The 144179-nt window shown below is 39.7% G+C and overlaps 2 protein-coding genes across 2 annotated transcripts; both read right to left on the bottom strand.

Moving 5' to 3' along the window:
- Window positions 1-44389: 44389 nt before the first annotated feature.
- On the bottom strand, window positions 44390-81987 carry CPZ (carboxypeptidase Z). The gene is made up of 11 exons (XM_051798401.1): window positions 81808-81987; window positions 69121-69144; window positions 67255-67629; window positions 66269-66481; window positions 63945-64141; window positions 62843-63004; window positions 56552-56710; window positions 51958-52093; window positions 50768-50907; window positions 46912-47011; window positions 44390-45221 (listed from the first exon to the last, which is right to left on the bottom strand). Exons 1-11 carry the CDS (start codon window positions 81893-81895, stop codon window positions 44866-44868), a joined length of 1950 nt encoding a protein of 649 aa, XP_051654361.1. The 5' UTR covers window positions 81896-81987; the 3' UTR covers window positions 44390-44865.
- A 16432-nt stretch (window positions 81988-98419) lies between these two features.
- Window positions 98420-105684, bottom strand: GPR78 (G protein-coupled receptor 78). The gene is made up of 3 exons (XM_051798386.1): window positions 104397-105684; window positions 103744-103857; window positions 98420-99827 (listed from the first exon to the last, which is right to left on the bottom strand). Exons 1-3 carry the CDS (start codon window positions 105062-105064, stop codon window positions 99590-99592), a joined length of 1020 nt encoding a protein of 339 aa, XP_051654346.1. The 5' UTR covers window positions 105065-105684; the 3' UTR covers window positions 98420-99589.
- Window positions 105685-144179: the final 38495 nt, after the last annotated feature.

Genomic DNA, 144179 nt, shown 5'->3' with positions numbered 1-144179 from the left:
GAGCAGAACCACAATCTGAGTCTCTGAAACACCCATAAATTTCACTGTGTTTTGTTACACGCCAGAAGGTGTGTTGGTTCCTGTGGTTATCTCATTTTTATCAATTACTGATGTTAAAAAATGCACCTGATTTCTTGCAAAGGAAGAAATAGCAGGAAGCATAAGAGTTACTAGGGTTACTGATGGGGGCAAGGTTGTTTGTTTGTTTGTTTGTTTGTTTTTTGCATACAATTTTAGCATTTACATGAAAGGCAGCATTAACTTTTTTGTTAGCATTTTTCCTCCTATATCTCAGAAATGGTAGCATTTCTGAAATCACTGGAATTATGCAGAGAAGAAGATTATGAGATGCACAGTAAGATGCCAAAGCTTAGTTTCCTTTTCATCTGTTTGAGCTTCTGTAAGAAGTTCTTGAGTCTTAGTAGAGTCAATCTGCTTCATTGCGATCTAGAAGAACTCTTTCTTTAGAACCTGAAATCAGCCTTGTAAATAGCAGATACTGAGAACAATTTGAAGGGGTTTCTGTGTTAACAGATATTATGTCTTTTAGTTAAAAACGCTACCGGTCTAGAGGTGTTGCTGTCACTGTATTGCTATCATTGCAATGGTAATCCTAAAAAGAACTTATCTTATATGAAATTTCTAAGGAGGTCACTATGCTCTAGTAGGATGTGATCATATTATTTGCATTTCTAAACATGAGACAATAAGAAGCAATGGCATACTGGAGAGGTGGATTTGCCCATGCCCTCTCTTACTCCTGCTCAATGGGGGAGACTCAACCTGTGGAACTCATGCAGGTACCAAATGCTACTCACACAAATGTACAAAGTACCAAATGCTACTTTCTGACTGAAATTTCAGTCAGTGGGACCTGCTCACTATCACAATGTTTACAGAACGACCGAACCACAGAGGTTGGATGGGACATCTGGAGGTCATCTGGTCCAACCCCTCTGCTCAAGCAGGAAACTAATCTAAGCAATCAAATAATTGTTTGAAAGTTTGGAAATCTTATGAATGTCAGCTATACTAATTACTGTTAGAAACCAGATGAAAACAGCCCATGTGCAACCAGAGATTTAACAAAAGAAGTTCAAACCCTGTATCTTATAATACCTATAGGTGTAAAAACAAATGAAACTTTTACATGTTTTCACTCCCTCCATGCCTTAGAAATACACGTGTGTACACACAAATCCACACAGCAAGTCCCTGAGACAGAATCCAGCTCTGACCATCTACATACGTTACCTACATCCCATATGTTCAGCTGTCACATCGCCTATGGCATAGTCTGACATGCAAGGATGAGAGATAGACAGAGAATGCTTTGAAGCTACTCTGTCAATGTCTGAGAGTGAAAGATTATCCAACTGTTCTCAATAGTGCTACCAGCTGCAATGTATTCTCACTTAGACATTCTTGAAAGCTAAGGGGTCTGGTCATCTGGAAAGGTGAAATATCCCATCATTTTACTCTCTCACTGAGGGGACAGTGAGGCTGTGATTGATATGAAAAGAGTTCTAAATGAGAGGTCCCAGATAATCTTTGTAGTCCTTGTTTTTTTGTTCTTTTTCCCCCCCCCAGCTTTATTGACCAATGAATGTTGGGGTTTTATAACTGAATCAAAGACCTCTACACAAGTTAATTATATTTCAGGGGTTATAGCAAGGGTGCCATGATTTGGCAGGTAATTTGAGATTTAGTTAATAATTTGTACTTGGGCATTTTACTGCATTTATAATCTAAATTTTCATAAGAAATAGTTAGAAATTTTGCTAATTTGATACAGAATTTTTCTTCAGCCTTTTAAGAGTAAAAAGGACAGACAAGAGTGGGCTATTTACCTAAGAAAAAATTATTGCAAAGGACAGTGGTTGTCATTCAGGATATTGTCACCTCAGGAAAAAAAAACCACAAACAGCAATATGACTAAATTTTTCCCCTCTCTAGGGTTTCTGTCAAGGTCAAAGTCATTTACACAACGCATCTGCGATTAAAAGACACTATTTTAATACAGAAAAGGGAGATGACCCAGAGTGAAGTTGAGAGTGATTAATCTGTCACACAAAAGACGTCTCCAGACTCTTCACTCCTCCTTCCTCTTGCACTGCCCTCTCAAGTACTTCCCAAGCATTTTTTATGCTACTTCCTTGAGCTATTTCAATATTTTTTCTGCACCTTCTTTTGTAAATCCTTCTTTTCAAATCCTTCCTCCATCTCCTTTCATCTGTCCAACTCTCTGCCTCAAGATCCAATACCAAATAAATGATAAAACATAAAAAAAAATAAATTATAAAGAGCAGACACTGGCTGCAATCACAGGGTGAATGTGATGTTTGCGTGTTACAAAATCGGTGACCTTAGGAAATGATTTTGTGTAATCCTTGACTTCTCCTTGGCTTTTACAGTCATACTTGTTTCTGTCCTGGATGTTAAATCATGATGGCCACATACAAGGGTGGAAGACATTTTAATTACTGTTTTTACTCGCTCTGATCTCTTTATTCTGTCTCACATTTACAGTGATGATAATGTATCATTGTTCCCTTTGACACAAATACCCCATTCTGACAAAAGTGTCTGTCCACAGAGCAATAACATGAGCCTGAGGCCCTACAAGTCAGCTTTGCAGGGAAGGAGAAACCAGTGACACCATGTCTGGGTATATTCTAAGTATAAACTGTTTTGTTTACATATGTAAACCAGACGTAGTGATAGAAGTGGTAAAACAGCACTTTATTCCAGGCGATTATTTCTTTAAGGAATATTTGCTTAACAGACATGTTTAGTTGTCAGAGAATAATTATCTCAATTACAAATACTTAATCAGAGAAGAAAGGACATAACACATACCAGTGCCCTCTGCCATTTTTCAAACTCTTATTCTAAAAAGGCAACTTTACGTGTCTTCTCAAATGGAAATTTTGCACACATGCCAAATTGTGCAAAATTTGAACTTGAAAAGCTAAATGTAAAAGTAACACCTAAAAACCCTTGTCATATTAATATTTTCTTCTTTAGCCAATATTGCAGGGCATTTCTTGCTTGTCATTACTTCAAACTATTGGACTTTGACCCTTCTTTGAAGTCTGTGGCATATGCTGAAAATTAGGCAAGTTCTTAAGTGTTTAAAGGATTGGTTTCACTTAGAAATAGTCAGTACATTTAACTTCCAGCGCTAATTCTAAACTTCTGTCTTCAGCAAACTGTGTCTCTAGATGACATTAAGTGCACCCATGCTGTATGTCTGTGACTTCTTATGGTCAGTTATATACTCTACTTTTAACCAAAGTAGCTTATGATCAAAGCACATGTTTCTGTAAAGCCATGGCAAAAAGGTGGTGCCACCTTGAGCTGCCAGATGCCAATCATTTGGGAAAGCACAGAGACCAGAGCATAAAGCAAATTACAGCTTCGGTCTGGTAATAAATGCATGTGACTAACCAAGAACTAATGTGTGGATCAAAACTGATTTCTTAGAAGTAACTGACAGGATTCAAGATTTGTGATTAAAATTCTTGGCAGAATTGAAAATCATAGCCCAAACACAGAGTTGTGAAGATTGGGATCATTTAGCAACTCATTGCGTCAGAGTTTCTTTGGCAGAGTGATAACAGCTGTTCTTTTCCATTCCCTAAACCTCCCAGCCCTGTGAGACCTCACATAAAGTTTTTGCAGGAGCATTTCTTTACCTACCAAGACAGATGAGGAGCCCACTTCCTTGCTCTAATGGGTTTCTGCTGAGCTGAGATCCTGCTGTAGAAATAATTGAGGGTATGGGGTAGAGGAGGAAGCAGCAAACAGTCTGCACTGATTACCTACACAAATTTTCTCAGGGATGAGCAGAAAGGATGGGTGATTGTTGCTTTAATGTCACTTCAGTCTCTATGGTACAGAAGATGGATTGAGCCTTCATGGAGGGACTTCAGCTAACGTGCCAGAAGAGGACTGGATGGTCTGTTATTCTTTGTGCTCAGGGATTCTTTTCATAACAGGATATAACTGGAAATGGAAGACCTGAATCACAAGCTGCAAACTTACTTCTCTAGTGTGATGCATCCTTCTCCTGGGATTAACACAATAACCACATTGAGACTTTGAAGCTGACTTTAGGGCTAGACAGTTCACTTCTATGGGACTTGTGAAGTCTGAAGTCTGTTTGTCTAGATATGAGTTGCCATTCACAGGGTATAAACACACAGGACATAGCACTCAAACCCTGTTCTACAGGTTGGTATATCCCATTTTTTAAATCAAGCTGTTTTCCTCCATGAAGTCACATACCAGCTGAGGAAGACAGTGGGTCATAAACAGCGAGTTGCATCTCAATATGCCAGCATGCCCTAAACAGAATACAATGATATTTGAGACAATACAATGATTGCAAAATCCTTAAATCTTTTCTTAACATCAAGATTGCAATTATTCCCCTGACTTAATGGGACTGCTGTCATAACTGGTGTCAGGCATTGCTTAGTTATCTTCATGATCATTACTCAGAATCACAGAATCAATTAGGTTGGAAAAGACCTCTGACATCAAGTCCAGCCTATGACCAAACACCACCTGGTCAATGAGACCATGGCACTGAGCACCTCGTCCAGTCTTTCCTTAAACAGCTCCAGGGACCTTGACTCCATCACCTCCCTGGGCAGCCCATTCCAATGTCTAATCAGCCGTTCTGTGAAGAAATTCCTCCTAATGTCCAACCTAAACTTTTCCTGGTGCAACTTAAGACTACATCCTCTTTTCCTGTCTCTAGTTGCCTGTTGGATAGATAGAGATAAGACAGTTATTAGTTCACTTAAAAAGTGCACTGTATTTAATTAGAAATTTTTCACTCTTGCTGTATGGTAGGGTTTGAAGAAAAAGCAAAATCTAACAGAAGTTTTTACTCACTTGAAAAGCCTAAATCAGCCTGAAGCCTCAAGTAACAATTCTGGGTATAGATGAAAACCATCTCCTTTTGGAGACAACATGCACAGAGGAACAAAGTGATTGGTGTCATACCTTGAGACCTTTCACTTCTTGTCCTGAGTGACCTGTGCTTCTCATACAGCTGACCATATGGGCACCTACCCAGAGCCACACTCAGCACACATGAATTTATACCAGGTTGTCTTACCCGTGGTAGCACCACAAGTCCTCCATTTGGGCAGGTTACAGAAAAAGTCTCACAATGTACAAGATTTGGTCCAGAACCAGCCATTTCGTGAGTAGCTTCATTCTCATTTTGGCAAGTTGAATACTTCAAATGTGGTATTTAAGTTGAATAATGTATTATCTGTTGAATATTGAATATTATCTTAAATAAAAATATAGAAGATTTGATCTTGAGTTTACAATAAATTTCTATTGAGTTTCACCTTTATTAAGTTACTGGGTGAGTTTTCTTGTGTAAAACCAGCCTCTCTCCTCTAATCAGGCAACAAATTTCCCAGGAGTTCACTGTGCTACAGCAGTCTGTTAATGACTTATGCTGAAGGCTGTGAAATGAAAGATGTCTTAGACAATAAAATCGCCTTTAGTTCTATTTACATTGAAGGTATGGGTTTTTTTCAGCACTGCAATACTTCAACTGGGTTTCATTTCAGATGGGTTAATGACGGATTATTTTTTTGGTTTTTTTTGTGGCCACATCAGGAAAAAACTGCTTCATGTCAGAATCAAAATGGCTTTTGGTTGCACACAGAGAAACAATGAACTGTGAACCAATAAAAAATGAATTATGAACCACATAAAACTGTTTTCTCCACCTAAGTCCTAATTGTATTTAATTTTCTTTTTTATTTTAGGTCTATTTGAAAGCCAGAAGAAAACCACTGGAATTAAAAGATAATTTTTAGAAACTAAGAACTAAATATTTGGTCATTTTTAAGTTAATGCCTCTGCATTTTCAAGTTCTTCCATCCCTTTTTTTCCTTGACAGAAATGAGCTTCAGTGTTTAGCCATTTTAGCATGTTAATTAAGTGTTAATTTCTGCTGCATGTTTCACTCCAAAAATCCATTTCTGGGAGGATGTTACTTGCTAACAACCTCCTTGTCAGCTCTCAATAGGAATGACATGTAAAATGTGGAGAAAGCATTCTGAAAATGATAGATTTCATATGGGTGGCAGGAACAACTCAAATGTGTTTTTGCGAACTGGGCACTCTATCTTTTGAGTAGTAGGTGAATGGTAATTTTATTAAGTAACCTAAAACCTAAAATCAAGAAGAAAATGAGGAGACTCAGAAGGCCTTCCATCTTTGACAGAACAGCCATGTACTAGGACCTGACAGGTACGATAAAGAGCTTAGATGTTCTTCTAATATTGTTCTTAGCCATAAGCCCCCAGGCTTTGTTCTACATGCTTAGTTAAACTGTTTTTATCTTACATAAATCCTGGTAAGCTACTTTAAGATCCATCAGACTACCTCAATTGCCATTTAAGTGTTTTTTTCTGCACTAACTGCTTCTTGTTAAATAGTTTGACATTTATGTGTCTAGACTTGGGTTGTTTTGATATTGATTTTGTACAGAATGATAATGGAGCATAGTGGCAATATTACTTTTGCTGTCATAGTTAGTAGCAATATATCTCTTTGAACATCTTACGTTGGGAGCAAAATCTACATATATGTAGGTCTAAATTTAGTCAGTTCTTCAAAGCTAGTATTCTACTTTACTTATTTTTCTGCTGCAACCAACGTTTCTTCCTTACAGTACAGAGATTCATTATTTTGAGGGAAATCTGTCTAAATGTGCTGCTTCCAGGTCACTGTCTGCATAGGAAAGATGATTGTGCTATCAGCTAACTCTCTGCCTCCCTCCTCCCTCTCTAATGACTGTACTGTGGGTATGGAAAACTGCTCTCTGTGGATGCTTAAAGTGTACATAATAAGCCAATCACTTTTAAGATGGTTACTGCTATCTCTTAAGTGAGGTGAGCTTTAGGTTGCCTTTTTTCCACCCTGCTATGTTTTTTGTTGTTTGTCTACCTCAGAGCAAAACATTGAAAAGAGCCTCATTTGTCTGGCTGCACTTTAAATGGAGTTACATATGTACAACTCAGACAAAAATTTTTAAGTAGAAAATTAAGAAGTCACGAATTTTCAGAAAATAAATGCACCAAGGTAGAAAGTTTTGAACTGTGAGATACTCAGGCCAATAAAAGGAAAGTCAACCATCAACATTTTAACAGTAAAATCACTTTGTAATTGAGGTACTAATTTTGTATGCTAAAATCTTCAAAGCCAAGCTGACGGCAGCGTTGACCTTTAAATCGCCTGGGTGCTTGCCTCGGCTATTGTTTCAAGCCTTTGATATTGCAAGGATATGGAAGTCATCTTTTGTGAGAGGAAGGAAAGAGAATTCACCTGGAAACAACAGTTAAACTTTTTCATGCCTCTTCCCCAGGGGCTTCTGTTCCTCTGTCCCTATCCCGTTACTTCCCCGCTCTGCTGACAACTGGGGCAGTGGAAGCATGTGGGGATGTGCACATGGGGATGGTACCTCAGCTGCTCCTCTTCAGCAGAGGTTCCTGATGTACTCAATTGCACAGTTTTCCAAGGTGCAGTTTGTTACAGCTCTGCTCTCCTGTCAGTGAGTAGATATGAGCAGTATCAAAAAGGGTGTTTCTGGTCTAAGCAAATGTATCCCGAACTTAACCAGCAAAAAAAACCCACCAATATTAAATACAAAAGTTGAGAACATGTTAGATAGTAGTTTCCTCTAATTTCCTGAAAGTGAAGAAAATCACATGTCATCTCCTTTTTCTTTATACCTCCATTCTACTTACTAGGAGACATCTCTGTCCAAGATTTGAATTCTTCTTCTTTCTCAGTACTTGTGTATTTAGAACTTTTTTTCCTAAGGAAATTAAAATATTGACCAATGGCTGAGATCTGGCCAAACTTACTGCACTGCTTTAGAACACTTTACATCCTTGGGCTTGAGGCTGTTGTCTCACAGTGCAGTGGTAAGGAGGGAAACGGCCCTATGATGCTGCCATCTGAGATGACTTCGACAGGAGTTGCCAAACTTCATAAGCAAGAAACACAGTGAACTTTAGTTCAAAAGTAGTGAGTTCTCCTCAACCATGTGTTTACCCTCAGAAGATGGTTCAATATTGCAAATCCCATGTTTTTATCAGTATGAAAATATAAGAAGCACCAGGACATTTTTATATTACTCAAGAAATTGCCAGTAAACCTTAGTTAACTCCACCTTCCATAATATTATCGGTCTTAGTGGACAGGTATTGAATTAGTAAATTAGGTCTTTGTAACTGGAAAGAAAATCACATGGGTATTTATTTCATTTGACAGTGGAAATATATGGTTTACAGTCAGTTCCAGGAAAAGCTAGCCTAAATAAGCAAATCAAACCCTTTAAACCCACAGACTAAGGCCAGAGTTTCCACCTCTATTTTTACATATTAAAGTGTTGAAACCTGTAATACATGTAGAGCTACTTCCAGTTTTCACTGTAGTGGTGTAAAATGACTATCTCAATAGCTTTCATGGTCACTGAGAATTTAGTTTTCTAGTAATTTTAATATTTCGCAGCTTAAGGATCATTCAATTATCTATTACTTTCACTCAAATATTTTATGTAGACTCACAGCCAAGTTAGGTGGACATTTTTACATAGTTGTACTCCAGACTGAAGGCTTGACTTTTTAAAATAAGAATTAAATTTTTGAGGAAATATATCTATTCCAGGAGTTCTGGTGAGTATTTAAGTTTTCTGTAATCCTTGTGTAAACTTGATGGGTTTGAATTCTAGCTGTAATTTCCTTTGCAGAGGGAAATGCACATTGACTCTACTTTGGCCCAGCAAATCTTGTCTTTGTCCAGCATTTTCCAGCATTTCTTGTTCTCTCTGGTTTCTTCTTAGATAAAAATTTCACTCCTGTTAAGTCCAGTGCTATTTGTGACTTCAAGCTCACAGGCCTTTCTTATGAAAAACATGACAGAGCAATACAGGTAACAAACACACAGAGCAATATTTCTGAAAGTCATGCTTGAGGGCCATATTGAGACATTGAGGCTAACAAAGAGTGGGTATCAAATGTATCTTCTAAAATTCCCTAAATTCTTCTAAATATTCCCTTTTTATACAATTATTTAAATTTGCGCATCGCTATACATGTAAAAATCTGTTTCGTTTACCAACCAAGAAGCGTGTCCATGCTTTCTGGGGTCCTCAGGATCACAAGAGTATCCAGCCCTTCATCCACCTTCTGTCTCTAGGGCAAGACAGCCTCCCATCCATCCACATTTCCCTGAAACCTGCCTTTTCTGAGCTTTACCTAAGACAGTTTGTGGAAAAAACTTAGAATGATAAAATACACCCTAGACATCATGTTTTTCTCTAAATTAGCTGGCTAATCAAGCTGGTTGTCCAGGCTTGCACTACACTCAGCAGAGAGAGGTGGGAGCTTCTAAAGGGCTATTTCACTCAGTTGCATCTAGGTGGCTAAGACAGTGGCTGAATTACCCTCTGGAAATTCTTGGTTTAAATTGCTATTAAGAAAATTTGAACAACTAACTGATAATAAATGCCTACCAGCAAAAAATAAGAGAAAGGATATAATTTCTCAATTAAAATATAAGATGCTGGGTGTTTCAGCAGTCTGAGCTCCCTGGAGTGTATTCAACTTGCCTAAATTTAGTCTTTCACTGTAAGTTTCCATTACAGTCAGTTTGGTGAGACAGACATTTCAAGGACCTTTTTCACTGCTTTAGCCATCTGTATTTAATCCCACCTACCAGTTTCAAAAGTTCCCAGTCAGTATTCCCACTACCATTTAATTTAATTCTTGGCTAATGAAATAAAAGACTGCTCAGTCTGCCTCACATGACAAGAGACTGCCCATTTAAATGTTAGTGTTGGTATGACTCGATGCCCTACTCTTTCAGACGTTTGTCTGGATCATGTCTGCAGTGGCAATGGGACACACATGTATGATGAACAAATGTGAATGCTCTTCAATGTCTGTTCAGCCTCTCTGGCTAACCAGGGAGAACTACACCTGAAGCTGTTTAGTTCTGTTGGCAAAAGACAAAGCCCAAATCTTAAAAAACCAATCAAGTGAGAAATGACGTAATTAATTATCTTTGAATCACAATGAGATCATGGGCAAAATAAACTCATGTCTGTTTAGAGACTAACACGCAGATATTTTTACTATTTGCATAATGGTCTATTGCAGGGGAGTAATAGATGAATAGGGTTTATCATCATCCCTAATTATGGGTAAAATCTTAGGGTGGTTGCTGGCTGTAAAAATTGTGATATTTTATATAGTTGTGTGACTAATTTGACATCAAATTATTTTAGCTTAAGTACTTTTGTTTTCATTGCAATTTGTATATATGTGTGCATATATGTATATAATTTATGTTTAGTTGTTCAAAGTAGTTAACAAAATAGATACAAAGGGAAATCTTCATGGACCAGATGTTTCTTTTTCAGATTGCAAAGGCTGCAGTCTACATTAGAGACAACTTAATGAGCCTAATAACACAGTGGTAGTCCACACAACCAGCCCATTTTAGTTCTCATAAAGTCTTAGTAAAATCCTAGTCCTATAGGCTTCTCTGAAAACTTCAGACTTGTATTTCTAGTCCACAAAATTGCCAAAATATTTTGGAACTTTTGAAACTGGTTTGCAATCACTTGTGAAATTAGTTGAGTACAGAAATTAGACCAGAGTAACTAATGTAAAATTAGTCAGACTTTCATTTTGGTGGCTGAAAATACAGACACATTGCAACCCGTGGGATTGCTGTGGCATCTAAAGGTCAATTTGCACTCTTCTGTATAGGAACTGACATGGTTATGAGGCAGCCACACATTGCCAACTACTTCAGCAGAGCTTGCAGTGCAGAGTTGTTATGAGTGTGGCAGCAGCAAAGGGTAGACCAGGGAGGAATGGTGTGTTTCCTAAGAGCTTGTGGCAGTCACATGGAGAGCTGGGGCTTCTCGTGGTCTAGAGCTATCCTGGTGTTGCGACACCTTATAGATGCTCAGACTGAGCACTGTCACACAGCCAGTATGTTTTTTGGCACCATCAGCACACCTGAGGGTCATGGACTTGCATTGGAGGTGTCTGTCCACCCTCTGCCCCAGAAAGCAGTGGGAGGGACTTGGGAGTTTACAGGTGCTGTAGCCTGAGCTCTTGAATATGTCTGGAACTCTAGGCAAGTCTGGAGATGCAATGACACCTTCAGGGGAAGAGACACTTGATGGTGAGACACTGGAGAGAGGAAGAAAAAAAAGAAGGCAGACAGAAGCCAGAGATATCAGCTCAGGGGTACATCAGAAAAGCACCAGTAGGCAGAAATGCAACAGAAGTTGTATCTACTGTGAAATAAAAATGGATATGTCAGGGGAAGGCAGAAATTTGGAAAGAGGGCACAGACAGATGTCAAAAAAAAATATAGAGAGGGACATACATGATAGAGAATGCCAAGAAGAAATATTGTTCAGGTTAGTGCTAGCCAGAGCAAGCAAAAGCTGTGGCAATAGGGCCTTGCCCAGAAGGTACCGAGTGATGGCTATTTATCTTCAAAGGAAAATTTGGATTCTTGGGTTCTTGATGTCTGAATAATCGTACACTCTCTAAGTGAGCCTCATGAGTGTGCCAGGGAGATTTTACAACCCAGAAATTGGACAACTATTCCTTCTTTTTAATGTGATAGCAATAAACAAGTAACAAGTGTGGGGAAAATTATATAATAATAAAAAGGAGATGAAGAATGTACATGTTCCCTTTTCCCATTAAAAAAATCCCTCTTTGTTGGAAATTAGACTTTTTCCAGCATACTGCAATGATAAATAGGAATGGGTGTAGTTAAAATAAAAATAGCTCTAAGAATAGCAGCTCTGGTTCTTTGTAGTCCAGTTGGAAACCACTCTAATTTGAAAACTGGACACATGACAATGGCAAAAGAGTCTAACTTGATAACTCGCAGGCTCTACAGGTGGACCAACTATGGAGTTATGAGACCCAATAAAAATAATAGTTGGACAGATATTGAGTCCATAAAATGATGGCAGCCAGGCACAGAGGATAATATGAAACAGATGTAGGTGTATCGCTCTGCATAGTTTGCACTCTGGTTCAACAATAAAAATGTGTGATATTTCCAGTACCCGCCACCAGCCACATGAGAGAATAAGTTATCCATCTGGTTTCAATACAAAACACACCATCCTAAAATCAATTGATATTTCATACTCTTTGTATTCTTCTTTCCTGCACATGCAGGAAGTATTAATGGTGACATGATTGTATGTTACTGCAGTTTAACAAAATGATCAGGAAGACAAGCTATGTTAGCAACATTATTCAGACATTTAATAGCATTTATCCTTTTAACTTCATTATAGTGCAATGCCCCAAGGCCCAAAGAAAGTTATTTTTAACATGACTTCAGACAGAACGGAGTAACTTATATGAACATGCACTGGCCTCTTTACAGAGATATATTACCAAGGCTCCAGGGTACAAAAATAAGGGGCTGCCACTTCTGTCTCCCCTCTGCCCTCACTCTCCCTTGCAACCACTCCATGTGGTCAGTACTCTCCGGTTTCTCCCTAAGGTCAGAAACAAAAGTACCAGGCCCTGAGGCCTTCACAGCTGTTACCACTCTCCAGATGTCAGCACTTGCCTGTCCCTTGTTTCTCCTTCCTCCTCCACTCTATTTAAGTTTGCATCTTTTCCCATGTCCCCCTTCAGAAAACAGTACAAGCTACTCCAAGAAACTGAGCGCACGTGTATGTACACGTGCATATGTATGAAAAACAATCTTTTTATCAGTGAGTATCCCCCCTCCCCTCCCAAAAGGGGAGGAGAGGGGATGCAGAGAGGGAAGGAGAGACCTTGGCCCCTCTTGCACACATCGGAGTCATTGGATGCCATCAGATGCTGGTGACCCCATTAGTGCTCACATGGCACAGTACCCCCTTTTTCCCTCCCAGATAACCAGCCCAGCCATACCCATTCCTCCCTTCAATAAAAGCAAAGCTTCCAGACAGCACTGTTACTGCTCTGTAGCAAGTCACTGCTAATTTCAAACCATGTTTATAGATCTGTTTTTGTACTGTCTTGTTCTATTTTTGTTTCTTTTATCCCCTTTGATTTCATTTGGTATGTTTTTTTCCCTTCTGTTTTCTTTACACTTCTTCATCAGCCTTTGAGCGTTCTACCCTTAACCCCTCAGTTACTGTTCTTCTCCTGTTTTCCTTTACTTAAATACTTTGATGCCTCAACCACATTTTTTCTTCCCAGTTCATTTCTCCTAATCCCTAATATTTACTTATTTATTTGATGCTGAGTTTGGCTGGTGACACTTCTGAAATTACAGTGACTCGTCCCAGCAGTTACTCTTTTGTTCTTGTAACCTTTCCTACCTTTTAACTTCTTTTCCTCTTGAAATAGGAATTCCAGTACTGATATATTTATACCTTGTCACCTCTTGGGTGAAATAAAAGAGATGCAATTGTCTGCTTTCAAAAGAGCTGCCCTCTGTTTTTTCCTTTGTCTCTATAATGAGATTCAATTTTGTTGGACTATGCTTTCATTTCAGTAATGCAAAGGATGAAGAGTTGTCTATCTCAGGATTGCCTTTCATGAAGAGTTTTCTTACCTGTTCTTATTTTCAGGGATCTGTACTGAGTTATCCACCTCCCATATAAAGAACTGTGTTTTCATGGTAGTGAAAAATGGTACATGTTGCTCACAGGCCTATCTCCTCCTGTAGTATGACTCTTCTGTATAGACTTCTCATCAATTTCCTATATTGTACTTTCCTAAATCTATCATTTTCATAATTTCTCTCAAGGGATCCTCACTATTCCTGGTTTTGTCCATCTTCTCATATGGTTCTTCCATGGACTCGACCAGTCTCATAACCAGTGGGACTTTCTATCGTTAACTGTCTTTCCCTCAACAATTGGGTTAGCATTGAGTGCACTTCAAGTAAAACAATCTTTGTGTGTATCACTTTGCTCAGGTCACCCTCATGTCCCCTCCAGCCTCCATCATGTTAAGGTTTATCCCCCTCTTATAAAAAATAAAAGGTATTTTTATTTGTTTTTTTTTCCCCCCAAAGGATCTCATCCTTTTGAAACCCTGTGCCAGTCGTCTTCTAGAAAACAGGTAAATACTGAATACCACACAATCCTTCTAATCCTGCAACACACATTCAACTGGCTACTGCACCAATCAATTTATATTTTCAATACACAAAAATTAATTATTCTTAATTGTTCTGAACAATTATTTGTAATAAAATTTACCCTTGATGCTGAAAGATACTCATCTTTTGCCTTCATACCAAGTTCGCATTTCAGATATTGGGAGACATACACATACCTGCCAGCTGATCTCAATGCAATAGTATCCCAGTTTTTATTACAATAGTGCCACAATATTATTTCAAAAATCACTGTGCTGAAATGATGAGCCAGGGAAGGAAGAAATCTCTGGAAGTTCAGAATGCCAGCCTCTTCCATAAACTGGACCAGTCACTCTGCTGACTTCAGCACTGGCAGGGTTGCTGAGGGATGGCAGCACCTTTTCAAGCAAGCCAACCTTCAGGCAGTTCTGCACTGTATGAGCTCATCTGACAGAGTCAAGAGGATATGTACAAAGCTCTATCACCTTTTGTCTTCCACTTGTTTTCTCCTTGGTATGAGTAAAGAACTCTTTTCACAGAATCACAGAATATGCTGAGTTGGAAGGATTATTGAGTCCGATCCTTAGTCCTGTGCAGAACCATCTTCAGGAGTCACACCATGGGCCTGAGAGTACCATCCAAATGCTTCTTGAACTTTGTCAGGCTTAGTGCTGTTGACCACTTCCCTGTAGAGCCTGTTCCAGTGCCCAACCACCCTCTGGGTGAAGAACCTTTTTTTAATACCCAACCTAAACTTCCCCTGACATAATTTCAGGTCATTCCCTTGTGTCCTGTCACTGGTCACCACAGAGAACAGATCAGTGGCTGCCCCTTCTCTTCCCCTCATGAGGAAGTTGTAACTGTGGTAAGGTCTCCCTTTAGTCTCCTCTTCCCCAGGACTAACAGACCAAGTGCCCTCAGCAGCTCCTCACACAGTTTCACCTCAAGGCCTTTCACCATCTTTGTTGCTCTCCTTTGGATGTTCTCTAATGGCTTAATATCTTTCCTATATCACAGTGACCAAAACTGCCCACAATATTCAAGTATTCTCCCCAGCTCTTGTTGAAACCTGAATTCTTTGACATAATCTCCTTGGTTGGGATTCACCACACCCAATTCTGGCTATGTAAAGACATATATTAATTATTAATTAAATGTTGCATTATGTATAAAAATAGGCATTACACAAGAGTGAAAAATACATATTTTAATCCTCAAAATTCACCTACTACACAATATTTTTTCATGTTCATATCAAGAAATCACTTTGAAAGAAATTTATAAATGTGTAAGAATGAAAAGATCATTCAGCTGATTTATATGCAACAGTGAACACTGAAGGCAACAAATATGGTGGGAAAAGTATGCCAGGTTGGCAGAATTTCACTGGCAAGTGTCCAAAAAGAGAAGGTGGTGTTTTTCCTCCTCATCTTATCTTCTATTCTAACTGGATGGTCATGAATCCTGGCCCTGACAGCCTATGCTGACAGTTTTGGGGAGGGTATTGCAGCACGTTGTCCTTGGGCTTCTGCTCCACATTTATTCCCAGCTGAGGCAGGTTGTCATAGGAGTTCCATGCACACCTCTGCCCTTTCCCTCCCAGTTGGATAAGAGAAGTAAATGCATCACTCGTGTTGAGCACAACAGCAGAACAGGTTCATAAAGAAAAGGAAGGCGAGGGGATGACCGAGGACCTTGCTATACAGATCAGGAGGGAAAATTTCTGCAAAGGGCATCAGAGACCACCATATCACTGTGGTGCAGAATAACGTCGAGGAAATGAGAGGATGAAATGTAGCTCATGAGTGGGAAGCAGCAGATGTTCTTCCTCAAGGGCATAAGCAGAACTATAATTACAGAAAGCAAAGACGTCCTATCAAGCAGAAGAGTATTAGCTATGCAGCTGAGAAAGCCACAAATAAATTGACAAGTATTATTATTTGTCTTTACATAAAGCAAGTAAAGAAAAATGACGCAGGGTCATCCTCAGACACAAAGAAACGGGCATAGGGCAGAGAGAAAAGGGCTAAGAGCACAAAAGGAGACAACATTTTCTTTACAAGGATTCAAGACATACAGTAACATATCAATAGAAAAATTGTACGTGGTGTACTTTAGACAGAAGAAAACTTCATACATCCTAATTCAGAGACTATTGGATTAGTCAGAATCTACCCAGGTCACGTTTTGTGTGAAAATAACCACCAGACCACAGATGTGTAAGTGCAACCTCACTGTGTTCAGTGGGAATGTGCCTGTATGAAAGGCTCCTTGGACATATTTTTAAAGGATTAAACTCCAAGACTACGTGTCTGCAGTGTATTCAAGCACCTACCTCCATCTCAGCTATCCAAGCCAAAACCCCTGCATGATAAATTAATCTGATGTGAAACTGTGCAGTGTAATTTTTCATGATTCTTCTAACAGCATATTGTTTTCGCAAAGAAACTAACTCAAAAGGCACTTTTTTACTGAGATTCATTATATCTATCAACATTAGAAAGTGGTTCATTTATTTTTCTTTTTTATCAGAGGCCTCCTTTGATATCAAAATACCGAGATCAGAGTGGTACAATTCGGAGTGAATCTGTACTTACCTCCTTACTCTGCTTCAACTTTGGTGTAGATAGACCAGAGGTGGGGTCAAGGTAGTCCCTGCTAGATCCATAGTCGGGAGGATGTGCACCCACCCTTTCCTATTCCAAAACTTATTCAGTAGAAAAAACTCACATACTTTACAAATCATCATCTACAGAACTTTTCACTGAGTGCCAAGCAATAACAATGGTGTTATCCTACCAAACACAATGGACTTCTATGTCACAGAAATTATGATCTGCAATTAGTAGTTACACAAGTAAAACTGTTTGGCCTGTAGAGTCCTCTTTCCTGATATTAATGTTGTGGGAAAAAAAATGTATCAACATTCAGAGTTGTCTTTGTTTACAAGATGAGCACTACATTCTACTTGCAAAATAAGAACATTTGAGATGGAGCCGTTGAAGTTAAAACAAAAAACTGTTTGAAAATCTGATTCCAACAGGAAAACTGATTATGTTTCTACAAAAGGCATAACTGACTCAACAGATCTGTCTCTTCAGTGCATTTGGAGTCATATCTGCAAAATTCCACAGTAGAGGTTTATTTTGTTTATGCTTTGTTCTTTGGTGCATTTCAAGCTCAGCATAACTGCAGGAGAGGAAACTTGATTATTTCACCCATCTTGCCAGTCATAAGTCTTTGATGAGATAAAAGGGTAGCCAGAAGACAAATGGGGATAAGGACTTTAAGTCTGACCAACTGCTGCTGTTCCAAGAAAGCAGTGCCATTGGTGTGGGATAGGAATTCATGACTGGGACTGGTGGAACCTGAGGTCAATACATTCATTCAAAGTCCCATGGACTGGTCATCCCAGAATGACAAGGACACTCACTATTTGGGTGTTAAGTGACATATAGATCAGGACACTCTTACAAAAACTTTATAGTGTATAAAGCAAACAACGACCAAGCGGATAGAAACGTGGCAAAATGATGGACTCATGAATGGAAACTATATACAAATTTCCAGGCAAATATGTAGACTTTAAATATCATAAAAGGGTAAGCCCATTATGGTGTCTTGCAGTCAAACTTCAGAAAAGACCTTTTTGACTATAAGATATAAAACCAGGTAGTAACACCGTGGTCACCTGAATTGTGCCGGAGCATTGGTCAAATGTCCTTAAGAAGTGATGAAGTCTATTATTGCGCTCTTTTAACCTTCATATACAAAAACATCCCCCAACAGCTCAAAGAGAAAAACAAACCTGGAGCTGTTGTTTACATTTCATTTCTCTGTCTATCCACCCTATTTTGATATGAAATTGACAAGTGCAACCCCCACCTCTCAAAAAATATCCATACAGACAAAAAAAAATCTGTAGTTCCATAAAGTATTAAATTGACAAAGATTATCAAAAAATATCCTAAGGGGGAGAGAAATTTTTGCTGGCATACTGACAGCTGTCAATCATGCACTTTTATTATCCTTGTCTGGCCTCTATAATTTGCCCTCTATGTGAGTTAGGATAGAATCTTTACTCTTTTTATGTCCTTTTTTGGTTTATTTTTGAAATGAAGATTTTTCTATCAGCATTCATGTGATAGCCCACACATGCCTGCATTGTGGCAGCATACAATGCAGTAGGACAGAAAAAGAAAGCATCCACAAACTAGAATGCTTGTAAGATACAAGCATGCTCAAAAGGCTCAAAAATATTCTGTGCTCCACGCTTGCTCACTGTTCTTCTTCAGAAACTTATACCCACCATTCCTAAACTCACTTTAAAAACTGATCTTAAGTTGCAGTGGAAAGAAAGGAAAGAACTTAAGAAGCATGCACATTTGCTTGAAGAAATTTGCTTTGGAGTTGTTAAAATGGTCTTTGGAAATGAAGTAACTAGAAAATATTGAAAATGTGAGTATCTGGATGATTCAATTTGTTAAGCTTATTTATACTGTGAAGGTCAGTCTTGGGCAACACCGCCTTCGCAGTACCAAGACTGAACCATTTCTTCACTTGGAACTACTATCCTGAACTCTGCTGGAAATTTTTTTCCTCTGGCTTTAATGAAAGCACAAAGTTGATGACTATTTTCCATACATAAAGGGGAAATATATCATTTTATATATTGCATAGGTCTGGAGTACATAGCAAAAATAACATGGAAACGTCCTGTAAAAATCTGTTCATAATATATTTTCTGCATTTTATCCAAAAACATCTGCCAAGATTTAGTACTTTTTTGTTTTAAAGAAGTGTAAAAGAAAATAGATATGTAAATTGTGAATTGCTTCTTCGCAAATAATATTTTTTAAAAGCAGAATTGGCAAGTTAGGTTGCCTCTAGACACTTTGCATCCTATGTTTGGTTGTTATTAAAAAAGAATTTAGCAGTTTAATCTTGATCTCCAGTTGTCAGCATCACAAAGTCATCACACAGTCCCAAACTGCCACAGTCTGTGGTTAAAAAGGAGCTCAGAAGTGAAAGTTCAGAGGCGTTCTTATTATAGGTCACATGGCAGGTACTGGGACAGAATGACACACATGAGAGATTGGATAAAAGCTGCTCACATTTTGTGTTCCTCAAGTTGGTGTTACTGGTTTTGCTTTTTAATAAGCCCTGAAGTCACCCTTTAAAAGGGCAAAATGTAGCTTAGGGAAACTAAAAGCAAGACAGCTTTCCTTTATTCTGTAATGAATAAACGTTTCTGATTTCTTGCTTTGTGATGATTCACCACAAATTCGTCTTCTTCTGATGACTATCTCAGTGCTTCTGAGGTCTCCAAGCTGTCAGTGTCCATAACTCTTCTCCTGCTCTTGGTCCTTCCCACCCTTACCTCTTCTGCTGTGCTAGCAGGGGAGGGGCTTTTGCTTCCCTTTCCCTTTCAGTCTGTTTTTCCTGTCCTGCTAATTTCCTTCTTCAAATTTCACTCCACTAACCTGCTTCACCTGGCTACTTCAGTGTCTGCCTTCCCTATCCCCCAGTGCCCATGGAGAACACCTACAGCTTTCCCCCACTTCACATATGTATTTGCCTAACCCTGTGCTTCCATATTCCCTACAAATGCAATACTATCCACAGGATTTAATTCTCCTATTAATTCTTCTCCTTGTTTTCTGTGCATATCTGTTGAGCAGTCCTGATTGATAGACCTGCTTGGAACCACTCAAAGCTCTGACAACAAAAAGTGTTTAACAGGTTATATTGGACAACTGATATAAATTCCACTGGAACAGTGTTTAAGAGCATTTATTACAGTATATCCAAAGAATCCAGACTGTGTGATGGAGACATGCCATGCTGGAGATTAACACTTTGTAGTGGTTATTTATCATCATATATAATTTCAGCCAGAAGTCAGTAGCAGTCTGCCTTCTGTAAAATACATTTCTAGTTGGATGTTAACGTGAGCTGTATGTTCTGGAGAACAGGGACAGCTTGTCTGATACTTAAAAATTACTTTATCAGGGAAATTAGCTTTTCTACAGGTAAAGATCTGCCAGAATTATTGTCAAATCTTGAGTTTGCCAAAGACACAGTGATTATTTCCAAAACATTGAGAAAAATTATCAGCTTGGCAGTTCAGAACTATCTTTCAAACTGAGGTCAAATAATCTGAGGAATAAAAACTGATAAGGGATAAAATGTGATCACTCATAAACCCTCTAACAAACTTCAGGTAAAGCAGAGCAGAAGTTTGTCCACATCATAAACTGAAGAGTCTTTCCTGTAAATGCCCTCTGAAACGTGCACAGCCAAAATCCCCAGTGCTATGGGCTACAGGGGCACCTACTCCTATGCAGTAGGTATGGAGAGGGAGCCAGGTCTCCCTGACTTGATCTTGTAGAGAAACATGACTTTATTTAACAGTCATCTGCATCTCTGTAAACCTTTGTAAAACTGTTTTGGATTTCATAAATAAATACTCTTAACTAGGCTCAAGCTAACTGCAGTAGGTTAACATTAGGGTATCTCATTAATAACATGGTGTCCCAAAATAATTTTCCAAGGTACCCAAAAGGTGGGAAAGGTAACCTCCACAAAACTGGAGCTAGCTTGGAAAGTAGTAGCATTGAGACCACTATGGAATAAATTTCTTCTAGTCAACAATGTCAGAAAGAAGAACTCCTGGTATACAACAGGACATTCCAATGGCTTGAAGAGAATTTATAATTGCCTCACACACCTCTCTTTTTTTTTTTTTAAATTTTAAATCAAAGTCAATTCTGAAAATGGGCATGAATGAACACTGCCTCACTGCACCTTTTCATAAGCACAAGGTGCTGAGAAGTGCTTATTAAAAGTGCAAGTGCTTGAAGCATGCTGGGATATCCTCTGCCAGATGTACATGTACCTCACATCATCTAGACTTCTATTAGGTTTTTTTGTTTGTTTGTTTACAAGCCATCCAGATCACGGCACCATTAAGCATGTCATAAAAAAAATACTCAAGTGGTTGTCTTGTTACTCTAATGAAATTACATGGTTTTTAAAACATTGCCATTCCAACTGCCATGTGTTATGAAAACTCAAGCCTACTGGGATGCCATTTCATGTAAAGTTTAAGTGCCTCACCAGTGAATATAATTAACCATAATAGCATTTTATTAGCCTTAGTCACGACTGCAACTGAAGTAACACGTTGCAAGTCATGCCAGCACACATAAAAGAGAAAGCAAGCACAATGCATCAGCTGGGAAGGAGACAGCTACTCCCAGCAATTGCCCTCCTGTCTGGCCTAGCCAGCAGGGGTAGAGGATAATCCTTAAAAATCTCTGCTATAGGGCATAACCACTGCCATCAGGAGGAGAGCGAGGCAGGGGGTGACTGTTGAGGAGAGATGAGGGAAGCCAAAAACCAGACTGAGCTGCAGAAGGAACATGCTGGAGAACTACAGAGACAGAGAAAGCTATGGCTGGTATATGCTAAAATAGGGTTTCCTGGCCAGTTTTGGAGTCTTGACTTCTTACCTGTGGAAGAAGATGTGGCGATAACAGGGGATGCTCAGCTGGCACTGGGAGGACAGTGATATCCAGAAAGATGTCCATGACATGCAGCTACAGACAGTAGCCTCTCAAATGGCAGAGCTGTAGCAATCACTGCTATTAAAACTGAACAAAGCTAGATTTTCCAGTATACGTCGTCTTTGTCTCTCCAAAGTAATCTGAGCATCCCAGTCTATCTGATCCTCTGAATTTAACCCAGGTCACATTTAGCAGAAGACATGAATGAGGAACAAGGGATGAGAATTCTTACAGAGGAGAAGAAGGTAGGAAAAAATACCAAGGTAGAACAAATAGAGGAAAAGTGAAATGTTTGAACAGGCATAAGCAGCTACACCAGAGAAGAGCAAACATTCATTAAAAAAAAAGCTCTTAAACCCTGTGTGTTACTGCTGACATCCACAGGTCCTTGCTGAGACTGCTGAAAATAGTTACATCTTTTGTGCATTTAGGAACTATAAGACTATATGTAAATGGTTTCTTCCTACCAAGAAAGGAGATAAAATATCCTGGGATGGATCCCATTACACTGTTCTGAACCTGGGAATGCTTCAGAAAAGAGCAGTTTGGCTGTATCTGCCCACTTCCCCCTTCCCCACTTGCCTTCCTTGTGACTCTTTTCCACCTTCTGTAGTACCCACTGTAACATATTACTGTCATCACAGGTCTGTTTCTGCTTAGCTGGTTACTACCAGTGAAAACCAACAAAAACAACAATAAAAGCTGCTTGAAACACAAGATAGAGACTGCACATGGCAAAAGGAAGCAAGATTCTTGCTGAAATCAGCCCCCCCTTGCAAAATGTTCTTAACAAAACAGTGAATACTTTGATGAAATATAAACTTAGTCAAGGAAAAAATATACTTTTATGACTGCTTTAAATAGGCAAGTTTAGATTTTGCATCATGAGGAGGGGTACTATTCACCTGAATGATTCTTAACCTTTATTTACGGTGGTGAAGCATGTAGAAGAAGAATCTGATGTTACCTTTGATCATGTTAATTACTAAGGTAGGGGTTTATCTTTACAAATGTTCAAAATACAGAAAAAGAAAATTAAGATATTGCTCTTTTAAAACTTATTTTATATAATATAGCATTGCAATTAAATAGAACATCGCTGCTAAAGATCTGACAGTAGACAAAAATATTTTAGTTAAAAGACAATTGACAAAAAAAGGCAGTGACGGAGCACTAGCCACTTGGATGGATGAGTATCTGATACATTTACTTCTTTGTAATGCATTCAGTATTACAGCAGGCTTGGGAGCTGAACCCAGATGTCTTGATTTCAAATCTCATGATGGAAGCATATGCTTTATTTTGCATCTGTTTATCCCGTTTAATAAGTTTTCCTGTCATCATAATGCTCCTGAGAAATAACAGAAATCAGATCTGTGTGATGTTGTTCAGGAGCTGGAAGTTTCTCTGAAATTATTGGTCTGTTGACCTTCAGATTCACAGAGGATATTACACTCCATTCGTGTTTTCTGTGTGCCAGTGTGACTGAAAAGCCCAGGGTGTTCATGGCACCATTTTTCTCCCCATCTACACATGACATGAAGTTAGATAGAGCTTCAGTCTGCTCAACCTTTCTCCATTTTCCCCCACTGTTCACTTCCTGTGCCTCACTGGGGTATTTTAAAATGACCCAATTTCTATTGAAATGCAATTTTATGTGGTCTGGCTGCTATCAGCGTGTCTCAGTGAGGTGCAACAAATTTGGTAGAGCTTATATTTCAAAGACTCCATTTGGTCTGAATCTTGATGCCATCCAAATTTCTCACTCTGATAAATCAAATAAAACCTTCCCTGGCTGTCCCAACACGATTCAGCCACCCATCCAAGACAGGGCATCATTCAGGAGTCTGCGCTACTTCGACCTTTTTGGTTGTGCTTTGCCCACTGTGATTATTTTTTTTACTTGCATTAGTTTAACCAGGATCAGATGATGTGGTGAGGATATTAATGAAAAGAAGGAGTACAGTAGACATTTCAATAGGTATATTTCAAAAGTAGTATTAATAATAACTTAAAAAATTTTAACAATTAATATAATTTTGGCATTGCTCAGCTATGTAATTTTCACTAATAAAAAGAAAACTTCTCAATACACATGGCAAAAATGTGCTCTTCTGTTCTCCCTAGTACTCTAATGGCTTTTCTTCAGCCATCTAGAACATTGCTGCAGAATCTCTGTGAGATCACCAAAGTGGGTCTAGTATTTACATTTACATGTGATAGTTTAAAATTCCTTGTATACTCAGGTTTTTTTCATTGATAAGTAACTACATTCATGAAGTCCCTCTCACCTGTATCAGTCTAAAATTCAAAATCTTCCCTTAATAGCTACTTCTGACAATGCTAGAAACGTTTCTTTCTGCAACATGTGTCTGCTTCTGTGCTGCACTGGGATTTTTTAAAGTTTCTTTAAAGCATATTCTTAAAAACACACCAAATTTCACACAGGGCATAAGAGGGTTTTCCATCAAGTTAATGATGGTGGTGTTAAACTTATACGTTAAAGCATTTTGAATGTCACACTTTTCTTTTGTTTGGTTGGTTTAATTTGGTTTTCCAAATACTACTCACAAAAACCTGGATTGCAATTTCTCTCTTTTATATGGAATAACTTTAAATGAAGTTATATATTAAACGCAGAAGAATATTTTACAGTAGTATTACTTTCAATATTGAATTCATGCATAATAGGGCATGTAACATAATAAATGTTTTGTTTAACAGAGGGTAATGTAAAACAGATAGAAGTAATGTTTTGTCTTTATTGTCAAGCATTTAATTTGGATCTCTACTTGTTGTATTTTAGGGTCTGTGCCTCTAAAGCTTCTCAAAAACACATCTCAAGTTTCACGTACTTTCTCATTTCTTCCTGTAGCTTTCTTCCTCCTGCATCAAATCCTCCAGTCTTTTTCTCTGCATTTTCAGCCAATTCTCACCCATTCTCCTTCTTTGCAGCAATCTGTCTGCTCTTACTTTAACTCAAGTGAATAATGAGCTGTAAAATCTCCTTTGCAAGCCCTTCATTTTCCAGGAATCTTTTCCTGGCTATTCTACTCCCTAGTATTCTCTGCAGTCTTCTTCCTGAAATTTATGCAATGTTTTGAATTGCCTTTTGATAGTGCAGATTGAAATTCAAAAATATTTCCAAAGAGGGACAAATCTGCACAAAATGGGGTCAAAATGCTTCAAAAATTTCCTTCTTTTATTGATAACCCTATTGGAAGATATCTATTACATTATACTATATAATAGCTATAAACATTGCAATTTGGATAATTATAAATCCACCATCCCTAAAAACTCCACTGAATGGTATACCCTCACCTTTCTGAGTATTGCCTGTGCTTGGTCTTTTTTTCTGTGAAAGTGATTGAATTTTCCTAACCACAAACAATGTAAGAGGCTACAATTCCATTTATATCAAGTTATAAACTCACTCCTTGCGAGAGACTGGAATGTTAATGGGCAGTGGCTCAAACAATTGGACATTTGCAAGTGGGTGCTCTGCTGAGGATGTGCAAGGCAACAGCCCAGGTGCAGAGGGTGTGAGCACCACAGTGTGACCACCACAAATCAATCTTTGTTTAGTAAGAAACTGGTGTTTAAACCAGAAAAGGGAAGAGGCCAATAAGAATCAGATCCTGAGAGGTAGGACAGTGTTTTTTATCATGCTCATGTCCTCCCTTATGCAACTGGCTCAGTTGTAAAACTCTCCCCCGGGAAGGTATCTGGACATTCACATTGTTCATCTCTTCTGATGGGGAATAATTGGCTCAACTACGCTGATGTGAGAGGCAGCTGTCAGGTCTTAGAAGGGGTCATAAACCATCAAAGATCCCCAAAGAGCCCCCAGAATCATTTCTGGGGCCTTCCACCGGAGGACTGCACCTGATCCACAGTGTTGCAACAGAGACTGTAAATCTCCTCCCTCAGCAGAGGTACCTGGGCTGAACCTGAACCTGAACATATATTAACTCATTGAACTTTGTGTTTCATGGGCCTCTCCCACCCTTGATGGATCAAGACTGCCACCATCACTTTGATAACAAACATATAAATTGCAATGATCAAGTCTCTGTGCTAGATCCACACATGGTGATATCTTTCTACTCTTTCTTTCTTTCTTTCTTTCTTTCTTTCATTCTTTCTTTCTTTCTTTCATTCTTTCTTTCTTTCTTAACTGCTTCTTCTTGAAATATAAGACAGACTAAAAAATTACATTCAATGCCCAAGTAAGTGCCCTGTTGTGTCTGGATAAGTTAAAGTTGGCTAAGTTTAAATTTGCTAAGTTAAATTTTATGAAGTGCCCTACTTTGTCTGGATGTTGTTTTAAAATGTGCCAAGTACCTTATTCTACCTTCACGTTCTAAAATTTGCAAGTAAATATTTGTTATTGAACCTCTTGAAAATTTTGTTATTCCTCCTGTGCACTGCCCAGAGTGAATAAAACAACCTTACCCTAAAAACGCCGAGTTGACTGGGGCATAACACTTTTTTTATTAAACTCACAGTGACAGCATTAAATTCTCAAAAAGGTTATCCAGTTACGGTTTTCTTAATAGTGGAATTTTGAGGGGGGGAGAAAATTAATACTCAAAAGTTAAATGAAAAATAATTGCTATCCTATTTATCTTCACTTGGTAAGTGGTAACAAAAATGCCAAAGCAGAACAAATTGGAACACTTCTAATGTATCTGTATATTAAAAAGGAGCCTCTGTAGTGACATAAGTCAGAGTCAGGATTTCAGTTAATACTTAGTGTTTTAAAAGAAAAACAATGTCCTTGATTAATTTCATAATAAAAGATGCCTTTGCAAGTTTTACAGATTCTTGTTGCATAATAATGTCATTGCAAACCTGGGATCTGGTCTAATATCATGAATACTGGTGGGAAAACCCCAGCTACATGTAGCAGGAACAGATTCAGCCTCTAAGATTGCCTTCAGCCTTGCCTACAAGCTGTCATTAGTAGGTTATTCATTTGTTTCAGTTGATTCTCAGTATTTTTTCACATCAGTCTTAGATACTCTGCTGTAATTCTCATTCTATACCAAAAAGCCTACAAGGAAGGAAATTTTTTTTTATTGGGGAATGAATGTCAGTATCAAAGAAAGACAAAAGGTTAGCCTTTGAAAAAAGCCTAGGATGTAGCAAACGTTTCCCTAAATATGTCAATATCTGTGCCAGGTAGCATGACATTCCAATTCTATTGTCCAGATATTGAAAGTATTACTCCCTATTCTTGCCTGTCTGCTATATGGAAAGCAGACTTCTGGTAAGCACATAGCTGTACATGACACACAAGAAGTTATGGGCACCACATATTTGCTTTGTGAACCATTAGCACATATCACATTTCAACTGAAAGCTAAATTAACTCTTAAGAGGAAGAGAAAACAAAAACAAAACAACAAAATCCCACAGCAAATCTGAATATATATGACAGCCATACATGTGAAATCAGACATTCACAAACTAAGGTTGGGCTGCTCTTGCATTTCACTGTAAATTCAAAGTGGTTTACTTAATTTCCTAGAAAATTTCTTCACTTATGTGAATATTTTTAAGTAGAAATGTATTCATTTTTCAGGGAAAGTTAAAGGATGTATAATAAAACCCAGACTTATTTCTGAAAGGAAACTGGCTTGTTTTTAGACTGAAAATATGCCTTCCATTAGGGAAGTGTGATCATACTCAATTTTGTGATTTCCACAAAGCAAAAACTCCAAACTCCCAAATCCTATTTGTGAAATGGAAAGAATAGGACTTTCCATACTGGATCAAACCAGAGTCCTGGGTAGTTCAATATCCTGTTTGTCACTACCCAAGAGAGCAGACTCAGAAGAAAGCATGAGAACTCTCCCAGGGAGCACGTTTCATACAATCTATCCATGCCCAGATAACTTCTAAGGGTAATTCTAGCTTCTAAAGCTGGAAAATTACATAAGCTCTTAAATTAAGAGCTTTTGTATAAGATTCAAAATTTTTACTATAACTTGCAAGACTTATTGAAGGTATTTTTGTATACTTCTGCAATCATAAGGTTATAAGTCACCCTTGCTTAATTTGCTAGTAATGACGTGTGTGCAGACACATATATTATTTTAAGATTTGTAAGAAAAAATTGTCAGAAATCACTCTAATCATCTCAATACCTGCAACCAATTAAAGCATTTCGCTCATTTCTATTGATGTCTTTGAAACATTCAGAGAGGGGGAAAAAAAAAGGAAAAAGGGGAGAAAAATGTTACCTGGTCAGCAGTTAAGCAATTAAAACAACATCCATTTAGTGGGGGGGGGGTGCATCTGTGTGATGCACAAATGTGTGGGGATGGGGAGCTGGAATGCTGTGCTGTAGGGCAGGCACGAGGAGCTGCTTGGCAGGACAGGGAGATGGTGTATTGCTGATGAGGGAACTGAAAAACATCAGTGACTGGCAGTGAAGCATTAAGCACCGTGGCCTACCTGCAAGTGGCCTGAAGCTAATGTGAAATGGCAGCTGAGAGCAGCTCCATACAACTTTCTCAGCCCCTCTAAGTAATTGGTAACCTCTGAACCCCACTCACATGAGTAGCTGGGGGGAGCTGCTCCAAGATAGGCAGAGAGGTCAAGCCAAAGCCTGATTGTCTGGACCTTCAAACATGTGACCTTCCTCCTCAAAACTTTTTTTTCTCACACCTAAAGATCATGCCACTGGCCTCCAGAACTGCACTTTGATCGGTGCTCGGAGCACTTTGTGTACTTTATGTGTTGAGCCCAATCAAATGTCCTTGAACTGTACAGTATCAATTTTTCCCAGGTCCTTTAAGTCTGAGCAAAGAGAAACTGGCCTGTCTTAGCAAACTTCTACTTTACTTAGTGCTGATCTTGGGCTTTTGCAAAACTGACAGTATCACTAATCTAATCCTGATGTCTGCAATGAGGTTTAACACTTGAAACATCCAAGTAAAGTTTAACTGAAGCAATTTACTGAGCTTTTAGGTTCAACATTTTTCTGGGGCATATTCAGCTTTTAGATTGAATATGACAGACTGTCCTGATTAACCCACTGTTGTGAAAAGTAGAATCAAAGCCTCATTTCAGGCAGCTACCAGGTACTACAGCATTCTTAATCACACTTAGCATTTCATCATGCATGCAATAAATTTTTGTCAGGCCTTTAGAGAGGCCAAACCAAATCTTTGTTTTTTGAAAAGTGAAAGAATGGATGTCAATAGCTTTTTCATTATTATGAGGTTTAAATAATTTTATTTGGACAAACATCCAAATATTCCAGTTGCAGCACATATCGGTAATTTCTTCTATACTTCCACTACCAGCGTTTTCTGGAAATACACCTCACTGTCTGATCATGCTCGTATTTTCCAGATAGAATTGTGTTACTTGTTTTTCTCTGTCAGAAACTCTATTGTTGCCTAGCATCCCTGACTCTGGATCATGTTAAATATCTCATTTCCCTTAGTAATTAAGATGGCAGTTTGGAGGCAATTACTGCTATTTCCTTCCTACCTGTTCATCTGCACTACTATCAGTTTCTTTTCCTGTATTTTGATTTCTCTTTTGGTGGAAATAATTTTCAAAGCAGGCCACTAATAAACTGGCAACGATCCTGCTCACAGTGGTGTTAAGAATAACTATTCTGGCATTCTCTGATATTGAATTTCACATAGCAATCACTGGCAAGCCCTAAAATTGTTGCAAGTTTTACCAGCACGAAAGGACATCCCAGTACTCCAAAAAATTTCGTACTCACTTAACCTAGTCAAATTCTTTTACAGTTTAGAAAGCCAGCTGCCTTGCAGTGACCGTCAATTTTATTGTACAAATCAATTTGTCTCCACTGACGGAAAATAATTGCAAAGCAAACAAATTATCCATGCTACATTGAACCCTATTCACTCTGGGGACGCTGAGCTTACAGCTTGAGAAGATTTTCCTCTGCCTGTCTCAGAAGTAGAGCTTGCTATTAAAAAAAACCCAACAAAACATTAAAAAATTGTACTGCTTTTACTTTTGCTGCTGCCAGAGATTTTCAGTATATTAATTTTGCATTTGTCTAGGCATTAAGATGCCATTATGTGGAACTTTCCTGAGTATATTCAAACCCCAGTCTATGATATGGCTTTATATACTAAATTTTTAGTACAAAGAGCACTGTTATTGAAAGTGAAGGATTTGGAAGTGCTTGAAGGCTTACAAACTCACTTAGGATCTTATGTAAAAGCACAGTCCAGCGGCTCTCTATATAGGCCAATATCCACAGAGGGATTTAAACCCCTGAATAGACTGTAGGCTTGGAGTGCATTTGCTCAAATTTCACTCCTCAAAACCACAAACCTCTTTTCATCTGCCACTGGAAACATTTACATTCTGTCAACATGCCTAATGCCCCATCAGTTCTGCTCCTGCCCAACCCCCCAAAGCACCTCTACTCAGGGTGAGGGTCTGGCTGCCCTGGTTGGATGGAGAACATCAGCCAGGACTCTACAAGGTGTGGGTGCAGGTGTTGTTTCCCTGCAAACACTCACCAGTAACTAGGGTTGCCCAGTAAAGGTGGACAGCCCCTGCAGCTGGTCCCAGTTTGATTGTCCTTACTTGAGCAACGCCACGTTCCTTGTATCTCCCTCTGCCATAACAGTTAAAGTACTTTGATGAAAAGTAGATCAAACTGCGCCCTTCCTTGGGAAGACTCTCAGACATAAGTTTCATCCACTACTTCACATCCCTATGAAGCCTCCCCAAGGACAGGGTGGTATTGAATGTAGCAGATTCAGTCAGCTCCAGGAGGGTTTAGATGAGGCCAACAACAAATCCCAATAAGACTGGAAAACCTGTAAGGAAAGGTCTGCTCATAAGCCATAAGGAAAGTGGAGGCATTTCATCCATGTGGGAAAGTCATAGAGCTGCTGGAAGAAATATCTTGTGCCTTCATCAGTTCCTAAGGAGTTGGGACAGTTCATGATTAAAACTTCCTTACCTTTGGCAATCAAGGTCATAGTGTCTACAGATCATGAATGCCAGCTCATAGTCCTAACTGAAGATGTCCAGCTTCAGACCATGCAGCCTTTATGGGTTCTTTCCCTAAATTTAGTGGGTAGAGAGCTCAATGCCAGGCCTTGCAGAGCCATAGAATGGATAAATAAAATGCAGTGGGGGAAAAAATTATATATATACACACTTTTTTTTTTTTTTACTTCCATCTGTTTGATTTCAGGTGTTGAAGGTGAATATTCCCCTAATTTGAAATACTTCCTCATTTTCAGAATCCAGCTCTGTGGGGCTATTTATTTATAAAGAACATTCAGTGGTATGGCAAAAAAAAACCCCTAGGTACTTGCATTGTGTTGTCATATCAGTAAATTTCAAAACTACAATAGGATCATCTTACCTATTTTGAAATAAAAAGGAGTGCTATATAAAGAGGATTTATATTTCTGATTATTCCAGTCTGTCCCAGAGATCATCTTGTCGCAGTAAGCTAGTCTTTGAGGCTGCATTTCATTCCAAATATAACTATTTTATTTCACTGCCTCAGCATTTCAAATAGAGATACCACACAAGTAAGAGATGCAGCAGTTAAGCTAATTTTTTTCTCAAAGATGACACTGAATGCAGTATTTGATGAAATACATCCTACCTGGCTTCCCTTTTTAGGTGGCATTTCTAGGAAATGAGTCCTGTGGTATCACTCTAAGTGAATATGAAAACCTACTGGATTTTCTATTTTTCTTTATCATTTAGTGGAAGATTTTAGCAAAAATTTATCTACTTGTATTGATGTAAATTTGTCAGGGGTATCTTGGAAGACATCTCAAATTTTCTAAATTTTGGAAATAGGCCCACATTATTAGAAAAAAATTGTAAATTTACATCCACTGAGGAATTGGTTATGGTAAAAACCCTACTTTTTTCTTGACACCATAAAACCTACATGAAAGAGAAGCCTTAGGAAAATTCTAAATGCATAAATTGAGGCACGGACTGGGTTAGAACTTCCTTCTTCTTAGGTGTCAAAGCCAAAAACCTTTAGACAAACAGCAGCGAGAAGCCAGACTTCCTCAGTTCCAATGTTCATCAACCACCTCAAGCTACTTACCAGACATGAAAGAAAAAGAGAGGCCAAGAAGTCAGTGAAGGGAGTTACAAAATACTTGGTAGCGTACAGCCTAAATTCTTTAATGACATTTTTAGTAAATGTTCTTGCTGCCAAATGTGGTTTGCTTCACCGTCAGATCTGTCTCCATTAATAATGCATAACGCCACTTCAAAATTATTCCTGTAAAGAACTTTCTTAATAGCAGACATCAGCTTTGTGCATTGCTGCAGGAGTCAGTAGAACTTGGTTTTTGTGAATGTATGGAGTTCTTTATCTGAACATTTGCAATTTAAAACATCACTAAGAAATATGAGAATTCCCAACAGAAATCCATCCCGAGAGAAGCTAAACTCAAATCATTGGAGACACATTTCCATGATCCTGACCTGGGAAAAACGTTGCCCAATCTAGTCTATGATGAGAAAATATTTGAAACAGGGACAAATTTTTCATTGACCTCCTCTTCCCCCACTAAGCTCACATTTTTCACCTCCACTTCATAACTTTTCATGGAAGAACAACCAGAAGAACAACACGTATTTTTTCCATATGTTTCTGCTCAAACTCTAGTTCCATTTACAGAGAGGTTAACTTTCCAAATAAGAAGGGGCAAGAGTATAAGATCCACATTTGTATAAGAAATAAGGGGCAAGAGTATAAGCATTCAAATGCTTGCAGGAGTAAAAGGTCTGAAAAAAAACCCCAGATATGTTTTCCAGAATACACTTTTCATGAGATTTTCAGGAAATTCTTCAGCTCCTGAAATAAAGTGAAATACTTTTGCCTATCTTGATTAAGTGCCACTTTATTCTGCTTCCTGCTGAAATTTTGGGAAGTTTTGGAAATTAACATCTGGGAGAAAAAAAATGTGTGAGGAAAAAAAATAGTCAAGAGGGTCTGTTTCATCTACTCATGAACATCTCAGGAAATGTCCAATAACAACTTTTATTATTAATGTAAACTAATTCCAAATATCATATATATTAAATTATAGGTTCGATATCATAGAATAAATATGGATTTATACTGGGCATTTCAGAAGAATTTCTACTTAAGCATCAGGTATTTCTCTCTCTCTTTTTGCATCTCATTATCTGCTAAATACTAGAAACATTAATTATGTGGTTATCATAACATCATTATGTAAAAGGAAACAAGATGAGCACTACACTCAATCATGTATAAAGTAAACAAACCACAACCAGGCAGATGGCACATTTGGGACCTGACTCTGCCCTGTGAAGTCATTTACTGTTTTAAAACTGACAGAGCAACGTCTGCATGGTCCTTGTCGCTAGTTTAGAAAAAACATTTTAAAACTACCATTTTGCTCAAACAGGTACAATCCTGCTTGTAATGGTCATGCTCCACAGGCTCTGTGCATACATTTTTGAAGCACCGCTGTGTTGGCTTAACATTCAGGTAACTCCTTCACCTTTAATGTGTTTCCTCCCTGTTCCCACCTACTGCTCTGAGGGATAAGGAAGCCCATTGCACTCACTTAATATTTCATTAATTGCATTTTAAGTCCACAGTATAACTATGCACTGCTACTGGGAAGACAAAAGGAAACACTGTATTGTGATAATATTGATTCTTTTAACCAGAATAAAATGAAGAAAAGGTCAAATTGGGTCAAAGCTAGATCAAAGAAATACATCCCTGGTAGTTAACTGTTGTGATTCAGCTACCAGCAACTGCAGAAAGAGCATGGGAAGAGACTCTCCAATGTTCACTAAAGTGTGCCATTACTCTGGAGTCATCAGTCTGCCTCGAGTTGGGTTTTGCCCCCTAGGCAGTCATCACAATTAATTGGGCATGCAATTTATCATAGACTAATTAAGTGGCTTCTACTGCATTTATCACTGCTTGTAAAGTGAAGGAACTCATTCTGGCTTTTTATTTGTATCCCTGGCAATGCAGTTTAAAGCACTTGAGTTCATCACTTGTCGATGGGTGTTCAGCAACTGAGCACCCTTGCACCAAGGAGGGAACAGCACTCCACCCCACTCATCTGGGGCAGATATGTTTGCATTTGCAAGAGTATTAGGCTGGTTTCTGCAGAAAAAGACCTTGATACAGATGGATTTTTGGGAGTCTGTGTGTGTGTGCACGCTCAAGTGACTATCTGTACTTGCCACTGACTTTTGGTCAACTGCAATCAAAATTTGAGAGAGGGAGAATGACCTCAAAAGAAAGAAATTCCACTAAGGCTCCCACTGAGAAGGTGACTTTACAGTGAATTTAGCCCTGCTTGGACAAGGGGGACCTTCTTGATAACTCTAACTTGAGACACAAGTCAATAGGAAACCAGACATCTTGGTTCATATGCTCACAGATTAATGTATACTCACCACTGCTCCTCTGTGCTGTTACAACTTTCTGCTGCCACCAGGATATTTGCTTTGCTCATGCTGATCTGGGAGTCATTTTGCAGTCATTAAAGAAGATGGCAATTTCAAAGAAAACCTCCTTTGAACCAGACTCCACAGTTAGAGATATATCACTTTTAAAGACAAGGCAGATCAGTGGTATTTGTACAGTTGTGGTGGGGTAGAGTTGCTCCTGAAAAGTGTTTTTTCACAACAAAGCTTTAGAGCAGAAGCTCTGTTGGCTTATTCCTACTGATATTGCTAGTTAAGCTAAGACAATTCACATTTGATTGCCTTTGCTAGTGCAACACATCCTACAACATTGAGAAAGTGTAGAAATTCCAGTCTCCCCACCACAGTCTAAGGAAATAAGAACTGAGCCAACTCTCTGACCCACCACTCCAAGGGCAATGTTGATGTAGACAGTCAGATACTTGAAAAGCTCCAGGGAAATGTGTACAATATTTTTTAATATTCCAGAGTTTAGCTATATGGAATTGTCAACAGAGGAATGAAATACATAAGGTGATGACGACTGGAGGAATTTAAATCTAAATGATAAGAATAAAAAAACTGTTCAGCGTTGTTCCTGTAATTGGCGTAAGAAGCCAATCTGTTCTCCAGCAAGATAAGACAGCTTAGCTACTTCGTTCAATTATTAGGGCATCTTAGCCAATACTTCTGAGTCCTCATAATGACTACTCCCATATGCTCCAAAGGGTTGTGTGGTCTCTTCTCTTAGTCTGCACGCTGCAAGGTTAGCTTTACACACAGAAAATCAAGATTGCAAAAGCATTTTTGCAATCTTGGAGACATTTCCCATTTGGTCCTCAGCTCCTTATTGTATTTCCCACTCACTTAACCACAACATTTATTTTTATAAACCAAACTGTCAAGGGCATGCCTGCACCACCCTTTTGCATTTTTAACATGGATTAAATAGACGAAAACTGTCTTGTGTTGTGCCAGCTTCCAATGTCTGCATTTACCTCCCCATTCAAATAGATTATCAGTCATAGTTAAGGGTAGAGGATGTATTTAATGGGATAGCTATACTCCAACTACTGTGTTTAGTTGTAGTAATAAGTTACCCAAGTTACCTTTAAACCATGTACATGTGACATGTGACCACTGGAAATTGTCTAGCCATAACTGCATTGCAATCTTCAAAGCTGTTGTTCCCCCTCAGTTTTTTGACATGCCATAGGTTTCTCAGTTTTGCAGAAGCAGAAGGAAGAAAGCAGAAGTATCCTTGACCTTTACTCAAGATGTGTCTTTGAAGAAATACAAGACAAAGTTATCACACAATCTGGTGTAACCTGAAAAACTTTCTCAGAGTCTAGGGGCTAATATGCTGTATCTGCTTCATGTCCACCCTTTGCCCAAATCCAATAGCCCATTCCTACTCAAGGAAGCATTCAAACTGACATTCAATGAGGGGAAAGGGGCCAATTCCCACGAGAGAGATTTCTGCATCACAGTTTCTGAAAGCTGTCTCTAGTCTCAGCAGTGGGGCTTAGCTTTATTTAGGCAGTAAATTACGACATCATCTGAATAAAGCTAAGAACATTAAAATGTCTGCAAACTATGATAATCACTCTCTCAGAATAGAATTGAAGAAAAGTATTTGACAAAAGTTTAACATGAGGATTGACATTAAATAGATCATGAAGATATCCACAACTATATAATATCTTGAGAGGTTATTTTTAAGGAGATACTGGTTTTTATGCTTCAGGACTGTATGCCCTAAGATTTCCATCACTACCCTTTATTGCATTTCTTCCCATAATAGAGAATTTCTGAGAAATCCCTGAGCAAAGAGGTCTTTCAGAGAAACGAATGTACCCTATCATGTTGCTGTTCCCCACCAATGAAGTATGCAGAGTCTGCATAAGAGGAGGGTGGAGGGAGGAGAAGCAGGGAAAGCACTGCCAAGCAGTTTGGACCTTCCTGGGAGCATGTATGGCTGGTATTACTGGACATCAACCTTTAGGAAATCTCCACTCCTACCTTAAACATATTCAAGCATACTAAGACAAACTTGAAATTTGAATTCTCTTCTGGATTATATAGAAAGTTACATAGGTGTTTGTGATAGTACACAAAACTTAAAGGCTAAGATCTTCTGTAGAGCAGATATTTTAGGTCAGATGATTGCCCCTGTACCTAACAGATTCACCAATATATCTGATTTTTCAATCTACAATGATCATATCTGTGTGAAGAAAGCTATGCATCTTCAAGATGTTAGAGAATAGCTGCAAAAACAGCAGCCACTGTACCTCTGCTAAAAGAAAAGTTGGTTGTAAAAATACCAGTAATGCTATTGAAAATATTGGGGTTTGTGGCTACTTCCCCATGTCTTCTGAATATTTCTACCTGTCAAATGTTTTTCGAAACAATTCTGTAGAGTCTTCATAAGAAATTTGAAAACATGCTCCCTGATTTGTAAAATTTTCTGGATTCAGACTAAGTGCCAGTCAAAAAAACATCACGGTAAGTCATAGAGACTTAGCCCGTTCTCTTCCTTCTCTTTCTAACTGAACATAAACCAGATGGAGCTGTTCTGTCTTACCAGTGCATACGTCCTTCATACTGGCAACTGGGGTTTGGTAGAGGTTTTATACAGAAACATATATTCCTACATGATAAAGCAATATAAAGCAGACTTGAAATGGTCCTTGGTAGAATTTGCCACTATCCTTTAAAGGATGTGATCCTCAAAATTTGCCTAACCTTGGAGTATTTAAAGACTAGAGATTTATTAATTTTTTGTCAGTAAATTTCTTTGGTTACCTACATAGGTGTCTCTGCATGTGCCAAGAATTGTGTCACAAATTACGCCTGTGTTAGAAACTCGAGACCCAGCCGCAGTTGGTATGAAAATATTTGCATCGAAAGTAGTGCATCGTTACCTGCATTAACTATAAACTGAGCATAGAGCTAATATCTCAGTTGTGTATATTTACATTAAAGTCTGGTGATTTGATGCCCTCAACAGGTATTCCATCTCTTCCGGTCTGATAAGTGTATTCAATACACTTTAATAATGCTGAGCAAACCCCGAAAACAGGGAAAGTAACCATGTATAATGTTCTGCCATTTTATCTTTTTTGTAGATTTTTATAATCCTTATCATTAGATCACTGAGTCCTCCAGTATATAAGCTGTAGTTTTTACACGTCACCTTTTCCCTTGGTTATGTTCATATACAAAAATGTGTTGCCAGTATTTCTGTCTTTGAACATGTACATGATCTATCTTCTAGATATTTACTCCTTCTACATGGTAAAGGCAGTTTGGTTTTTTAGTAGATTTATGATCTACTTCATAACTACATTTGTTACTGACATTAAGGTCGACTGAGACAACTAAAGTATGACTTAATGATGTTCATTTTAATAGTGGGTTGTAAAGTTCAAATATATGTTTAACTAAGATATTATTACAGACATAAAAAGCTACTTAATGTCAGTGTAAGAGCTATGCTGTCTTATTTTTGTTTCAGTTAACAGTATCTTGTTTTCTGTTGATGGGTACTTGTCTGCGATTTTTATCTAGGAAGCTTTATTTTCTGATGACAAACATCATCTTTATTCCTGTTAAAGATGATTAAAGCAGTGAATTCTGAAGTAGTTTTTTATTAATATAAATTATATGGTTTTCTCCAGTCTACTCATTGTTAACCATGTATTGTTGGTACCCCTCCTTCTGCACTGACCTTGGTGTCTTCATGGCTGATCCTTTCACATAATATTCACTCATGTCCCTCCCAGCTGCTGCACATCTTTTACCCTTTCTTAAATATGTTATCAGAAAGGCATTGCCAGAAAGCAGTCAGGAATAGGATTAAAATCAGGGGACAGATTTGAAGACAAGAAGCAGGAGCTGGGACACTCCTCTGTAGAGCTCTCTTTGAAGTCCGTGGTGTAAAGGAGTCCCCTGACCGTGGCAGCCACTGCCCTGTGAAGGTAGTGTGGTGCAGAGCCTGGGTATAAAAGTTACAATTATATTTCTAAAGTTTCCGGTAAATTTACCGCTTACACTGTTCAAGGTTTAATTTCTAATAATTTGCAACACTGCTGGTATTTCTATACATGTAGCTATGAGTGGTGATACTGATACCCAGCACATAGTGCATAGCACATATTACATTGAATAGTCTGAGATTGCTCAGTGAATTTTTAATGAGAAATTAACAGCTTTTGCTGTAAAATACCGTATTTTAAGACTTTTATCCCATTACTCAAAGTAGCTAATTATTCAAAATTACTAATGAGGAGGTAGAAAAGAAGAACAAGCCTGTTTTTTCACACACTAAATCAAGGTTCCTAAAAGGGAAAGAATAGAAATTAGAAAGATCTTCCTTAAAATGTAATGGATTGCAAACTGTAAAATGAAGTTTCAATCCAGTAGGAAACAGATAATTCAGAATTGTGCTTCTGTGTGAATAATGAAAAGGTAAATATCCTGACTTCATCAGAAAGGAATTTTCCATTGTCTTTTTCTTGTCAATTTAATTGAATTACTATTTTTTAAACAAACAAAAAAAATCCTAAAAGTGTTTACTCAGATTCAGCATAGGGCAATGTCAGTACTAATTGTATGAAAATAAAGAATATATATCTTATTGCAGAAGGAAAAAACTGAAAAAGATGCATGTGCATTACATTAGTTAGTGCACAAAAATATTTAAATGTTATTTTGAAAGAAGGAAATTTAACCCAATATCAGCATCCACTACCACTATTCTTTTAACTCTATTGTTAGGTAATACGGTCCCTTAGAATAATATTTAACTTCCAAGTCTATTCTCCCATAATTTAAAGTAATCTCTGATAAAAAAGATTAGTTACAGATGTATACTGATGGTTTTTTGTTCTTATTGTTCTTGCCTTCTTTTGAAGTTAGGACCTATATACTGAAATTATATGTATTTCAAAGACATAAATATATACATGTAAATTTTAAAAAAGTATTTTAAAAATGCTACATCCTTTTCCATAATCCAGTTCCCCACAGACTACAGTACAAGCACCTGTTGAAAAGTTCTGTATTAAAAAAATTATTTACTTTCCTGTTCAGAGACATGACCACACCCTGCCAGCTGGCCTTGTACTGTTAACATCTCTGAACAGGATGGGTAAGTGGTGTTACACTTCCAAGCTCTGCCCATAAATGTAATCAGTGCCAGTCCTGGTATTACTAAGAGATACTTGCTGACAGTGTGCTGCAGAGGTGCTCAGCCTCTTACACCACCATGGCCACACTGACACTAGTGCTGCTGCAGCAGTATGACAATGGTGGCCCCTGGGAGCCAGGAGGACCTGCCAGATTTGGGGAATCCCCCATTCACCCCACCCTCCTTTAAGCAGATCTTCACCCAGGAACAGCATGACCACCAAAAAGTCTCTACAGAGAAGCCCTTCTGGCATCCCCTACGCACAGTGGAGCATTAGAGGCAGCTCACCTCCTCACAGAGGTCTGGCTGCCCCACCAAGGAAGTCAAGTTGTGAAGCCCTTTGACAGCACAGCTTGAGACTACATGACATTAGGAAAGACAAATGTCAAAGGGGATCTCTCATCCAAGATGCTGTGCAGACAAAGACAGCAGGGGAAGCAAACTACAACCTCCCCATCCACTCCTTTTACACTGCAGAAGCTTCAAAAGGCAGATCTTATACAGTGAAGCAAAACAGCATAATACCCCTGACAGGAGCTTTGTAAAGAGGTGTATCAGCTTCAGCTCACATTTCCATCCAAGACACTCGAACAGCTCCAATCCCTGCTGTTCTTCATCTCCTAAAGGCTGAGTCTCCAGTGCTTCACTGCTGCAGGGGGAATGCCCACCCATCACAGTCATCTCCCAGTCTGTCTACAGGCATCACCACGGAGATGTACAGGCTTGTCTCACTTTGATGGCTGCTTTTGTAACTGCTAAAGACATTTCTGGCTTGTTTTTGAATTGCAGTGCAGAACTAGAGTGATGGTCACAAAGAAATGGCACTGGCTTGGCAAACTGTTCGACAGCTGGTTCACAGGACTTCGAAACAGACTTCAATATTGTTTTGGAGTACGTCCCTTTAGCTGCTAAACTGAGGCATAAAAAGGAGAAAAACTACATAAATACTGTGAAAAGTGATAGCAGGAAGAACTTCTATTAGCCAGGGATTTTGACACTTAAAATTTTGTTTTCAGCAAACACCTTTCTTTTATTTTCTTTTGTCTTTAGGAAAACAAAGATGTTCCTTCCTATATGTGTGTGGCCCAAGACTGGAACATCATTTTGTTACAGGAGATAAAGATGTCAATGGTTGCAAACCTTTATGCCTTTGTTTATTATTGCTATTTTTGATCTAAAAATTTTTTATGAATGGAACAAACAGACTCAAATCTTCTTTTGTATGACTCATGCACAGAGTCTGTGATTTAACTGCTGATATTTGTTCTATGTGTTCTTGGCTTTTTTCTGCCAAATGAATGAAAGAGAAATTGCATGTATGACTTAAGGAGAGCTTTCTCTTTGCTCTTTGTAGTGCTGCTAGTTAGATTTGCATGCTTTGACTTGTTGGGAAGATTCATTGCTGGCAGAGCAATGAGGTCTGGACAGTTGGCAGGTCAGAACATCTATTAGTGTGATTGTGCAGAAGAAGTTTGGCTCCATGGTAGAGAAGATCCCTCTGAAACAAATGTGGAGACTGGGAAATAAATTATTAAGGAGGATGTTGCAAAAACATACATCAATACGGTTCAATATGTGGTTGGAAGGTAATTGAAAAAAATTATGTAGACTCTGACTTAAAAGGAGAGTCTGATGAACACACACTATAATTTCTGATGGCAATGTCTGGCTGCTGAACCTGTCACGATCCAAAGTAGCACTGGAAAAAGGCCAAGCCCAGTCTCTAAGGCAGGGTTTAAGCACGATGGAGTCTGCCAGAGAATTTTGGTTACTTCTCACTTCTTTCCTCTATTACTTCAGCTGTAGGAGGGCATGTTCCACTGAAGCATTTTAATCCCTCTTCCTATTCAGAAAGTATTTAATACGCTCCTAACTTTATGTTCCATTGAACTCTGCACATAAGCATCTTCCAGAGAGGTGTATAAAAGAGCTCATCACTGTGTTAATTTTCATGTATTAATTATAGTGCTGCCCACAGTTGCTTAAATTTTATCACCACTTACAATCCTTTCAACCATCTTATAGTTGTGGGGTGGGTTGCTGTGGGTTGTATCTATTTTTTTCTTTTTTTTTTTAAACAAAACTATCCGATATTAAACACACATTGCATGATTTAAATAAATACTGAAGAAGATTATGTAATCCAGTTCAGGATACAAATCCAAGCTATTACTTTCTCTCCCAGATATATATAGAACTAAGTCTATATTAATCTCAAAAGAAAAAAAGGAAAGGCGATACTAATTTTGGTTGCAATGTCATTTGTCTTGTTTTGACCAATTTTTCTTTTCTTTCTTTTCTTTTCTTTTCTTTTCTTTTCTTTTCCTTTTCTTTTCTTTTCTTTTCTTTTCTTTTCTTTTCTTTTCTTTTCTTTTCTTTTCTTTTCTTTTCTTTTCTTTTCTTTTCTTTTCTTTTCTTTTCTTTTCTTTTCTTTTCTTTTCTTTTCTTTTCTTTTCTTTTCTTTTCTTTTCTTTTCTTTTCTTTTCTTTTCCTCTTTTAATTTTTATCTTTTTCCTCTTTTCTATTGTTTTCTTTTTCTCTTTTTTATTGTTTTCTTTTCTTTTTTATTGTTTTCTTTTTTCTCTATTTCATTGTTTTCTTTTTTCTCTTTTTTATCATTTTCTTTTTCTCTTTTTTATTGTTTTCTTTTCTATTGTTTTCTTTTTCTCTTTTTATAGTTTTCTTTTTTATTGTTTTCTTTTTTATTGTTTTCTTTTTCTCTTTTTTATTGTTTTCTTTTTTATTGTTTTCTTTTTCTCTTTTTTATTGTTTTCTTTTTTATTGTTTTCTTTTTTATTGTTTTCTTTTTTTATTGTTTTCTTTTCTTCTCTATTTCATTGTTTTGTTTTTTATTGTTCTCTTTTTCTCTTTTTTATTTTTTTATTGTTTTCTTTTTTATTGTTTTCTTTTTTCACTTTTTTATTGTTTTTTCTCTTTTTTAATCTTCTCTTTTTTCTTTTTTATTGTTTTCTTTTTTCTCCTTTTTATTGTTTCCTTTTTTCTCTTTCTTATTGTTTTCTCTTTGTTCTCTTTTTATTGTTTTCCTCTTTGTTATTGTTTTCTTTTATATTGTTTTCTTTTTTATTGTTCTTTTTTTCTCTTTCTTATTGTTTTTTCTTTCTTATTGTTTTCTTTTTTATTGTTTTCTCTTTTTTCTCTTTTTATTGTTTTCTTTTTCTTTTTTATTGTTTTCTTTTCTATTGTTTTGTTTTTTCCGCTTTTTATTGTTTTGTTTTTTCTCTTTTTTATTGTTTTTTCTCTTTTTTATTGTTTTTTCTCCTTTTTATTGTTTTTTCTCTTTTTTATTGTTTTTTCTCCTTTTTATTGTTTTTTCTCTTTTTTACTGTTCTCTTTTTTCTCTTTTTCATTGTTTTCTTTTTATTGTTTTCTTTTTTCTCTTTTTTATTGTTTTCTTTTTATTGTTCTCTTTTTTCTCTTTTTTATTGGTTTTTCTCTTTTTATTGTTTTCTGTTTTCTCTTTTTTATTTTTCTCTTTTTTATTGTTTTCTCTTTTTTATTGTTCTCTTTTTTATTGTTTTCTTTTTTATTGTTTTCTCTTTTTTCTTTTTTATTGTTTTCTTTTTTATTTTTTATTGTTTTCTCTTTTTTCTCTTTGTTATTGGTTTTTCTCTTTTTTATTGTTTTCTTTTTCTCTTTGTTATTGTTTTCTTTTTTATTGTTTTGTCTTTTTTATTGTTCTCTTTTTTATTGTTTTCTTATTTCTCTTTTTTATTGTTTTTTCTCTTTTTTATTGTTCTCTTTTTTATTGTTTTCTTTTTTCTCTTTTTTATTGTTTTCTTTTTTCTCGTTTTTATTCTTTTTTCTCTTTTTTATTGTTCTGTTTTTTCTCTTTTTTATTGTTTCTTCTCTTTTTTATTGTTTTCTTTTTTATTGTTTTCTCTTTTTTCTCTTTATTATTCTTTTCTATTCTTTTTTATTCTTTTCTTTTCTCTTTACTTTTCTCTTTACTTTTCTTTTCTCTCTGACCCCCCCCCCCAAAAAAAAATGACCACAGAAAACAGTAGTAGTACCTATTACTGGAAATAAACTCCGGAAGTCTATCTCTTGCTCAATTTTCCTTGGCGTATTTAGGGTCCAGAGTTCCTTTAACTTGGCAAGCCTGGGCAAGGAACACTTATCCATGTGCATGCAGTACATTCACTCCCACATAATTACATTATAAATACTTGTTAATGCTATGAAATCATTTTCTTTCATTTTAACATAGTCTCCAGTCCTGCAGACATTCAAGTACATGAATAACAGTCTCCTAACTTCAATCAGATTACAACTGGGAATAAGGTACTTAGCCATGTGCAGCATCTGGTTGCAGAATTAAGATCATTCATCTCTTGGGTCTTCTTAGGCAATTTTAGTATGATATGTGCACATGGATTATGGGGTTCTTGCAATGTGGGCTGCTTTACCTAAGACGAGCAAAAAAGTTTTCACAAATTGAAGGGCAATCCACACAGGTCATCCAGCAGCTCCTGCAGAAAGTACATCAGCTCCTACAATCACCCAATTCACACCCTGTGGTATTTAGATGGGGACATACGGTCCATATACAGAGTTCATTAACCCTTCAAGCCAAAAGGAAGTGCGGGTCTATGTGTTTCATCAAAATTAGGGACTTTTTTTTTAAATGACCCTAAAAAATAAATTGCATGTAATATTTGAGAGAGAACAACATCTTGCAAGATCGCTATTCACTGAGGTTTTACCCAACTACCTTGAAAAGAAGTTTGTGTTTTGTTTGATGCCTACAAGTTCCATTAACAAGTACATTGGCTCAGAATAATGCGTGATGTTAACAACCTTAGTGTAATATGGCACACTTTAATCTAAATTCCTCACAAATTATCTCATGTGTTTTTCTATGTCATAGGATTTATTTCCAGCAGTAAAGACATTTTTCAGTATTTTGATGAAATACATTAAAAACCTATTTTTAAATTAAAAAAACCTTTTAAAAATTAAAAAACCTCCCAAGATTTTTAGCTGATATTAGAAGAAGTAATGAACTGAAATTAATATGCTAATATTAAAAAGAGAAAAGAGTTTTCTGAATGTTTCTGCAAGTTGTTTTTAGTATATAATCATTAATGCATTAAAATGTGTACAAAAATGCATTAAAGGATCAGGAATATTTTCCTGCAGGTACTTAGGACCTAATAAATAATGGATGTGATGATTAACTACATGGGCAGAAGTACAGAGCATTACCAAGAAAAAAACTGCATAAAATCTGGCCTTTGATTGTATGTGCACCATTTTTTTTTAATATACAAAGAACCCACTTGAATATGCTCAGTTGTGTGTGAAGAGAAAACAAAAGAAGTAAGCGCGCTTGAATTAACATTGTATTTTCAAATGAAACATTTAAATATTGCCAAGAGCAGTGAGGGTGTCTGGAACCCGGTGGAAGGGCAGCAGAGGGAGCTGAGCAGAGCACTGTGATGCCCTTCAGCGCTGCTTGAGCAGCCACAGAGGTTTGTGCAGGTCTAGAGAGCTGAAGTAAGACCACCACCAGGGCTTCTCCCTGCCTGGTGACGACCCACCTCGGGCCTCGGGCTGCCTGTGTTGGGCATGAGGGTCAAAAAGTTCCAGTGGGTCGTACGGGTCGTACGTGTTTTCCATGGAGCGGCGGAGGAGCTTGTTGGGCCAGGCCTCGGCAGGTCGCAACACAAAATCCACTCGCCCAGCCTGTTTCATCTTGGCAGGAATGGTGACCCTCTTCATCACCCGGCTGTATCCCGGCGCTTGGGCGCTGATTATGTATGTCCCTGGAGGCAGGAGTCGCCAGTAGTCTCCATCAGCAGCTTAGGAAAGGTAAAAGCACAATAAAACTTGATTTTTAGTCTCGCACCCTTTAAAGTTACGCAGTCACATACCCGTGCGCACACAGATAGCTCAAGCATTTAGGGGGCAGGCTGTGAAAGGATCTCACGCTCTGAAAAATGTTTGAATGCAAACTGTAGATGACAAAAAGAGACTTTGCCTGTGAAAACTTGGCCTTTGGGAGCTAATGGAGTAAAATTCACATACAAAATGTCAGCAACTGCTGTTCCTGTATCACAGGGAAAAGAAACTTTGCTTCGTTCTGCTTTCCCAAGGGTACAGAGAATAACTCCCAGAGAAATTAATTTAAAGCTATGTGAAACTTAAGAAAGTGAAATCAGAATCCAGGCTGCAATATATATATTTAGTATGTCTAAGGAGCTAAGAAATCCCTGCTTTTATTAAATTACATTCAATTACTTTGCAGACATTCTAGCACATAAGACTATGGAGTCAGAGCTGCAGCTGGTATAAATTGCCATTAGTGTAAAATGGGTGTAAATTTCCTCCAGCTGAAGGTTAGAGCCTGCAGGAAAAATCAGGGAATTTTAAAACAGAAAAAATTATTCTTTATTTTATATTTCCTTTATTTTGAATAGTAAGTCTCTTAGCTAAGTAAATGTTACGTTAATGCTATTTTCTTGTGGAATTTCTTTTTTTTAACACTGAAATCAAAAACTTTTTAATCATATAACATTCTTAACCCCATCTAACTAAAGAACAAATACTCCTCTTTCCTTCAATATAAACACATTTTTATTTAATTCTTAATCCTTTAAAAGTTCACTGCCAATGAGAAACCATTGTCTAGGAAGAAGTTTGAAAAAGACCCTAATTCATGCCAGAGTCTCCCACCAACCAAAACGATCTGCATCATCTCCACTATTGTATCCCCTCTAATGCTAGTTTTTTGGAAGCTGGAAAGCATCCATTACATTATAAGCCATTCTGGCTTTCCAAATTGATTCAGCAACTGCCATTAGAGCAAAATGTTACCATTCATGTCTTCTGTTTTGCACTCCTATGGCCTACCCTGTTCTCACCGAAATCAATAATAAAAACAGAGCATTGATTTCGATGACAGCCTAAAAGCTCAGAACTTTATGACTGTGAAAATTAGCAGTTACATGCCCCTCAGTACATGTTTACCAGTTGGTGGTAGGTATAATAATTCAATGTTCCAGTTTTTTTGCATTTGGTATAACTATTGTACAAAAATTGCATGTGTTTATACATTTCCACGTGAATAACAAAGGTTGCAGACCTTTCAATTACTGCAATTATTCTAGTTGTTGAAGTCAGAGTAGATCCTAATCTACTACCTACAACATGCTCACAATATCTCAGTTAACTTATTCCATCAGTGCTCCACGCTGATTACAGCCCCTGAGCAGAGCTATTGCCCTATTTCCCCAAACATTGGCTTTGGTGGACAGCAGACAACTCCAGGTAAAATTTTTCACGGCAAGAACTCTGTCATGCCAGAGACATGTCAAACTCAACAGCCAGCTTGACATGTCTTCTTTCTTGTTATTCTAGAAGCAAAGACACAGCTGAGCCTTCAGTTCTCTGTTAAGGTGCCATTTCTATCAAATATGACAAGACTTTTGCAGATTCAGCTCTCGGTACTTTCCCTCTGTCCCAGAAAAGATCTTAGACTGAAAATATTACCTGTGGTGACATCATGTTGAATGCCCCTGACTGAAATACGAGCATTTTTTATTGGGTTGCCAAACTTATCAGACACAATTCCTTTTATGCCCCGATGAACCTGGTAAAGCAAAGCAAAGTTAGATGGCAGTCACTTATTACAGTACCACTTCCTCAGCTTCTACAAGAAAACCCCTGCAGAGAGGAAACTGTCAAAAGGTTCAACCTGTTATAGAAGGTCTCAGGTGCTAATACCCCTTCAGATGACATTCCCTATTTAGGGAGCTACAGGGGGGGCTATGAGAAAGGGATAATGGAGTCAGAGCTTTTTTTCGGGTGAGGAATGTGGCTCTGCATTGAGAGACCCTTCTGTGCACAAATCACTGGCACCTCATGATCCGACCACGGTATGTAAAGACTGCTTCTGAATGTCTGCCCTAGACCCAGAACCAGAAAGAAACGAAAAGTTAAGGCTTTAAAAACCAACCTGAGGCTCTGTACACAATGAGAAGGCATCACTTTAGGTGCTTGGGACTCATCATCGCTCTGCTGCCTACGCTTCACTACCTGTCGGAATGTCATGACAGCAGCGTATGATATCCTTTCACCTTCTCTACAAGCACAGAACTGAACTGCTCAAGCTGTTGAGAAATGTGCTTGGTGACAATCTGAAGAGCAATGTGAATTCTGTCATACAAGGAGGTGCACAAAAAGCTCACTGTATTTGAAACTCAATAAAATAAAACAAAACAAAACAAAAAATCCAAGTATTTAAAAACTAAACCTCTTATGGTTCTCTTTTTACAATGTTCTAAAATGAAAATATTTGTCGTGGGTTTCTGTGGCTGGGTTTTGGTAGCGGGGGGTGGCTACAGGGGTGGCTTCTGTTAGAAGTTTCTCCTGTCCTGTGGAGCCAACGCCAGACAGCTCCAGGACAGGCTTCCTACCGCTGGCCAAGGCTGAGCCAATTAGGAGCAACAGTAACACCTCCAAGACAACATATTTAAAACCAAAAGATTGTTGCACAGAACAAATTCCAGCCAGGGAAGAGTGGAGTGAGAACATGGAAATAACAACCTAGACACCAAGGTCAGTGCAAAAGGAGGGTCAGGAGATGCTCCAGGCACCGGAGCTGAGGCCCTGCAGCCCGTGGTGCAGACTGTGGTGGAGCAGCTGTGCCCCTGCAGCCCATGGGGGACCATCGGGGTGCAGAGACCCACCTGCAGCCCATGGAGGAGCCCATGCTGGAGCAGGTGGATGCATGAAGGAGGCTGTGACCCCGTGGGAGGCCCAGGATGGTGGGATGTCCTGCTGGAGACCTGTAGCCCATGGAGAAGGAAGCCCCCGGTGGAGTAGGTTTTTCCTGGGTAGGACTTGTGGCCCCTGTGGGGGACCCACGTCAGTACAGCTCATTCATGAAGGGCTGCACCCCAGGGAGGAGTGACCCAAGGGACAGCACTTGGGGAAGAACTGCTGCCCGAGGGATGGACTCACACCGGAGAGGTCCGTCAGGGACTGTCTCCCATGGGAGGGACCCCACGGGAGCAGGGGAAGGGCTCCAACTCCTCTCCCTGAGCAGTGGCAGAAAGAACAACTGACCATAGCCCCCATTCCCTGTCCCCCTGCACTGCTGGGGGGGGAAGAGGGAGAACATGGAAGGAAGGAGGGGTGGGGGAAAGGTGTTTTTAAGATTCTTTTATTTCTCACTCTTTGGCTCTTATCCTGTTAGTAATAAATACAAGTATTATCCCGACTTTGAGTCTTGTTTTGCCCGTGAAGGTAATCAGTCACTGACCTCTCCCAGCTCTTATCTCTACTCATGAATTCTTAGCTGGTTTTTTTTCTGTCTCCTCTGTCTAGTTGCAGAGGAAGAGAGTGAGTGGCTTTAGTGGGTACTTGGTATCTGGCCAGGGTCAACCCACTACAGTATTTTATATTGGGAAGTCTATATGGTCTTTTTAAGTGAAAAATAATTCCATTTTGATTTTTTGTCTGAACTGTTATGATCAGCTTGAGCTGTTCTTTACTTCACTTTCCCACCTTCTTATTTTCCTCTCATTTTCCCCTCCCCAGTATCCTTTGTCACAAAAGAATAGAAAAAAAAGCACAAAGCATCAAAACAATGGGAAAAATATATTTGTTTTTCTGTTGGAGTATAAAGACATTTAAAAATAAACATTAAAATATCCAACTTTACAGAAATTCATAATAAAAAGCGGAAAATAAGATGTCTGGTCTAGTGACAGCAGTTTTTTATTTAAGATGAGACTGTGTTGTCACTGCTCTTGTTAAAAGGCCATTCTGTACTGAGTGGAGCTATTCACAGGAAGATTTAGGAACAGCTCAGTATAAGGACTTGAAAACTGGCCCTTATGATGAAGCACTGCAATTTGTTTTTCAACATGGGCTTGAGGATTTATCTTATGGATAGTGGATAAATCTGGTCAGAAGAGTCATCTTGGACCCAAATTTAATTTGCAGTGTAGACATACTCAAACAAGTATGACCTCATTCAACTTCAATAATAATTTTGCAATTGCAATATAACAGGATAAAAATGACAAAACTGAAATTTCTTTAACAATGTTGTTTTGGTTTCCTTTAGTAAATGAACTATTTTTCATTTTTCCTCAACTCCGTGCCATATGAGTTTGGGAGAGTGTTTTGATATTAATTCTCATGGGGAGAAGGGATAGGCATTTAGGAAAATGAATTCTGCTTCTGTGCGTTAAACCAAGTGGACTTGTACACACACCAAACAGCCTGGTACATATCAGAATAAGAAAAGTTTGAATTGGTTATGGCAGACTTAATCCTTATCGGGAGTAATTCAGTCATCCTTATCTACAAAGTAGTTTTGCTTACTGTCCTGCATTTACTCAAAAAGCTTTTCCAGCACAGACTTCTACAGTATCTCGCACTATAAAATCTTTACATCTTGAAGACTTCAATTGCAATATATATGGATTTAACCCAGCTCCATTTGGATTCACTAAAACTCATTTTCATCAGACAGCTGTAAAACGAAATGAGTTTGGTGGTCTGTACTGTAGACTTTATTGAATGATAATACTTACCACAAGTAGCAAGAGGTTGCTCAGAAAGGCCATAAAAACACTCCTAACAATTTTAAATTACTGCATACTCCATCAAAATAAGGCATGACAGAAAGCTAATCTACTAATGGTTGAGAGAAAGATGAGCAACTTCTGTTTCTGTGCTCACTTACTTATTGTCAGTGAGATATTTGTTTTTGCTGAGCTTAAACTTATTATTGAAAATTACTTTTAAATGGCATTTTAATGCTCAGAGACACACAGTTGTTCCTTTGGAACATTTGGCTTCAGATCTTTAAAAACTACTTCCATAAAGAAATCAAGATGGAAAGTGTGTAAATGGCATTTCTAGCAAGATTTTAGCTTAATCTAAATCTTGCTTTGGGACGGTAGGATTTGGGACACAAACACAGAATGAGGAAAGGAAAAAGTTTCAGGAAGGTCTCTGGAGAGCTGATCTTGTTGCTTTAATCTTCAAGAGAAAGGTTGATTCATACTTTTCTGAATATGTGGGTTTTCTTTAGTGTTAAATTTTGGACACATGATGTATAATATTGCCCAAAGTATTCACAGATAATTCCCTTTCTCAGTGTTTTCAAGGCCTTTACAGTCCTCAATCTCAACCTTTTCCTGCAGTACAGGCAGAATATTTTCTGCCTGTGGGTACTGCTACACAGACTGAGGCACTGAGAACCCCAGTGGAGTGTCATGATTGATTCAGCCCTATCTTGACAACTAACTAGGGGAACAGTAAAAAACCTAATACTGACAATGAAAAAGTTAAACTGTGAACACAAAGGTCTGTAAAAGCAGAGCCATACCATTTCCATGTAATTCAGAAGGGCACCTTTGTTTTCATGCCAGATTGTAAACAGTTCTTCCTCCAAAGGAAACTTTTCGCATCCTACCTCCACGGTAACTTCAAAGCAATTTGTGTGAAGGTAATTAAAATCTGCCATACCTACAGGTTTAAAAAGAAAAAGATGAGCTCATGAACAAGCAATGTAGCCTTTAACTGCAGCTTTCCTGCTGCAATCAGCTGAATGCCGTCCCAGTGGGTGTAGATTATTATATTGCAAAGAATATATGCTAGTATATAAAAAGTATTCAACAAAATCAGAATTCAACAACTTGTTTCAACTACGAATTAACTAATGACAATGACACTTCTTTGAGGCAAAAAAGCATAATTTTAGATTATTATTCTCCTGACCAAGAAGTAGTGGTAGAGCGATGAGGATTGGTTAATCATGGTAATTGGATAATCGGCTGTATCAGAGGTGATTGCCAAGGGTCACCAGAACAGAAATGACCTTTTGCCATTATTATGTTCAAAACTGTTTCTGTACAAAAGACATTGGATATAATTTTGAGAAGAATGTAAGCCAAAGATACTTAAACCTAATTCTCACCCATGCCCCAAAGCATTCTCAATGCCTAGTTTCAACATAATTATTTGAGGATCAAGCTGAGTCCTATTTGAAAACACAACTGAACCACTGCTGAAAATTTATGAACACTGATATTTCGTCCATGCCAGTATTGCAGGAATCCTAAAGAAAACACAATACTATTATTGAAGAAATCAAACTAGCAACAAAAGCACAAATGAATGGGATGTTTGTAATTTTCCCTGAAAAAAGAATTATTTAAACAGATTGAAAAATCAGCACTTGCAAAATGGATTCAAACTCGTGCTGCTAAGGAATAAGAGCACAGCATTAAGCATTTATTTCTACATTTCAGATTTGAAAAACAAAATTATATTATACTAAAGCATAAGTTATTAACTTTCCTCAAGTCACAGTGGGGCTGAATACATCCCATGTCATCTGAATACAAATGTTACCCACATACATTTTGCTACTTAAATCCCCTACAAGCTACGTTTTGCATGTGTATGACCTTAAGCAAATTGAAATGAATAAAATTACTTTGTTCAAACCCTTGTGTCTTATAAAGGTCACATAGAGGTTTTACCTCACTTGATATGGCAGTAAAGTGGTTTTACCTCCAGTGAAGCTGTACCACTCAGCACCATTTATGATACCTCCACGTTTTACAAAGTTTCCACCACAACGTAGTTCCGATCGGTCCGAGATGACGGGGTGTGCATCTGCATAGGCTTTAGCCAGCATTTTGAATACCTGTAACAAACAGTTTTGAAATACATTTGCTTTTACAAACTCTAAACATTGTCATTGCTGCTAGTAACTACTGCTGTTGCAAGCCCAGACAATGAGCCACCCACCCAGACACTGAGCCCCCTTGAGACTGAAGGAAGCAATGAACTGCTGTGCAAGGAAGTTTTCATTTTTTGCTAGGAAGTTTTCATTTGTCTTCTTCTCTAAGGTCCTTCTCTGCAATCCAATATATTTAGCCAGAGACAACATTTTGATTACCAGTGGATTTTGTGATACTTGGCTTCTATCTATCATCTGGGACAGGAGCAGAAGGCTTGATTGGTTGTGCTTCAGGTCCCAGATTTTAAAGTTGAAATTATCTCTCCCTGTTATTGTAGAATCCTAGAATGGATTGGGTTAGAAAAGTCATTAAAGATCATCTTGTTCCGACCCCCTTGCCATGGGAAGGGACACCTCCCACTAGATCAGGTTGCTCAAATCCACATCCAAACTGGCCTTGAACAGTTCCAGGGGTGGGGCATCCACAATTTTTCTAGGAAACCTGTTCCAGTGTCTCACCACTCTCACAGTGAAAAATTTCTTCCTTATATGTAATCTAAATCTACCCTCTTTCAGTTTAAAGCCATTCCCCTTTGTCCTATCACTACCTGCCCTCATAAAAAAGTCCCTCTCCGTCTTTCTGGTAGACCTCCTTTGGGTTGCATTTTATCTTTTGCTATTTTTACCCTTTAAAAAATACTTATATCACCTTCAGTCCAACTAGATTTTCACACTGACTGCTGCTGTTTAAAATAGACAGTGTCAATTTGCTTTGCACTTATCACTCACACAGGCAAACCTGACGGTTTGATCTCAATGACAGTTGCTTCTTTGTGGGGCAGAAACCATTCCCAAAAAGTGAATGAAAGGATGTGGTGATGTAGGATGTCACCACTGATTTCCTAAGAGTGTTGATATTGATGAAGAGGAGAGCAGTCACTACACAGAAAGAAACAGTGACAGCGGCAGAAGAAATAGCAGTGATCTACAGAAACCCTTTATTTGAATCATGTTCCTGCCCTTCTTTTCCAGTATTTATTCCAACTTTGTACAAAAATACCCCCTCTCATTTTTGTTTATTTGAACTTCATCTGCAAAGCCTATGCTTTCAGAGTTCAAGATTGAAATTACAGCAGTTATCAGATGCTATTTGATCCTACTATTCATCATCAAGGGTTTCATTGCATATTGCTTAAGACAATGTGTGCAAGGAATTGGGTGACTAAAATATTAGTTTTAGAAGTAATCCTAAAACTTTATCCTTGATGTCAAAATGACCAATCACACAACATTGATTAATATTTATGGTTGTTTTTAATAATCACGAAGCTGAGTCAATTATGGGATCAGACAGGTTACCAGGGAAAGGTGGAAAGAGAGTGTAATATAAGTGCGAAGACAATTTACCAAAATACTTCTGATAACCAGACACTAAAAATTCTGACTTAATATAAAACATTTCTGCAGCTCCCTTGAGTTTCTATGTGTCTAAGTATTGTCCAGCAAAGAAAATTAAGTATCCTTCAAAGTTCTGCTGAAAAGAAGCGGATGTTAATTAAATTAAGCAGAACTTTTACTGCCAATAGTTCAGTGCCAGACTCAATATCTTCAATTTCTACTGCCAATTTGGGTACTACTTCTGAACATCCCGTGAAAGGTATTTGCTAAAATTTTGAATGTGCCAATGTGACTTAGGAGTATGTTCCTCAGCTTTTACAATGGCATCTGCAGATGTGCTATTTTCAGTGACCAAGTCTTCTCTTGTTTCACAGCAAGGGGTATAAGGCTTTTACCTGGTCACTAGTGTAAGTGAACGAAGACAAGTGGTAGTGAGAAGAGAAAGTGAGAATTCCAAAAGCAAGTTATATAGGTTTAAAAAAAAAAATTACACTTTTTTTTGAAAGAAATTAAAAGTTCCTGGATAACAATACATTTGTTATTACTTAGCAGCTAATGTATCACTAATCATGGACCTCAAAAAAAACTTAGATGTTTAGGTGTAATACTGTGGAACAAAATGGGAAAAAACACAGAGGAATCCTTGTGTCTTTGGTAGCATGATGCTTTATTTCATAAAATGAGGTCAGTGCTGTTACCTTGGTCAGCACTTTTACCCCACTAATTGTCTCAGGTTGGGGTTTTCAGGGGAATGAAAGGGAGTGTTTCAACTCACCAAAAGGAGTGGACTTGTTGTGGACCTTTCTGCTCTGGTGAGCAGAAGCATCGATGGAACTTCTTGTGTAACACAAAGTGAGTGCCTGCTAAAAACATCTGCCTCCCCAGAAGTCAAAACATGGGAAAGCTTTGAATAGGTAGGCTGAACCAGATGAAAGAATGTGAGTGTAAGGACATGGTTCAGCTTCGAGACTCCTTGGTCTCAGCAGGTACCAGCCCAGGCTGTGATACAGGATAAAGAGGCTTGAAATCTGCTGTGACTTGGAGCAAGTGCCAAGAGGATCCTTGTGCTACCACACACACCATGACAGAGTGGGGGGAGGCGGCAGCACCCACATAGATTTTCAAACAGGGCAACCTGGTTTGAATATATTTGTCAGAATTTGACTTTTTAATGTTTGGCCATTATCTGCACTGCAGCATTTCACCCTGGGCTGAAAGTTTCCTCTTGCACAGCAAATGGGAAAGGTCAGCAGTCAGGAAAAAGGTTATGGTTAATGTATGGCAGCTAAACCAAACTGCTTTATTTTGGGATGGAGGTTCTCTGCCAGCAGCATCTACAGATGACGTTGCTTAAATGCAAGTCACTTCACAGACACAGGTTTTGTAACTTTCTGTGCAAAACTTGAAGTGATACTGATAATGCTCTTAAGGTTCCTGTGCTGAGTCATTTGAAAAATTTGGTTTCATTGAGCACACCCCTATCCCCCTGCCACGTATATTTTAAACTTCCACATTTGCAGCCAACTTCCCAGACTTTGTAGCCACTGACTATGCAGCAGTCACCAGTATAAGGCTCCCTGTCTTAACAGTGTTGCAAACCAGGGATCCTTCAGGGCTTGTCCAGCAGTGCACTGCTCTGAGATGGAGCCCTTTGTCTGTGTGACTGTACCACTTCACTCAAAATACACATGCTGTCCCTGAGTGGAGATGATAGAGGGACTGCTGTCCTTCCATTCCACAGGTGAACTGCATTATAAGGCACACATGGCCATATTCCTTCACCATGTATTCTTAAACAAGGATAACCCTAGCCCAGGCAATGGGATATAAATGAACATGTTTATGATTTCCCCTAGTCCTCATCAAGAGCTTCTGTAGCTTTCATTAGCATCCACCAGATATTTCTTACATAGGCTTTTTACTGTGGAGTGCCTGGTTAATTTTACTGCTAAGTCATTTTCATATGTGCATAGTAAGTAGGTATTGTAAAGCTCAGAAGAAATGGATTGCTATACAAATGTTTAGCATTTATTAATTTATTATTAAATATTTAACATGTGGTAGTGAGAACTGTTGTTTTAGAAGTCAGACCAGAGATATGCTCAAAGATAACGAATGCTTCAAGTCAAAGATCAACTTCTGACGTTTTTCAACTGCTGTTCGTTATATAAAGAACCACTTTTCTTAGGGGGCCAGGGACATTTTTAGCATACTCTAGAAGGCTGATAATCTAGCTGTTCTCCTAGTGGGCATGTAGGCAATGAATACTAGATTGAGGAAACCAAAGGGAAATAGAAAAGATGGCAAAAAATTTCACAGAAGATTTACACTGTGTCCCAAATGGGGAGCTTTCCAGGGACGAGAGGGGGAAACCTTTCCAATTCAACTGACCTGGAATAAATGTTACAAGGCTGCCACCATATGGTAGCCAGTCTTGTTTTTTTCCCCTCTACAGATTTCAGCAGAAAATAATGCTGTTGGTCAGGCTTGTTCCTTTTCTTCTGGAAATCACTGGTAAAAATATCACAGCCTAGTCCCCTTAAAAATTAAAAGCCTGGATTTTCCTAGTCTGTGCTTTATGAAATCATATTTGGCTTCACAAAAGATGGGTAAATCTTTCCAGACCATGCTGATAGTGTGTAAATGATCCTATATTTTAAAGCACATTAAGTAAATCTATAAATCAGAATCTCATAAAATTCTGAGTTGGAAGGAACCCACGATCTCATCAACTCCAGCTCTTAAAAAAATGGGCCATATGAGGATGAAACCTGAAATCTTGACATTATTAGCACCATATTCTAACCAACTGAGCTAATTTCATATTATATGTACGCTAATCTCATATTATATATACACTTGTATTATGTATATAAACGTGATTTATTACCTATTTAACACATACATGCATATACAGAGACACACCTACACAACCTAAATAAATCAAAGTTTGTTATTTGTTAAAAGAAAACATTTCCACATGGAAACCACAGGAGTTTGCTCTTACTGCAAAAACAATATTACCTTCTCATCAGGTGTAGGGGAGAACATTTTTTCTTCCATAGGATGCCTTGAATAGTCATAAGGATAGGTCACAACCAGCTCACCCCCATGGAGGCTGGCAGAGAGCACAAACGGGATAGACCTCAACCACTTCATGACTGCTTTTGTCTCAGGGGCCACCTGAAATCCAGAAGAAAAGAAAAGCTGTACTAGCCATGCAGCTCCAAAGGGATTTGGGCAGGATAAAGGCCAGTGGAGAAGAGAGTGTGTCAAAGAGAACGTTGAGGCTCTTTGGCTTTTCCATCCGAAAGGTTAATAAGGGGAGAAAGTCAGTTCACTCCAGGAAACAGATGAGACATGTTGCTCACTGTGGAAAAACTGGGGGGAAAAAAATAAAAGAGAAACCTTGACAGAAGAATAACTTTTAATTACAGTGACATTTTCAGCAGTTCAAAGGGATGATGACAGCTTTTTAGGCTGAAAAATTTGTAGTGTTTTACCACTACTAGCAAATCAAACTGCTTATCTAATTTCATTTCTGAATCAGCAGGATTGACTGTGGATGGATAAACTGGAATAGGGGGATCAATTTGTAATTCTCATCACTTGTTGAAAATACATTTACTATCCTTTGGTCCAGGTTCACCTACAAATAAATGAAAACTAATGCATATAATAAAACACAGCAATGTCTGCAGTTTATCTGCAATGAACTGAAGTAAATAATTTTCCTTTTTTTTTTTTTTTTTTTTTTTTTTGACATTCCCTCCTCAGAAGATGTATCCAGAAGATGCTCAGGCACCCATGCTTTCCTCGGAACGCAGGAGGCTCCTTCACCCCCTGTTTCTGAGGAGTAATTTCAGGGCCTTGCTCCCATGTTAGTTCATTCTTAGGGATAACAGTGTCATCTGGTGGCCGGTCCCTGCAAGCCCAGATTCACGCCAGTGCCCCTGGAGAGTTGAGGCTCTTTTCCTTGCAGCTGAGTGAAGTTACCAGAGAAAAAGCAGGTGAGGGCAGAGGCTGCTCATCCGGAGTCTGCACAAATGCAGATATGCAGGTTTTATAAAAATGAGAAAGATCCGTTATGATGGACTTAATCCAGCACCTATTTAGGGCTGCTAACATTCCCTGTGACCCTCTGCTTTCATTCCATCAGCTGTCAGAAAACCAGGGAGCCAGGGCTCCAGAGTGCCTCAGAACTGGTAACAGTGAATCAAGTCAACAATGTGCAAGAAAAAACCCCACACAAAGCAAACAAACAAGTAAAACCCAACTGAATAAAACCCCTAAAGACCTATACATTAGTGTTGCAATAATAGTAATTCCTGTTTTCTTTGGATCAGTCCCTAACCTGCTGTTGGTAAATCACATCTTTGGGGATGCAGTAGATAGCACAAACCCAGGTGTGGATCCACGAAAAACATTGTGAAACCAAGGTGCACCATGGATGTATTATAGTTCCAGTAATGAAGAAGAAAGTAAAGGAAAAAGCCATGTCTAAATATAGTTTTGCCTAGAATGATTTAAGAAGATATCACCACACCCCTTCCCAACTGAAGCAGGAGACTACCTCCCTTCAGATGCCACAGTTATTAATTGAAGCCTTCTATTTTTCAGATTTCCTTAAAATGCCATTCTGCAGCTGATGAGCTGAACTCTAGTACCTCTAGCCAGTGCATCTGTGAAAGGCTGGACCTCATACTTGGGAAGAAATAGGAATCTGAGTGTTCCCAGTGCTGTAAGATGAATCATTAAAGCAGGAGTTTGTGGTTAGCACGTGGACATGAGCCAGTTTGTGCCACTCATCCTCAGGAGAAACAGGACAGGTTCATTTTATTTATCAACATAGTGGTAGCTTCTGAATCTCTGTGTCACAACCCTTTCAACTTCGGCATTATAAAGAGGCAACTTAAAAAATGAGGTGTAATAGGTAAAGGCTGATCAACTCAGAAACACACAGAATGCACTTGGCACACCAGAAACAACCAACTTTTTTTGCATAATTGGGATGATTAAACACAGAGTTTCCAGGAACAGAATGACACAAAACACCCCATTTTTTAAAAGGCAGATAAAAGGCCTCCAAAAGGAAAGGACAAATGTTCTGCACTTTTTGCAGTCTGACACACCCACTCACACAGCACAGAGGCAGGAGAAGAAAACAGCACAAAGGTTTCCTGACAATGAACCTGGCAGTGTCCAAAGAATGCTATCTGCAGCAAAGTATTTGTTCTTCTGGTCTTTGTACCTTGCTCTGGGATGATCTGATGATGATCTTTGTTCCAAGAGAATTAGGGACTGAATCAGTCACTCCTACCCTAACCCCGGAAGGGCTTTGAGCCCATTCTTCCTTTGAGCCCATCTCCTCTGAAGAGCAGAAGACCCCAGGTGGCTTGTAAGGGACTATAAGTGTCACTGTCTGCCCTGTGGATCCCTGTTTGGGAGTTCTTGGAGTGGCTGAGCACCTGCCACCAAGCTCACACCCTACAAGCCCCACAGCAGCAGCACTCCCAAGGAGGATGCTGCCCCAAAATCTCATCAGCTCCCTGCCCTGCTGGAGCTGCCCGCTGCCCAGCCAGAGAGGGCATACCTGGCACACCATCAGCCCTGCTTTCAAACAGCACTCTTGGGTCTTGATAAGAAGATTTAAAGTTGCTTCTGCAATTCATCAGGCAAGTGCGAAATGCACAGTTTTATTTGAGAACTCCTAATTTCAGTTCTTCATCCTAATTAGCCAACTCCCTTAGTAGACACCTGCATAAGCCCGGAGACAGTGCCATCTCACAGAGCCAATGTCTTCTTGAAGTGAATGTTGTGGTAAATCAGGAGTTTCAATGTCACTATTTTTATCCTAATAGCATTTCAGTGACATCATGTACAGAACGATTATGGCTTTGAAATGTGCACATCCTGGTTCAGCTCCACCAGATGATAGCAGGTGCTATGTCACTCTGGCCTTTGACTATTCATAGACTTTTCCTTTAATGTGGGTTTTGTGGGTTTTGATTCTTTTTTTCACCAGGGCTCTTGCTTTTAAGTTATATGAGATCAATTCTAAAGTATCCATTTCCCAAGAACAATTCAGGGAACAATTAGAAAACAGATAAATTATTTCTGCATAAGTATAGAGAACAGCCACTACCATTTTAAACCTGAATCTCATTTCTGTCGATTATACTGCAATTAGTCACTGTCTCCATGGCTTTCAAAGATTTCTTTTTTCCCTTTTAGAGACAGCCAGACTTATTTTCTTAAAGACTATGCCAGCTTCCACTGGCACAGACTTCCAAATTCTGTTTGAATCAGGCCAATTGAACTGACTTTATTTCAAATGAAACCTGAAGTACCTCAATCTGAGCCCTCAGACCACTTATTACAATAATTCATAATAGTGGGGAACAAAACATCCTGTACAGCAGGGGTTATGGGGAGCAGGAGTTCTCCTGAGCTTAGGGGATTGGCTGAGAGCCTGCTTTCTGTTTTCTGATCTTTATGCAATGCCCTGCAATATTCAGATAATTACTTTAATAAGGTAGGTAACAAACACTATTAAGTAAATGAAAACTGAGAGGCTGGTATTGAAACATTCAATCTAATGCTCCTGCATGCACAAAGCCAACTACTGTGAGAGTCATGGGTTCATCTGCCTGACAAGATTGAGGCTCATCACGGGAGACCTGATTTGGCTCCAGCAGAGGAGAGGGACAGGAGGCTGTGAGACCACTTACTGCCAGATTTATGAACCATATGAAAAGGCAGTCAGCAGGAAGATTTTGTGGTACCATCAAGGCCACAGGCAAATTGGTTCCCTCACTTGTTCTGCAAAGCATATGGATTTGGAGATGCTTTGAGTGTTGTTAAGGCCAGGACCAACTCTGGGGTCAGGAGAGCACCTAGAAATACCCTAAGCTTTGGTGCTCTGAGGAGTGAATCCTTGGATGATCACCCTATTTATTCTTTAAAAGCAAGACAAGATTTGCAGGAGAAGCAAAATATTTATAATCCCAAGTCTGCATCCACTGAGGCAGAGCTCAGGCAAGGGGTGTGGTGTGCCAAGGCTCCCTGGCCCTTTGTCTCTGGTGACACATAAGCCAGGATGATCAGCACACTGCAGCTGGGGCAGAGCTGTAGCTCTAAATGTGATAGCACTGTTAGGCCGTTTCCATCCATCCCTCTAGAAACTGCAGTGTTACACAGTGTCTAGAAAAGCTAAATACATGGTTATAAAGATGACTTCTGCAAGTGGCTGCCTGCCACTGTCCATCTCACAGGTCAGCAAAAGGAACCAGGGCAGAAGCAGGACTTGGAGAGGGAGGGAGGAGGTTGGAACCAGAAAATCCAGAGAATTACAGGAACTCTGCACAGTGTGAGACAAACTCACAGTTTGCACTGGGCAGTGGCAAGAAGGGGGGCAAAGATATGTTTGTCCTTATTCTGTGTTGCTTGGGTCTTCAATCGTGCACCTCTAGACAGAGAGAGAGAGTGAATACATGGATGGAGGGAGCTATCCATCTTTACTTCCCATGCTGGAGCAGGGGAAGAGTGTGAGGAGTCCTCCTGCTGAGGAGGAAGGAGTATCAGAGATAACATGCTATAAACTGACCACAGCCACCATTCCCAGTCCCCCTGCACCACTGAGGGGAAGGAGGCATATAGAATTCAGGTGTAAAATTGAGCCTGGGAAGAATGGAGAGGTAGGGGAAAAGTGTTTTTAAGATTTCTCATTACTCTACTCTGATTTGATTCATAATAAATAGAAGAAATATAAATAATTCCCCAAACTGATACTGTTTTGCCCATGATGGTAATTGCTGAGTGATGTCTCCCTGTCTTTATCATGACCCATGAGCTTTTAGTTATATTTCCTCTCCCCTGTCCAGTTGAGGAGGGGAGTCATAGAGTGGCTTCGGTGGGCACCTGACATCCAGCTAGGGAGAAGTGATTCACCACAGAGGTGAATCAAAATCTCTGACTTTTCTCCAAAAATCCTCTTGTTGCTTTTTTGTCTGTTTTCATTTTTTATCTGTGGAGCTGATCTCAGGCTCTGCTCCACAGTTCTCAATCCTTCTTTCCCATCTGAGACTCTGTACCCCACTTGCACTTCCCAGCTCATGATTATCCGTCATTATTGAGTCAAAAGTTGAAATCTTTCAAGTTTGTGACCTTACACTCATGCAGAAACCCGGTGACATGAGCTGGGATCTGTGTGATTACATGCATAAAACAGAATAAACTTTTTGAGCTTAGTTATGTCAAAAATCAGTGGTCTTAATACTCTATGCCATACCGAGCCTCTCAAGCTTTGCATCCTCATATGCACATTATCCTGAGGAAGTGATATGCTTTTATTCAGATTTCACTACTATGAACTGGTACCAAAATGCTGTGGCAGCATCAGGGATGCCTTTGGGATTTAGACATGGCTTTACACAAGACCACTTGCAGCACAGTAGGAACCTGAAGTATGGTCTCTCAAATCTTCTGCTAACACACCACCTGCTGAACAATCCTGTTCACCACCTGACTGAGGCTTTGTGCTAGCAATATAAAATTGAATTAGAATAAAATGGGTTTAAAAGCAGAAGGAAAGCAGAGCTCTCAATACCAGAACTACTGATTTAGCTTCCTGTGATTCTGCTTTCAAGGGGAACTAAGTTCTATTGAGAGTTGCTAGTGTTGGGGGCTGCCAGTGACACAGGTAGAATTGAGTTTTATATTCCTAGACATAACGTGAAATAGAACTTAGTGATGATTAGTGCAAGGCCCTGTAGAACTACCTCCATCCCACTTTTATCCTGCAGCAGGAACTTTCACTTCCAGCACCATTGCAGCCTGACAGGCTGTTTCTGTTGCTCTATCTGGTTTCACTCTCCTATAAACATCCTTTTTTTATGGATTCTGATGCCACACAACTTTACATGAAGTCTTTGTACATTTTCCAAGGCAGAAACCACTATTGCATCAAACCTGTGTAGAGCTTATTGCAATGACAGCCAAATCCATAAAATCTTAACATGTGCACCACAGTTTAAATCACTAATAATGAGTCATCATACACTTGTGGCCCCCTCATAACAGTTATTATTGTTAATCTAAAATAACAAATTTTATGAATTATTTGTGAGACCTGCCTCTTTGTCCAGACCTACACCATGATTTTCATGCCAATTCTGAACCTGTCCAGTTCAGTAGTACTTATAAAATCAGCATTTTATAGATTACCAGTAAGGAACTTCAGACCAAGCATTCTTAGTTGCTTAATTCCTGAGTTGCTCTGTAGTATATGTGATTTATAAAATCTGTAATTCATACCTTACCCCACCAGTAGGACTGTGGAATGGGGATGTGGTCCAGACGGGCTCCACGAATGCCAGCTCTTCTGTAAGCCTCAGATGTCAAATCTGGGAAATTTCTGTTCAGGTCCAAGTTCTGAGCTGTCTGTCGTCCAATGACCCATCCGTTGTAACCAGCTCCCTAATTTGTAACACAGAAGCCAACCTCAGATTAACTTCCTGTCTCGAAATAGCACTTTATGGAAATTGTTAAAAATGACATTTTAGTCAAAGGGAAGTTTTAAAAGAAGTAAACTGAAAATGTCTGTATTGTTAAAAAAATCACACTTATTAATCACTTTTTGTCCACATGAATATTAATGCACTAACTAGCATTCAAGAAGCATTTCACTCACCAGTGATGTGACTCACAAGAAGAACACAGCATCTTCTTGCTCAGCACAGAGCAGCATGCAGAGTGGGTTAGAGGAGGAGAAAAAGAAAATACAGGTGATGCCCCAAGACAGGATCAGGCAGAGTGCAATAACCCCAGACTTTCACTAAATGAGCAAGCAGAAAAAGAAAAGTCTAGTTTCATGCTTATGGTGGTAATGAAAATAGTGAGATGAAAAAAATAAGAGCGTCAGGTAACATATAACAGAATTTTTTTCACAGGTTTCCTTCAGAAATTAGTTATCTCTGAAAACTGTCATCCATTATGAAACTGGGACAGTACAGAAAATATTCACAGTTCATAATACCTGTACTTCTAAAACAGGGGGAACATCTATTCCATGGTATTAAGCTACATTTCCTTATAAAACAATTTAAGTCATTACAGTGAGTCAGAAGGCATTTTGTTCTAGAACTGATTGCAGGGTGCTAAATGTGTGAAAAAGTGACACAGTCATTCCCACATCATCCCATGCAGGCAGCAAAAATGACAAATATGGCTGTGATTTCCTTTTATTTCTGTTCTCATCATCTTTGGAAAGCAACCCACCACCAAACCCAGCTGGGATTCTGGTTGCTGATTTTAACGTTCCCTCCTTTATGTGACACTCCCCTCCCAGTTTGTCCTTTCCCATGGGGAATTCTAGAAACATGAAGACCTGAACACCTCCTTATACAAAACCTTTTACCTCTTCTGCAGCTAGTTCATACCCATCAGGGTTGAGTGAAGGCAGGAGATGAATTCTGGTGTTATTAATCAGGGTCTGGATGCGAGGGTTCCCAAGAAGATACTCCGAACACAGGTATTGTGCAAGGTATATTAGAAGTTCCTTCCCCACAACTTCATTTCCATGCATATTGCCAATGTACTTAAATTCTGGCTTGACTGTGGAACATGAAGCAATGAGATACTTTAATTTGATTATACCTGGGTGGCTTCCAAAAACAGAGCAACCCAAATAGTTTACTTATGAATCAGAAACTTTTGTTTACACTAATTTCATGCACACTATCCTGTAAACAGCACATCAGTTCCAGGTGAACTTCTCGCTATTACGCATCAGTTCAGCAACAGTTTAAAAAGTGCAAAATAAAGTTAAGTCCAATCTATCAGTATCGCAAACCATAAGAGGCAATCATTGCTCTCAGCTTTTGCTGGACTCATCATTAATTGTAAACAAGAATGCCATGGCTGGGAAGGAACAAAATATACCCCTGGCACTCTCGCTTACCTTGGATGGTTTCAATTTTGTCACAGATCCTACAAATGACCTGCAGATGTGTAATATATCACCCCTCTATTTGGAACAGAAATTGAGTCGTGCATAAAAAGTGGCTTTCAGGCTAAATAGCCTTTGAATGAGACTATTAGAAACACATAATTTCACAATTCCCTGCAGTTATTCTCTCAATTTCCATCCTTCCTTGGAGACTAATGGAAAGTAGAAAAGAGTTGCACTTTGGAGACACTCTTTCCTGTCTACCCCTTCATATTTGCCTTTGATCCTTGCCAGCCTTGAGCACTAGACACTGGAGGGAGCCTGGTACAGAGCTATTATGCCAGTTGCTCAGACTGGCAAAATCTTCAGCTCTGGAGCTATTTCCACCTCCTTTTAGGCTGTCCTGAGCAGCATTAAGCAAGAGATTTAGAAGAAAAATGCTGGGTAATGTAATGGATGTAATGGCTAAGTACCATCTTTTATCATGCCATACCACAGTTTTCATTTAAAAGCCTGATTCATAGACTTTGTGTTTTCCTGGTAAATGGAGTATAAGCTTAAAAAGATACCTGCAACTTCTTTTCTTTAAAAAAGAGAGGAAGCATGATAGGCCAGAAAAATGTAATGTAGATCTTTGCTCTGTTAAAGACATCTACCAGGAACTGATCAAGTCTAAAGGCACCTCAAAACACCTCTACACCAGGCAAGGCAGCAAGAGTGAAAAAAGATACCAGTCTTTGCTGTCTCTGCATCCCCTGCAGCACAGCACACAGAGGACAGAGTAGCCTGACCTGAGATGATAATCTCAATAAAGTATTAAGTCAGATGTAGTTCAGTTCTACCACACTGTTGAGGTTCTGTTGATGCTGGAGCTCTTCTGATGAAAAACAACCTGAGGCTCTTAGTATGCAGCAGTGCCCATAGCAATCCACCAGATTTAGTCAGGTATGATTTTTGAGCTGGGAGCTGGTAGCTGGAAAGCAACACCTAATACTCCCTAAGAAAATTATCCAAATTTTGAAGAATTTAGAACATTTAAAAATCTGGCCCTTACTGTCTCAGTGATGAATCCAGGAAATAGAGATCATCACTGTTCCCCTCTTCAGGGATTCATATCTTAATACATATTAGCACCTATATACAGTATAACAGCATCTGTTCAGGTGCTATGATGTCATAAATTCCTGGTATCATCCACCTGTTACACTGACAGGTATTGCACTGACCTGAATCTCTGTTCAGGAGCAGTGTTTTTTGGTGCTGGATTGTCCTTTTTCGATATCAATGTCCTTCTGTATCTGAGGCCTTCTCAGAAGATATAAGTATTCTGGGACGTGAAGGACCGTGTTTAGACTAGGGACAGGCCTTGCTTGTAGGAAGAGTGAGGGGGTTTCATGGTACAGTGACAAATAAAGGGAGACTGAGGAAGTGGTAGATGATAGGAAGGGCAAGTGAGTAACCGAAGACTATCCCAACTTATTTGTACACTGGGCACAAACAAATAACAGCCAAATAACTCCCCTACAACCAAGTAACATGCATCTAGGAGCAAGGAATACTAACCAGGGTCATACACAGAGGTCATAACAGTTAGAAATTGCTACTGGGCTACCGGATTGTAGTTGCTACAGTGAATCATTGGGTATCACTGTAATTCAGAAATACAAGAGAGAAGAAATGTTTTTGAACAAATGCTTTTTACAGTTTTAGTGTTATCCAATTAAAAGAACTTGTTTTCACTTGGATAGAATGGTCTCCCCTCAGGCGACCTGATCAACACTGATGTAACTCACGCAGTTCATGGTGTCCAGGCTTGGTTGAAAACTCAATCACAAAAAGATCCTTCCCTTCAAAACTGCGACCTATGCTGTAAGTTGTTGCAATCTGGGAGCACTTAGAAGCAGTCTTCTTCAACGTGCTCACCATTTGGGAATATGAATGGTGTTTGAACTGAATAAAAGTTGCTGGCAAGTTTGAAGGCAAATCTTCCTCAACATCTACTTCTCCTGCAAAGAAAAGTTGTAACACAGTGTTTAAGACCATAGTGCTCAGAGGGTCGCATGAAAGCCTGCACTTTTTTGCAAAATACCTTTATAAGTAGAAGAATTATAGAAAATACAGACACAATCAAAACCTTAAATGTATGTAGTACATCTTACACTGTTTATTGTGGCATATTTTGTTTTCAAAATCCTACTAATGCATATGCACACTGACAAATATTTTGTGAAACTTCCAGTTTTAATTTGGCCTTTGGCATGCTGGCAGATTTTAGTCACAAATTGTACAGATTTTTCCTTTTGAATTTGATGGATCAAATTTATTTTTTTATGAGATTCATCTGTCTTCAGTTATCTGGATTTTCTTCATCCAAACAAAAATCTGTGACAATCATTAATGAGAACACTTTAATAAGCTGTTAAGCTTGTCAAGCAGTCAAAAAATCATGAGTGCATTAAAGTTTCAGTTTTAAAATAAAATATTTCAAATATATAGACAGCTATCACACAGGACAGGGCTTATCTAAATGCATCCAAACATCTTGCTCTGAGCTGCCTGTCTTGATCTCTTTGTAAATGAAGAGAGAAACAGATATTTCTTGAGCACAGTTTAATTAGGTGTTTAAAATAGGTGGAACAAAATGAATCACACAGGTGTCTCTAAAGACAACAAGCTGAGATGACAAGCAAAGAGGTTTTGTGCCATAGATATGTCAAGAAAAGTGAGATGAGACCCTTCCCATGTAGACAAGATCTGTTGGCAGAGCTTCCTTCCTCACCTCGCAGCTTTGCCAGTGGGTCAAAACATCCCTCTTCTTCCCCAGCAAAAAAGCGGTCGCAGTCTAAGAAGTAGGGCCAAGCCATGTCTATTGCATCAAAGGCAGGGAGGCAATTTTTTTTTAGGTTTTCACAGACATGCCTGCAGGGCTTTATAACTTTGTCCTTTTCACACTGTGGGGCCAGCACTGAGCAGCCCAGGAGCCTCAGGTCAGGATTACATTCTCCCTGGAGCAAGTTGTGTAGCACACTGATGAGCAGGTACTCAGAGCTGTACTCAATCACTTCTCGAGACTTCTGATCCAGAAAATTGGGATACACCATTTGAGTATAGGCAACATCAGTACAAGAACTTAAGGCAATATCCACACATTTTGCTGTAAAAGGGAGATGAACAGAGAAAAAATAACTTACTTCACAGACATTCTGAATAGTTCAAAGACAACATAACAAATACCACGTTCAGTGAACTTATTCCTTTTGTTCTCAGATAGGCTGGAAGCAGTTTGCAGTACTCTCAAATGACTTTCATGTCTAAAACAACATATAGAAAGATGATGAGAAGCATGCGTGGTCTAGAGATTGATTGCAAATGCTTTAATGCATTTAGATGTCCTTCAGAATCATCTCCCTTGGCCTGCATTTTATGCAGTCCAGGATACTTTTGGTTTTCTGAACTGCAAGTGCACATTGCTTGGTCATGTTGAGCTTCCCATCAACCACCACCCCCAAGTCCTTCTCAGGATTGCTCTCAATCCATTCTCCACTCAGCCTGCATTTGGCTTGGGATTGCCCCGACCCAGGTGCAGGATTTTGCACTTGTTCAACTTCATGAGGTTTGCTCAGACCTGCCTCTCAAGCCTGTCAAGTTCCCTCTGGATGGCATCCCTTCTCTGCAGTGTGTGGACCTCACCACACAGTTTGGTGTCATTGGTAAACTTGCTGTGGATGCACTTCATCCCACTGCCCCATGTCACCAACAACACCAGTCCCAGTACTGACCCCTGAGGAAAATCACTCATCACTGCTCTCCACCTGAACATCAAGCCATTGACTGCACCTCTGAGTGTGAACATCCATCCAGTTCCTTATCCATTGAGTGGTACACCCATGAAATCCGTGTCTCTCCAATTTAATTTCCAATTAAATCTTATTTGATTTAAATTACAAATACAATTTGAGTTTATTAAAGTCCTGAGAGAAAAAACCTCTGTTGAGGTGTAAATTTGCTGTTGTCTAACATGAGAAAAACTCAGATTCCTGAAAGAAAGTGTATTTGTGATATCAGTCTTTTCCCTTATCATATGGATTCACTAATGAGGTGTGATATCATATAGATTTATTTTTTTTAGTGAGGAATGTACCAGTAAGATATCTCTCTTCTCTGCTTGGGTTCACAAAATTTGTAGAGTTTAATATCTCTGAAACTGCAGGCCCTCTGTGAAGTTTGATTGAAATTGCCCAAAAGGATCAAAAGTTATTCTGGGACTTAACTCACAGACAAGCAGACCCATAAATGTGATTACTTTTTAAGAAATCAGGTTAGGAGTTCTTGAGAAGGCTAAGTGCTGGTAACACCTTCAGCCAACTCAGAGGTGAAAAGGGAGTAATAGAAAGATGTCTCTTCATAAAATTACTGGCTATTATAGTAATTGGTCTATATTTGAGCCTCCTTCTCTTGATAATGGCTCTGATTGGTAACAAATGCCATTGTCACAGCAGCAAAATCCTACATTGCGTGTAAAAGTACATTTCTCTTGTAACAAGACCTACCAGAGCACCAATATTAGAATACTTGCAAAGAAATAATGAAGAAAGACTTAAGGTTTTGAGTTTCTCCACAAAGAGCGAGCAAAGACACATCATACCTTTCCGTACTGTTTGGCATTGACCTGCAAATAAAGAGGAAAAGAAAAATCATTACAGGGTAGGTGTACATAGTACCTCCCTGGTGTTAGGAGTTGTCCAATCTGGTATCCCCACAGAGGCTGCTGAAGCTCTGTGTCCTGAGGTCCGGACATACCAGGGACAAGCACATATTCCCAGCAGGCATGTATTACACATATATACAAAGAGAAAATGCAGTACAGACAAACACAAAGCATCATCCTGTTCCCCTTTCTGGTTAAACAGGATGAAATACCATCGATGAAAAAGAAGTACAGGTGAATCCCTCCAGTTGCTCAGCACAGACACACCGGAACCTGAGCAATTAGGCTGTTTCCCGGTAGCTGGCCCCTGGATACACTGACCTACTGGTTGCCTCATGTGCTGACACACACATCAGTCCCTCTGGCAGCTGGTCCAGACCAAGGGTCTCACTGTTAGCCAAGCCCCAGACACTTTGGTCTTCCTAATAGGTGGCTTGGACCTCCTGATTCCTCAAGTATCCAATGAGACCCTCTGGTCTTGTCAGTATCTAGCCCAGGATTACAGTCCCTCAGATATCCATCTCCCATATATTTTGTCCTGTCCACTGCTAGTCCAGCTTGGTGTTTGCTAGCAATGGCACACACTGACAAATACACACAAGGCACACACACTCTGATCACTCCAACTGCTGAGCCCTGGGCACACAAGCCCCACCGACCCACTGTCTCACACCAGTTGCTGGCATGAGGAACCTCATACACCCCCATCCACATGCACAAAAAGCAATACCCTCACCCAGGGAAAGAGTTGGAAATGGAGTTTAATAAGACAGGAAAGACTGCAGGGATCAGGTACAGGGCATGGCAGGCAAGTCCCCTGACCAGCCAGTCCTTGATCCACTTTAAAAAGGGAGGACTTGACAATGTATCTGAAATGTGGTTTTGTAAGAAGTCAGGCCTGTGTTTGAAAAAGGTGTTGAGCCCAGCCCTGACAACTGGCCAATATTTCTAGACATGCCTAAAAACTGTAACTTCGGTGCCTAGGAAATTTCACTAATCAAAATGTGGGTCCTTATCAATCTGTTTAGTCTAAAACTCCATAGGAGTCCTTCCATACATAACAAGATGTCTTATCGATCTCCACTAAAAAATGTGTTGGTCCTAAATGGTGTCATCTGTAACTTTCTTGTAAAGCAACTCAGCCTTTGGTAGATATGAGGGGACTTTGTTTCTTCCCCATCCTACTTCATCCTATCTCCAGCAACTGCATTTTATCATCCTTTAATAACATCTTAAAACTAATTATTTCCCTCCCCAAAAGCTCACTCTTCTAATGGCTAGAAATTGCCTTTTAATTTCCTCTTTGAAAGTATTTGTGGCCAGTTTATGTCCATGTGGTGTTGTGCCAGCATTGTCCTTCAGCTTAAATAGCTCTCTGTGTTCCCTGGTGCATTCCTTCACCCCCTGCTTGCAAAGAGCAATCAGATCTCCTCAGCTTTCTGTTTACTAGGTCAAATAAATGAAGCTCTCTTGATTCTGAAGGAACATGGTTTGATGACTCAGGAGAGGCCTCTTTTTCTTCCAATAACCAATGATTTTATATTGTCCTTCTCCAATACTGGCAACTAAAGAAAAATATTGCTACCAAGGTATTGGAGTTGTTTTCACCAGTACCTCATAGGAGCTAAGCCAGTAACTGCAAGTTTTTTCAGCACCAACAGGTTAACTTTTCTTATGATGTACTGGGAATCTAGCTCTGCTGCTATTTCTCCTAGCTTTCACTGGGGGGACAGGCATCTAGTTTCTTGTTCATCTTTGAATCAGGTATTTGTCCTCATAAGACCAAATTCATTATGTTTTCTTTTTTTTGCTGCTAAAGAGAGCTTAAACTTCTACTCCTGGCATATTTGTTTAACTGTAATCATCTGCATATGTGTTGCTAATGAGCTGATCGTTCTTTAGCCAAAATAAAGTCATTGTAATGAGAACTAAATTAACCCTGGGGTTTTATCTTGGAGATGGACACTGAATTGGAAATTAGTCTGGTTCTATATTATGACTTGTAATTGAGCCACATTACCTCATAAAATAAATGAGGCATCAGAACTAGCAGAAACAGTGCACCTCCAACACCAACAAGTTCTGGTAAGCAGCAAGCTGGAAAAAATGATATCCATACATACTGCTTTCCTGGCTCAGTACATTATGCTAATTGCATTACATAATACCTGGTTCATCAACAGTGCCTTCCGTTATAGGACTTCAGTGTTTCCCCTAGCTAGGCACAATCCCCTCTGTGAGTTAGTTATTAAGGTCAAGACATTTCTAAAAAAGCTTCATCTCAGCCAGATACTGCATGTAGTGTTACATCTGGGGTTAATCAAGGAATAGCATTTTGTATAACACTATTTGGGAAAGAGTGATCTCTTGTTAGTAAGAGCTCCAGCAATTAATCCTGCTGATAAAATTGGATGTCACTACCTCCTGAATCTGGATAGTCTTATATCCTAACGCCATCACACCCACGTTTCAGAGGCCTTGGACACAAGTCTGGAGCCAGTCAAATGTTCCATACAGAGGGGAAAATGGTGTGGATGGGACTGGCTTGAGTTCAGCCACGTCCCAACAAGCAAAGTGACCCTATCTCTGTTTATCATCTGCGTCATTAGCAATGAATCCCCTTCATTACTTTGAAGGGTGGATGAGAAATATTTGACACCTTTTTTTTTTCTCTCCTGAGCAGAAAATGAATATACTGTAGTTATTATTTTAGTCTAGAGGGTCCTGTGTGTTGAGCACAGCTCTTCATGGGGCATTTGGGGAGTATGAATGGTCTTTCTACATCTGCTCACATTTCCTCAAAGGTATGAGCATTTTGCCCTCTGCTGGCTCTGGGACCAAGCTACAAATGTCCCTTTTGTTTCCATCTCTGATATGCAATGATCAAATATCGAAACTGAGGTGCACACAGTCTCCCTGACTTCTTTTGCTGTACAGGAGTGTTATAGCCATCAGTGTGGCACAAGCCCATTCTCAATGGTGTCTCAGGATTCTGCTTATTCAGCTGGAGCAAAAAGGTGTTCTGGGAACACGTTGGAACAAGCAGAGGAAACCAAAGAGGAAATGCAGCAGGCGGGGTCTGGACAAGGTGCTGCTGCTTGTCCCTGCTCCAGCTCTCTGAGTAGCAGCAGACTTGCTGCATTTAGCAGATGCCTCTTTCTGCCCAGCTGGCCAGAAGGAAGGCATCGGGGAGAAATGGATAGCCGATGGAAGAGACATGAAATTTTGCTAAGTCGTAGCTATCCCTGGGTTCACCAGAGGACTGGATCCTTTTGTGAGCAGGAGATGTTAACACAGAAGAGGTAAAAGCAGCTCTGGTTTCATACTGTCTGCTACCTGGCTTCTACACTTGCATGTTTTAACCATTCTTACAGAGGGAGAGGCAATCTATTAAACAACATGGCTATTACTCATTAACAAAGATGCTGACTGAAGAGGATAAATCTATTTTTTAGATGAGGAACCCAAATCCATATAAATCTTTTCCATGGCAACTGAAGTTATTCATCTCAGTATGTGATAAGCAGGGGTGAATCTGCAACATCCCCTGCTTAGTGGATAAAGCTTTTCCACTATTTGTGACCCAGGATGCCCCTTACAAAATCAGTTATCAATATTTACTCATTCACTAGCAAAACTGACTCCTTGCTCCTGGGTCCTACACCTAGATCTAAACCTAGATCTAAGTCTAAAATTAGATCTAAGCCTCACAGTTTTGCAGCATATTATGCTGTTTTCTCTATCTATGCAACTTTTTCTGCTGTCAGAGGCCAGCTCTGCCCATACTGTACTACCTCTCCCCACCATGGAAGCTATCATATGACCCATACATCAGACACAGCTCTGTCTTGTAAACACCCAGGAGTGAAATAGCTTGAGATTTCAGGTTATCAGGAGCCAATGTACATAAAACCAAGAGAGAAAAGGTCTGGTTTATACCAAACCTTACTTTATAGCCAGTCTTAAACATGTATGTATGCTGATGTGGTGTTTGGACTTTCCCAATGTTTTCTAATGCCAATGCTTACATATGTTTTGGAGTGTGAAGCTCTGTAAGGGCCAAAGATAATTCTCTAGTATGTGTGCTTATATAAATAAGTGTGAATACACGTAGCTGGGCCAGAGCCTGCCTGCCTGCCTGCCTGCCTGCCTGCCTGCCTGGAGAGCCAGTGGCAGGAAACTCTCCAAGGCCAGCTCCCAAGCTGCAGCTTTACTCTCTGTTCCTGCAGCCCTGCACCCACAGTCCTAGGTCTCTGCACACAGAAGTCACCAGCAAACCCCCATCCCCACCCATTATAGCTCATTTTCTCTAAGCTCTGGCAATGCCAGAAGAATTCAGCCACTCCTTTTCTCATTTTCATAAGAGAAATGACAAGTGATGATATACAAAGAGTTCCTGGTTCACTTGGCAGGCTTCAGTTGCTGCTTCTTCTGTGCTTGAAAGAGTCTAAACCTCTTCTATTTTTTGGGCAGAGGCTCCCCTGGTCTCAAAGGAAAACAGTGTCGCCCACTCTCAAAGTCACATCCACGGATAGGTTGGTACAGAGAGACCTTTTTCTTCCTGACCCAGAACAGCCTTTTCAATTTTTTATGTTTATTTTTGTACTCTAGCTATTCCATCAAAGCTACAAAAGTCCTTTCAGTAGCACAGTTTCTATTTAAGATTATGGATAAAATAACTTATTGAAGAGGAGAAAAGCCATTTCAAGCTTTCTGAGCCCTCTCTATAATATACGCTTATGGTTTCAATTTGCAAAGGCAAGCTTGAAAATCTACAATGCAGCACATACATATTTTACTGCCAAGCTTACATTTTTTCCCTTGATGATTCAGCACTGAAGGAAGCAAGCTGCTGTGATTAACCCTAACCCAGACAACAGAGATCAACAGCTACTTCCAGTACCATGGCCTGGCCACTTGCCATTTCAAGAGCAAAGGCAACAGGAGCCTCGTGCAATTGATGATATGGAATAAGTCCAAAGGCCATTCTTAAATCTAAAATATCTAAATCATTCAGTGAGGCACACATTCAGTGTGCAGGTCTTTACAACATAAATTATCTCATCTTCTTTGATCTGTGCAGTCCAGCACACCCATTACCAGCTTTCTGGGCTTCTTACAATACTTTTCTTAAACTGGAAGACATATGTATTCATTTCAGTCTGTTTATAGTAAAAACCTCCACTTTTCCACACAAAGCATTTCAGTTCCTTGTTATATTAGTATTTATTATTATATTATATTGTTGTTCTACATGGCTCATTGAGTCAATCTTTCAATGATATTCTGCCTTGTAACACTAAAGAGACAAAACTTAATATCAGTAGTAAGATGCAAATGCTGTTTCTAACATTTTGCAAAACACTGGAACAGCACCTTCAAATGGCAAAGCACAGCCTGCTTTGGGAGCCAGCTCCCAGCTACAGCACGAGGACAAGAACAGGACAAATTGTAAAATGGACCAGAATCATGAGGAGCAGGGTGAAGGAGGAGTGAATATGTGAGAGGACTAGTGGCAGAGGACTGAGAGAGATGAGTAGCTTGGACAGGGGGAAAACAGTCAAACAGAAAACCCAAAAGAGAAAGCAGCTACACATCTAAGGCATACATGCAAGGGCAGAACTGGAGAAGATCCACAGCCACAGAAAAGGAATTCCAGGAAAACCGGAGAAGAGAGGAGCGCTTGCAAAAAGCAGCCACGTGGTTAACTCAATTTTCTGGATACATCAAAGTTTTTGTGAGTAGAGGACTGAATTCCTGTCATTAATCTTCCACTCTGGCAATTGCAGCAACTGCCTGGAGGAGCGATGTGCTTGCAACAGGCAGAAGCAGCAAGCAGGAAAAACATACAGCCCTGCTTTAGCCCTGCTCCCTCACATGAAGAAGCCTGAAAGCACCTGAAAGAGATTAATGCCTCATCTGCTTTTACTTTGCAGAGCGAGATCACAGCAGGGAGGCTCAGGCCAGTATTTGTTACTAATCACACTTCTTTCTAACCCACCTGCTGCCTGGCATTCAGTTAAACACCCATTTTTATTGAATTACTGAAGGTGTTCCCACAGCAATGACACTGCAATCAGCTTTTCCTGGGCTGTTTCTCCCACAGAACTGCTCTGGGGCCAGTGAGAAGGTGCTGAAGTTTTTCCATGGATAATGGGAGCTCACAACCTGCAGGTGACAGGTCTAAATCTGTGCAAATGCATACCAAGACTTGTCATATGGCAAGGGCACAAAGACAGCCTCAGTGGGGGCCAGCAATTCCCCCTTGTTTCTAGTTGCTCAGATGCAACTCAGACATGTCTGCAGTGATAGGAACCTAAAAGAATGGATGAATAATATTTCTGTCTGCCTGTCTGTCCCCACCACCTGCCTTGGTGCCTCTGGTGACCAGACCCCCTCCCCGTGTCACCTCAGCTGTGTATCTGGCTGGTAAGTGCTGCTCCAGGGAGTCCTTCAGGAGCTGAAAATCCTGAACAGAAACATGATTCTCAAAACAAAATATACTAAATGTCCTTTCCTGGCCTCAGTTGAGATCTTTTCCAAGTTGCGAGGGAAAAGTTACCCACTGGGAAAACAAAATGCAACAGAGACAATGACAACAAAATGTGTTGCCAAATTGGCTGAAGGTTTACTGAGCTGCATGTGTGGCTAGGCTGCTGCTGAACAAGCATTTCCTGTGTACCAGGATGATCTGGAGACATATGGAGATCATCCCTCAGTGTCTGGTCAGTGAAGGAGGAAGAAATCAGCTCAGACGTGGGGGATAATGCTGTTTAAACAACAGCTGTGGTGAGAAGGTGCAATAGGTCAGGAAATCTCTACAACTATCATCTAAAGGATCAAATTTTTTGCCAGGGTGCCTGGAGAAGGATGAAAACACTTATTAACCTGGTAATGTGGAGTTGGGAGCTGGGATGCCTCCACAGCTGTACTTTGTGATCACACACTCTTTATAGCACAGTTCCCACTGTCTATGGATGTAGTATTCTCCATGTGCGCTGGCCAACAACAGTCAGAAACTTTCCTTTGAGTAAGGCCAACTCTGTTGAATGCCATGGGACAAAGGATTATGTCTGAAAAAACTGAGGAGTTTATCTGTTCTACTACAACCTTTCCAAAACATTTGCCAAAATATCATTCCATCCTGTTTAAACAGTCTATGCAGCCCCCTAGAACAACTCTGTCTATTCTTCAGTTTAGATGTATGAAAATTATTGTAATTAACATCACATTTGATTCTCCTGTGAGTTTTAACCAAATGTGGTGGTTTTATGTTACAAAAGATTGACAGTTAATTCAACAACCTTGACTTAAATCAACATCCTAATCTCATATTGTCTCCTAGATAAAGGTGTCTTGTTATAACCCTGTAAAACTCAGGTGTTTTATAGGGAGTTACAAATCAATTGAGGTACAGCAGGATAAATTAAGGGATTGAAATTTCATTTTTATTTCTACAGTGGGCAGAGTGACCCTAAGTCCCTAAAATCCATTAATCTGTGACAGCTGCATCAAAATGGGAGAGTGATTCTGTCCAAACAAGATTCAGCAGTCATAAAAGCCCAGCAAAGAGACCAAGGCATGGCCCACCAGCCTCAAACACTATGCTCACAACATGATAGGTGACTTCTGTGTGGTACCTCCATGCTCAGCCCTATCTCAAGCAATGATACCTGTGACATTTATCCAACATTTGCTCCAGGCTTGAGAAGGGAATGGCTCTCACATGGTGTCAGGAGCCCAAAGGGGACCATGGTGTCTATCAGTCAGCCAAAATCCTCAAACCCTGTGACTGTGTGAAGGGAAAGGCAATGCCCATAAATACTACAGGGGATCAAAAATTAGTATTAGAGTCTTGCTAAAAGTCTAGCTGTTCCTTAGGGCAGTGGGGTTTTGTTCAAGTTTTGACTTCTATGTGTTCACACTCCCACGATTTATAGACATCTCAACAAGTATCCTGAAAAAACTTTGCCTTCAGACTAAAATCATGCATAAACCATTTCAGCAGTAAAAGGATATACCTGTGTATTATATTTTCAATATAAACTTACTTTTCCCACATAAGTGGCTGTTTCTGATCCCATTTCCCATGTTAAATGTAGCTGAAGGTCAGTGTTGTTAAAATAATAATTGTGCAGGAATACTAGAGCCAACGGCGGGAATCCAGAGCAGCTCACATGATTCAGTGATGACAACCGGCTTTACAAGAGCTGGAATTTCTCATCTTGTGAGTGAGCATGATGTCAATGCTAGTTCTGCATTTTTGTGTTTTGGCAAGACTTGGACACATCCATCTTGGGTCCAGCAGGCAAGATTCCTAGGGCTTGGGCTTTCCCACATGTGGCAGCACAGTCCTGTGGTCATGCTCCATGTGAGCACCTGCCTGTGCCAGCCACAGCAGGATGAGGGACCCAGCTGGCACCACTGGCCTGGGGCAGAGAGCAGACCCCAGCCCACCGCAGGTCATTCAGTGCAATCACACACACAGGAGCAGCAGCACCTGGAGAGGGTCTGTCTGTGTGTGTGTGCACAGATACAAGTTTCATCAGGAAACTGGTGTTAGAAACATCCACAGCAAGTGAACAAGTATGCTCAGGTCCCATGAAGCTGGGGCCAGTGTGAAGATCATGAAAGGAAATAACTTTTCCCTTTTCACTTAGCAAAAACCATGGCACACTGTGGAGTTGGGAACTGCAGAGAAGAGTGGAAAGGTATAACATTTATATTGGAAGCCACTTTTTCTGACAGTCTGACTTCCCAGAAGACAATCAGCCTTACTCAATGCCATGGCTTAGAGAGGAGCCAGTGTCACAGAATCTGTTCCGGGCTCCAGAAAAAATACCATACCAGTCCCCTGCCTCTCACCCTGGTGGTTTGTTACTCTTCATCTCTCTTCCTTTTACCTCCCCACTCCCTCCCATTCTAGCAGTTAAGGTCAGAGACCCCCAGGATGGGGCAATGTCTGACTCAGGACTAGAACAAGCCAAAATAGTGGAAAACGCCAAGGAACTTTTGAGAGGAGGAGACCCAAAAGTGGTGGGTGGGCCAACGAGGCCAATTCTGGGAGCAGCACTCAGGTTGCTCTCCTACCTCCACAGCTTCAGGTCAAACAGCTCCAGCCCTCTGGACTCCCGCCTGGAGAACAGGAGGCTCGAGGGGGGGAGCTTATCACTCTCTACAACTACCTGAAAGGAGGTCGTAACAAGGTGAGGTAGCTCTCCTCCCGGAAAACAAAAAAGGACAAGAGGAAACGGCCTCAAGTTGTGCCAGGGGAGGTTTAGCTTGGATATCAGGAAAACTTTCTTCACAGAAAAGGTTTTCAAGCATTGGAACAGGCTGCCCAGGGAAGGGATTGATCATCATCCCTGGAGGTATTTAAAACACCTGCAGATGTGGTACTTAGGGACATGGTTTAGCGCTGAACACAGTCGTGCTGGGCTAATGGTTGAACTCGACGATCTCAGCGGTCTTTTCCAGCCGTAACTATTCCATGATTCTATCCTCTGCCAGGCTGTGCCATGTGCCCGAAACACCCTTGAAATGCTCGGGCAAGGATCGGGAGCCTGGCAAAAGGCTCGGGCATCCCTGCCGCGTTTAATCCCAGCCCAGCTCCGGTGCCTGCCCGGAGCCTGTACGAGCCGAGGAGCCCACACGGTGGCACCACAGACGGCGGCGCGGCCCCGGACGGCGGTGGAGGCGCTGCCCGGGGCCAGAGGCCACCCGGGGCCGCCAGGGGCCACCCGGGGCCGCCAGGGGCCCTCTGACACCCGGCCCCTGGGGAGGTCCCAGGCCAGGGCGAACCTCGGACGTTGCCTCCCCGCGCACCCTGTAAGCCCTGGGGGCTCCCACCGGAGCACCGGTGTGCCCCTGCCCCAGAACTCCGCAATAAAACTCTGCCTGAATACAGCTGATCAGGAAAGGAAAGGTTTTATTGGTATTATTAGAGGTTTTATCGCTGTTGTGCCCCATCCCTGGAAATATTCAAGGCCAAGCTGGATGCGTCTTGGAACAACCTGCCCCTGCAAGGGGGTTGGAACTAGATGACCTTTAAGGTCCTTTCCAACCCAAACCATTCTATGATTCTATTATTCTATTATTCTATGATTCTATTCAGCCTTAGCTTGACCCTGGTGGCATTGCAACTGCACAGTTGGCCCCAGCTGCAAGGAAAGTCACCAATTTGAAGGCAAGTGACTTCAGCCTGCTTCTCTGTGGATTTTGGTTTCGTTGTCAGTTATGACAAAGTACTTCGTTTAACTAATTACCACAGGAATACATCAGTCAGCAGCAAAGACACACATGACTTGGATAAAAGAGGAACCTGTGCTACCAGCTCCCTCCGCCAAAGGTTGGCCACCTCTTGGGGGAAACATGCTAAGCTGTGCTTTTCTCACCCAAACTGTAGGTTAAGAGGCCAGTTAAACTCATCAGGGTCTGGAAATGCTGTCTTGCAAGGGGACAATGTAGCACCCTATCACTGGAGTAGGCAGTGGCTTACTGACTCCCCAGGGATACAGCACACAGCTAAGGAGAAGGGATTTGCCCTCTCTTGGTGCCACAGTTCCCAACTGCTGCTCAAAAAGCTCCACACACAGTGTATGATGCCTGTATCATATTGTAGAGCTGGATTATAAGTAATCATTTCCTTATTTTTCTAAACAGAAAAGCAAAAAGCATTTTGAAAGGGTTTTGGTATTGTAAATCATGTTTCACTTTGGCTTCTTATTAAAAATAAGGCAAAATGAGTCACTGCAGAACAAATATCACTGAGAAGACCAGGCAGCCTGAAGAAAGCAGCTCCAGCCTCGCTGGGAGTCAGACAGTGGAACTGGTTCCTACTCTCCTCTCCTACAAGAGCAGCTCCAGGCTGGTCTCCTCTTGCAGGGCACCGCAGGTCTGACCACTGAGTTGCATCAGGACCTACACAAGGAATCCTGGAACAGGGGAGAAAATCCCACTGCTACAGATGAAGACATAACCTACTGCCCTGACCATGGAGAGGAGACCCCTGCCAGGTCTGTTTGTGAACATTGCTGCAGTGCCCTTTCTTTTCACGTGGCCTGACATGACCTTACCCCCCTTTTAGAAAAGGAAGACCCTTGAGAAATCTGGCAGGTCTCTGAATGTCCAAGCTGCTACTTTATTGTCTGATTCAACAGTCCTCCAGTGTGAAGTGTACCCCATCCTCACGTGGCACGCAATGTGGTGATGTTGACAGCTCCCTTTCCCTACCTTTACCCATCCCTCTAGCACCATATTCAGCTCTCCAGTCCCACCAGATCCAAGGTATTTTTCCACTGCTTGCCCTTCTGCAAGCCCTCCCCTAAAGACAGCACAGTTGCCAACACACACAAAACACTCTACCACAGCAGAGTTACCCCTCAATGATCCATAGATTTGTGGCTGCTAGGATTGATATCCCATGGCAAAACTGATCAGTTGGAACTGGAGTAGAATCATACCTCACAGAGAAAGGGCATGCTGCAAACCGCACTGCCTCTTCCTGTAACTGGCTGTAAATAGTCTACAACACTTCTCTTTGTGCAGCTTTGTCCAAAAATAAAATCCCTTTAGGCTGCGGTAGACCTTGATGTTCGTGGGAACAGCACTCTCAAATTATATGCAGTACATGGCACATGGACTGCATTGTGTAGCAGTTCAATGCCAGTGACAGTCTTTGGCTTATATTTAAACACCGAAATATAGCTGAATTTCTTTGGGCAACATTAAGATCACTTTAAGGTTAACTTATATCTTCCTGTAATCCCATAAAATAAATATTTTTCTGACTCATTTTAAGTTTAGACCCTCTGAAAATAGTTTTCCTGGAATAGACCTTGTCACTACACTGAAATTCATGCCTCCATCATGTACACATAAATGACATTTTAATTAAATACACTTGATAAAACCCACAGATTTTTAAAAGACATTGTTAATATTTTTTATTAGTCGATAGTTACTGAATCAAAAGCTTTCAATCAATTTAGCAGCATATTCCTATTTAACCTTTATTCTAAAGGGTAAATTTACTTTTCCAGCCAATCAACTCGTACAAATTCCATATTGCTTATAGCAAGTTAAAACACACCCTTACAGCTGTCAGTTCCTAATAAATCTCATATTTTGGACTTGAAATAAGTGACCTAAAGCTAAATGTAAGGAAAAGCTTTTTTTCTTAAGCCGAAAAGCATACAGAAGGTCAAAAGTTCACCTTCTCACAATCTGATTACCACATTCCTAGAAGGCAAGGCCAGAGATGAGGCAAATCTTCTGCATTCCCCATGAGAGTGAGGGGGGTCCTAACAGTTGGGAAGTCCATAAAGTGACAGAAAGACACATCTACAGACAGCCCTAAAGACAGTAATGGGGAATCATTATGTTCTCTTGCATCACAGCCTTGTTCTTCTGTTGCAGAGTCACACACCTCCTGCCTTCCCATCCACACTTCCCAAGCACAACCCCAGTTTCATCACTAGCAGTGTGCAGGTTTCCAAAAAGCTGATCCCCCTTGTCTCTAGAGTGACAACTCCTGTCTCCCTCTCCTTGAAGCTGGAACCCTTTACTCTGCTCATCTCCAGGAGAAGGAAGAAGAGGAGGGACTTTTGGGGTGATAAATCTTACCTAGGGTCTCCTGGCCGGTTTCACAGTGGGGAGCTGGCTTGGTGGCCCTAAGCAGTGCGCCGAGGAGGAGCAGGAGCCTCAGAACCATGCTGGAGCCCCTTAGGCAAGCAGCACAGTGATGTGGCACTCACTGCCCGCTGGAGTGACTCCTCGCTTGGAGCCTCAGCGCGCCTCTGGCTCTCCAAGCTGCAGAGGAAATCAGTGCACTGCAAGGGCATGCCCACGTCTCACAGTGTGTGCAGTCCAGGCGTCAGATTTCAGCTAGCGTTTGAGCTTGGAAAGCAAAAGGCTTTGAGACAGAGAGGGAGGAGGAGTGAGCTCCCCCTCCCCTCTGCCTCCAGACCGTCTCCCTCTTGCAGCTTGGTTTACAATTTCATAAACAGTTTGAGCAAAGGGGGGTCCCTGCAGGGTTGTGCCGGGCTGCTCCTCAGCTGCGGGTTTGATGTCTTTGGTCTTCGTGCAGCAGTTTTCCTAAGGGACAAGAGGAGCCTCGTGAAAGCGTGTCTCACTGAAGCCAAGAGCAACTGCCTGAAGAGAGCAGGGAGAAAAGAGAGAGAGAAAAGCAAACAATTGAAAGCAACTTTCCTCCCAAAGAATGGTATTTCATCACACAACTGCAAGTTTAAAACATAACATGACAACAAAGGGACCCTAAACTGCATCCCCTCCAGCACAGCAAGATTGAAAACCCACAGAATAGCCACCAGGATCTCTCTCTATGTGCTCCTCCTGGGCATTTTACTTAAGATAAGATTCAGTTTACAGAAGCAACCTTGGAGGGATGCCAGTATTTTCTCTCTATTCTTAAAAAAGAATAACTTCACAAGAATGTAGATGAGATTCCAGAAAAACATTATAAGCTTTAACTGGATGGTAAATCTATAGTAAATTTTTTGTAAATTGATTTTTTTATTATCTTGCTTGTTTTGGGGGTTCTGTTGTTGTTTGTTTGTTTGTTTGTTTTTTTTGAGAAATATGCATTGTATGTTTTTATTTCTACACAACAGGTGGAGAAGCTTCCCTTAGGTAGGATGTGAAATCCTCATACCTTACCTATACATCAAAAAATATCCTGTATCACAGAAAAAAAAAAAAAAAGGAATTTTTCTTCAAAAATCTAGACCAAAACAGACCAAAGCTTCCTATCTTTTCAGGTAGTGCATGTTCCTTTGAGGACAGATACCTGCTTACACACGAGAATAGAGAATCTGTCCTTGCAGACAGAGCACTCTGGTTCCTGCTGATCAGCATTGAAGATCAGTAAGGAGGTATAGTGCTATATGACAATGTAATCAAATAAGCCCCCCATAGGGAAACCACTAAAAAGGTTGACAGGGCAGGAGAAAGCTGTATACACCCCAAAAATCAATTTATGTTTCATCTCATTTGTAAGAGGTGCATCAGCAGTAAAGTATGTCCTCTGCTTCCAGGTTCTGCGATGAAGGGGGGAGTTTACCTCCAGGATTTCCTTCTAGATCTGGAGACTGCAGAGTCTGTCCTGGGAGTAAACAGTAGTAAAGCCTATGAGGGCTCAAAGAACAAACTTACAAGGACAAAATACTATTTACAGCTGAGAGTGCATCCGAGCTCAAGGCTTGCTGCATGCCCAGGCTGTGCACTTGGTGTTACAGGGAAAAAAAGAGGCTACCCAGATCTAACCAAAGTGATATGGATAAACTCTTTACAGTAAAAAAGGCTATGGAGATAATACCTATAAACAGAAGCTGACCCTCAGCCCTTGGAAATTATATCTGTATTGTAGTTTTCTGCAGCCACATACTTTGGGACCACATATCTTAAAACACAGCAAATAAATGTCCCCTTTACCAAGATTGCCCAAAACATTTTGCAAACCACTGACACCTGCTTTTATCAGCACTATTAGCCCTACTGTGATACTCCACATTCATACTGTGCTCCATATTTAGTCTCAATTATTAATGAGACAAAGTCACATCGCACTGGGAATACTGATTTGGTGTCATTTGGAAATGTTAATTTGTTATTTCCCTGAATTAAAAGATTGTGGCACACCTTACATCATTTCTTGTTCTCAAGATTATTGTATCCATCTAATATTATTTGTAGCTTGTCTATGCATCGATTCCCACATACACCCCAGCTCAATCAGCCTTCAGGTCATTGTATCATATTAGACAGAATCAAATGGAGACAGTGTAAGGACTATTCAACAGAATAAACAGAATAAACAAGTAATGAGGAAAGTGATAAATTAAACCCACAGGCACTCAGGAACTAAGAAGCAGGTGATGAAGGAGACATTATCAGGGACCAGAATGTGTTGGTCACTGCCTGATGATGGGCTGTTAAAGGAACAGTTTGATCACAGCCTTGAATAAGGTCAGGTTGAACTTTGTCACTGATAAGAAACATAAAATGTGATTATCTTTAGTATTATAGAAAATAAGAAGTGACTTCAGGGACCATGGAAAACTTATGATGGCCTGGTCAGGGAAAAGAGCAAAGGAAAGGACCACAATGGATCAGGGAGTCTCAAGTGTAGGAAAATCAGAGAGGAGGGGAATAAAGGGAGTGGCAGCAGGTAGGTAGGCTGGCAGGCTGTATGCTTTTCTGACATAGTCCTGTGCCTGGTCACAGGACTATTTTCATACTAAATCCTTTTTTTTTTTTTCTCTACTGTGTAATCTCCCTCTCTGACCTAGGTGTGCATGCTGAAAGGTCAGTGTGCCAGCAACCAGAGAGACCAAATGTGAGCTGCAAAGTCAAAGTGTCAGCCACTGGAGAGACATGGATGTGTTAAGGTTTCTCCAGTGAATATAATTCTGTGTCCATGTGTGTACATGTGTAGTTTGCTAGCAAACTCCAGTCTGGATTAGCAGGCAAATAGAAGAGTTCTCTGGAAAAACTCAACATGTGAATCACTGGCTGGGTAAAGGGCCTAGGCTGAAGATATGACCTGAGAGCTTGTGCTGATATTTGAGGAATCTGGGAATGTGAGCATACATGTGAACACAGAGAGTGGGAGCATGTGTGTTGTCACCACCTGAACCTCAATCCTGAACAGCCAGAGAGGAGCAATAGAACTGGGCTCTCTGTACTTAGGCTTGTGTGAGTGCTGGTGGTAAAACAGCTTTTCTGGAATCATGCATGTGTTGACACGTGTGTTTGTGCCATTGTGGGACTCATCCTTACTGCTGTCTGAACCTGCAATTGGGAGTAGTCACAGCTGCACCCACAGGTCCAGATTGCATAGATCTGACACCCGCAAACATCACATCCTTAACAAACTCCACTGTACCAACTAAATAAAACCCTCAATAGCTGGAAAGCTCCAAGCTTCTTTGTTTCTTAGCCTCCACAGACCTTTTACATTAAATCAGGATGTCTATTTGGTACCAGAATAAAAAAATTTACTATATAATTAGGACAGATGGGGGGCTAAGAATGATATTAAGATAATTAGCAGCAAAGGTAAATTTATCAGCGTGTCACCACCACCTATGATTTTTTCCATGCTTGCATGCCATAAAGCACGGGGAACAGAAGGTCTGGAAGGGTTATTTCACTTACTCTTAGCTTTGGTTGCCTGCTCTTTTCCTCCTTCCCAAGGGATTTGACCCCAGGCTTAGCAGTGTGTCTTTCTGTGAAGGTTGGGCATGGTTGCCATCTCTGGGTTCCCCTGCAGACTTACATCTTTCTTAGGGGAACAGTAGTTCAGCTACTGCTCTTCTCACTCATACACTATTTCCAGCCATCCAGCATTTCTACCTTGTTTGACTATTTTTCAGCCCATTATTAGCACTTTGTGCATATCACTTGCCCTTCTCATATTTTTGGTGTGTATTAACACTAACTATATCAAATAGGACTACTAGCAGGTATTGCACAGTTGCATGACCAAACCTAGAAGTATTAAAAGCAGCTAGGGAAGGGATGGTTGGGAATAGAGGGATTTCTCAACCTCTCTATTTTTATTTCTGGGTTTTAGTAAATCTTCTAGTCTTTCCAGGGAGTTGACAACTAGTTCTGGCTTAGGTTTAAATATTATATTTTCATTCCAGTTCTAAAAGAACCTTAAAAATGAACAAACAAATCACATAGTGTTAAGCAGATGTAACCTGGGTTTCATCATTTGCACTTGAATTACTACAATAAATTTAAAGGATTTCACTAGCTCTTGTTGCTGACTATGTCTTTCCTGATCTGACCTTTCTGTTAGCCTACAGTCTGCAGCACAGAAGCAATACAGAAATCCTCTTCAGGACTAAATACCAAAACTGCTTCATGTCCCTGGCAGATACTCAAAGTGGGATTAAATACAGTACATTTAACTTGGTTGCATTCTCATGATCCTTACTATTGTCAGAGAAATTTAGCAGAGGGGTATACTGGACTCAGACTGGGTTTCATTACCTGGTTCTTTTTTTATTTTGACTCTAATAGGAGCTGATAGGAGGTTAAACAATAAATAGAAGCAGCACTGTCTAGATAACTATTCTGAAGGACAAACAGATACCAGATGAAAATGCTACTTCATGGCTTGTTATTCTCTCCTCTACTAGCTAATAAAGCTGGCAGGATGGTGTTTGGCAGCACATCACATCTGCTCCAGTACAAAGTCAGCAGGTGTGGTTTTAGGACTTTACAGTAGTTTAAATTAATCCAGAAGATGTTTTCATTTGCACAGCAGAAACCAATCCTCATTCTGTGTTTTCTGTTTCTATTTGTTTTTTCCCCTTTTTTCAGTTTCTGCAAAACAGGGTAGAGAAGAGGAGCTGCTCTCAGGACAGACAGGGAATAAACCAACAGCAATATTTTAAAAAATCCCAACTCTATTCTAGCTATCTTTGCAAGACCTTATTTCCCTGTGCCTGATGGCGCTTCATGCAACAACAGAGATCTGAAAAAGGCCCACAAGGCCTTCTCTTTCAGCTTCTAGCTGCTAAGCTAAAAAAGGAAAAGAGACTTGTTCTCCAAACAAATATTTCTAATTCAAATTAACATGCATGTGGATAAGAGAAATGGGTAATTTACTCTAAAGATACACAGACTATTCTGAGCTCTGCACTTGTTAAGAGAAGAAGATATTTTGGGATGTTTTGCGGTGCCTTCTGGGACCATCTACATTACTCTTGGGGAGCTTTTAACATTCTCACAGAGAGTTTTTTTCAGCAGTGCCTTTTATCTCAACTTTCAATTTGTTCCCTTTATGACCCATAGGATTAAACCAGCTTTAGAAACTGCCACACATAAGCATTGAGTGCTGAAAATTTGATGGAGAGACTGTAGAGAAAAAGACCACAAAAGCAAGAGTTTTTGTGTTTTCCTACACAGTACCCTAAAAGTTTAACCTGGAATAGATCATGGACTGCAACTCTCTACATGTCTCAAGTACTTCAAAAATTCCCTGTAGCCTCTACCAGTTACTTTTGATTATTATTCATCAAGTACATATTTGTATCAGATCACTAAGGGAAGAGGAATAATGCTCCAGCAGACCTCTTCAGTGAACCAGTCTGGCTATACTCCAAACATTGAATTTCCTGCAATGGCTTCAAAATTGGTTTTTAATTATTTTCTTTTTTTTTTTTCTGGTCATTTTGACATGTTTTGCCCATTTCTTTCCCTCAGTTTTTCTTCATAAGGTGGAAACAAAACCAAGGAGTGAGCGGGAGGATTTACTTCCCTTGCTATTAATATTACTGTCACATATATTTATTTCCTTCCCAGTTAAATATAATAAATGTTAAGAAAATGCAGCTTTTAAAAATATTTAAATCATTTAAATTCAATACAAGTACTGTCAGTGATAATTAAATTCTGTTTTCATCTTCTCGCTTGTCACAGATTAACTAAGACAATGACCCAAAAAATTAGTTGCTTATACCACTTCCAGGTGATTCACTGAACTGATCCTATCATAATGCAGAAGAATGAAATTAAAGCAGGAGAAGGCCTTACCATCCCCAAATGATTCAGCTGAATACATGCCTTTCTACCCTTCATGTGGTCTCTGTGCTTGTTTGAGTTAATCAGTAAGAAATGAAGCCACTCAAAAAGTTTCTTTTGATGACAGGAGAAAATGATATCTAGTTAAAATTCAGACATGACCAAAGGCACAAGTGATACAAAAAAAATGGAAGGGAACCTGGCACCAGATGGTAGAATGAGACCACAAAGGGACAACAGTAATAAATATGATTCTATATCCAGGAGAACATGTGCAAAATAATATGCACTGATCACTAGACCCTGCAATAAGCACACAATATTATTTAAATTTAATCATTAAAAATATAGAGGTGACATAAGGACTTTGTTATCCTCTCAAAGGCTGCCTCTTATTATTCCCACATGTAAAGCAGCAAAGCAGGATTACTGCTGAGGGCTTACTGGTAATACATTTTGTGGGTTTAGTTCAAGATGAGGCTCAAAGGTGACTCTGCCATAAAGCAAGAAAAATAATACAAATAAGTCGGTGAATCATAGAACTGAATATATAACAGCTACAAGGAAAAATGTGTGCTCAAAAAAGATCTGTGCTGAGAACTAAAGGTCTTTCTTTTCTTCTGATCACAGATGGAGTATTAAAAATTAATGTAAGTTCTACCAGAAAAGAACTTGACAGTCCTATTTTGAGACTCATTTCACTTTGTCTCTTCTCCCTGTCTCACAGAACATTAATGCCAAAACATTCAAAAGAAGTTCTCTAGGGCTTGCTTTGCACATTTGCAGAGGTGCTGGGAAGCATTTTAAAAAAGTGACTTGGAGTCCTTTAGTTTGTAGATACCCAATGGGGGAAACACTCAACAGACCCTGATGCTTTGCAGGGAGATCCTTGGTATTTTCCAAAGAAAAATTAGGCCCTCCAAGGCTGACACTCCCCAGAAAACTGGGAGTCAGCTCAGATAGCAAGAACCAGTAGCCATTTCAGATAATACTAGCATGACAGCTCTGAGGATTTTAACTTCATTTTCAGAAATAAATTTATGAGTTAAATCAAGACCCAGGCCTCACTTAAAACAAGGAGAAACAGGCTGTTAAAGTAGTTAAAATAAAATGCTTCTAAAGGTATTTAGGCACTTTAAAATTACATATCAATATACTGAGAGTCTACATCACACTAAATATTGATAATATTTAAGTGTCTTAATATTTGTTTTCTATATCGAGGTTCCAACTCTTTAGACTGACAGTCTGTGAAAATAAAGTTTTTTTAAAGATAAGAAATTTTAGTTCAAAATATATTTTCTTCTTTTATTCAAATAATTTACAAAACATCTATCAGTGTATCAAAGTATCAGTGGAAACTAGAGAGACCAAATACAAAACAATTGTAGGGACCATCTTTTCCAGACAATCCTTGGAAGACAACATCTGTAACCTCTGATATTCAGGCATGCTCCACTCATGATGTTCAGACTAAAGATGTGCTGAATTGCCCACAAAGGATAATCACCATAGCTACCATAGTTAGATAGTGAAGGTGGAGAGGCCAGGTTGGAGGCTGTCCTTGGGATCATGCAGGATCCCACATAGCTAGCATTTTCAGCAGCACAATACCCAGCCCTACAGAGGCACCACAAATAGCCTGCCTGCCCTACAGAGACCAAGCTGACCTCAGAGTTGTTCTCCCAGCTTTACCAGTGTCTACGTGGGTGCAACTCATGCCACACCCATATGCAGCATTCTGTCTCCCTTATTTGTGACAAAGGCATTAGTTTATAGATATGAATATCTGTTTCAAATGTAAGTTGTACAAAATACTGTTTGGGGAAGTGTCAGAGACTGAAATGGTTAATGGCTTAAACAGAGACTTTTCTCCACTGTAGCAAACTGCAAAGAAACAGCAAAGAACCCAGCAAAACCCACCCCTCCCTGAATATGCCTCCTAATTTGGAGTGCAAAAGGACCTTGAGATGAGATAAGATAAGGGAGGATACTATTGTCCAACTATCCCAGGAGCAGAAGGGCTTGCATACCTGAAGATACAAACTGGATTTTCGGATAAGGGAAGAGGCTGATAAGAGGCAAAACCCCAGAGGGATCAAGACCATCACTTTGACAGGACTTTGACCACCGCTTCAATCAACAGACATTGGAACTGCAACTACCAAGTTTCATCACTGGATCCAGTAGGTGGTGACAACATATATCTTTCTACTTTTACCCTTTCTTTCTCTTTCTTTTCCTTACACATTTTCCTAAGTGTTATTTTTATGCTTTTATAGTACTATATTATTATAGATAATAACAACCAAAATGGCTACACACCTGTTTTCCTTTGAAACCAGATTGTTCTAAAATAAACTCTACTTATATATATTTACAAACACCAATCATTCAGTGTTGTTTCACTCTAATCTGCCCCAAGGGATCTATTAACAAGAACTTGGGTTACCTTCGTCTTTTGGGGTGGTCATAACAGGAGAGCAGGGTGGTGATGATGTGTGACACTGACTCAGGGTTTACTAGAGAGCTGTAGAGTCCTGCACAGCACTGCTATTGTGCCATCCTTCAGTCATGCATCCAATGACATTAGAAGTATGAGTGTTTCCATGTCAGGAAAAGCATTAACAAATTGGAAGAGATTTGCAGAGAGGTAACAAATAGGATGAGGGCTTACGCATTGACTCATCATGAGAAATAATTTGAGCTGCTGAATATGGTTTTTTTTCTTGGCCAAATAATGACTAATTTGATATTCAGGCATCTGAAAAAATAAGTTGTATAGGACAGGCCAAGACACAGTTATGACTCAAGAGAATGAGCACAGGGCAGCAGGGAGAGTAAAAGAAAGGCTATAGGGTCGTAATTACTAGCCACAGGCTAAAGTATGGGAACAATACCAGTCATGGGCTGAACTTGGAAACAGCTCCTTCAATCAGTCAAATCCTCCTCCTTCTCCTCCCTGCTTTTCTAAAAAGCCAGCATTCTGGACTAAAATCTCTGCCAGTGTAAAGTAATCCAGTGCTACTGATATAATGATGTTGCCCTGGTTAGAGAGTTGATACAGGACTGCTAAGTTTTGAACAGATATGAGACATGTCTTATCATCCACTTATCTGACTGAACCCTATGGGAGAAGTTTCTTCAGCCTACAAGGCTTTAGGACAAGATCCTTAGCAGCTCCAAGATTGCCATCGGTCATTCTAGTCATACTATTCACAACCTGAGCTACAGTGACACTGAGACCGCTATGACAACTGGGAATCTGCATTTTTCTAACTTCCCTCAACTGTTCATATCAGTGAGTTATCCTCTACTCCTTTACTATCATTAGGGAACAAAAAAGAACCAGCGGCTTATCAAAAAGATTAACTTTACTCATCAAAATTTTGATTTGTAAGGACCTTCCTTTAAGCTACCGTTAAGCAGGACAAGTTTGCAGAACAGATATCCAAAGAAATTCCTGAGTTTTTCCATTTTCCTGAAGATTATTGTGCTAGACACAGCTCTCAATAACTCCTTCTTTCTCCTTGAAGTAAACTACACTGTACCAGAAGACAAGTCCAACCTCCATCTTTCCTCTGTGAGCAAGCCAGGATGTTAAATCAAGCCGTTTACACACTCCACCTCATGTTGGTCCTCTTCAGCTTCCAGTTGCCAAGAAACAGACACCCCCACAACTTATCAAATCAATGCCATGGCAGTAGGGGAAATGACAAGGCTAAGGTCCAGGGATCCATTTATCTGTTTTTTTTGAAGGTTCATATTATGTGCAACTGAAAACAAAAGGTGGCTGACACTCAAGGGCTGAACCTGAGAGCATCAGCATTGGACATAGAGGCTTTGAGTTGGCAGAGCAATTACAGATATTTGGCCATTGCAGAATGAGCCCAGAGAAATCCACTATGCATCCATAAGGGGTAGGTTGCATTTCATCCAATTTTCCCTTCAGGAGGTTTATTAAGACAGTAGGTGGGAGGTTTTATTGAAGTTCCAACAGTAAGAATTTAATTTTTATGAGGAATTCATGCTGAATACCTTGATTCAGCCATAAATGGTTATCTGGTAATTTTATCTGAAAATGAGAATGTAACAGTAGTCTTATTATTACTCCCTGTGTGCCACTGATTGCAGAGATTGGTAGACTGTAATCCCAAGGGACAAAGTAGGTTCAGTAAGATTCTTGGTTTGATTCCTTTACCTGCTTTCTTTGTTGAGCACAAAAAGTTGAGGGGCACAGCTTTCTTCCTAGTTTATTTAATTTGCATTTTGTAATCTTGCTCAGCTGCACAAAATTAAAAACTGAAAAGGTTGTCTGTGGAAAACTGATTAAAAACAACAAAGAAATCCCACAGGAAACCAAAACCACAGAGGGGGAAAAAAAAAAAAGAAAAAGGAAGAATACCATCACAGTAGCAAAAGGGAATGTATCAGGGAAAGAAGGGGTCTGAATAGCCTGCCTTTCAGGTGACATAAGAAATCAGAGGGCAGTAGAAACTTGGCAGGGTTATGAAGGTGGAGGAAGTGTGGGAATTGACTGAGCTTCCAGCAGTTGCAAAGGGAGAACAGGTTAGCAGAGATGCAAAGAGCTAATGCTGTTCATGTCTCTGTTCAGCTCTAAGACCAGACATTAAAATAATCGAGTAGGAGGGAATTTATGAATAATAAGAATAAACTAGGGTTTTAAGAAGGAAGGAACATACCCTGGGTTTGAATCACTTTTCAGAACCACTGTCATAGTGCTCCTCTAGGTCTAGAAGAAAGGAGCTTACAGGAGCCAAATTCAGTTGGCTGGAGTGATTGCAGATGCTCAGCAAGCCACAGGTATCCATCAGATGGAGGACAGGAGGAGTATGAACAGAGACTCAAGAAAAAAGTGCTCAGAGGTGTAAGTGGCTGTAAAAGGACCGGAATTCAAGCTCCTCTACAGCCACACCATCTCCATTTGCACTCTGCTTGATATCTTTGTTGTCATTTGAAGAAAAACCTACAACTTAGTTTACATTTCCGTTCAGTGCCATTCGTGTGGTTTGCTAGGATATACAAGGATCCAATTTCTTCTTTTTTTGTGTGTGTGTGTTTAATTCAGTGAGTAGACTTCTTAACCCAGCTGGTCTTAAATGATCTTTTCAAAACATTCCTGTAAATTCAAACTTGGACTCTACTGATGGAAATCTTCAAGTAAAATCTTGGCTTACCTCCACCTGAAGTCGGTGAAGTTAGGATCTTTCCCTGAACATATTTTCTGCTTCACTTATGTCTCTTCCCACAAAATGAGTGGGATGTAATACATAGATGGGATATAAGAGGCCCTCTGAAGAAGAGCAAAGGCATCATCCCTCCTTTGTGATAAGTGCCCTACCCACTGAACTTCACTATCATGTACATGGAGTCTGCTCTCTCTCATACACGGCATCTCAAATTTCTACCTAACTTCCAGTCTGGCCAAGGAGAAGAGAGATCTCAGCATGAGCTCTCACACCCAGAGAAGACCACTAGCTCCATCTAGAAAAGTGCAAAAGTGTCTGTCACTCCTTTTTTCATGGTGCTGGCATGGCAAGCTGCTCAGGATGGGAAGAGGAACATTCTATTCTTGTATACTACATATCTTTCTCCCAAAAATTCAGCTCCACTGTCAACTCTAAGGTATCCCTAACCATCATGAGAAGAACCTTTATAAATGCCTGAGAAACTCAGCAAAATATCAACAGACAGATTTAGGATGACAATATTTTCCTTCCATTCCTAAGTATCTCCCAAACCATGTTTCATGCAACTTGATCCTTTCCTGGCTGTGTGTGATCTTTCATCTGTCTGTGACTCAGGTCTTCTGAGAATAGCAGTTCTAGTATTTCTCTGGCTTTCAGCAAGGTAGTAAGAGTAAAAGGATAATGAAGTATTCAGACTACTGTATGAGAAGCCCAAAAGATATTTTAAATGCCTAAAACAAGCTTCATTAAAAATTATAACAATAAGGGTTTGATTAACTGAAAAGCCAGATTTCAAGCTGAAAGCCAGTGTGGAGCTATTCATCTGAGAGTAGTGATCAGCAGTCTTTTGTAAAATAAAGGTCATTTATCACCAATCAACATTTTGTTTTCCCATGATAAAGGACAAATATGAAAAAGAAGACCTAAAACATGTTTAAATATTCTCATGAAGTTGCACACAAACCACACAAATCCAGTCTCCAGTCCCATGCCATGGAGCAAAGGCACTGAACAACTTACTGGGTTTCAGAAAACAGTCTGAAAATGTGCATCAGAGCTGACAGCTGCAAGCAAAGAGAACAGAATGGTTGGATATGTAAAAACAGGAATTATAAAAGTGAAAAGAAGGTGGTAATGAGTCCGCCACTTACGGTCAGGCTTCATTGAAATACAAGTTGAGCGCGAGGCCTTTGGTTAAAAAAAAAATCAAATTGAGAAAGTGAGTTAAGTATAACTACTCTAGTGTTAAGCAAGATGAGCCTTCTTGGAAAGCATTTGAAGATTTCAATCCATTTAGTATAGGAAAGGAAACTGTATATGGCACACGCAAACAACAGGATGCTGAAATGTATGAAACATGCACAATAAATAACTTAGGTTATGCCCCAAAGGAGATGTTTTGGAGGTTTTTTTGGCATCTTTACAACAACTTGCACTGTCATGATAATGGATACTGAAATGAAGATATTTCAGTCACGGTTTATAACATTTTAAGGCATCTAGTTATAAAGTAGCGTCAAGGGACTGGAATGATCTGTAGTTCTCAACACTCAAAAATACGTTTAACCATATGGACCCTATGACATCTAACATACCTGCTTTGAAATATGTTTCATTTGCATAGAGAATGTATGAGAAGCCTGGCTGGGAGCAGCTCATGCATTGCTCACTTGCAGAAAAGAGCAGAAGCACCAAGTTTGCATCACGCACCCTCACGTCCTGGCAAGGAAAATCTGACATTAAAGGGAGAAGAACCAGGGATATGCAGAACTGGGACCAGTATTTGGCCTGTTTCACATTCATAAACCACAGGGGGAAAGCAGCTCCAGCTCAGAGAAGGAGCTGGCTGCATATACTGTGCCAGGTGACATTTTGCTCCCCCAAGATTCTGGCACTGAGAGATATTCATTTATTTACAACCTTTCTTAAGGTCATCTCTGCTGTGTCTCCAGCTGAGCCATTAAATATTAATTGGACTACTTTCCAAAAATAAAAAGCAGAACCTCTAATTTACTTGTGTAATTTACACCTCCCACAAACCAGGTGTCCTCCTGAACCAGACCGAACAAGCCATTTGCTCTTCACAATCCTGAAATATGCTATGTGCTTTTGAGACAGACACACAGTTGCTTGTTCATTCTGTGTGCACAAGTGCATGTTATTATTTGGGGGGAAAAAAAGAACCTTAAATGAAACAGAAAATATGCCCTCCAGGTGATGCAGTCAAACCTTCCCACTCACACTAGATAGTTCTCTTCAGTTTGAGCTTCGGGCTTGATTTTTTTTTTTATAGTATTTTACCTAGATGAGTTTGAATATCTTGTCACAGGTCATTTTGTTCAACAAGATTTAAGGCTGCTAGATTTCTCAAAGAGCTCAAATTTTAACCCACAGTTGTAAAGAGCATGATCACTTTCTGGTCATATACAAGCACTTGCATTAAAGAACTTTTGTATTCTCGCATAGAATCATAGAATAATTTGAGCTGAAAAAGACCTTTGAGTTCATAGACTCCAACTGTAAACTTACTTAACTATGTAATAAGCCTAACATTGTAATTAGCTCTGAAATTTAAGTGCAATACCAGTATCACTCATGTTAAGACAAGGTAAATATGTGTTCAGTAATCACTGAGCCACACTGATTATTCGCAGAAGTTTATTAGGTGCTGATTTACACTGATGAATAACATGCCTGCTCTTCAGTGAGGCTAAGGAATCTCTGGACTGAAAATTCACAGAATTTGAGGTCCTCATTGCTCAGCTGCCATCTAAGCTCAGAGACACTAAAGTCCTCAATATCACATTACCCAAGAAAGCTAGTTTTGTTTTTCCACTTGTAGTGAAACACATCCATCCTGTCAGGCAGGGTTTAGCAGGCTGGATGCCAGCTCAAAACTAAACCTTCTGGGAATTTGTAGTCTAAGAAATACTTCAGCTTTATTGCCTCAGAAATTTAGTCTGTCAGTCTCAGAGCTTAACTGCAGTATAGGTGCTAGGCAAAAAAAAAAAGTTTCTATTTTCTTTTGGAAGAGGTGACTTTGTCATAAGTGAACATCAGAGCACTCACACAGGAAATGGGGCAGACAAACTCACTTTCTTTCTCTGAAAAGGGAGATTCAAAAGGCATCCTGGATCTTGCTTGAAAATATCCAAATCATCAGACTTGGAAATATTTTGGTGAAGGCGTGTTGAGAAAGAGAATATGTCTCCTCAGTTGCATGGGCTAATTAAAGGTTTGTTGTGCCGCAGAGTTTACACCCTGACTGCTGTTAGGTGGAGGATAACACCCAGGGAAGGTGCAGTTCTCAACTCCAGACTCTGCCAACAAAAAACAAGTTCAGAGAAGAGGAGAGGACTTTGCCAATTTGAATTGCAACCAAGAGCTGGAAAAACCACAGCCCAGGAGCTTTTTTTGGGTCCTACTCCTCTGAGGAAATGATGCTGCTTTTGCACACTCTTTTAACAACTTGCCATCATTTTCCCTAAGCAGTCACAGGTGGGTGACAGAAACTTCTTCTGGGGAAATCGTAATATCTCTTGTCTCTTAGGAAAAGCCACTCCATTGGGGAGGAAATTCAGATGAAGTTTCCTAGAGCATTACCTTTGAGTTGGCAAGTGTGTCAATGGCAAGAGGCCATTTTGTATATCACACTCCAGCTTTGTTGGAAATCTGATCCAAACTAAACCCTACTGTCAGGACTGTGAATCCCCTCTTTTATCTAAAATGTCAAAATGTCAGTAAGAGGGAATCCACAACCTCTGGTGAATGCTCCCATCATGTAAGATACACGTAGCACTAAATCCTTTGATACTTGTTGCAGCACTCCAAAGAAAAGGGGCAAAATGTGGTTTCCCCCTATCTCCACCTATCCCTGAATAACCCAGATCATGGTGAATGAAGCACCAAGCTGAGTTTTGCCTATATCAAGAAGCCAGGGGAATGAAAGTGAGACCTCTCACTGAATGTTTTCCACTTGGTTAGAAAAGTAGAGGAAGCCCTTCCGGGTTGGTGGTGAGAAGAAGAGAGAAAGGAAAAATTCACCTGCACACTGAGGTGAGCAGAGGGAGATGCCTTTTGGTAATGCTAAACAAGGCAGTTAAACTTCATTGAAAATCAGCACTGAGAGCACCACAGCTCTTCTTGCCCTTCCTTAGTTTCTGGTCTGCAGCACACTGTAGACCTCACCTTCCTAATTCTCTGCGGAAATGAAACCTAAAAGATGCTCTACATCACCCAGTGCAGGCTCAAATCTTTTTTCTTTTTTTTTTTCTTTCCCATCTGGACCTGAGAACCTTCAGAAATATTCAATGCTTTGTGAGACTGAGTGGTATTGTAAAGTGTACACCCTCAACTGGCATAAATAAGCTTCATTAATTAACTTAATAACAGATGCAGCAGTTTAGCTGTGTTCTGTTTTATACGTTTAAAATTCAGCTTATAGTTTAATAGCTTTAGAAATTTGTTACTGTAATAGCTTTAGAGTTGTTTTTTTTTTTCCCTCCTCTACCATTTTCTTTAATAATAAAGTTTTATTTAATTTGTATATCTTGTAGGTAACAATTTAATACGCTTTACTATATGTAATATATTCCTTTCTCAAAGTGAGGACCATTTTATTTAGGAAACCAAGGCTAAGCTAACCATTGTAGGTACCATTAAGCTCAAGTTTATTCATGGATAGCTGCCGTAGTCTATTAAAACTCTTTGGCACAAAACTGACTAAAAAATTAGAGAAAATTTAGCATCCCTCCCACCCCCAACAGAGTGATGTTGCAGCTGAAATGAAAGACTGAAGCATCGGGTTCTTCTCGCAGCAAGGCAGAGGGGGTGGAATGGGGAGACAAACAGGAAGTAAGGAAAACTGGAAAGATTCCACAGACAACTCTTTCTTTCTGAAATACTGTATTTACACAAAATTGAAGAGAGTACAAATACTTTACTAAGAAGACAAAACCATTATAGTACATTCAATTTAAACACAGGCAGAACTATAGATGCAAAGCACAGAGGCCTAAGGTACTTGCATGGGGGAAAAAAAAAAGCGCATCATAAAGGCCCCAGAGATTAAAAGCAGGAGGTAAGAGAACATTGTATCTGTTATGCAGCATCACCTTTCTTTGACTTCAGTGGGACTGAACAAGACACTCTCCTTCCTCACTGTAGATGGTGGGGAAAACCCTCTCAATGTGCTGATGGCTCAAAACTGATTTTAAAAAACAATTAACTTCAAAGGAAATTATATTTGTGCCTAATCACATGCTTATACTCTTAGTTCGACCAGAAGTAGCCTTCTCAGTGCTTCACAGGGTCAAGTCCATTGTTACATAAAAATAAGAGTTCTCTACTGTCTTCTTTCTTTTCATTTTTCTTAAAATATATTTTAGAATTGCTTTAATTTTCCCCTTAGGTACTCAATTAGAAAATATTAGCTTATTGAACGCCTTAGAATTTTTAAATTTTAATAAATGTCTTATATAATCAAAGGAATATTGTTCAAAAATAATTGCCACATTTTTCCAAAGCCTGTTTAGATTTAAAAAGAAAAAAAAAAGAGAAAAATACATATAATAACAAAGCAGCTTTATATTTCCGGGCATTTGGCAGCAGGTCTGTTATAATATCTCTTGCACATCTCTTGTTATCAATAAAAATCACCAGATTAACTGATCATTATTAAGGAAAAGGTTGTACAATATTATTACAATTCACCATGTATAGCCAATGCGTGAAATATTTTACACATTATATATCCCTTAAAAAGAATTAATATATTTTAGCCTTTTCTTTGAAAACAGATAGCTTCTGACATAATATATCTTAAACACAGTGGTATCTGTCACTTCTACTGTCTAACTGATTTTTTTTTTCTGAATAAAAGCTTGTTTGAATAGGACTACTATCTCAGTGATGGAACTACAGTGCTATTTAACTAAATTCCATATATGTCATCATTATTGTTGCTGCAGTTATTGTAATCACATACCACTGAAGTGCTAAATATTAGTAACTCATATATGTGGACTTTGGTTATGCTTGATAGAATACTGGAATATCAAATATATGTACCACTTCCTAAAGGCTATGTTACAATCATGATGCCTAGTAATAAATAATAATAACAACAATCTCAGATTCAAAGTGCTGACTCACTTGAGGCACCAATACAATAAATCAATCAATTAAAAGACTCATTTTTAATGTTTAAAACCAACAGAGCAGATCCTGGATTGCCAAGTTATATGTGCAGCACAGAAGACTCTGAACCTCTCCTTCCAATCTGGGGATTCCTGTCGTCCCAGAAACACTGGAATATCTCGTCTGATGTGGAACGCTCCAAGACATACCAAGTCTTCGGATATGAAACATTAAAAGCTCTCTAAGCTTCTCTAAAGCCTCGAAATGCTCTCTTAAGACCCCTCCAGCCAACTCCATTCAATCAGGGACAAGGTTTTGCCGTGTATTGTGCTTGGCTGCAGACCAGGGAAGAGCCTTTCATGAAAGTCCACGATGAAATGTACCACATTATGCAGCTTTCACACCCTGGAGACACTGTCAGCACTGTCAGCATGAGAGGGAAAGGGCAGCTTTCCAGCAGCAGCAAACACCTGTCTCACTCGAAGGGGAATGCTTCCATGTTGTTAGTTTGTTCTGTGCAAGCAGTAATCATTTTCAGTGTCGAGAGAACTGTTGTACCCCGATGAAGGATACAGGTCCCTCTTAAGTATCCTGTTGACGATGTTGATCAGAACTTTTTTGTACTGTTGACGCAAAAGTGAGTAAACAAATGGATCTGATGCAGCCTTACTGTAGGTGAGGCACTTGCTTATAATTCCCCAGTAGTAATTTATGGTAACAAAAGGAAGGAGCTCTATCAACCTGTTAAACATTAAAGAGAAATGGAAACACTTAAGTGCTAATATTCACACTGAGCCCAGTGCTCAACTCATGCTTCATGAAACATTCAAGTAACACTTATTTTGTTACAGCACACAGTCCCTGCAGAAGAGCCCTGTACTTACTTAGTCCTTGCTTTCAATAAAGACAAAGAGACCTTTTGCAAAGCCACTTGGAGACAAAAAGAATTTCCTCTAGGGAAAGAGGAAAAAACTGTGTTTTCAATGGTAATGCTTCTGTGCATCGGAGAGAAGAAAGTCCAGCAGTTTATTGCTCACTTTCTGAATTTAGAGAGTTGTGCTGGTAAGTGGTCAAAATTTTGGTGGCATAATTGACTACCTCTCTCCCATGGCAAGCTTGAGATAGACACATGTGACTCATGGCATCCAGACTCACTGAACTCAGTTGCCTAAGTAGAGCTGTCTAGCGGCACTTGAAACATTTGGGTATAATCCCATTGGCATCAGGTTGCTGCTCCTGGAAGCTGTGAGTCTGTGGCATATGTGCCAGGCTAGGTAAAGGATTTGGATACTATGCAACATCTCAAACGACATCAGAAACCTGGTCTAGATCACTGAATCCATCCCCTCAGACACAGACAAGCGAACCTTCATTACACCCCGTCGGTGAATTATCACAGATGCAAAGAGGATTCGTGTCAGACCATTGTAGTACGAAGAACAACTTGGCAGTATCTCAGAGAGCTTTTAGTGGCACCTGCAATCTCACAGTATGCTTAGGAGCATACCTGCATATACTTACCCATGAAAGTTTTTGTGTTCACTAAGCTGACCATGAGTTTGGCCAAAGAAAACACAGAGACAACACTTTTATCATCATTATATGACCAGTCAGCTGCCTCCAGACCTGTGTCTTCCTGTCTGTGCTTCACGGATGATTAGTGGCCTCAGCACCTCAGCTGTGAGGGATGTATTAATCATGTGGGGAGAAACTGCAACTAAGTTAAACAATTTTTCCACAGAAGCGAGAGCAATCCTTCAGACTGTTCCAGCAAATGTCTTGCCCAGCTCATCAGTAGTGGGCAAGCCCTCCAGGAAGGTGGAAAGAACAGGGTGAGATTTTGTTTTCTGCACATCTTTTGTAAAACCTTTTGCAGGAGCAAGAATATACTGCTTTGCTCTATTCATTCCAGAAGAAAAAAAATGTACAGTGAGATAAAATAGCCCTTTTCTGTACCCTAAAACATCACTGTTTGAAGATGTCAGATCAGAAACTTTCTCAAGGCTTGAAGAACCTTCTGTCCTCTTTCCAAAGAGCAGAGTTCCCAACTTGCAGGGTGTTGATTTTTTAAGCTGTTCCAATCCCTCCTCTTAGAAAAGCTGACTTACAACCACTAGGACTGAACATTGCAACAAGTGACAGGAAAATTTCTTATTTCTATGAGTAAAAGTAAAATCATTCCTATGACAAGAGCATTAAAAAAACAGATGACTTCTGCCTGAAGCTGCTTGGAAAAATTTCCAGTGAATTCAAAACAGATAGAACAGGAGGACACAAATTGTGAGAAATAAATGCACCATAAATTACACTTGCTACTGATTGCTTCGATTTATCCCATCCTGCATACTATCCAAATGCAAGAAATATACAATTGTTAATTACATAACTGATGTTTTTATAAAGACATTAAATAAGAACAGTAAGGTGTCCTTCAGTCATGAAAACAGATGTATTACTATGTGTTCCAAATAATGCATTATGGGTTCAAACTTAATTGCACTGAAGCCAACAGACAAAAAATTACACAGATTTTAATAAGATAAAGGTTCTGGCCAAAACAATTCAGCCTTGGAAATACCCATGTGAATGCATCTTAGTATCATTTTCTTGTTTTCAGGGCTATTACAAAAGAAATGAAATTCATCTGTCAGATCTTAGTGAACAGATGAATATGTTGCTAATGATCCTAATCTCATTCAAATTTCTGAAACGAGGAGCAAACACAGAGCTCACAGCACAACCTGAGTCACCAGGCCAAGAGCAAGAAAACGGGGATAATGTCTTTTACATTGCCTCCCCAGAGATTGCTTCAGTATCACCCCCTAAAAACCAGAATGGGAGAAGAATGGGAAAACAGGCATGGCAGTAAGTACTCTGACCTCACCTCCATCACCACCTATTATGTAGTGCTGTCTTGGTACCGTCTTGTCTTTGGGACAAAGAGCCTTTCAGGATGCCCTCCCCAAAACCTCCTCATTTTGCTGTCACTGAACCAGCTCAGTCCTTGTGACTGAGACAGAAGCCGTACCTTGACACACATTTCCATAAACCAGCCCTCAGCCTTCTGTGTAGTGACTCAGGCTGTATCAGTTTGTCACACATAGAAAATGCACCACCTCACGTTTGCCAAATGCAAGGTCTGAAGAAGGAAGTAACTTTTATTTTAGAAGTTTATGAGAAATATCTCCACCCTGAAAAATGTGGCAATGCTTGGAGTTTGCTAAGCTTGGTAATGCTTAGATGGAAAGAAGATGACAAAATCCACTTTGCTCAATATAATTACATCTTGATCATGGCAAAAGTGAATAGAAAATGACTCAAAATGTACTGTACAGTGATCAATTAACCTTTTAACTCTGTGATGTAATGTTAAGATTTGTAATAAACCTTCCAACTGCAGAAAAAAAGACATGGTTATCCAGGAGATTAGTTAGGAATCCCTTCCAACATGTAAATGGGGACTGAAATAAATGTCACTTTTAAAGATTAAAAAACATTGTCTGTTTTGTGCACTGGCCTTAATCTATTCCCCACTCATGTCAGAAAAGGGCAGTGACAATGGCCATAAAAGGCCTAGATGTATGTGACCGTGTAAGGTCAGAGCATAAAGCTGGCCAATTTCTTGAGCTGGTGTGTCTGCAGACACTGGCAGTTTGGTAGCAACCTTAAGGAAGCCCTCGCTAGGGGGTTTTGCAGACTAGAGCACCTTCCTCGACAGAAGTCACTCGTCTTCAAGGCTGTCTTGAACACACTGTGAAGTAGAAAATATTTTTTAAAAATCACCTGTGAAAGACGTAGCCCATTTTAGTTCAGAGATGAAAGGCTAAATCTGAGGTGCTGCGATTCAATATAATTACATTGGCTTCCAGATCACTGGTTTATGCAAAATTTAAAAATAATAAACATATATTGTATAAAGACTATACAAGTACAACAATGACAACAGTGCATAAGCAATAAAAAAAGGTGCAAACCACCAGGATGGATGCTTATAATTCTGTGCAGTTGAGAAGCACGGTGTTTCCTATACATTTTAAGTCTAATGATTGGTTTTCCTGAGACCTAACTTTTACACCTCATCACAAGGCTGTGCTGCACCATTAGCAATATATTTACAGACATTAATGTTTCCAGACAGAAAGCTTATCTGACAAATTATCAGCCTGGGCAAATTTAAATTATATCACCTCAGCTTCCAACAGCAGCAAGCTTGGCTTATCCCTTTAGAAAAAAAAAAAAGACTTAAGCTAATCAGGAAAGTCTGTCTGCTTTCCTTTCTGTTTCTCGGGTTGTGTTAATAAGGAAGGGTGGCGAGTCTTTTAAACTGCTTTTATCTCCCATTGGCATGTAATTAATTCCTGATACTTGTCCTAAAAGCCTCTTGCTCTTGGCAGAGGCGCCCAGACCTGGCTGCAATGAGGGAAGGAGAGCCAGAGGCTGGCTGAGCTGCGCCCCAGGGCTGGGGGCGCGAGCAGGAGCGGTGTGTCAGAGTGGGGGTTTGCGTGTGTCTGTTTGGTGTGCTCTGCCCTCAGAACCGGCCCCGGGTGTCCGTTCTGGTGTCTGGCACTCCAAAATTAGCTGTAGGTTCCCCGGGCACTTTCACATCACAGGGCATCCCCTTCTCGCAAAGTCCCTCACCCCAACAGGGGATACTAACCTGGTGATAATGTAAGGACCAAAACAGATCACGAACGACCCTATAAAAATACTGATTTTCTTGGTAGCTCGCTGCCTCCTCCGTTTCTGCTCGTTCAGACAGCGCTGCTTCACACTGCGAAGGGAAAAGAGCAGTAGAGGAGTTAAAGCAAGGGAGGAGGCGCAACGTGAACCCAAAGGAGACGGAAAGGACTCTTTCGGTCCAAAAGCCCCTGCGCCAGGGAAGGGAAGGGGAGGGAAGGGGAAGGCAGTCCCCGGGGAGAGGACGGCAGTCCCGATCTGGAGGAAAGGCAGCCCCTGAGGGGACGAGGGCAGCCCCCCAGGGGAGAGCAGGGCAGATCCCCGGGAGAGATGAGGGCAGCCCCGGCCCCGCTGAGCCTCGGGACGATCGCACTCACCATAGCAGTGGTTCCCTCTTAAGAGGAGCTCAGCCAAGTGGGAGCACCCGGCTAGCCGGATTAGCATTTAAACAGAGAAGGTTACAAATGCACGAGCCACCGTTCCTGGCACTAAGCAGCATCTGAAACTAGAGGCAGGAGCGCTCGCCATGTGGCCGGGGCAGGCAGGAAGTGCTGGGGAGGCAGGACATTCTCTCCGCCCGGGGTACCTACCGCGAGTGCCCAGGGGCTGTGAGTCCGAACACGCACGCATTACCTGGGGTGGATATCCACCAGCAAAACCAGAGTCTGCATGGTAATAATGTCTATCCGCTTGCAGTGGAACCGGGCAACTTTTAACACCTTTAAATAGGTGAAGCACAAAATCACCAGAGACAGCATGAAACTGGTGGAGTGAAAGACAATGGTGAACACCGTAAACCTTCTTCGCTCCGACTCTTCCTTCAGGTGTAGGGTGCAAGAGGCATAAACGCTGTTGTAATCTACCCATGAGTAAAACAAGGATACCAAGGGGAACGTGAGGGAGTGGAGCCACGAGTAGCCCATCAGTATCACAGCGTCTTTATACCGCATCTTGCTGGTGTAGCTTAAGGGGAACACCACGGCAATCCATTTGTCGATGCTGAGTGCTGCCATGCTCAGCATCGTGTTGGAAGTCAGGAAAGTTTCCAGAAAACCCACCGCTTTGCAGATACAGCCCCCGAGGGGTTGCTGGTTCCTCAGGATGCCCAGCAGCGTAAAAGGCATGTTCAGGACGGTGAGGAGCAGGTTGCAGAAGGATAAGTTCACCAGGAAAATCCCGGCGACCTGCTTGCGGATCTCTGTACTGTAGACGAAGCATAGCAGCACCAGGAGGTTGGAGAGCAGAGAGACAATCAGCACCAGCACGAGGAGCAGCGCCAGCAGCACGCCTGCCAAGTCCATCTCTCAGCGGGTCCCCTGGAGCGGGCGAGGGCAGGAGGAAGGGGGCACCCGCGCCGGCACCGCAGCCTCGCCTGCCGCCCAACGCGGCCGCCCGCGCATGGTGCCGGCGGCGGGGCAGGGGCCGGGGGGCAGCGCCGGGGGCCGCGGGGCGCAGGGAGAGGAGCAGGGAGCGGGCAGCGGGGTCCAGCGGCAGAGAGAGGGGCGAGGGGAGCGGGGCAGATGGGAGAGGACCCCAGGGGTAGCGGGATTCTCTGACAGCAGAGTCAGGCAGAAGGGGAGCAGGGGCCGGGGGAGCGGGGCGGGAGCCGAGGGTAGAGGGGCGCCGGGGTGCGCAGCGGCTGGATCGGGGGGTAGATGGAAGGTGGAGGTACCCGAGAATCGGAGTAGGAGCGATTCTTAGGGGGTCCGGGGCGCCCGGGGGCCGGAGCCCAGGGAGATGGGGCCGTGGGGAGCGGGGCGGGAGCCGAGGCGGGATCCGCTCGCCGTGCGCTGTCCGCGGTGCTGGAGCGGCGATGCCCCGACGGCCGCACCGCCCGGGGCTTCAGGCCGCGGTCCACGGGCCCCCCCGCGCCGGAGCCCCCTCCATGCCCCGCCGCGGCTCCACTCCGCCGTGCGCTCGGCCTCCGCAGGCACTGAGCATCTTCCCCCGCTGCCCAGCCCCTCAAATACTCCAGCCGCGGAGCCTCCCGCAGCGACTCATGCGCAGACGAGCGGCTGCGAGGCAGAGACTCATCCAGGGATCGCGGCGTCGGGCTGATCCACTCCCAGATCGCAGGCGAGAGCGACAGGGAGCCCAACTTTTGGCTCCTGTGCAGCTCAGGGAGGATCAGACCTAAAGAGGAGTTAGTAGTATTTTGATCCCTGCGCTCTGCTCAGGCGCACCCTGAGCGCACCAGCTGCTTCCGGTGCTCCTGGAACCTGCACAAAAGTTGGTGTCTGTGCTTCTTGGCAGGCTTGTCCCTCTCCATCTGAGGGATTGCTTGCCCTTTTCCCCCTTCAGCAGATTGCCCTCTGGGTATTCACACTGTCACCACATTGGCCAGCAGTGAGGGATGTTGCTTGGCCAGAGACTCCACTTCGACTGCTTGGACGCACCAGCTGGCTGAACAAGAGCCCACATTTGGGTAGTGCTGCACATTCTGTGGAAAATTAAAGTCTCCCTCTTTGCCATTTTCCATTCACAGTGTTAACACGATAGTGTGATGGTAGGAAAGGTTCTTTCTGTTGTCACATTGTGGCAAAAGCTGTAAAGACAGACATGAAAGAGGACAGAAATTCCCCCTCTGAAGCAGTCAGAAATGTGGTTCATAGGGCTATTTCCCAAAGATGCCATAAATCTTTCTCTTAGATTTAAAATAAATAAATAAATAAATAAATAAATAAATAAATAAATAAAGAGAGAGAGAGAGAAAACAGAAGGAGTAAGTTTTGGTGCATCAAAACACTGATAAAAGAAAAATCTGCCATGTCTAATCACTGTCACATTTTACAGTTGATCGCCAGAACTGACATGAAGAAAAAGGAGAAGAAAAGGTAGCTTTCCTACTATCCAAAATTACTATTAATATCCCAAGGAAATTCTGTATTGTATATATTGTCCCTACAATGTAGCCTTGTCACGCAAGTGTGACCATTGTGTGGATAACTATACATAAAACTGCTTGAAAGAACCTGAAGGCAATGTTGGTTTTGTTGTTTTTTGGTTGTGTTTTTTTTTTTCCCCAACAGCAGTTATAAGTTTTGGATCAGAGTCTAATTGAAAAGCTTGCTGTGGTAAATTATATGTCTTAAGGAAAGAGCAAAGCCACAAGACATGAGATTTGTTCTTTGGAAGAGAACCAGTACTGTATTACTCCTCGTGATGGAAAGATGAGCATTTTCTTTGATCAGAAAGATGTCATTTCAAAAGTTAAAAAAGTGCAGATACATTTGACAACGATTACGCTTGACGAACAAAGATCCAATATATACCTGTGTAAGCATCTGAGGAAGAAAAATCTATAAAAGCATGACAATACCAGTTCTCCAAGAGTTCAGTTGTTGCATTTGTATCATCAGAGAGCCAACACTGTCTGGAAGGGTTGGGAAGAAATGAACCACTGTGGGATAACCTGGTTATATCATTACAGAGCAAAGGTTCTGCGATTACTCCCTCTCTGACAACAGCAATTCTTACAGTTCCAACTCGTCATAACCCATATATGACCTACCTTTCATTTAATAGTATCACAAGGTTATGGAGCTTTTATGTTAGTCATCTGGGATTAGAAGCTGTCTGTGTAATGATATCAGGTGGGGTAGATGCTACTTTGTGTCATCTCAGGAACAACCTAGATGTGCTGTTCTCTTAGTGTGATAGTTACTCGAGAAGCTGTTTACTGTTGGATCCAGACAGGGGACAACTTTTGTCTCTTTTTCTCTTCTACACATACATGCACAATTCCTTTCATGCAGCCTTTTCAAATGAAGAATGGTTTGTTTCTAAAAACTAAAGGAGAAAGAATGCATCAACATAAGACAAGAAAACAAAAAGGTGGCAAAAAGTCAGGAAAAAAGAAGATTCTGCTTTTTCACATGTACATTGAGTTTTATGGTCCATTGCAACAATATTCTGGGCTTAAAAAACCCAGTAGGGATGAGATTGGAAGATTTTCCCTTTTATATTCTGTGGATCTTTGTCAAGGTGATAAACATACACCTGATTTCCTGTGGAATGTCAGTCCTCTGTTGACCTTTTCCCATTTACAGGCAGCAACCTATAGCATAGTATGAATACCAGACACCTTTCACTCTGATGTTCAAGTGCCCACTTACAGTGTATGAGGTTGAAAATAGTCACCTGTGAGAGACTAGAAGGCTTGAACTTGCCACGGTGGGTTTGCAAAGGTGGGCACTGGCACCACAGCCCCCGAAAACACATATATTCCTGTTACCTTTTTGCACATAAGCTGACATATGTAAATGCTCACAATATGCAAATGTTCACAGCAGTCATACTAAGCACACACATTTTCTCAATCAAAATCTTACAGTATTTACTGTCATAATCAAGGATCCTGTCTTGATTGAAACTGGTGACTGTGGAGACTGCTGCAATAAAATTTACAAAAGGAAAAAAATAGATGTTCTTGTCATTAATTTTCCTTTAATAGACATAGGCTATTTAGTTAACTACTTGAGACTTTTTTTCTAATAGCCGCATCATTCATTAAATCTATACATTCATCTGTTCTAAATATTGACCCCAACTTCTTGGATTTAATGGTTAATGGACTGTATTCATTGGAAAGGAATAGAGGAGATTCAAATTCCTTTTTAGTTTCGCTCCAGGAGAGATGTGTCATGGAAATTTCAATGTAGATCACAACTGAACATAATTCAGTTCTAATCAATGTATTCTACAATGGCTAGGAACACATTTAATTTGGTTCTAAATTTAAGAAAGCACCATGAAAGAAGGAGATCTCAAACAAATTATATCAATTAATTTGCAAGTACAGAGAAAAGCAACCCTTTTTCCCAGATTTTCTTATGACAGGCAAAGAAAGGGAAATTAAATTATATTAACCAATATGGGGGAAATGGGATGACTCATGGAAGTGATGTTAAGAAGAAAGCTTTTCACTTCTAGGCCACTTGCTAAAAAGTGACCCATTTCAAAAGTGAGTAGGACTGATTAATACTCATGAGATTTTTCACTGTGTTCTGTAAACAGCTCTGCTACTCATAGTTCCTGAGAAGCACCGAGAAATATCTTCTCACTGCCACAATGGCAACAGGTATGCTGTTACTGTTGCATTTGTTTTAGTTTATGAAGCTTTAGTTAAGACAGGGTCCTTCAGTTCTTCAAGTCTCATCAGCAACTTATTTTATTATTATTTGATCCCTCTTTCTTCTCAGAGATTTATTTTATTAGGATTTGGACTACAGGGTCTTTGAGCAAGCAGGGTTTATTTAGGGTTTATTTGGCAGACTAATACAGATTTTGTTCTTCCTGGAACAATAAGACAAATAACAAGTAGGTAGTAGTATTGTGACAACCAACAGGTTGTTAGGCTCTAAAGAAAAGATGCAAAGCCAGACTCATCAGTATAATACAATTCTACAAGACTGTTCCTGTGGCAGAATTCTAGGAGGCACATTTACCACCTATGGAATAACTATCCTTTCTTCCTAAAATGGAGTAAAGACAAACTCCACATGTGTAAAGTCCACACATTCCTTCAGTAGAACTCTACTTTGCAGGGAAAAAAATGGAGCAGTAAAAAGTATTTGTGTCTGTCATAACTACCTGGGAAGGTAGAAGAGCAAAAGAAATAAGAAGCTCAACCACATCACAGTTCTGCAGGCCAAAATTGCTTCAAAATTGCCTAAATACTGTAATAGGGAGTCTCAAAGTTCAACAGATAATCTTGCAGTTGTATCAAATTTGGACACTTGCAAAAATCTTTTGACTTGTGTTTGTGTTTATGCAAACTAGACACATTCCTAGAGTCTACAAAAATTGATCTCAAAATAATTCTAGAAGATAATATTTTGTTTTGGAAGATGGAGGGCAACAGAGCTGGTTTAGGGTCTGCAGCACAACTCTTATGAGGAGTGGCTGAGGGAGCTGGGGCTGTTTAGCCTGGAGAAAAGGAAACTCATGAGAAACCTTACCACTCTCTACAACTACCTGAAGGGAAGCTGTAGATGGAGGGGTGTGAGGAGGTGGGGGGGGTGAGGGGGATGTCAGTGTCTCCTCCCAGGGAACAAGTGACAGGATGAGAGGAAATGGCCTCAAGTTCCACCAGGTGAGATTTAGATTGGATATTAGGAAAAATTTCTTCCTTGAAAGGATTGTCAAGAATTGAAATGAGCTGCCCAGAGAAACGGTTGTCATCATCCCTGGAGGTATTTACAAAACCTTTAAATGTCTTTTAAATGTAGATGTTGGACTTAGGGACACGGCTTAGTGGGGACTTGGCAGTCCTGGGTTAGCAGTTGGACTTGATGATCTTAAGGGACATTTCCAACCTAAATGATTCTATGATTCCTTTCTTGATGTTCTTAATGGAAATGGAAGCAAAAATACTGGAAGATGACAGGAAAAAACCCAAAATATTCACAGAATTCAAACCAGTTTTAGTTGACATACAGTTCTAAAAATGAATATGTATGGATACGTGTTTGTATGTATGGCTACCGGTTTGTTTTCTCTTCTTCTTCTTTACCAACATAAGCAGATAGAACCAGAATTCTAAATTGCAGAATTTGGCTTTGGAATACAGCTGGCCAGATTTTCTTTTTTTTTTTTTTCTTCTTTTTTTCCCCCTTGAGTACAATGCAAAAATGTGAAAGCAAAAAGATGCTATTCTACTTAGCAGCCAAATGTATTGATTTCAGTGAAGTTTGTATCAGGAGGTAAACAACACTAACTAGCTTTTACACCCAACAGCTTTACAACTACAGTGCAGACTGAAATACTTATGGTGGAATACTGTTCCCTCAAGCATATAGCATGGGCATTTGAATCCTGTCTTCAATAACTTAGTGACAAGTTCTTCAAATTACACAAACTATATCAGTTCTTTCTACAGACTAATTTTACAACAGAGATACCCCTGATTTAGTTAATATTCAGGACTTGGGCTATAACCAGAATTTTACATTTTGCAAAAGTACAATTCTTCTGGAGCTCCAGAAAAAAATAAAATGGCAAGTAGAATCCTATTGAATCTCAGTGTAAGGGCACGTATTCATCTGTTTCATTCAATTTTCATCTGTTTTGTCCACTTTTTAAGCATTTGATATATCAATATATTTCTAATCTGACAGGAATAAAGATTAGAGTGCATTTTCTTGGTATTTTTCAGTACCTCACAAACACAGTCGTTCTTACTAGTAGTGCTGTACTACACCAGATTGTTATAAAACTTATCAAAGCTGCAGGCATGGGGATGAAATTCCCAGGAGTCTTTTACTGGCATTTTCAACAAATGTGACAATGTTTAGCACTTCCAGGGGCCAGCAAACATTAAAGGGCATTTTTCACAAACTGCTGAGGCAATTTATTTACTTTTGCAGTGAAGTTCCAGGAGCCAACATATGAAAAAAACAGCATGTGTTCTTCTACTGTACTGTAGAAATTCTCCCTTTCCTGCCTCAGAATCTCCCCCCGCATCTTATAGAGACAGTTTGATTCTGCTTTCCCTGAATCAGTGCAAATCCAAGATAAGTCCCTTAAAGCCACTGGGAAAACCAACGCAGTGGAAATGAAAGCAATCAAATATAAAGCTGTAGAAACAGTATGAAGCTTCTACGATGAGGCCATTTTGATTATAGTTATTTATTATAGAGAGCACTCTCAGCAAGCACATCAAGAAAAAATTAACCCCACTGTGTGCAGGGGAAGGGCTGATCTGACAGGGACTAGTGCTGAGCTGCTCAGGGACAGAGATGCACAAAGCCCTTCGGATGGTTGCAGAGGAAGGAGAGTATGCACACAGAGGAGAGCTCTGTCCTAAGCTGTTTGCTCAGGCAGATGCTGAATCAAAGGAGCAGAGGGAGGCTGGGCTTGTGGGATGGACAGGTCACCTTGGTTTGAACTCAAACATGAAATTTCTCTGGCATTATGACATAGCACCTCTCAGCTCTGCAAATCCCCTCCTATGGGATAGACATAACTTATCTGCCCATGGACATGCAGCAGACCAGTCCCCATAACTCAGGGCAACAGCTCTGTGTTGTACAGGGTTCACCCTGCCCCCGCCCTTTAACCTTCACAAATTAATCTTCCTGTGGCAGGATCTTGCTTCAGCAATAGTTTGGCTTTCCCTAAACTCTCGCTGCAGAGCGGTTTCTTCACACCCTCACTAACAGGTACAGCTTCTATCAGTGGAGGTAATCAACTGGCACCATCTGGTTTGAGGAGTAAATAGCCAAGATATTTTCTACAGCAATTCTGTAATATCTAGGCACTGTCCTCCCATCACACCTGTCCCTTTGTCCTGCGTACCCACCCATCCACCCACCCCCACATCCATCCACAGGAACAGGTTTTTGCAGAAAATACCCTGGCTCAGAGGCAACTTCACTCTAAGAAATGGAATTGGCAGGTAATAAAAAGGCCTGCGCTATGCTGCTTTCACAGAAACACTCTGGGGCTGAGGCTTTTAAATGTGAACACAGGTTATTATGAGTGCACAGCTATCTCAGAGCCTCTATTATCACACACCTTTCACTGTGTGTTTCACTGACTATTAAAAAGACCCAACACCAAAAAGGCCTCCTTTCAGTAGGGTGAAGAAAGAAAATCAAGAAACTGCCAGGACAAAATTGACACTGTATAATGCAAACTCTGAGCACTGGCATAGCAGGGGTTCCCACAGTAAGCGAGTTGCTTAGGAACAATAATAACACATAGCCCCTCCGATTATGCAGGAAGAGGGATTCAGTCTCCCACCAGAAGCATAGAAGTGAAGAATTTCACACACTTCCTTGGGTCTCACTCTCATCCTTACTTGGGATGGGCTTTCATCTGGAGAATAGGGGAGGAGTTGCTCCCCAGTCCTGCCAGGAACCCCACACACAAACAAACAAATGCTATCAAAGTCAGTACAGTAAATTCTTCAGAAACTCAGGAATGGAGAACCAAAGCACAGGTGGAAATAATGGCCCTCTAAAGCTATTGCTCCTGCACCTCCTACAACTACCTCTGCCCACCTGTGTAGAGGACTGCAGGAAGGGTTCTCCTACCCAAAGCAATGTGTGGAGTAACCTTGCCCTGACATTTTCTGTGTCTGTGGTGACACTTGGGCTGGACTTTCACTTGTTTGCCACATAGCATTTTTTCATGCTGCTTCCTCAAACCTGGTTCCCATAGTATGATGGGCATGTAGACCTTCCACAGATAGAGAGACAAGAAATGCCATGTGTTCCTTCTCTCCGCAAGGGCTCTGGGAGATCATCCACAGCTGAAGCTCTCTGTTGTACCTCGCTATACACAGGTCCTCAGAAGTACCATAACTCTTACCCTGTGAGCCCAGTGCAGATCAATTTTCCTCAGAACACTTTTTCCTCCTTATGCTGATGAGGTCCCTGAGTTCTGTAACTTCAGCAATCTCTTTGGAGATGTGTTATAAATTAACAATTTATTCTGAATTTTTATTTTTTTGGTAATTATGTTAATTTTTGTACTTCTTAAGGTCATTTAGAGTTTTGTCTCTTTCGTGGATAATTGTTTTCATTAACATACCAGTAGTCTTGGAAACAGCTAAGCAGAGTTTTGTGCCCATCGTCTAGCTTCATGCAAAGAGTTAAGCAAGTAAAAATACTCTGTTCTGTTCTCATATGCCGAGTTGTTCTGGGCAACTGGTGTGTAGGGCTGCCGAGCTCTCCCTGCCACTCCAATACATGCTCAGCTTCTGATATTTTTGACGCAGCAGCTCCAAAAAAAAAATAAAAAAAGGCAAAAAATAATCTGAAAAATGCCTTTATTCACCACAAAAAATGTTCCAGGAGTCGGAAAAGCTCCCTTACTTGTTGAGCTAATTCAGTTACAAGTCTAAGACAGAAAAAGTTTGGGTTTAATTCCTTACTCTGCCAGAGTAACCTGGGATAAAAATTCTGCCTTATTTTAATCCAAACAGGTTGTGAGCATGCAGAGGCCAGTAACTAAATTACTGCGTGGCAGAAAGGAGTCTTTTCTTGTCTATGGTTTAATGAAGCATTTGGTAAGCTTTCATTTTGTTCTGACATTGAAGAAAAACAAATATAATGTCTTGAAATGTCTCACAAAGTTGTACCCTCATTACTCTGCACTTTTTTTCCATCTTCCCTCTAACTCCCACTCCTCCCACTTAGTAGCAGAATTTGGTGTGTCCCATTCCATATTTACATCATCTAATCTGTGTGCAGGAGAGACTAAAATCTCTGTCTTTTAGTCTTTACCTATGAAATGCCACCCTTGCAGGAGCCCCTATGCATTACCCCAGCAGAAACAACAAATAATTACACTTCTCAGTACTATTCAAGCAACATGTAAAATGTTGCAAATTCATTAAACCTCATCTTCTGTGGGCATGAAATATTGTCATCTTTGGTCATATGCCTGATCACTCAAGGTCAGTGACGTGAAGGAGGTACCACACCAGGTGAGAAATGTGCCAGGTCAGAGGATGCAGCTTTTGCTCAGAGCAGTATGTGCACCCCACTTGCTGGAGCTCAGGGATTAGCCTTTGAGCCCTGAACTGGATGCAGGGCAGGGATGGACCTCAAACACAAATCATGGTGGACTGAAATTAAATTACATGGAGTATGGGCTCTGCTGCAGAGGAATAATCACTATCCATGACAATGTGTTGATAAAACCAATTGTGGGCCACAGTAATCAGGGCACTTGTGAGAAGCATTTCTCATTGCTTATGAATGGATATATCTAGTAAAAAATGTACCACAAACAGCTATTTAAGTTAATTTTGTAAAATTCTCTATATTATTTGAAATTATGTATACACTATTCCTCTCCAATTATATTGCATAATTATATTCAAAAGCAAGGTGTCTGATAAATTTAAATGGATTTATGCACAGCCTAGGAAGTTGTGGGGTTTTTTTAAATTAGATAATGTTAAAAATCAATAATCAAAGTGTATTAAGATGATTTATGGATCATAAAACAAAATAAAGGTAACAGCTGTGATAATTTATTCTGACATTCTGTCAGAAATGGCTATGATATTATCTTGCTTGGACTACAGCATAAAAAAAAAATTCAACTTGATGCCAAGTCTTATGCAGGAAATCTGCTGGCTAATCACTCTCACTGCTAACAAAGGTATGGTTCAAATCTGAGCTGCATGTGTTCAGAATTAGCTTCAGCCAGGGGATGAATTATACATTTCCCCACCAGTTTAGAGAGCCAGTTACCTAAATTCTGTTACTGTCAACTGACAGATTTAGTCCACCAATTTCCAGTACTCAATTTGAGCCCTCTCCACTTCAGCATGTGTCTTTAAGAGTAGAGATCACAATCAAGCACAGCCTTCTAGATGCACTTACAAGTAATACCAACCCCACTGATTATGGAGCAAAATACTCTGATATATGCTCAAGGTTTATATAAACATCTGTTTGCCTCTGTGGCCGATTTCAAAGTTACTTAGAAATCCATGTTGAGTCATTTTCTTCCCAAGTTCAGAGGGTCCTTCTTATCAACATAAGCTAAATTAAATGGCCCTACGGGTATGATTTTACACTGGTTGTTTTAAAGGATATACTGCATAGTTCATTTTATTTAGCTGACTGATCTGGACCACTCTAGGCTATAGACTGCTCCTCTTCTTTGTTATTTATCTCCATTTTTTTTGAGGTAAAGCTTTTATCAGTGATCTTATGTTATCTCCCAAGTCACTGATCAAAGTATTAAATATTGCAAACCAAAATCAATTTCCCTTGGTATTCTCTAGGAAACATAATAATATGATGGTATTCTCAACTTAAAATTGCCTTTTATGTAAATTGATTTGTATAATAACTACCTCACAAATAAAACCTGACAACTTTATTATGCTGTTGAAGAAAAGAAAAAAAAACAAAACAAAATAAAACTTGTATTAAAGTAATGATTGAAATCTGGCCATTTCTACATTCAGATTTTTCAAATTATGTTTTTGAATATAAGTGACATGCAAGACAAATCTGCAGGCTATGAGGAGCAATCCTGTAACACAAACGAGAGCTGCAACTCATGAAACCATAGGTACTGTTTTACAAGGCTAACATTTTAAAGATACTCTTAGTGAATGATGGAGGCATGTGGAAGCTTCCCAGCCCATAAGCTTTGTTCCCATCCCTTCCTGAATTTGGGGCAAAACCAGTTTTGCTTATTTTGACCTGATTAAATTTCTGATGATTCCAGGTAATAGCAAAACAATATGCAGAGCCAAGAGTGGTGTCTCTCCCTCTCTAAAAGCCAGATGATGGGCTTGTGCATATTCCCTCTTCTTCTTCCAGGTTCAGCTGGCTGTGCAGCTTTCCAGCAGAGCTTAGCCCAGCAGTTCTGCTGAAGCCTCAGTTTCCTTGTTCCCAAAGGCACTCAAGAAGATTAAACTGGTGTGACTAAGCATGTACCTTACTTTTCCAAGTGGGTCTATACAGACAAGGACAAATCATCATTTCTGGTTAAACAGATAACATATTCTTTTGGTTTAAGTAGCAAAAAAAAAAAAAGACTCCAAAAGAACAAAATAAATAAAAATATGTTTATAAACAAAATGCTGAATATCAAAGAAGAATCTGTATTAACTAGGAAAAACAATGTCTAAGTGGTCTGCTTTAAGGTTTTGTTGGTTTTGGTTTGGTTTAGTTGTTTATCTGCATTTTATTTATCTTTCTGCAGTTTGGTATATTTTTTTTTTTTGCTTGCCCTTTCCTATGTCCTTGGATGATATAAGTAACAGAAAACCAAAATAAAAATCAGGATTTTAAGTCTTTTTTTTTCTCCTCTGAGAATGCATATATCAGGCCACACTGAGAATAAGCTGCAGCATCCCAGCATCTAGTTCTCTCATCATTGATTGCCTTTAATTATTCTCAATTTATAGCATTAGTGCTGCAAAGCAAAGGGTGTCATATTCAGAGTTCTTTTCAGCTGGCTAAGCATTAATGGATCATGATTAAAAAGAAAACCTCCCTGCCTTGCTAGTCCAGGCTAAAAGCAAATTGGTAATTTGGCCAATGCATGTGTTTATTGCCCACATATCTGAAAAAAACAAGTAGAAGTAGTTACTTTGCTATATGAATGTGTGCTGCATTAATTAGTAGACTAATCTAGACATTGCTTTTTTGCTTTTTTTCGGAATAAAGTGCAGTTCCAAAATTGCTTCACAACCATTTTGTCAAGCTGAATGCATTGAATGTCTGTTTGTTATGAAACTGTACACAAGTATCCTAATACCTCTATCAACCAGATGGTTGAGATTTGAGTGGAAGATGGGGCAACAAACAGTCAGAATATAATAAATAAGGCCATGATAGAACATGATACTTAATTGGCTATAGCATTTCTCATTAACTTAGTTTTGAACCCACTTGGTCCATTCCCTTTATGACAATGGAAACAGAGTATGTGAAGACATCTACCAGAAAGACTTCACATTTTCATAGATCACACCTACATTTCTCACCTCTTTGAAATGGGAAGCAGAAGCATCCCCAGTAAAAGATTACATTGAAACACCTGCCAGCTTTTAACACAGTTTTTGATGGGAAAAGGCTGTGTCTTTTGTAGTTGCAAAAGAACTTCCAAAATATGGATATAGCAACAAGTTTTTGTACATGGTGAAATAAGGTTAATGGGAATGCAAATATATAGAATGTCTTTTCTTATGTCATTATGCTATACAGTTACCATTATCAGTGGTACATGTTTGTTTATGCAATATTTTTTAAATAATTCCTCTTTCGTTGAAGAAGAGCTGAGATTTACCAGAAGCTGAAGATTTAACACTTGGGAGACTCCTATGAAATGACTGACATATCATAAGGCTGTGTCAGATTAAAACTACAGAGAAATAACTGTAGAATCATTCTTAATTGATAAAAAAATTATTTTTGCTCTTACATTTTTCTGTGGATTTCAGTGAGCCTGTAATGAAATAAAATGGCTCCAAGTATTTTTAAGGAGGAAAACACCTGGTAACTCTTCGTTTTTTAGAAAATTCTGCAGGTTTGGCTACAGCATTCAAGGATAGTTCAATTTGTTTGGTTGTTTTACTTCTCTGAATTTCCTTGGATGTGTTTTGGGTGATAGGAGCACTGCAGTGTTTAGGAAGGATATACTCATCTAGGAGCCATAGGGAAAAGGCACCTCTGTTACTCATATTTCTGCAATGCCAAGAGGTGGCTCAGAGCTTCACTGTACAAACTGCTGTCCCACCACCACACAGCAGAAGAGCCTTTTGATTTTTCACATTCCATAGGAGAAAGAAGATGATTTCAAGCAATAGTAGTGAAATATTTCTGATCAGCGTGGTTAATAAACAAAATTAATCCCTTACATTGTGACTTTCTATACACATTCTGAAGTCACTTATTTTTTCTTGTATCATGTTGCTAGGTTTTGTATAATGTGCTTCTTGATTATTGTCAATAAAACATTGCACTCTTCCAGTCTTTTGCCTCTCATTGCATTTTTTTATTATTAGGTTCCTTGCATGGGTTTTTATTGTTTTGGTTTGCTTTGTTTAGTTTTTTTCCTGTCCAAATTAATCTCATTTGTAATCTCTTAGCCATGTATTTCTACTCTTTTTCGGCATTCTCATCTCTAGACCTCAAAAATGTTAATAAACATGTGCAAAGCTATATATATACTTCAGTCTTTCCAGATCTGTGCCTCTCTTTTCAGCTAATACTGAAGATGTTTATACTCATAATATAATGGGATGTGGTTAGTTGCAGTCCCTACAATATATGTCACTAGACACACATCTTCAACACTGTAGAAGGAGGACTCTTTATCACTGCCACATGTTTACAATCTGCCAGGCAGTTTTCAGCCCACATGAGTATGCTGCTATCCAAGCCAATCTGAATTAATTTAACAGTCAGATTTCATGAAAGGCGCTGCCAAGTGCTTTACTGAACTCTAAATATGTAACATCCTCAATTTTCTCTTCACAAATTTATATGAGAATGGGTGGTGAGGGAAATTTTCAGAGACATGCATATTGAAGCATGGAACACATTAACTTTCACTTACAGTTTCACTTTGATTTGCTAAGGCATTTAGGGACCCAGTTTGCATTGATGTCCTGTTGTGACTTGGAAAAAAAACATGCTTGTATCAAAAAAAGAAACTACATCTGCAGAGCGATTTATTCTTCCTAGCCTTTCTATATTCAGCTCCTTCCCAGCCATGCTAGAAGAAGAAAACAGACTATCCACTGGATCCTGGAATCACTTCAACCCAAAATAATGTCTCATATCCTCTGAGGAAGAAAAGCAACCATTCCTGATGGATTTTTTTCCCATCTGCTGTGCAAGCAGATAATAATCACTAGGGTTCGTGTTTTGGAAAAAAAATCTCATCAAAGGTGCTTTGTCTTTCATCTGTAGTGTCAGAGAAAATTGTCATAACTTCAGTGGTCCCTGCAGAGAAGATGAAGCAAACTGCGCAGTAATCCCATGGGACTGGTGTGCCAGCAGGGGTTATGCTTCACGGGTAATTTTGAACAGCACGAGTTAAAACAGGGTAAAAATAATGAAATAATCCCCTGATAACAGAGTGCATATAAGGTCAGAGCTCTGACAAGGCACAACTATTTGGCTGACAACCACTGCTGTTCTTGCAGGACAAGATAAAAAGAAGAGAATTTAGTAAGAGGAACTTTTAAACCTTAAGATTGCTCTAACTACCTCCATGCAGTGGTTCGATATCAGCATGCAATTAAAGTAATGGACTTCACTTACAGTTTCACCACCAAGTTGCCCTTGCACCATGCTGGAAGCATGAAGAGGATGAGCCTTGAGCTGAAGGCACAAGTAATCACTTTCTATCTCTTTAACTTCCCAGAGCAGCAGAAAGAGGTTTTGACATAAATGAGAAGAAACACTCAGCTTCTCACTGTCTTAGTTAGCAGAGAAGATATTGTGGAGATGCTAGGAGTGCTTAAAAATTCAGGTGGAGACCTGTGTGTCTTAATGGACACCAAGTTGAACGTGAACCAACAATGTGCCCCTTCTGCTTCCTGAGCTGCATTAGACAAAGTATCCTTCCCTTCTACTCATGGTAGGTGAGACCACACCTGAAACACTGTGTCCAATTCTGGGGTCCCCACTACAAGAGAGACACGGACAGCCTGGAGAGTCCAACAAAGGGCCACAAAGATGTTAAAGGAAGTGGAGCACCTTCCCTATGAGACAAGTCTGAGAGATCTGAGACAGCCTGAAGAGAAGGCAGCTTAGGGAACCTTATTAATGTACATAAATACTTGAAGTGAGGGTACACAGGGAGCCAGGATCTTTTCATTAGTGCCCAGTGACACCAAGACAAGAGGCAAAAACTGAGACATGAAAGATTCCCTCTGAATATCATGAAATATATTTTTTATTGTGACATTGTGAACACTGACACAGGTTGCCCGGGGTGGTTGTGGAGTCCCCATCTTTGGAGATGTCAAAAATCTGCCTGTACGTGGTCCTAGGCAACTGACTTTAGGTGGCCTTATTTGAGCAGGGTAGTTGCAGCAGATGATCTCCAGAGCTCCCTTCCAACCTCAGCCATTCTGTGATTCTGTGACTCTGTGACCACTAGAAAGTATAAATGCACTAAACCAAAAGTTGTTGGCAGGATTGTGTCTGTTTTGATAAGATTTTCAAGCACAAAGGTCGTCAAGGTTTTCTGTCTTTAACTTTCCTAGGTAGAAAGATCATCATCTTCATGCTCTGCTGGAACTGAGGTCTCAGATAGGAAGGGAGAGAGGTATTTAAAATTCTCTTTTGCCTGATTAAATTCAAGGTTTAATCTCATATCTCACTGATCTGATCTGATCAACACTCCAGGTGAAGTTCTCTTCCTCCGATTTCCCTTTAAAAGAATCCCATAAATAATAACATTTACTTTCAAGACTCATCAGAATGGAAACGAAGGTTGAAATCTCAATTTATGCTTGTGAAATGTTTGTTCCTTGGTCATCTGTATTCATGACCTATAATTAGAGGTTTTGTGTTTCCCATCTACAGGAGGATCCATATCTGTTTGATATGCTAATTGCTGCTGGATTTTGTATGTGTTTAGTACAGTGACCTTTCATTGCATTTTTCCATGGAATTTTTTCTCAACACTATTTAATAATCCTTGTATTTCAGTATTATATGTTTCCTTTCTGAAGCTGTGTCCTCATTTTTATCACATTCTTTACTGCATTCCTCAAGATAAAAAAAAAACAACACAATTTTTTTGGCGAAACTTTCAAATGCTGGGCTTTAGCTTCTCACAGAAATGGACCCAAGGTTGGGATTAAAACCAACAAAACCCCCAAAGTCATTGAAAGAGTTTAGTATATATGAAATGGAATTTTTATGAGAAGTTAGTGGACTTGAGATATATCAGTACAGCACATCTTTCTGATATACTTTTAAGGCAGAATTCCTGAAGCTTATTCATTGAAGTCAGCATTATAGATAAAAGCATATCCCAGAGGAAACACTGGGTCATCAGTTTAGCTGTGTGTTTCAGCAGTGTAAACAAGGCACAAGAAGGCACAATTTCCTGCAGAAATAGTGTTGATGACCACACTTGAGAGAAACAGAAGAAATAAACAAAAAAGGGAACAGAGTAGTCATAACATAGACAAAACACTGTTTGACAATAGTTGTTATACTGGTTCTGGCAACTGGTCAGGGAGTCTGGTGTCTGCCCATTAGTCTCTTCCAAACCAGTTAACCTTACAGTAACAGCAGTTTCTCCTTGGATCAGATGCCAGGTGTAGTAGGGGTTTTGCCTTACTGTGCAGTATGAAAAAGAACCTATGCACTGAGGTTGTTCTCCTGGTTATCTTCACCTAAAAAATTTCCTGTTGTTGCAGGTGTCTACAGCACTGGTGACATCCTTGATGCCTCTGCCTCTCCTCCTATGTCCTCTCCTCCAGTGTGGTTTAGTGGCTCTGGCCCTTTCATGGTAAAATCATTATTAAGATTAGGAAACATTTTCTGACTGTAACATGTTTGAAGAGATAGGTATAGAAACTGTGTATTTATGGAGCCTTCTGGACATTCACTTCATATATGACATGGCAGTGACTGCAGAGATGCACACATGGCACATCACATAAGGCTGAACAGAGCAGCATTCACTCATCTCAGTGATGGTGGTCTGATCTACATCACTCATGAATTCTTGACCTTTCACCCTACTAGCATTCACTGTGTTACTTAAACATTTTATGGTCTCCAGGAAAAATACTTTTGAAGTTCTCCTGTATATATGTTATCCTCAGAACCCTGGACTCTCCTGTATAATTCTTTGCACATTTTTCCTTGTGATCATCCACACAGGAAAGTGTTACCTCCACTGAAAACATATAATTTTTTATAATTCAGGTCTTTACTACTTTTATTTCTCCCTCTCTCTCTATTATTCTTGCTGTAATAATAAACACAACCTTCTGTGCCTGACCAGCTTTTGGCATCATTGGTTTCTATTAGCTGTGCACAGATTGAAAGTTTTAGAGCAGCTACAAGACATTGGCAAGAATCATGCATACTTAAAAGCAAGAATGGCAGACTTTTAAAAGCAATTGTTTGAAAAAGGGCATGCGAACAGAGAAAATAAATATGTACAGCTAAAATGTTCCTGCTTTTCTAATATGACATTTTCCCCCTCAAATTTATTACTGATTTTTAGTTCCTTACACCAGATTTTAGTATTTGTTCTTTTCTTATATGTTGATATTAAAAGTTCTTGGGGTTATGTTGATAATGCCAAAGCACATGAGTCTGAGGATGTGCAAATAGACCCAAGCCAGTTGGATAGAAATCCATAGTAGCCAGAGAACCTGTTGCTGTGCCTAAGCATGTAAGAAAGCATATCTTTGCTCCCAGCCATGCAGGGAAGTATACCTATGCTGACTGACCTACAGTCCATGGCAGAGTTACCTTCTGCCTGTCTTTCCTCACTGGAGACATTAATTTAGGTTATCTCTCCTTACCCTCTTTAATAGAAATAGTAAGAACTTAACTATGGTCAAGACTTCTCTTTTATTTTTGGTTGAAACTGACCAAAAGTTAATATATGGGAAATTAGAGACAAGTAGCATGAGAGCATTTCTTTCATAAAACGTAAAATGTTAGGGAAAAAAAAAATCAAGTCTAATTCCAGGAGTAGAGACTATGCATTTTTTTGAACATGCTAAAAAAAAAAAATCATATTTTCATGGGTTTGCTCTTCCATTCCCTGGTCTGGAGAAGGAACTCTGAAAGTTGTCAGAGCCAGGAAAAAGTGTGGGTAGGGAGGACAAAGGAAACAATGACCCCCACGTGGATATCTGCCAGACATGCCCATCTTAAATGCTTTTGAAAAATGCATTTTGCCATGCCTAGTGAACTTACCTTTAAACAGAAATCAAACTCCTCTTTCCTCCCACAAGCTGGGGTGCTGCCCTGCCCCCTGTCCACAAAGTGCCTGAGCACAGAGCATCCCCCAGTCCTGCCATAGCAGCACTGCAGCTCCCAGAGCATCCCCCATCCAGGCATTTAGGGCAAAACTCGACTCACTGTGTAAGGCAGATAACAGATGCTCTGGAATATTGTAAAGCCTGGTCCTCATATTGAAAATAGGAGCTTGTCTCACCCATACTTTAAGCAGTGGACAGTCAGGGCAAGGCATAGGAGGCAAAGCAGCTGATTTGGGTGCCAAGAGCTGAAAAGCCAGGACAAGTTGGCAGAATTAGAAAAACGAGCCTATTTGTTAAATCGATACCATGTAAGATCATAGAATCATAGATTCAAGATGACTTAAGGTGACAGAATGTGGATTATATAATACAGTAATAAAAACATTTTTACCAATTGGAAAGCCACCAAGTTAGCTGTAAAGTCCCAAGCACGCTAGCATTAACACTAGGGAGCCCATCAATTGGCAGTTCAGGAAACAACACTTTCCCACTTGTGAAAATACCAAGAAACACATGGCCACAACATCATGATGAAAAGGGTCCTTTACAGTCACGCAGATTTATACATTTGACTACTATTTCACAGTGCATTTCTAGTTCTCCTTATAACACAATTCCCACTCTCTTAACTCAATCACCAATGTTTTTTTCCTTAGGTCACTGATATACAAGGACTCTGCTGTGCAACAAAAGCCTCACCTCTGTAAAGTGGCAGGAATTGAGGATCCTCTGCTTCCTTTCCTTCTCACAGAGATTTCACTTTTGATTTTTTTTGCTCCTTGACATCACACATTTTCAGGAGCATTGCTGCAGAGACACACAAATCTCTTGATAGATGTTATTAACCTCTGTCACTACTATATTAAAAGAAACTTTGCAGCTCAAAAAAACCATTTTTCCCACATATTACTATTCAATAATTTAAAAATGTGATTCAAATTTTTTTCCCCCACCTTTTTTCAGGAATACATCCGGTAAGAAGCTACAGGCAGCTTTTCCCTGCCTTAGGCTAATTGCCTGCAAAATCTTACTGCAATATCTCTCTCTTTTTCCAGGCTGCTGACTCCAGTCTAGGAGAAAACCTGTGGGTGTCCCATACCATCCGTGCCTCAACCCTCAGAATAGACACTGGGTTGCAGCATGTGGGGTTTCATGATCCACAGTACTTTCCCAGATGTAAGATCTAAGTGTGCAGCTCTCACCATTGGATCATCTATTTTGTCAGCTGTGCAGGGAGTTTCTCCCCACTGCTAAGACTCTTTGAGAAGGCATCTGGACAGCCATCAGGTTCTCTTTGTTTGTTTTCATTCCCCAGGATGTTGTTTAAAGACACAGTTTAACTTCCAGAATAAACTGAGAAGTGAGGTTATGGGAATGATTGTGAATGTATATCTATGTTGTAAATATACATGTGTGCTTATGCGTTTATATATGCACATATCCCAAAGAATTCATGAAGTTTCCCATTTCCAGAAGGTGGACATTATATTCATTACATAAACAGAGATATGAATTAAAAATAAAGGAAAGAGTCAAGCAAAAGGAAATGTGGAAGACAGGACATCCCTATGGCAGGCTCAGAGGCAGTAAGCAAAGGCTTCAGTCTTGGATGTTGACTTCCTTAGGGAAGACATGCCACTGCTCAGGTATTTTCCACAGCTTTCCACCTGCCTGCTGGAGCTAGCATCCAAGGAATGGACCATTGCACATGACTCCTCAACCTCACCTTGTGAGGACTTAGAGACAAAATGGTCAGATCACACCTGAATCATCATCATTTAAGAAAAGTAACTGAAATTTTTAATTCTTTTTGTTCCCAGCAAGAAGGCTGCCCAATTTCCTTTTACTGGAAAACTGAAAGGCAAAAGCTCTGCCTTTTTCCCCCACAATTTGCACAGGAAAAAAAAAAAAAAAGGACAAAGAATTGGTTCTAGATGATGTTTGCAAACACATAACAAAAATGAGGAAAAACTAGATCATGCATACAGCATTGGCTTAAATTCAAGAAAAGAGAAAGTTAGCATTTCTAAGTAATTCAGATATACAGCTTGGTCTCTATCTCCTGCTTTTGAAAGTGAAAACTCAAGTTAACCTTGTCATACAGGTCTGTCTTCATCATCATGAGTTTGCAAATACTGAGCTGAGGAAAGATGATAAAAAAGAATATCTAAAAATGCATATCCAATATTTTCCTCTTCAATCACAAGAATTCTTATTTATTATAAGCAAGTTTAAATAAACTGTATATCAGATTAATATATTTTAATTTATCTTAGTTTTAAATTAAAAATCCCAACCTGTAAATTATTAATTTAGAAATCGGCCTCAAGCTGATCTATAAATATATTTATATTAATACCTCAAGAGTTCACATAACAGGCTTCTCAATACAGTTCATAGAGCTGAAGCTTGAACTAAGAATTTCAGGAAAATTTTCAAAATGGGACAAATTTAAATATAGATCTCCTTTGTTCGTGATTATTTTACAGAAATGGTAAGTTAAAAATATGACCTTTTCAGTTTCTTTAAAAGAAAGTTTTGCTGAGAAATTACGTCAAACCATAAGAATATGTGAATTTGAACACAGAACTGTATGAATTTTCCATAGAATTTTCAAAACCCTTATTGAAAAGATACAACCTCTTTTATAAGTGCAGTGGTTTATAACTTCTTTCATACCCTACACATTAGACAACTGAGGAAAAAATCCAAAGAATATCAAGAATAATTGCATGAAGTTTTGCTTTTAAGAGAGGACATTTATGGAGCAATAAAAAACAGGTAAGCAGTTCCACTCAGCTTTAGACAAAATGTATTCCTCTTAAGAGCTGTATCTGAGTCCTTGATACAACCACACTCTGTTCCTCAATCCCTGGCAGAGATTTAACACATTATACGACCCAGGAGTGTGTGGGGAAGAACTGCTGTTATCACTTGGCAGCATGCTGGTAGATGTAAGTTGTTAGCAATAAGTGATGCAATTAAGTGTTTCTTGGAGTGATCTTCATACATAATTATGGATCCATTTTGAACCACGCGTCACTAATAACACTGTACCTGCTCTGTAATTAGGTGACTACCTTGTATTTCTGATGTACTCACGAACTGTACAGCAAGAACAAGCAGCTCTGCAGCACTGTAAAAAGCCATCTCTCACTGAGACACAATAGACACCATCTAGTCAATACAAAATGTATTTTGAATACTGTTTCTAGAGTTAACAGTGATGAGAACAACTTTTTTCACCCCAACAGTATAATTACGTTTCAAACTTGAATGTTTTGTTGATTCTCCACAAACATTTTAATTGCAGCACACAACATTTGATGGTTCTCAAGTGCACAAAGTGGTTCTTATTTATTATATACAGTGGACCCTAAAGAGAGACCTTAGCAACTACCATGGAAACCACTTACAAAGAGCATTAGAGACCCTTTAACTCTCATGCTGGTAAATGACCTTGTGGGACATACTACATAAGGAGGGAGATCCATAAGATCTAAATACCTATGATGCCCAAGGCATTTGTTAGATTACTAAACTTTCAGTACAAAAAAATTTGACTAACAGTTAGTTTTAGAAGGACAAAGATGTATTTTTATGTAGAAAAGACTTGCATTTCATGATAGGGTCTCTGTTTCTTTCTGAGAAGAGTAGGGGAGACCATTTTTCTAGAAAAAGTTGATTGACAAGAATGCATTTTTGAAACAGATGAAGATTTGTGGCTTATTCCAGTACTGAACCAATTCAATCCTCAATGACAGAACTCTTGCAGTTGCATATTATTCCCACATCCACCAAGCTCTTGGTATGGCATCACCCCTCACACCCCTTCCTGCACCCTGAGGAGTTGAATCAGCTGGCACCGCGTGGTTTCCGCCAGTGACCATTCAGGGGAGTGGATTTACCCCACGTAGACACATCTGTCAACATGAATGACTGGGAAAAAATGTCCCCTGAGAAGAGTCTGGAGCAGGGTAACCTCTCCCTGGCACTAATCCTGTTCCTGAGCTGGGGAGCTCTGCTGCAGGCAGACAATGTGTGGTTCTGTAGCAGGAAAACAATTTTCATTCTATGACACCTCTTCTCACCCACATTATACAGAGAGCCCAGTGGTGGTCACTCTGACCTGTGATTGCCTGGAGAAAAAAGCAAATCTCTCTATTTATATTGTCTGCCTGAGCTGTGTGCCTCAGCCATGAATGCCATATTTGCAGGTGCCATAAACATTAATAAGAGCAGTGAATATGAAGACAGGCTGCTGCTCTGTTAGTAATTACAGGTTTTTCAAATAACGTAATTTCCTAGTTAACATTAGAAAAGTGACTGAGAATTACTATAAATGTAAACATATGGATGTGGGTGCCTCTTTCCCGATATCAGCATTTTCCTGAAAGCAATTTAAATGAGGGAAGTGCAAAAGGATTTTATTTTTAGAGTGTGCTTTCCATAAGTGTTTATAGAGCTGAATAAAGTAATGTAGAAAAAGTTTTCAGAATAAAAAGTGCAGTCACCTTGAAATGCACACTAATATAAATTTTAAATGAAACTCACAACTCCAAATTATCACAAACACTTTACAAAACACTGAGCTGAATGACAGAGCATTATTTGAACCTTTCCAATTTATCCTTTATAACCTGAATACTGGCATTTTTGTGGGTCTATTGATTAGACCTTCACAGAAGAACTCCAAATGTCATGGCAGATGCAATGACATCCCAGCGCTTCTTTAAGGTGAAAGACACCAATAAAGGGTTTTACTCTGACCGTGTAAGATTTTACTTTCCCCTCAACTATCTGTCTTTCTGCTTGCTTTGACTGTGAAGCCTGTGTTGCAGATCCAGATGTATTTGCACAAATGCACTTTAATCAATGGACTGTAAGTAGGAAGAACAGAGTTAGTGGCTCATGTGCCTCACCAGTGGCTGGGCTGTGATGCCCCTTCATCAGGGGCTCCTCATGCTTGGGAACACTAAGTGAAGAAAAGAAGGGCAGGAAGGTCTTAAATCCACAGCTCAGAGATCCTGTAATATGAGAGAACCACAAATATAAATGTATCTTGGAATATAAATCACTAGAACTGCAGTTTATAAAGATTCTCCCACAGAACAATGGGAGGAAATGTCCTTGTGAAGAGAGTTGCCTCAGTTTGATACCATGCAGATTGATTTACTTTCACCAAGAAAGATCTCATGGTTGAACACTGACTTTGGGGAAACCCTAAAGGCCTGAAGGAGGAGTTTTGCTATGGCAGGGGTAGAAAATACCCTGGGGATGGAGTGCTGAGGAGGAAATGTGACTGCTTCACTTGTGTTACCCGTGGAGTTTGAATTACTGAAACAAACTACACCGCAGTTTTGAAACAGCTTCACCATGTTAGTAATTTACATTCCTCAGGCATCATAGGAACATTCACTTTGATTTCAGTAAGTTTGGGAGTCAAATCTTCCTCATCCTCATCAGACCTGTTAAGAAATGCTGATGAAAGTAAACTTCCCAGAAAGATTACAATGCCTTGGACTTGGTATAAGGATTAACCCCCTTTATTATCCATTGACTCCAAATGATAGGATTTTTATAAAATTCAGACAAAAATAACAGACTTACAAGCGGTAAGTTCAGGTGCTTTTTGAATCAAAGGAATATTTTTGCCTTTTGTGGTCAATAATTTTTTTTCCAACAGTGATCAGTGTCAGGTTTAAGTCCTACTGTAAAAATTTTTTTCATTAAAAACAGTGAAATAAAAAAGAAAATGGTGACTGCCTTATTAAGAACAGTTATGAGTAATAGGAATATAGAGTGGCTAAATGCAGTTTTACTATTAACAGAACAGAGAAACAAAGTCCACCCACTTGCTGAGGATGAATGGGCTGATGCTGTAATAGAGACAGCTGCATGTGGCAAATCAAAATTTGAATTTCAGGATGCAGAGACTGTATCAGCAAAGCTGGAGGGGAAACTGCTGTTGTGCAGGTCAGAGACCCTTTCAGAAGCCCACTGGGTTCCTATGATCTGGCTTCCTATCAAGGTTGAGGACCTTTAAGGAGAAAGTCAAACTAAGGAAACCTTACTGGTTTGCAAACATTGCCTTTCAGATCTTCCAGCACAAGTGAAATCCATGTGGGGTGCTGTCAGTTGAGCCAATGTCAAGCCAATATCTCTTAGCAGGAAGCTGACAGGTAGGCAGGGAGAAGTCTGAATAAGCTGCTTGGTGTATTGGCAGCTCATAAGCCAGGGTGAAATCAGAGTCATCACAGACCAGACTGTAAGAGGAAAGGATAATAGAAAAGGGCTTTTTCTGGTGACCCCTTCAGATGAAGTTAAGCCTCATTTTTGAGGGATGAAGAATCTGTATTCGGAGTCTGAAAATTAATACTGTGTGTTTGGTGGTGGCATATTGTGGGATAGAAACACAGAAGAATGGAGGCTACAAGGCCACACTGACAATAGATAAACAAAATTAACAATAAGATCTTCAAAACACAAAAGACATGGAGTCCATTTATTTCTCTTTCCCACCAAACTCAGCTGTTCTCAATACCAGTGCTGAGCTGAGCAAAAAAGTCGTAGAGGCAAAGCTGGTATTCTTAGCTCCTGATTTTGAACGTGCCCAACCCTCTCTGGCAGGTAGTTTTCTCTGAGAGAATATTCAGTACATGTATGTAAGGCAATCATTAGGCAATTAAACGAGGTGTTCTGGACCACAGTCTGCAGGAACGTAACTCTTCCCACTCCCAGCCTGCACAGCCTAGATTCCTAATTAAGCCAGAGTGACTAAGTAGACCTGAATGAGTCTACTTATTGCTGGGAAATCATGAGCTGGGTTTTATTTTTTTAGAGTCTAATGTAAAGCTCAGAAAAATAAATCCTGCTCCTCAAGATAGCACTGTATGACCCCAGGCATCCAAGTAACTCTTTTGACTTCACTGTCATGGCTTATTTGTGTGAACTCTTTTCTTCAGCTGAAGTTAGAAAAATACTTCACAATCAATAAAGTTTGCTGGCTTCCTTTTTTTCAGATAATAGCATTCATCAATATCCACAAGCAAGATATATAAGCCAATCTGTTAACTCAAGAGAGCATTGCACTGCTCCGGTAACTATTGATAGGGTGTTTGTTGGTTTTCATTTTTCTGATAAAATTGTATTTTTTGATTCTTTCATACAGTTTTACAGTTCAGTAATGAACTGGATATTGTCCTGGAATGAAAAGAAATCCAGTTCTATTATTTCATACTCAGTTCATCTAGTTCATCCTGGTCATCACCTGTTTCTATTCTATGTTTTTCTTTTTCTCTGAGGATTTGTATTCTCTGTGTGTATGAACAGCAAGTTTTCCTGGGATATTCACCAATGAGTAACTTTATTTACAGCAGAAACAGCCAGACAGAGAGACTCATGTTGAGATCAGGCGTGGGCAACATCTCTTGGCAGAAGCTTAGCATGGCTGCATCATGCAGAAGCATGAGCTTCAGCAGAATCTGTTTATATTTGAGGCACAAATACATTTTTTCAGTGAAAAATGAATTCCTGCTTTCCAGTGTACTCTAATAAAATGAAAAACTAAGTGAAGCCAACACAAAATTAATATAAAGATAAAATTAAAACTAATACATATCCTGTCAAGATAGAATTTGGAGCATCCACTTGTAGTGCAAGGGGCCCCAAGAATCCTTGCCATTTATTCTGTACAGTTCCTATGCTCTCGATAGAAATAAAATTTAAAAAAAATTCTTGATGAAAGAATGACTGGCAGAAATTATCACAAAATCAGAGAATATGCTGAGTTGGAAGGGACCCACAAGGATCATCAAGTCCAACTTCTGGTCCTGCACAGGACCATCTCCAGGAGTCACACCATGTGCCCAAGAATATCATCCAAATGTTTCTTGAACTCTGCCAGACTTGGTGCTGTGACCACTTCCCTGGGGAGCTGTTCCAGTGCCCAGCCACCCTCTGGGTGAAGAACCTTTTTCTAATATCCAGCGTAAAACTCCTCTGAAACAACTTCAGGCCATTCACTTGTGTCCCGTCACTGGTCACCACAGAAAGGAGATCAGTGCCTTCCCCTCCTCTTCCCCTCGTGAGGAAGTTGTAGCTGCAATGAGGTCTCCCATTTTTTCCAGGCTGAACAGACCTAGTGACCTCAGTTGCTCCTCATGTGGCTTCCCCTCAAGGCCTTACACCATCCTCATTGCCCTCCTCTGGACTCTCGCTAATAGCTTAACATCTTTCTCATATTGTGGTGCCCAAAACTAGACACACTTGAACCATGCATGCTTTAAAGGGACAAGACCACGATGCACTTACTGGGCATGTTTAGTTTCAGTGAGGTTCCTCTGTGCCAAATTACAGCAGTCAAGGAAAGGTTTTTAATCTTCTTTATTTTTGTGTCTGACACTACCCTGGATGGCCACAGGAAAAACATTTTTCTGTAACTGGGAAAGGCGAGGATGCAAGTCCTGATTGTGCTTTCAACCTTGTCTTGGAATAAGAAGCGCACTGTCCACTGCTCCTCAGAAAGAAACTGGTGGGCTTCACCTCAAGGATAACCACTACTGGCAAACATGACCACTCTTAAATGTATAAATCCTCTTTATTGAAAAAAACAAAACTGAAAACCAAACCAAACCAGACCAACCAACCAAAAAAAACCAAAACCAAACCAAAAAAGCCAGTGGTTTCTGTAGTTTATTCTAGTTTCTTATATCTTATAGGTTCTAATGCATCAAGTCTATTAAGGAGCACAATTAGAAATGTACACTTGCCCTTGGAGGTGCTCAGGCCTCTGTCCCAGCTCTTCTGAGGAACTCATCTGAGTCTGGCGTAAGCACACGGGGAAACCAACCTTCCTTTTGGCTTACCAGTAGGAAAAGTTGATGGTGTATAGTGGCTGATTGTAGAGGTTTAATGTATCTACCGTTGAAGTGGATTTTCAACCAATTTGTTGTTTTTTTGCATGTTTCTTCTCTGAGCTTCACTGAGGCAAGGTTAATGCTGTGTAGCTGGATGTCACATGCTATGTGCTCTCAAATAGCTTATTATCATTCTTAATACTTAATTCATAGTCTAATACTACATAGACTTGTATTTCTTAGGAGAAAAATTGAACCCACTGATTTATTCCAATTTCAAGGGAAGAGAAACAAATTAGTTTATTAAAACTTGTCCTTTCATTTAATGTCTTGGGTAAGTCTGTAACAGGAGCACATCCATTTGCCATTTCCTTCCAAGCAGGAGGCAAGTGAAACTGTATAGGAATGTTGCTTTATCATATTCTGAACATTTTTTAAAATGTTACAGAAATTCCTTGTGCAGTGAGATTTCCATCACACAAGGTGTTTGATACCTCCAGAAACTGAAGAAAATAAATTTTCTGGTCTTGCAAGAGCTGTGTGACCAAGAAGAGTAGAAGTAAGTATTTGTTTGCAAAACGCATGGTGCCCAAAAATCGCTGATGAGATTCTGTTTGCTGCTGAATGGCACCTAAGTTGTGCTTTCATCCTCCCTGACATGCAGATATGGAGTGCTGTGGCAGCTCAGTTTCCTACCCCATCCAACAGGAGGGGGGCACTTCCAGCACAGCCAGCAACAGCACCTAAAACTCTGTTGGAGTTGCTTTCTCCTCAAAAAACAGCCAGTAACAGTAAAATACACCAAGATCTGGAGGCCAAGAAGGATGATGTCTAAACTGATGTGTTGTTCTCTGCTTTTTGTTGAGACTGAGTAACAGTGTGAAGAGGGCAATGAGACTGCTCATTTGTAAGAGATGAAGAAATGTACTGCTATCTTCTCATGATAAAGACAGGTTCTGCTGGCCTGGATTTAAAATGCATTGAAGAGTCTTTGAATAAAAAAGGAAAGAAACTTACCTTGGAAATAAGTTGGAAGAGAAAACTTAAAGTAAAGACTCAGTGTTTTATATGGAAGACCAACCATCAAGCCATTTTTGACTTCTTTCCCCTCAATCCTATTTTATGGCACAGCATTTGTAGAGTGATGGAAAATACCCCATCCCATGATTGTACCTTTTCTATGGCCATTCTGGATGGCTGTAGCTGTGAGGTTTTTCCTCCTTCAGACTGAAGAAGGACAATAAATGTTCGTATCTTCTGCAAGATAGCTATAGACAATAATAAAAAAGGCATCCTAAGGGGTGAAAAAAGACCAAATAGAAAACCTTCAACACTTCCTTAGTTCTTGCAAATAACCATCAAGGGTTATTATTTACATGTTAGGGAGATCAGCACGTATTTCAGGTGGCTGAAAACCTCTGAATCAAGCTAAGATTTGAAGAAAGAAAGGATTTCAGTGACATTCCTATCTGATGTTTCACAGTATCTAACATTAGGCAGCTCCTTACCAGCTGCATGGGGTTTTCAGACCACACAGAGGTTTTCTGTAGACTATATTAAAAAATTGTAAATTTTATATATTTTTATGTATGTGTGTGTGTGTGTGTGTGTGTGTATACATGCATGTGTGCAAATCACACACAAAGATGTTTCCCACCTAACTCTAGATACTGTCTGTGGACTAGGTGCTTATAAACAAGGTTCTGTGATACTCCAGTTTTACTCTTAATTCAGTGCACATATCTATTTAACCATCAGGTTTAATAAAAAAAGATAAGTGAAGCATAATCATGTTTATGAAAACAAGCAGCCCCTGTAGATCACATGGAGTATTCTATGTGGAGATTTTTTTCCTCACCTAAAGAAATCTAATAAAAATCAGCAACAGTGGAATAATTTCCATCTTTTCTCTTCCTCTTACTCAGCAGGAAAAATACCCTGGGAGGAGAATGGTGAGAGTTTTTGCCTGACAAAACATTTTTCAGCTGTCAGAGAAATATCATTTATACACAGTTTATAATGTATAGACAGAACAAATGAACATTTCAAAGCTGAAAACTTTAGAGTGGAAGTAATGAGTTAGTCACTTGGCTTTGCAAAAGGCACAGTAAATACAATCTTCATTTTTTTGGTCTAGTTCATGCATTCAGCTTTTAATATTAGGATCAAGATTACATCTCATTCCTTGAAAAATAAAGTCTCTGCTGTCTCTGAGCTTGATAACAAGAATTACTTGATAATGTTCAGTTGTCTGCATTTTATTTTTGTTTTTTCGTGCAGGAAATCAGAGTAGGTGACCACAATGGTCCTGCCAGGCTTAAATTTGAATAGAAATGAGCAAATCCAACATTATAATGGAATTTTTTTTTTCTTTTTTTAACTTGAAAGGCAAAGAAATGCAAACTCAGATCTGGGACAGTGCAACATTTAATGTCTGAGCACCTAATTCTCTTATATTATTAAAATAAAATGGTTCCAGTTTTTGCACTTAATAATTTTCTCATGTAATAATTTATTTCTTCAAAACAAAAGAATACCTGCATTGAAACAAACCACTGAAAAATAATCAGTGGAGTTTTTATTAAATGGTATTAGAGTTCTCTGTATACCTTGAAACTTCTTTGGTCTCAAGAGTGCTGAAATCTTATTTCAGTTCCTGGGACTACAGTTTTGGACCCCAGGGACACATGCATGTGGAATTCTGTTTTAGCAGAAATGTAACCACAGGGTAGTGGACAGAGTGGCTTTTAGTGAAGACATAATTCAAGAAAATTGTTTCTCACTGCCTGTTGGAAATTACAGCCTTTTTTTCAGGGTATTAACTTGTAAGAGTCTGCTCTTGTTCAGTGCAAACAGTTCAACAGATGACCAGTACTTGAACCTTCCCTAAGAAGTTTATCGGGGACTAGATTTCCAGGAAAATCCATTATTTTGTTTTCCTAGTAAATCTAATTAATCACCTATTAAACACTGTAGCTTCTTTTTTAGCCAAACATACAGTCTTGTGCAATGCTACAGGCTTGCAACTGGAGTGACTGGAAACCTTCAAGTGGAGAAGGACCTGGGCGTGCTGGTTGACAGCGGCTGAACATGAACCATCAGGGAAGTATTTGAGTCATCATCCCTGGAGGTATTTAAAAGATGCGTAGATGTGGCATTTAGGGACATGGTTTGGTAGTGAACTTGGATATGTTAATGATTGTACTCAATGATCTTAAAGGTCTTTTCCAACTTTAATGATTCTATGATTGTCTATAAGCACAATCGATCCAAACATTAAAAGACTGGAAATAACTGTACGTTTATTGTCTCACAGTAAAACCAGGGAGAACTGACCAGGCTTTTCAGAATGATTAGTTCACTATTCAGGTCCTTAACTCATGTTGCCTTGGAATCCAGCTCTTACTCAAACCAGGAATGTGAATTTTTTGTAACTAATGAAATCATACCACTTTCTTTAGCCATGTAAAACTCCCACTGACTTCAGAGGTCAGGTACAATGGTATTAGAAGCACAGGAATCCATGTGAAACACCATCTGCAGCTACTCTTGTATGTCTAAATAATGCAACACCTCAGATTAAAACCTCTGCCCCAGGAACCCAAAGACTTTTTACAGCAATAGGAAGATTTGAGGACATTTTGCACATTCACAACTCATGCTATTACAAATGAACTGAGAAGTCAGCTATAAAGGCTTAACCCTCAATACAGTAAAGAAGGACCATCCTAGTAAAGGTTAAAATTTATTCCCTTTTCCTCCAATGATGTCTTTCTCTGCCAAACTCATATTGGCTTCTCAATATATTCTGCAAATAGAGATTTGCAGAAGTACGGTGATGACAGGAACAGGCAGAAAAATATTTTAAAAACATGAAGAATGAATTTTAGAGTGGTTTTGTTGGTGAAGGATGAAATTAAAACAATAAGTAGAACAAAAAAATAAATGCAAAAAATGAAATGGAATCTGAACACGTCAGCTCCTGAGTTCAGGACAGCATGGTGGGGGGTATACGTTTTTTTAAATAATGAATGTAAATGTGTCTATCCTGCATATCATTGACAGTATCATTTTCAAATAAAATCTTTAACCTATTTTTTTCCGTTTTTCTAGAAATATCCTAAATTAACTAGTCACTTTTAAAATGTGAAGTAAGGACAAAGATGAATGCAAATAAGGCAATACTACAGTATTCTTTCTTACAGAAAAAATAGGAAAGTGATGGCCAAACACAGGTGTAAGGGCTCACATTTTGATTTGTACATTTTCCTTAGCAGGATAATGCCTCTGAATCAACGCTGCTCAAAGTCTGAGGCAGATTTGCAAAGGTACACAGTTTGTTGCACACTCCCAAGCTCTAGCAGAGACCACTGGTAAACAGAACAAAAACTGCAAATTGACATTTCTTCTGAAAAATACCGTCACTGACATATATGTTGTTTGGCTGAAAGTAATAAATACTTTTAAATATTGGTCTTTATGTTATTTTATTATTTCTTCTTAGTTTAAAGTAACAGTAAAGAGGTTTTTGGATTATAATCAGCTTTTAATCAATGTGCCTGTAAAATTGGCATTGGAGGAATTAAAAAATAATGAAGGCTGTAAATAGTGTTAAGAATATTTATTTAGTAATGGATGAAGTGGTATTCATTGTAGTCAAAATATAATCTCCCTTGCTGTCTAGAGACAGTTCCAAAAGAAGAAAGGAGGCGAGCTGAAAGCAGTACTTGGTGAGAGTAGTAGTCAGCAAATCACAGGAAAATCCCTTCCTGATCCTTTCCTGTGTGATGCTGAGAAACTTTCCCTTCTATCACCATCAAGTGGTGCAAAGCCTCTTGTTTGATGGCAAAAAACTTATTAGGCAGCTTTGCAGGGCCAAGCTTCTGTTGTCCAGTGTGTGACAGTGAATTTAAATGTCAACAATGTCATCAACTGAAATGGGTAATCCATCCACAGGTCTGCCCAAGGGGTCTTGCTTTCACTGATTTTAAAATAATAGATGTCAGGTTTCCTGGCCTACAAAGCAAACTTCATCTACAACTATTAAATGACTGTTCCCTGTCAGTCTAAGGGTTACAACTTTCTGAAACAAAGCCTCCTAGGTGGATAGGTCAGGGATTTCTGTTTAAGGGATGTTGTAAAATGTTGAAAACACCTTGCACCCTCCGGAAAGTAGAGCAGAAGGACTGGATGTTCAGTACATCTTTTTGACTTACTTGCCAAATGCAGGGCTTCCTGCAGATTCAGGGTAAAAATGTGATGATCTTTGTGGTCCTTTTTTGTCATGATGCCCTTCTGTTCTCAGATGAAAGAGAAACAAGATTTCTTCCCTGTGGACACTTAAGAGGCAGTAGGAAGTACCAGCAGAAACCACTGTTACATTAGCAGAGAGAAACTTGGTACCCAAAGTGCAGAAACAGAAGAATCCAAAGTAACCCACATGGCAGAGAAGCACTTATGGGAGGAAAGACATGAATGGTGCAGTGGGACTCAGGATAGAAAAAAGTGTACATTATACTTTTTTTAAGAAATGTGTCAGCACTGTATCCTAAAAATAATTAAGAAAATTATATACAATTGCAACTGCAATAGTTGCTATAAGTTACTGCATGTTTACAAAGAGATAAGCCCACAGATTTCATGGTTTTTAAGATATTATCCACAGTATAGCAAGTTTGGAAATTCCTGACTAAGAGCAGCTTTACAAGATGTCAAAATGACCTTGTCATGTCTGCTTACTTATTTGTTCTTCCACTTTGAAAATGTCACTTCACTAGAGAGATTCTCATGGTTTTTATACATAGTCAATGTGTTTCTACTATACAAATCACAGTCTAAAGCACTTTCATGACACCCTTCATACTAAGCTCCATAGAATTCATGTAAGAAATTTCAGCAACAACCCCATCACCTCCCTGGTGTTGTACAGCCTGAGAAAAGCTCTGAAGTATTTTGTGGTTTATTAACGGTAATTCTAATGGAATCAAATTTACTTCCTCATCATGGAAAATATTTGATTCCCAGCACACTTCTTAACCTGCAAGTTTAGAATTTACTTGTCACTGCATACCAAGCAAAAAGAGTACAAATGAAAAAAACCTACCAAAATGAAAACAAAGTCAAACAAAACACAAGAAACCTAAACAAGGCCTATACAGCACCCAAAGACTTGATATGCCTTATGGAGATTTTATCCACAGTTTTCATGGAGCATGAGTCTCAAAGAGAGACTGTGAGAAAAAGCTGCTACCTGAGCCAACACAACAGACAAGTTCATTTAGGGGTGATAGACCCTCCTGCTTTCTCAAACAATTTTAGTCTGATTTTAGGATTTGTTCACCATAGGTCTCATGTCCTCATTCCTGAAAAAGACCCAAACTACTTTAAATTGCTGTCCTGTGGCTGAGAATATGTATTTTCGACCCTTTCTTCTTCTTGGTATCAGAGACACCTGAGGTCCTATTCACTAGCAATACTTTTTAGTTATATCCATTCTCTGTATGCTGACTTTAGACTTCAACCAAAATCACCTTAAAAGAGCACAGTTTTTTCCTGAAAATGGTGAGAATAGATAAGATCTCATAGTGGCTTGAGGCAGCTCACCTAACCTTCCAGTGTATCTATAATTCAACACACTGTAAGATAAGATGCATTTTTACAAATAAAAATAAATAATGCATGCTTTCAGGGAAAAAGAAAAGAGTATGGAGCAAGAAACAGCATGCTTATGAAAAAAAAAAAAAACAGAGAAAAAAGGGGGAAAGATTGTTTATTAAATATAGGGAGATGTTGAATAGTGTGAGTTCAGAACCCTCAAAATAATCTATCCATGGTCCAGCAAATGGCACAGTCCTTTCTACATATATATCTAAAAAATATGTTAGCAACATTAAGAAATGCTGTATTTCATGCAAATTTAATCTTTGCCCCTAGCTGGTGCAAAATTCACTCTAAAATTGCTGACAAAGAATCTGAGCTAAGCTGATCTTTTTGCACTTTCCCAGCATGTTTCTGACTTTCCATCAAAAGCCAAAAGTACTAAATTCTTGCCATTAAACACCAGCTTAATTCCAGATTAACACCAGAAATAATGCCTTATCTTAAAAAAACCCTTCTGATTGTTCAGAATTTTAAACTACTGCTGATATACAAGATATATACAAGCTGATTCTGCCTTTGTGGAACTCTATGACTACTACTTTACCTGTTATCTAGGAAAATTTTCTACATAATGGTTGTGACTTTTAAATGTTAATTGCATATTCAGTTACTTATTATTCAGTACTTAATGTAGGTGTACTCTAAAGGAAAATTAGCACCTGGTACCTAGTCCATATAGTTTATAGTTTAATGTGGATAGAATAGTTCAAGAGTATCAGTCAACATTTTCAGTTGTAGACATGTTTTTCATATATAGTTTCTCAAATCAAAGTAAACAAGTGGTTAAGGTTTTCATAGGGATCTATCTGTACTGTATATAACAAATTGAAAATAGTTAATTTCAAGAAAGTGAAAAGGATAAGGAAAAGCAAAGAGTTTATGCATGAGGACTAGATAAAATAGACCAGGAACCTATGCTTTTAAAAGGCACAACCAAGGAAGAAATACAGCAGAGGGGAAGAAAAAAGCAAATAGAATATGAATGCAAAAAAGATAAAGTAAACTTAAATGAAAAGAACAGATAGCAGGATGAAAATCATCTGAAGCAATAGCAAAGGAAGTTTTGTAGCTCCTTGTAACAGAGGAGCTATCATAACTGCAAAAATGTTGTCTTCATTCAAGAGGAGACCTTAAAAATTCATAGAAGAAAACTGCTTTGATAGGTCTTAAGGACAAAAAAGACACTGGAATTGGAGAGTAGTCTGCTGCAATTTCACTGCAGATCTGTCTTGTTCTGATATAATTTTCTGTTGTGCTTGGGAAGGACCTAGAAAATGAGACCCCTAAACCTGGATTTAATGTGAAAGGTAGAAAAGACAATTCTAGGTGTGATATGACCAAAGCAGAACATTTTGGATGGATTCAAACTTCATACTTTAGAAAAGTATTAGTTTTAGTCCATCCTGTAGAACAGGAAGGTTCACACCTTTAAGCTCAACAGGCAAGAGCGAAGGCACAGGCAAGGAAATGAAGTGGGTTTTGAAAGTAAACTAAACCTTAGTGGGAACTGAAGAAAGCCTGAATATGGGAGATTGACACTATACATTCATATGCAATAATTAAATTGTTGCAATAGTTGTTCTCCTTACTCCATGAAGTAGAATGGGCCTACTACATATAAAAAAAAAATCACAGGGAGGCTCAAGATGATAGGAAAAAACATGAAAGGGACTGGAATTTACACTGTTTTTTTTCTCTATTACACATGAGATGATAAAAAATAATCTCATTTTAGTGAGATAAAATACCAGTGTGCATTGACGAATAGACTCTACATTGTATTGCAGAAATACTATTCTTTACACTGTACTGTGAAGACATGCATTTATGCTTACAGACCCATTCCAAATTGAGATTGAATTGAGGAAGAATCAGCCAGTGACCAATTCCTTCAATTTTTTGTCCAAGTTATGTGTTAGTTGTTAGATCTGTGCAATGAAGTGCAAGCTCCTGTTCCTTCCCTCTGGCCATGGTGAATTATTAATTACCGTTTATCTCTGAATTTGTCACTCCCTGGAAGATTTTGTTAAAGAAAATGACACAATGAAAACGAATACTTTAGAAACCAAGTCCTCCACTTCCAGGCCTGTTATTCAGGCACATCTGTTCACAAAATAATGTAATTTCAAAGGCATTAAGCCTTGCATCAGAACAGTTTTATAGCAATGAATCTCTATGAAAATAGCAATTCACAGGTGTGAGACAAAATTGATTAAGCCATAAAGACTGTACAGTCTAGAGACAATTTAAGAGCATGAAATAAAATGAATGTTCGGGTTCTTTAAAAGAGTTCAACACTTCAAATCCTTTGACAATCTATTGGTACTTGAAGAGAAATTTAGAAACTTCTTAGTTTTAAAACCCTACTTTTTTTTAGGTCTGAAATCTGATCTGAAAAAATTTGGCTGTCTTTGAAAAGTCAGGCCCATTGTACGCAGAGCTCCCTTCACACTATAATAACCTGATATAATATTTCAAAAGGAATAGTTTTTCAGTGCACATTATTTTCCAGTGTTGAATTCATGATTATTTCTACCTCTGTAAGCGGATTAACATGATGTAATGACACAAAGTACAGAAGTAATGAAATGCTGTTTACTTGCCAAGCAATTACAGAAAAATCTATTGCTCTCGAAGAAGTAAATATAATTTCTCATAACGTTTTCCCAAACGTAACAGAGATGAACAACAGCTAAAATAAAATAGGATGATTCCTGCTTCAAAAAATAATTTCTTATTGCAAGTATGACAACAAACTGGAGCAGTTCATCCCTGATTTGCACTTGACTGATGATACATTTTGAAAATACAGGGCACTAATTTCATTGTCATATATGAGACAGAAAATGCCAGTTGCTAAGTTCACCAGTAAAACATTCTTCAAGAAACTGTATTAGAAAAGCAATCAGAAGAGCCCTCATTCACTTCCTTAAGCCGCTAAAATCAATTATATAAGATACAGGGCCATAATTTGCTTGAGATTCCCTTGGCCCAGCAATACAGTTGTTTTATTGCAATTCTGAGATTGCCTCAACAGCCACATAAATCTCTGCTGAAATAGTCCAAGTTTCACAGTAGCTTCATGGCATCACGTTCTATTTTATGCAGTTCAGCGAGAACTTGCCTCTTGAGGAACCCTAGGAGATATTTACTGATTGACTCTACGTCACTGCCTTGTAATTTAAAGACAGACTTACCTCTGTCCACTTCTTAGACATGCTTATTTCAGTTCCATCTTGGGCTGAGAAGAAATTATTGTCATAGATGGTGTCAATATCAGATCTATGTCTCTCCTGTTCGAGAAACACATCTTCCAATATCACTACCTCACCTTCCTCAAAATTGACTGCTTTCCCACCTTCTGGATTTTTTCCCAAGATAACAAATATCAATTGAAATATCAAATGAATGCATATCAGGAGATCATATTGTCTTTCCACTGAATGTCTCCATAATAGCTTCAGTGACCCAGGCCAGGCTGGTTAAACCTTTGCTGTCAGGATTCACCAGCACACAGGGCCTGTGTTTGAGGGTGCAGGTTAGTGGGCAGCCACGTGATACCACCACAGCTACCATCGCTTCTCCTCCCTGACCCAGTGAACTCTTGCCCCTGTCTACAATACTATTCTTTGAAGGGCACCAATGCAAAAAACTGCAAAAAACCAGCTCCTGCTTTTGAAATGAAAAGCAGAGCCAAAATTCCCAGTCCCCTTGGAAAGTTTTCTTATTTATTTATTTGTATTTTGTAAAGAGAAAAATGTAGAAACACAGAAAAAATAAGGCTGCAAAGGTTCTCCAGAAATGTGCATCATGTCCTTCTCAAAATTGAGTTAACTTCAAAGTTTCAGAAGTGTAGGGCACTGCCCCATTATATCCTAAATACATTGCATTCTCTGGTGTCACTAAGGATTTAGGAAGGAAAAACACAGATCCAGGAGAAATCTTCTTAGTCAGAAAAACTGTTTTCCCATGACTGCAGAAAATCACCACATAAAGAGCTTCAGAAGTGTCTCATGTTCCATTTGGAACCCAGTTTGGTTTCTACCTCCAGTATATATGCTGGCAAGTAACTCCAGCATCACACTTGTATAACCTTCACCATTAATTCAGTCAATGACCACATCAACCCCTTAATACCTACATGGCCTTCAGCTTAAATAGCCTTTCCTTCACACAATTGCAACGTTACTACTTTTAAGGGCTGCCTGTATCTCCTTAATATATTTATACAAGACAATAATGTCGTCTTGTAATCTTTACATACTCACATAGGAAGGACAGCTAAATGAGGGCCTTGAGTTACAAAGCAGTTTTGCACTGCTTTGTACATCTCTGAAAGTATTCAAGGTCAGGCTGAATGCAGCTCTGAGCAACCTGGCCTAGTGGAAGGTTCCCTGCCCGAGGCAGGGTTGTAACTAGATCATATTTAAGGTCCCTTCCAATCCAAACCATTCTGGGATTCTATGATTCTATGAAATATCAACTAAAGACCTCTATCTGAAGAAGAATGATCTAAACTAACATAACCATACATGTACCACTCGTATGGGGTGCAAGTGCATTACAATCACAACCAATAAGGAAAGATATTGAGAGGAGCAGACTCTGAATGTTTTCATGACCTTCAGCTGTGGGAAGAGACTTGTGCTTAGCTGCAGCTGAGTACAACTCCAGCCAGGATGGTGTTGATTGCAGAGTCAGAGACAGCAAAATTTCTTCACGAGACCCATTTGAAACAGCCTTTAAAATTAAACTGGTCCCAAAAGCCATATGAATCCTTCTGTCTTGTTGTATAATGGCCGCTGTTTTCATTCACCTTCAAGCCAGCATGAATTTAACTGGAATACAGCACTCTTGTAGATCATAACTTAGATGTAGATCATGGGTTTAGTGGTGTTTCTCAGTGCACTTGTTCAGCTCTGTCAAATAAAACAGCCCATCGATTGTAAAGATATGGGACTGTCTGTAAGGAGGGCCATTTGAAACAGCCCTTGGGGAGAGGAGTGAGCATTTTAAAATACGTGTAGAGGAACCAGCTTTATGAGAAATTCTCATACAGTTCAGACTAGGGGGCTGATCAAAGGTAAGTACATTCACCACTCTAACACAGAGGAAAGCAACCAATATACCATGAAAGAACAAAGGACTTGTAATGTTGCAGGTTAGCTGTACTGGAGTTCTGATGGGCTGAAATATATTGAAGGAACACCTTGAGAATTTCAGATGTTAAGGCATATGGAGGAGGGAAGATGAAAAATTAAGAAAACAATAAGAATTTTAATAACATGGGGAATGCAGTATTGTCTTTTGACTTAGCTTGATTAAAAAATATATAAAATAATAAATAAGGCAAAATATAATGTATTTGCTAAGTTAAAGGAATAAAAAAAAAAAATTAAGATCATACATTCTGTTCTGCTACAGAGTGCTGGAAATAACAAG

The sequence above is a fragment of the Manacus candei genome, unplaced genomic scaffold (genome assembly GCF_025592945.1).
Source record: "Manacus candei isolate 608988 ecotype Guabito, Panama unplaced genomic scaffold, ASM2559294v1 h1tg000048l, whole genome shotgun sequence".
NCBI lineage: Eukaryota > Metazoa > Chordata > Aves > Passeriformes > Pipridae > Manacus > Manacus candei.
This window is presented reverse-complemented; position numbering and strand designations above follow the sequence as displayed.

Excerpts from the sequence above, each read along its gene's own strand:
- CPZ (XM_051798401.1), bottom strand. The coding sequence starts at position 81,895 with ATGGTTCTGAGGCTCCTGCTCCTCCTCGGCGCACTGCTTAGGGCCACC. Across the intron at positions 52,094-56,551 it reads CCCCTACACCTGATGAGAAG|GTATTCAAAATGCTGGCTAA; the intron begins GTAATATTGTTT and ends TGTTTGTTACAG. Across the intron at positions 45,222-46,911 it reads TCAACATGATGTCACCACAG|CTGCTGATGGAGACTACTGG; the intron begins GTAATATTTTCA and ends ACCTTTCCTAAG.
- GPR78 (XM_051798386.1), bottom strand. The coding sequence starts at position 105,064 with ATGGACTTGGCAGGCGTGCTGCTGGCGCTGCTCCTCGTGCTGGTGCTG. Across the intron at positions 103,858-104,396 it reads CTGGTGGATATCCACCCCAG|TGTGAAGCAGCGCTGTCTGA; the intron begins GTAATGCGTGCG and ends TTCCCTTCGCAG. Across the intron at positions 99,828-103,743 it reads GGTCCTTACATTATCACCAG|GTTGATAGAGCTCCTTCCTT; the intron begins GTTAGTATCCCC and ends AATGTTTAACAG.